A 144,179-nucleotide genomic window follows, 5' to 3' on the forward strand; every position below is an offset into this window, starting at 1 on the left:
ATCACACGTCTGCAGTTGAAATGCACCATGGCCCTTTAATGAGTTGGTCACAGGCCTTCAGTCTCTATTACATTACACATTTGCTTCTATATAAAGGTACCGAATGGGGGCCGGCCCGGTGACTCAGGCGGTTAGAGCTGCATGCTCCTAACTCCGAAGGCTGCCGGTTGCCAGTTCAACTCCCACAAGGCATGGTGGGCTGCGCCCCCTGCAACTAGCATTGGCAACTGGACCTGGAGCTGAGCTGCGCCCTCCACAACTAAGATAGAAAGGACAACAACTTGACTTGGAAAAAAGTCCTGGAAGTACACACTGTTCCCCAATAAAGTCCTGTTCTCCTTCCCCAATAAAAAACCTTAAAAAAAAAAAAAAAAAAAAAAAAAAAAGCACAGAATGTTATTGTTGAAGGGGCCCTTACACGCTATCAGGTTGAAAGTGTCTATTTTCCGGTGTAACCTGAGGCCATGTGGGATGCACTTGGCTCTGGGCTACACTGACAGGCAGGGCTGGGAGTCAAGGGCTCTGGCTGTTACCCCTGGCTGGTTTGAGCAGACCACTTAACCTCCCAAGTTAGTTTCACTGGGGTTGGTCTAGTGGGTTATTGTTTAGGACAGGAGATGAGGCAGAGCCGCCCAGCAGTGGGGGTAGTTCTGCACCTTCCAGGGCAAACCTCCCCCAACTTGTCATGAAGACAAAAGGTCTAACGACCAAAGACTGCCAAGAAATCAAACAATCAGAAGTTAAATGTATTGTAAAGCCCTAAGCTCATCTGGAATGTCTCATGATAGAGGTGACCTCTTTCACAAATTCTCCCCAATGACAAAATCCATGTCTGTTCTAGTCGTCCACTCCTGACATTTAACATGCTGTGTCTTACAAGCTGAACTTGAGAGAAATACTTGGATTAAAGGGTGTGTTCTCCGGGAACCAACATATGTGAGAAAGATCAGTATTTAAAATCATTAAAAAAAATTGAATCGTCCTAAGTAGAATAGTGTTGGTGGGACTCTGGAGTCTGAGCCCAGATCTGAGCCTGGATTTTCAAGTCCCCTGTCTTTAGCCGTGAGCCCAGGAGCAGGTCACCGAACGTCTGCAGATCTCACTTCTTCCTTGGGGAAGTAGAGACCTTATGAGCCCCTAAGTTGCCATTCCCCTAAAGGTCATAGCCTTAGACCTTCGCTCAGCACTCTACGGTCCTCCATGTTATGATGCTTTTTCAATAGCATTGTGGACAGTCAGCCATTGAGGCTGGATGGGACACACTTTGTGGGCCCCATCTCCCATCATCCTGGGATGCGCGCTTGTCATGCTCTTTGGGGCCTCACCAACGGGTCTTTGACACACCACAGGCCATCGGCACACCACGCCCTGTTCTGCTAGTGTTGAGTTTCCAGCTCCCTGTTTGTCTTCTCTGCTCCCACAGTAAACCTGCCACCCATGATTGTGATGAATTGCTGTGCAGAATTGAGCCGTTTTTTTTTTAACTATCAGTTAAGCCACCTTACATAAATATTTCTTTAAACCTCTGAGTCTGGTATTTCCACCTTGACCCCTTTCTATAAGGTATCAGAAGCCACTGGCGGCTCCTCTGAGCTATCTGCCTTCAGGGGATCAGCCCCTAGTTTGGCTGTAGGTTTTCAACTCCTCATGCTGTGGCCCCAGGAGATGAGTGTATATATCTAAATCCTCTAAACGCAGTTCTCACTTAGGTTGTGTTTTGACTCAAGAGGAAAAAATGCATCGGTGCCCCTCACTTTTGATGAGTTTGAGGTGATTCAGTCTCTGAATGCATTCGTTGTATTTATAGAAAATGTTTTTATGTCTTTCTTTCAGGGCTGAGTTGTTCTCTGTCTAGTTTAACTTGAGAAGCTTGATATGTATGCAGGGACATGTTGGACTTCCAAATCTAATCCCAGTGAAAGGGCAGCCCTCCTTTATTTATTGTGGAGGTCTTGTATTTGCATCCAGCTCTAGGACTTGTTACCCTGTCCCTTTGGCTAAGCCACTTAACTTCTCAGAACCTCAATTTCCACCTGTAAAACTGCTTCTTACCCTGTGGCCAAGGGGGAGTGTGGGAATGCTGTATGTCTGTGGGCACAGAACCCACGAAGGGTGTGGTTGGCGTTGCCAAGTTCTGAAGGATGCTGACTGACAACTGTGTGAAGAACAGGGAGGCCAGCTAGTTTGGCTGTTGTCTTCACCCTGCAGAAGGGCAGCCCTGGGCTAGCAATGGGAAGAAAGACTTGCCCACAGGAGTTAGAAGATGACGCAAGGGGTCTGTCCTCTAACAGAACATGTGGCTCAAAGAGACACGAGATTTCATGTCTAGACAGTCGCCGACATCTAGGTAATGTCAATAACATTCCTTTACTTCTCCGTTCTCAAATCTCTGAACTATACAGTCGAGGAGATGGAGCTCCTCCCTGCCCCCAGCGGCCTTTGTCTGGGTGGATTGAGTGCTGTTTAATGACTGTAAGATGCTTCCACGTGTGACGCACTCTCCACGAGTAAGCTGTTTGCCCAGGCTTCACGCTGGACATTTCCTGATACTTGTGACTGTCATTTCAGTATAAAACGGTTAATCTTATTTAAGTAAACAATTTAACTTATTATATTTTCAGTGGGTGGGCGTTTTCAGTATGCATAGTCATTCAGTGTGAAATCATTAATATTTTGACTATATCATTGTTGTATTTAATTAGATGTAAAGGTGGTAGGCAGAATTCTGAGTCCAAGGTTTCTGGCCTTGTGTACAAACACCTTCTTGCTGTTATTCCACCAAACCCTAATCTACGCTCTGCAGTGAAAGGATCACACCGGTGTAATTAGGTTTCAAATCAATTGAGCTTAAATTAGGGAGATTGGTCTCGGTGGGCCTGACTTAATCAGGTGAGTCCCCGCAGCAGATAGGGCTTTTGGCAAGAGGGATTTGAAGCCTGAGGGGGTATTCAGTGCACTGGAGGCTCTCTCTTACTAAGTTTACAGATTGGGGGGTCATGTGTTCAGGAGTGCAGAAGACCTCAGTTGTTGAGAGGGGCCTGTGACTGATAGCCAGCAAAGAAACAGAAACCTTGGCCCCCCATGTCCCATGAGGATATGAATTTGACTAACAAACTGACTGAGCTTGGAGGGGATCCTTCCTTAGTGATGTCTCCAGATAAAAATGCAGCCCGACCAACTCCATGATTTCGGCCCTGGGTGCAGAACGCAGCCATGTGCAAACTGTAATACATACAAACAACATAATAAATGGATGTTGTTCTAATCTCTGAAAGTGGGATAATTTATCACTCAACAATAGAACATAATACAGGAAGAATCAGTTTTCCAGATATCTGTGAGACCTAGCTGTTCCTCCGGAACGTATGACAGGCTTTACCAGCTTTCATGGGGTGCGATTTTCCTCTCATCTCAAAGAGCAGAGAAGCAAGGACACTAGGGAGTGTGACCTCCTCTGCACGGAGAAATTTTAAAGGAGTTCACAGTGTAGCACCTCTGAACATACTCGGAAAAGTATGGCTGGCCCCTTTGCGTCCATGAAGCCGTTCAGACTCTTATTCAAAGTCCATGCCTATTTATGACGTGGCATCTTAGTGACTGAAAAGTGAAAGGCAGCTCCAAACTGTCGTTTATTCCAATTCTGCTGGTAGCAATAGTCTTGCTACACATATTATTAGTATTCTTAACTTAGAAATTTTGTTTTCTGGAGCAGACCTCGGTTCACAGCAAAACTGAGAGATTTCCCTACAGTCCCTGCCCCCCAATCACAGCCCCACCATCGTCAACAGGCTCATCAGATGGGACGTTTGTTACAACTGATGAACCTACGCTGACATGTCACCACCCAAAGTCCACAGCGTCCATCAGAGTTCACCTTGCTGGGCATTCTCTGGGTTTGGGCAAATCCTTCGTCAGAGTCTCATACAGAGGATTTCACTGCCCTCAAAACCCTCTGTGCCCTGCCTGTTTGTCCTCTCTCTCCCCTAACCATCCCTGACCGTTTCACTGTCACCATAATTTTGCCTTTTCCAGACTGCGACACACAATTGACCCTTGAACAATGTGAGGGTTATGGGCGCCCACCCCAGCACAGTCGAAATTCTGTGTGTAACTGTTACTCCCACAAAACTAACTACTGATGGTCTACTGTGGACCAGAAGCCTTACCAATCACATAAGCAGTCGATGAACACATACTTTGCATGTTATCTGTATTATATCCTGTATTCTTACACGCTAAAGAAAAGAAAATGTTGTTAAGAAAATAATGAGGAAGAGAAAATGCATTGCAGTAGTTACTGAAAAGCATCCACGTAGGAGTGGACCTGAGCAGTTCACACACGTGTTGTTCGGGGCTGGCTGGAGGTGGCGTCACACAGCACGTGGCCTTTCACATAGGCTTCTTTCTCTTAGTCACACGCGGTCGAGTTTCCCCCGTGTCTTTTTATGCTTGAGAGCGCATTGCTTGTTAGCGCTGAGGAACATTCCTCTGCCTGGATGTGCTTAGCTACTACAGTCAGCATCTTCTTGCGGTTCTACTGTGTGTCTGAGCAGAAAGTACCTCACTTAACACCCACCCCTATGCACTTCCTTTTGCTCAGAAAACCTTTAATGACTACCGTAGTAGATGCAATCTGTTGCCCACCCGATAGCATTCGCCTCTCCTTCCTGTTAAGGGAACGTGGTTTTGTGCAGGGACAATGTGTTCAGGGCTCTGTGCCTCCCCTGTCACTGAGGAAGACATCAATGACCATGGAAGCCGAGTGTACTGAAGCCATCCCTGTAGCGACCGGTTAATGGGCGGGGGACTTGAGTCACTTCCAGTCATGGGGACATGGACAAAGTGTGTCAGGGTGGACTCTGGAAAGGACTTCTTTCCCTAAAACTCAGATCAAGTCAGATAGACAGTTTTCTCTTTCTTCCTGCTGTAAATACACTTGTGTAGGAAGTCACTGCCGGGACCAGCATAAGCGTCTTGCCTATGGGCGGCGTCAAGGATTAAAAAAGCCAGCACACGGCAGGTGTCAGCGTGGGAAGGAGAGAGGCTCTGGGTCCTGCTGCTGCTGCCCCATCCTAGAGGTGACCACCTCAGAGCTCTTCATGTGTGCTGAGAATAAGCTCCTGTTTTGGGTGGTGTGTGTGGTGTGTGTGATGTGCCTGTGTGTGTGTGTATGTGGTGTGTGTGTGTGTGTGTGTGTGTGTGTGTGTGTGTGTGAGTCGCAGCTGAACCGCCCTAACTGGAGTTTCCTGTCACTCAGAAGGAGTGTTCCGGTCTCTTCCTCTGTCCACCAGCTGCGTCCAGTTCCTTGTGCTGGCTGCGGCCTGGGTCACCGCCTTGTGCCCCTGAATCTCCCCCACTGAGGACCTTTGTTATGTATAAATCACACGGAGCTCTCCAATGTCTCCATCCTGGCAGCTACCTTCTCTCCTGTCTGGAACTCGTGAATTCCCTTATGTTCCTTTAATGTGGCACAGTTCCCTTCATTGTCCTGACAACCACTAACCTGCTTTCCAAAAATATACAGAGAGACACACAGAATCATGGGGTACGGAGCATTAGGGACCTGACCGCCTAAAAGTCACAAGTATTTTTACAGTCAGGAATCATATAAACTCCGATAGTTCCATGTCTTGTTGAAATGTAGATCGAATAACCCCCAGTCCTAGTTCTGTGACAAGTATTTGTAGCATTGCCCGAGTCGAACACATTTGACATGTAGTATTGCTTTGTTTCCTCTGCCTGCTGTCCTCCCTTTGTAGTTTACTTTTCTGTACCATTTCGGTATGAGCCCCCAGGGGCATCGCCCCCTCACCCCCATGCTTGTCCAAGCTGTGACCATCTCTCTCTTGTGCTTGCGATGGCCTCCTCATCTGCCTGTTTCTCTTCTGGTCACTTCTCACTCACAGCATCCAGACAGCTTTTATTGGGACATGGCTGCCATGACGCTCTTCCTCTTTCCAAACCCCTTGGGGCTTCCCGTCAGACTTGGACTTCAATGCAGCCTCTTTGCAGTGATGGACGAGCCTGGCAGCATCTGCCCTGCCAACCTCTCCAAAGCCACCTTCAACCTGCCCTCTGCCCCACTCCTTCTGCAGCCCAGCTGGACTTCTCAGAGATCTGGGAACACACCCAGCTCAGCTCTGCCTCAGGGACTTGGCACGAGCCGCTTATGTCAGGGTGGGCTGACATTTTAGGTAGACGTGTCTGTCAGGCACTTTGTTCAGGTCCTCTGAGCTGTCGCCGCCTCAGTGTGACCCTGACAGGCACATCTACCTAAAATGTCAGCCCACCCTGACACACCGCCCTCTCACCCATCACACTGTGTCCCTCTGGGACCTGTGGTCAGCTTTCCTTCTCCTCCAAGCCCTTCCCACTGACCGCGTGCCACGACGTGTTCATTTGCTTATTGTCAGCTGCCTCCCTGGAATGCGAGTCCCTAGGGAGAGTGGGGACTCCTCTGTCTTGTTCAAAGTGACAGCCCTCAGGTCTGGCAGAGAGTATATGCTCAGTAAACATTTTCCGCTGAGTAAATAAGTTAAACCTTGCAGAAAATTAGAGTAGTACATTTTTGAATGCAATTCAATATACACATTTTAAGCATGTGAGAGCTATCGATCAATCAACCTTTATGTAATATTCTTCAATGGGAAGAGCTCCTCCTGAATCTGCTCCTTGGAATTTAATGACCAGAACGACATCTCTGGAGGAGGGCAGCGATGGGAAGATCTTAGTAGGCCGATCAATTTTGCACCAGCATTCATTCTATAAATGTTTGCAGAGAATCTGCAATATGACGGACATTTCTTCAAGTCTCTGCAGATATAAATGTGAATTAGGTGCTTTCTCTAATGGGATTTAGAAACAAACAAACGGCGATAAATATGACTGGTTGTGTTAGAAAACACACTGTTGGTTCAAAGCGTATTTAAGGGCTACTTTTTAGGAAGAACATTTGATGACATGCTCAGCTCTTAATAAATGACAAATGGAAACTGAAAATAATCTAAAGGCTGTTCACTTTAAAACACTGTTGTTTAATCTTTAGGTAGATGTTTGATGAACAGTTTATCGTAAGTTAAAAGAAATAAAACCATGCAAAACACTACCCTTCCCTCCGTTTCACTCTTCTAATGAAAGTAGCATTTCTAAGGGACCAAGAGAAATAATGAGACATGCAATAGACCCCTGACCTTACTATGAACAATAAACATCTTCCAGTGGTGTTAAGTGGATGCTAAATATGTAAAGCTAATTATTTTGTGGACTGGTGTCCTTCAGAGATTAAAGTGTAGTTTATCTCCTGCCCACTCTGTTACGGCAAAAATTCTCCAAGCAACCGGGTCTAAAAGCAGCAAGGTCTACAGAGAGTATTCCTGCGATGTTAGTTGGGGGGCTTAGATTGTGTTGCTAATTATTTCAAGTGCCCACTTTCCCTGGCTTGCGTCGGCCTGATTGTGTGGTTTTCCCCTCTCACATCTCCGCAGAGGTCTTTCAGAGCACGGAACACTCCCGTGGAATCGTCGGTGCCAGACTCAGGGCTGACATGTTTATGCCATCCCAGGGACAGTGATGAACGCTTCCCAGGCCCAGAGCGCTGCCTGATCTGGGTTTCCGTGTACCCAGCCTCATTTCCTGGCGCTGCTGTCTGGTGTGGGACCCGACCAGAGTAATTAAAGCCCGTTCTGGATCTCGGGCTGGGAACCACTAGATTGCCTCTCAGAGTCTGATGACTATCAAGAGGGAGAGGAAAACACAAAGAGAGGAAATTAATTCACACGTTAATGAATTTTTTAATTAGTATTTAAAAATCCAAACTTCAGCAGTATATTTCCCTGTAGGGAATGGTATAGAATCATCCAGGTAATTAGGGGAGTGAAGACATTAAAACAAACTTATGGATGTAACCAGTAGAAGATGTTTGAAGGTCAGTGGAGCCACTCAAAATCAAGATGTGAAGCTGTTAAGAGAAAATATAGGTTTGCTATTGCTGTTTTTCTCTGAAATCACTAGATTTAAAACAAAGGATTATATGAAGGAACACATATCCCTGAAAGGGCATTGAGTGCTCTTTGAGTATAAATTGGCCATTATTAATATTTTTAATTTGCTGTGTGTTATATATCTTACTTTTATTGTGTAATTCCCCAGTAAAACTGAAAAGTTAAGCTAATGTTTTAAGGGTCATTATTACAGTCTTTTCTAGGTGTGATGATGGTGACATACATAACAGAGCTTTAGAGAAATAACAAAGCCATGGCGTTGTCACTCGTCCATCTTTTATAGCTATGCCTATAAATGCCCAGCTTACCAAAAAGAGGAACGCAATTCTAAGTATAGGCATCGTAATAACAATTTTGAATATTTTCTTTGGGAAGACTTATTTTTAAAATCTAGAAATGGAAATGTATTCCAGACCCAGCTATCAAGAGTTAAAGCTAAAGCATTCAGAAACTGTATTTTACACACAGAGGAGACAACACAACCACTTCGGGATCCTGCCTCAGCTCCAATTACAAAGGGTTACTGAGGCCGAGGGGGTGACTATGGTTTTAACTGGGGTGAGCGTTTGTCACAGTTGACCACTGAAGTGACAGGCAAGTCCTCCAGCAGGTACTTCAACTGTTTTTGTTGTGCTAACCTCACCACTATCGATTCCCTTCAAACCTCAGTGAAGAGACTCTGTGCTCTCCTAGCTTTAGCTTTTCCACTCTGGAGTCTGCCCTACATCCTGGGACCAACTTGAGCTTTACAACACCCTTTAAATGATGTGACTTTGCTGCTGAAAAGAAAACCCCATTCGCCTATGGGGCATGTCTTAACATTTCCTTGCCCCTTGTATTAGTTTCCTTGGGCACTGTAAACAAGTACCACGGACTGGGGGCTCAAACAAGTTTATTTTCTCAGGTATGGAGGCCGGAAGTCCAAGGTCAGTGTGCTGGCAGGTTTAATTTCTTCGGAAGCCTCTGTCTTTGGCTTGCAGACGGCCGTCTTCCTCCTGTGTCCTCACATGGTCCGCCCTATGTGCGTGTCTGTGTCCTAACCACCTCTTTTTCTAAGGATGCCTGTTCTATTGGATTAGGGCCCGCCCATATGACCTCACTGAACCTTAATTATCTTTTAAAGGCCCTTTCTCCAAATAGCGTCACCTTCTAAGGTACTGGAGGTTAGGGTATCTACATAGAAATTTGGGGGACACAGTTCAGGCTGTACCACTCCCCATCCAAGCCTTCAACAACCAGACAGCAACCAGAATTTCTAATGTAAATTACTCCCTCATTGTGACAGTTGAAAGCAAACTGGATCCGAGTGTCTGAGCCCTGGCCACTGCTTAGTTGCGTGCACGTGGGCCTGTACGTGGGCAGCCAGCTGTGTCGTCCGTCCCTGCACCCCTCAGGTGCAGGTCACGGTGCCAGCTGCCCAGTGTTCCCCCTCCACTCTCCTTACAGGCTGCGCGCCTTTATACTTCCTGACCCTCTTCTGCGATTCTCGTGAAATGGTCAACACTGCTGCATATTTTCCACGTTTGTATTTTTATATCACTAAACGTCCTAGGCCCTTTGATGAGAAGGGTTTTCTCTTGCATTTGTTTGCTGCTAAATCACATGGAGCATAAAGACTTAGGCTGAAGTTATTGATCAACTGAAATGAAATCAGATCAATTATTCAGTGCCGAGTTTTTTGTGGGACCTGGGGATTTGTGTGGAAGAGCTTTGTAACCTTTCCCCACATCCTCTAACAGCAAAGTCTCCATTGTAAGAAAGGGCATCATTTGTTTGCAATGGAATCATAGCACCTGTTCAATTTCTCCAGGAAAAAATTACGTATTGAGAGCTGAGAACGGTGTTTCCTAAGGAACTTGCAGGGAGCATTTCTCGGCTCCTGTGCTCTGTGGGCCTTTCTAACCAGGGGTCTCTGCTTTCGCCACTGCCTCTTTCTCCTGTTGGTGGAAGAATTAAACAGGCACCATGTTTTAGGCTCAATCTCAGAACACAGGGCTCCATTGGTTCCTGAGTGTAATCACGGGAACGTCCTCAGAGGGGGAACATGCCCTGTGGGAACAGCCGCCATGGAATAGGCAGACAGTCCACGTCACCAATGCAACAGACTGCACCTTTCAGTTCAGTGTCTTACCTCTCACCCACACAGTGCAGCACACGCACATACACACATGCACATACACACACAACACACATGCACACACACGTGCACAATGTACACACATGCACACGGTTTCCAACACACATACATGCACACATGCACAATGCGCACATACACACATGTGCATAATGCACACACATGCACAAATGCACGCACACACGTGTGCACACATGCATACGCGCGCACAACACACATGCACACATGCAAAACACACACACGCACAATGCACACACATGCACACGGTGCCCAACACACATACATGCACACATGCACAATGCACACATACACACATGTGCACAAGGCACACACATGCACAATGCATGCACACACGTGCACAACACATGCACACATGCAAAACACACACGCACACAATGCACACACATGCACACGGTGCCCAACACACATACATGCACACATGCACAATGCACACATACACACATGTGCACAATGCACACACATGCACATATGCACAATGCACACACATGCGTAATGCACACACAGGTGTGCACACATGCATATACACACAACACACAGGCACACGTGTGCACAACATACATGCACAATGCACAGTGCACACACACATGCATGCACATGCATATACACACAACATACATGCACACACGTGCACAACACACATATATGCACAATGTACACACACATGCACAATGCATGCATACACATGCGCACACACATGCAGTTCACTTTCTCTGCAAATGAGTTCACTCCTCTTCCTGCAATGTCTCATTCACTCACTTGCTCACCACCACTCACAACTGCTTTGAAAGTAGCACTGCTCTTGGTCACCATTACGGGAACCCATGGGAAGAGGGAGGACCCACCGAAGAGGCACACCTGTCCTCTGGAGAACACTGAGGGGTGAGGCACGTGCCCTGCAAGGGCTCACACCCCGGGGGGCCCAGGCTGTAAGCTCAGGGGCTCTTTGTCTTCCTATTTGTCCTCAGGCAAACAGTTGATTTGCGTGGGCAGTGAGCGGTTTGTACCAGTTTGTTTTCCACCCTCAAGTACTTGTATGTACTTTTTCCTCATACAGAACCCCCTTTATTCGTGCTAAGGGGCCCCACTCAAGGTCCCATCCAGCTGCTGGACCTGAAGGAGGGTGCAGACTACGTGAGCAGGCCCGTCTTCCTCCTTAGGCCCCAATGGGACTCCCTGAAGTCCAGCAACCTGTAAACCTGAGAGACCAGTTATCTACCCTCCTTGGGGTCCTGGGTACAGCTTGTGTTCTTCCCTCTTGGAGTGTGGGGGACACATGGGGCAGAAACTGTTCTCTCTGCAGCAGTGTGGCAGGTGTCCCCGCCAGGCCCTCGGTGGGGATCTCAGGAGCCATGACACTTTCAGTGTCCAGCAGTTCTGGCCTCTGGCCACATGGTGCAATTCAGACCTTCAGAACCTCAGCTGAGTCCATAAACCCGAAGTCGAGGGTCATGACTCCCTGGCCTTGGCATTTCTTCAGACTTTTCAGTTGCTTCGTAAGCCTCAAATCACTCTTGTTATTTGTTTTCTCCTCGCGATGCCTGGAATGGTCCTCCCTCCTGACTGCGTCCTGGCTGGCACTGCTGGGCAATACTTTCACATGAGCCCTGTGAGTTGTGTACCCCCCGCCCCTTCTAGTGGTGGCCATGCCTGTCCTTGTCACACTAGACCATACTCCTGAGTGCACTGTAAGTTCTACAGGGCACAGCCTCTTCCTTTTATCAGTGTGGTTCCTGTACCTGACATAGGCCCCCAAAATAACTCAGTCGTGGTCACATGGCTTATACACGGCCAACAGAATGCGAATCCCGATCTCCCGGGCCCTAAAATTATTCGTATTCCCAACGACACTATGTTCCATTAAAAATTAATTGTAAGGTTTTATTTGAGGATGAGTCAGAAAAAGAGATAATTATTCTCTGAATCATGACACAACTTGTAGGATAATGCAAATTACAAAGAAGTTTGATAATATTCTGGACAGAAGACTACGCAGGACAAATGCGATGCTGATGAGAATAATCTGGATTCTCACGTTGTTTCCTTAAATGCCTGTCTCCTAGGATGACATCACTTCAGTTTAACAACCTCTCCTTAGGACAGTATTTTATCTCTTGAATATGCAGTGTCAGACCCCTTCCTGGGCTTTCAGGGCAAGACTGTGTTCTCTAAGATGAGAAGGGGAAGCATGCCTTCTCCTCCTTCATATTTGTGGGACAGAGGGGGAGAAAGGGGCCACTTACCCTGAGGGTCTTCTCTGGAGCAAATCTGAAAGGAAAGCCTTTCTCGGCGTGACCTCCAAAGGGCCTGCGTATTGCACACACACGGGCTCTCATGGGTCCCACATCACCGGAGCTCAGTTTAGAAGGGAAAGCTGCCACATCATTTACGTTTTCACTTCCTTAACCTGCTGAAATGTTCTAGACCTCATACCTCTTGATCTTTGTATGTTTTTCATTTCTTTCATGATGAGTATAGGAAATCTCTCTTCAGTAAATTTGAGTTGGATAATTTAACTCAATGACACTTAATCCATGTTTTTAACGGAATTAGAGCAAGGAAAAGGGAGTGGAGAAGCACACCTCCCAGTGCACATCAAACGTGGATCTTCACTTTGTAGCTGAAGAAGGGAAATCACCACTAAAATAGACCAGGCTTGAGGCCAGGACAAATCTTGCCTGCTGACACCACTTCCCACCCATTAAAATATTATCTTCAATGATTTATCCGGTTGTCCTTTTGGAAATTAATTTACAAGACAGCTTTTAAAACCCAAACAGCCCACAAAGAAATTCATAAGGATATTATAAATAGTTCTGAACATTAGTGAATATTTACTATATCTTTATATCACTGTAGACACCACTAATTCTGCTGTTAAAAATACTTTTATTTGAATTACCCTATTACGACATGGGAAATTTAATGAACGAAAGTTGTTTGGAGTAAAGAATTTGAGTAATTAGCAAAAATCTTCAAATCAAAAATGAACACAACCTTTTAGACAGTGAAAATATTTCCTTTCTGTCCCTCCATGAAATAATTCTGTTCGTTACACACGTTACTGCCAGAGCAATACCTCTGTACTGTGCCCGCCACCTGTTCTAAAACCTCAGGTGAGTCCATTTTTCTTGCTATGTCATTGTGAGTTCCTGTTCTCACCACTCAGATTATTCATAAATTGACAGTGTCCCACGAGGACAGGCGTCTGTCCTGCGGTGTCCAACTCATGACTGCCCTCTTGCTAATGTGCTGTCCTCACCCTCCCTTTCTGTCCTGCTCCGACCACTTCCCTCGTGACATCTGTCTTCTGTTCTATTTAGGAAGGCTGTGCTCTCCAAACCGCCTCCCTAAAGCTGCAGTCCGGCCCTCAGAATGATTAATTTTGACTTAGATATGCGTTTTGTTTTGTTTCATTGAATTTGAGGTTCTCTGCTCTGGAAAGCTCTCTCTGGGACCACACAAGCTCCCTCCTCACTACTCGCGATTCCACAAACACTGTTCGTATGATTGGTCCTTTGAAAGTGTTTGCTTTTGAGTCTTGATCTGTAGCCCAGGGAACTTCTTAGGCTCAGACACAGACAACCTCCCAGGAGGCTTTTGGATCCTTCCAACCCTCCGCTCTTTCTCATCCCCCTTTCTTCATACCTCCATGCGTGTTGTGTTTTGTTATGTGCTCTGTAATTTTATTCTTGCTGAGTTGTGTCTGCAGTGAGAATTTTCTTTTCATTTAGGCCAACATTCTACACCCTAGTAGCCATGACAAATGCTGTGGCTTTATCTGAGAGGGATGTTGACCTCCTAACAGTGGGCTTTCAACAGGAAGAGGAAATCAGGACCAGGCAGAAGTGCCGCAGGCCGGGCATCCAGTCACAAGTCACGCCACCGCCCCAAGGTGTGGCCTGGCCTCAGCACAGTATCCAAGGGCTTGTGGGTTCAAGGACAAAGTGACCTTGTGTGAGAGACTGATGAGCAGGCGCATTACCTGGGTCCTCTGGGGTTGATCCATAGTCAGGTGGAGGCAGAGCTGTGGTTACAGTGTCATTCTGTGTAAAACAAAAATCACCAGGAGAACGTGGGGAAATGAATACAATTTGCCCCAGACGCCGAGCAGAGCGGTCTGGCATGAGCTACCTACGCTGAGACCTCACTTAGCCTTTAGCCCAGTGAATTGAGTCTGACAATTCTCAGACACATGGACGTGGGTCTGGACATACACCTGTGGGCACCTGGCCCCAGGGCTCGGTCAGGAGATACCTGCCACAATTGTCTGGGTATCAGAGTCAATGAGAACCACCAGCACGTGGGGAGTGCCCGGGGCCTCCGTCAGCCTGGCTGGTCTAGGTGAGGGGGCAGCTTGGTAGACACTACAGATTGTAGAGAGATTGCAGGTTCAGTAGGTTGGCTGTTGTGGCTTCTAAGAGACTGCAAACGAGAGGAACTGACAAGTTCACAGTTTACCAACCTGTACGAGCACGTGGTTAGAGCTAAAGCAGCATTTATTAACTGAATGCTGTAATTTTCTCCATTGAAATAATTAATTGAATGCTTTAAGTTCAGAGACAAAGAGTCTGAAAAACAAAACAAAGAAATTTTGAAAATCAAAAATTAGGATGGGAGACGGAGACAGAGAAAAATAGTAAAGTCACAGACGGTGCATTGAGTCACTGCTGAGAAGGAGGGTTTCACTCGGTGCATGTATGCGTGTGCATGTGTGTATGTGTGCACGCACAAGTGTGTGTGCGTCGGGCGGTGGGTAACTATCAGTGCATATGTGTGTCGTGGGACAGATGCCCTGCAGATGACGGAGGGTGGCAATGTCTGCACTGGACTCGGAAGTATAAATAATCGTAGGACAGACAGACAGCCAAGGGCAGCAGAAGTGATGTACTGATGCAGGAGGTCAGTGTAGCTGAGGAACAGAAGCCTGCGAGGGAAGCCGAGTCCTGCTGTGAGGGCATAGCAGGTGGTCCCAGGAGGTACCTGGGGGCCCTGCAAGGCAGGGCCTTGATCGGACCTGGGTTCTAGGAAGAGCGTGCTGGTGGCAGGGAAGGCCCCAGCCTCAGCTGTTGGAAACACGTGACACTGAGAGCTTAGTGCTCATGGTGTTCAACCCTAGAGTCTGGGGAGGGGGCGGCCATGGGTGGCACCTCCAACCAGGGACGTGGATGCCTCCTTGCAAATGTGAAGGAGGGGAGGCCTTAGGCCAGGGCTTGTCTTGGTCCTGCACCTGGAGGAAGATATTTAGAGCAGAGCCCAGCACGGCCCTGCCGTCCCTTCACCAGTAAACACTCACAGGGGAATCTAGGTGGGGAGAGAAAGGCAGGGGGACACTCAGCAGCTCGACTGTCCCCAAGCCTCACTTCCACATGTAGAAAAGCAGCGTGATGGGATTTCCTTTGAGCATCTTACAACCTGGTACTTATGCTCAATCAGGTCGCACTCTTGACCTTCCAACAGCCCTGTGAAGCAGCCTGGGACTGTTCTTAATCCCTGTTTCAAAAAGGAGTAGCTAAAATCCAGAGACCTCACAAGGGAACTGGCTAAAGAAAGCCCCTCCGCAATGGAGGCGGAGGCGGACTTATTCCAAGTCTCTGAAACTCGTTGCGGTTTTGTTCAATCCATGTCTACATGAGTGGGCTTCCCATGGAATGACGTGACCAGAGGGGACTCCCGTCTTTCTTTCCAGCTGCCCCTTCTCATAGCTTCACCCTCTTCGCCAATCATTACTAACGGACAGCTGCAAAGGGTGTGGGGAGGGAGGAGGAAGCCCTGGGGAGAAAGCCACATCCTGGTGGAATGGCCCAACCTCCCACCCTGCCTTCCATGAAAGGCTGGGGAGTGTGGGGAGGATAGGGCCACCCGTCCTGTTCAGAGTGTACAGAACATACAGTCCTTGCTCTCCGAGCTGGCACTGGTGCCCTGTTGCTGGGTAGGCGGCCATTATGAGTAGGACATACAATTTTTCCAATTTCAAAAGATGGAACACCATTCCTTTCAAGCCAAAATGGTTTCTGCTTCTCATGTAATGGAATAAAATTGGCAAAACATTATTTAATGCGTCAAAGCCCATTACCGCTCTTTGAGGAAATACTGTCAGGAGAGAAGTGACCTGAATCGTGCCTGAAGTGAGTGACAGCACTTCTGGGGAACGGGCATTCTAGATCTCTAGGTGAGCCCTTCCCCTGCTCATTTTGAGCAATTACTGCAATATTTTGGACCCAATTAAAAAAAAAAAATTTCTTCAGCATGTGCTATTATTTCATAAGATAACAAGGTGGCCAGTAAAATAATGGAGGTTCACTATCTCATTGTGTTTCTGAAGGTGCAAAAAGTGCTTTTGAGAATATGAAGACTAACAATTGTCACCCCAATAAACTTTAATTAGAAAAATAAAGAAAAAAAATGAGTGCATATCGTGATACGTCTGTCAGTCAGTTCTGCAGACTGCTCAGGCCTTTTCTTGAAGAATGTACATAATTCTCAAATTTTGAAGTACTCATAAGATGAAATGAGGGAAGACTGAACCCACTACTTCTGTGCCTTGATATTTTTTCAAAGCTCTTGTCCCTAGTTTTCTTAGAGTTTAAACTTTATTCCTAGAAGCTCCCCAGTTCTTATTTCTGTGTCCATGCGATGAACATACACAGGCATACGATTTCCTCTCCTAGCCCTCTCGCGGAACGGCTTATTGCACGTTACCAGTTTTATGTCCTTAAAAAGCCATGTATTTTTGCTGAGATACATGATTCTGAGTCTGGTTTCTCATTTGTTATGTTCTTTAACTGTTAAGTGCTAAGCAATAAACGGAAGAAAGGAAGGAAAGTAGGAAAGAAGGAAAAGAGGAAGACAAGTTGCTGCTGGTCAGCAAATATAATAATTTGAAAATGGAATTTGAAATTGAAGCCATAAATGAAAAGCACTTACTAAACCCTTGTAAAGTTTTGCCTCAGCCTTTCCTTTCAGGTCCATGGTGCCCCCTTTCGGGTGAGGGAGGAAGGGTCTGGCTTCTTTCACCCAGAGTAATTCTGTGGCTCTGCGTTCCTGTCGCTGCCAATATCATTCCTCCCGACTCATTCATTACCAGGTAGGACTCTGTGTGGATGTCCCGCCCTTGGTCTCCTCTGGGTCTTGGATGGACATCTCGGTGGTTTACAGCTTTGGACTGTCACAAATAAAGCTGCGACGCCTGTGATGTACGTGTTTTGGGCGGGTACATGCCTTCCTTTATCTCAGGTAAAAGCAAACAAACAAAAAGAGTAGAACGATTGTTTTACCTGGTAGGTGCGTGTTTACCTAAGAAAGTGCTGTTGTTTTTCATGCTCCCGCCAGCACCGCAGCACTTCCTTGCCATGGTTCTTCTCTCTCAGAGTATTCGGTGTTGTCCAGTTCTTTTTCTTTTCCTTCTAATTTTAGCCTTTCTGATAGGTGGATACTTCCATCATGCTCGTCTTTAATTTGCGATTTCTTAGTGACTAATGATGTTAAGCATCTTTTCATGTGCTTATTTGTAATCAGTATATCTTCTTTTGTGAAGTGTGTGTGCAAGTGTGTTGCTCATTTTTTCATTGACATTTTGTTCCTGAGTTTTGGGACTTTTCTGCATATGATGGATACCTGTCCTTTGTCAGAGACATGTGACTTACAGACATTTCCTAAGAGTCTGAGACTTGATTTTCATTCACTTAACAGTATCTTTCAAAGAACAGATGTTTTTAATTTGTATGAGGTCCGCAGCATGGTAGGAGCTGACTGAACATAAATCCAAGATGGAAACCACAGAGTTCAGACATAAAAAATGGACCTATTCTACTTCACAGCTGGGGTCAACTGTACTTAAAAGCTGTCAGACTCAGGCTGACCGCCAAAAAGTTGTTCATTTCTTCCATAATACTTATCTCAAATGGGCCATGTGACTCACAGCTCCAAAGGAATTCTGTGGTTCATGATTTTGGAACTAAATTTAGGACACTCGGCTGTACAATCATCTTGGAATTATATAGAAAACACGAGACAATGTGATTATTCTAATATCAAGTCATAGGCAAATGTACTGAGATTGGGTGAAAATGCCGGGAAACAAGTCATGTAGATATACAATGTTGTGGAAGTAAACTATATTAAGAAAATTAAAAAAATATATAAAATAATCCTCAGGAGATGACAAATTAGAAATTAGTTATATGCTCAGCATTCAAATCTTTTTACTAAATTAGAATTCTGTTCATGTGACAAGAGGATTTTGATGCCACATCAAGTTAGAAAGACTTGTTTTAGCCCTGTCAGCGTAGACACCATCCCATGGGAACAGAGAAACTTGGGGTCTTGTGATAAAGAAGTCATAAAAAATTATTTCAAAAATATTTCAAGAGATTTCTACAAGCTATTTGTTTCTGGAAACTTGGGAAATTACACACAAGTAGTTTTTCAGGGTCTTGAAAAAAGGACTGGCCTTTTGAGGAATCACATTAAAGGGGCCAGAATTATAAATGAGAGAGAAAGAGGGAAGAAGGGAGGGAGAAGGACAGGGGACATAATGAGCAAGTGTTTAAATTCAGAAATGAAAATTCTTCCCAACTCACCCGTTTGGATTTCTAGGGCCCAAGTTAAAAAATTTCCCCGACAGTTTATTTTAAATATGGCAGACTAGACAATAAACGAGACTACCATGGAGAGATCACACAAAGAGTAGGGCTTCCGGATGGGGCCTACAGATGGCCCCGAGGCTGCTGGTTTTGAAATAAAAGGTTACACAGTGGCTGCTGGCTCTCATGTCCTCTTCCCCTTAACACTGTTTCTCTGACCTAAGACGCTGCTCAGAGATGGAGGTGAAATTAACAGCTGATGGCGAACATTTTGCTTAGTACTAGTTAAGTCTCCAGTTCCAAAGCTCGAAGGTGTGTGACAGGACCGTGATGTCATCAGCCAGGACAGCCTGCTGGCATCTCCAGAAGTGCTTAAGTGGAACCATCATGATCGCATTTCCTGTGGGAGGAAAGAGTACATAGTGTGAGTAGAGGGTATCTCCAGTTTGCATGTCACAAAGGCATTGTTGGTAATGTAGGGCGGGCGCAAATTCATGAAATTTCACCTTCTTCCTCCTCTCTTCCGGAAACGAAGTTGTGGTTTTGCCCATTCAGTATGTTTTCTTTATTCAAAAGTGGGTTTTTTCTTCTCAAACTAGTGTCTGGGTTTTTGTGACACAGACTCTGAGAATAAAGAAAAAGAGAAGAAGAAAAAAAAAAGAAAGAGAAAAGAAACAGGAGTAGAGATGCAGAGGGACAGGGTTGAAGGACCAGAGGGACATGGGCTCAAGCGACAGGAGAATTGGACAGGAGGCCAGAGAAGCTGCAGGACATGCAATACACTGAAGGAGCAAACACAGGTTTTAGCAGCGGGATTTTCACCTCTTGGTGGCATTTCCCTGATGTGGACCCTGTCTAACATGGCAGCTTTACTGATACTCCTTAAATAACAGTCCTTCTGTTCTCTGACCTGCCATGACTTGCCATGTTCAAGAACATTTCTCTGAGGGCTTTAGAGCATCTCACCAAATGTGCATGTTCATAGATTCTGGAAGATATTCTGTCAAAAACATAGAAACGGGTGTTAGGAAAATGTCCAAATCAGAGGAAAATTAAATCCTTAAGGTTTGAAGAGTTGGTATTAGAGTTCGAAGAGCAGTCTGGAATAAAGCTGTGGAAATCTTCCAGAACACAGGGAGACAAGAGAAACAAAGATAAGCATTCAGGTGATATCAGAGGGAAGGTGAAGCTTAGAGCTTCAGCCTGTTTCACCTTTCAGGAAGACAGAACAAAGAAGAGGTGAAAAGTTCAAACAGAAGAGTTTTGTCTCAGAGGAAAGGATGCTGAGCCTTCCCCTCTTTCTCACAGCGCTGTGCCACTTCTGGGCATCTCTGCCTCAGGTCTCCTGGGGGGACCATGCCCTCTGCGCCCCTCCGGGGACAGGCCACAGCACGGGGTGTAGTGAGGGGTCTGTGGGGAGGGGCTGTTGTCATGTTCAAGCCCAGGACGTAAGTGCCAGGGTGCTTCTCCAGGTTCCGCCTCCACCTGCCTCGGAGACATGCTGCGATGGTGGTCTCTGGACCTTTGAGGGACATTAACTAAATTAAAAAATAAAATGGTCCTATGTTATGCTGCTGAGACATGGGTGCTGTTTGTTACTGGGGCATGAGATGTTCTTCTCTTGAAAATGTAGTTATCTTGATTTTGATGTTTTATGTGTAATTTCTGTGATGTTTTATTACATAATTTCTCTGTCATTTAGCAGAAAGAAAAACTATATGGTAAAAATAGCATCTTGCTTACATGACAAAAAATGCCCTTCAATTCCCCGTACACATATATGGCAATCGTTCCCTGCCCAGGTGGATTCTTTAACACTGGGGTTTTGAAGTGTCTCCAGTGGGAAGGTTCTGCTGCACCCCAGCTGGGGTGTGCCAACTCCCATGGGCTCCTGGTGGCGCCTGTGTGTGTCCCCAGCCCCACATTCAGCCATGCCACCTTGGTGTGTGGCATTGTGTGTGCGGTGGTTGTCTTGAGAAACATTACAAGCACGTGTTGTTTTTCCAGAGAGCCCGTGCATTGCCGGACACCTGATGGCCGCCACGGCCCCTCCAGTCTTGCATGCCGGCCCTCACTCTGGAGCCGCATGGTACAAACACCCAGGGCACCCTTCACAGTGCTGCCTGCAGTGCCTCTTGAGTTGACTGTGAAAACGCATGTCCTGGGCCCTCACCCCAGAGTTCTGAGAACCAGAACCTCTGGCCCCTGGGGACGGGGGGCAGTGTGTGTAACAAGCTCCCCAGGTGACTTGTGCATACTGGAAAGTTTCAGGAACACTCCTTCAGACTTTGTTGTTCAATGTGTCCTTTTGAGGGCTAGTCCCGTGAATGCATAATGTTCTGGGGAGGCGATGCTAGCTGTTTCATAATTTGTCATATTCTTATTTGCATTACAATATAGTTAATTTTTAGGTTAACGTGTGAAGCCAAATCTTTTCCTGGCAACAGGATCGATGTAGTAATCTGTCAGGACAGAGAGGAACTCGTCCTGAAGGGGGTGCTTGGCCTGAACCCTTCTTTCTTCTGTTATGATAATCAGCCTGCTATTTGCAAATGTGATTCTAAGTTTAAGTCTAGAAATTCTGGAGGTTAAGTCATTGCATTAAAGTGCCACGATTACGTTTTATTTGGTAAGCTAACGCGTTTGTTTACTATAATTCTAGAAAATATTAATAACATAGCACATTTATGAAGAACATGGTGATTGTTTATAATAAGGCACTAAGGAGTGTGTGTGTGTGTGTGTGCGTGTGTGGTGTGTGTGTGCGTGTCTGTGTGTGTGTGTGTGTGAGCGAGATTAACCCAGAGGTAGATTAACGCACATACAGTGAACTTAAAAGAGAGCTCCTCAGGCTCTCGCTTTGTGTCTTTCACTTTATTCTGCAGCTTGTTTGAGCTGGTTGCCAGCTAAGCAGACTGGCAACAACAACAAAAATAATTGTAGGAACAGGAGATTTGCAACTAGTGGCAGTTGCCACTCATTAAAGGTGTACAGCTGGGAATGGAATGAGGAAGGAGATAGAGGCAAACCAGAAAACAAGAATAAGTTAGGAAAATGAATTATACACCAGAAAAGAAAACGTTTTCCTTCCAATCCCACCTACCTCCACAGACAAATGGAACAATCCTCTGTAGTTCTGAACGATCCGAGGGGGTGTCCATGTAACTGGTAATAAAGACAAAGAGGATTGAGTTTCTTTTTTTCATAGAGGAACATCATTTGAAATTCCAGAGCTCTGGGGAGCACATAGGAAGTAAGAGAAAAGGGGTAACAAGGCCGGTGGTTTTGCGGGAAGGGCTGATGCAACACAATCCTTGTTCTTTGTTCAGGAATTTGAATCGTTGTCTATTTCTTTATGAAATTTGGGGGAAATCTATATTGCTTGTTGGGAGGTGATTTGTAGGGACATTGAAGTGGCAATGACTGAAATAGCATTCAAGGACTCAGGATGTGGAAAGGAGACCATCAGAAAGAAGTTTTTGGGAAATTTTCAGCTATGTTGGGGACAGCTTATTTAAAACTATGAAATTGGAGGTTCATAGTGTTACACTTTCTCCATGTTGGGGTGGTGTTTACTTTGGAGGTAGCAATTATATTCATTGTGAGAAAATCAGAACCGTGCATTATTTAGTAGAAAGTTTATGTCCCAAATTTAAATGGTTCAATCCCTCATTTCCAATTATTTTCTGAATGACTACCAAGCACCAGTACTGAGCACCAGCACCTTGCAGAGCATAGTTGAGAGCAGGGAAGCAGGCTCAGTTCACACCTAGGTCCTGAAGGATGCGTTAGTGTCGCCAAGTGGACAAGCAGGGTGAGGCAGGGCCTGGAGACAGGGGGACCCGAGCCCGTGTGTTCCAGCGTGGGAGAGCGCTGTGCATTTCAGGAACAGCACTTACTTCAGTAAAGCTGGAGAGAGCGGCAGCAGCTGAGACTGCACAGGCAGGATCACAGCCGTCTAATGTGCTGTTTAGGTGTTTAGACACTAAACTGTAGGTGATAAGGAATTTTACATGGTCCGATTTGCATTAGGAAAACCACTCCGGTAGAGCGTGGGAAAGCTGTTGATTACGCAGCGATCGGCAACAATCTGTTCCCCACACCTGAGTGTTCAAGAAACCCATCCCCCGCTGCTGGTACGCCGTGAGTCTCTACTGCACTAGGAGTTCCTCTGGTCCTCTCGCCGGGGTGGTGTTTTCAGTCTGCTGCTCTCAGGGACTGGACACCACTGAGGAGGATAACTGGACTGCCAGCTATGATCAGAAAGCTCGTTCCTTTGAGTTGGATCTTATTTCTCAGGATGCTCAGGGATCGAGCAGGTGGCGTGGCAGACCCGTAGGAAATACACCGCGTGTTTCAGTGAAGACAAAGGGGCTTGTGTTGGAACGCCCCTCTCTCCAGCCTTGTCACTCTTTCCCTGTTGATATGTACACATACATGTATGCATATACTTACAAACGCATTTCACAACTGAGTGTCTTTAAATTATGAGACACGTCAGGACAGTGTTTCAGTCTGCACGGCACACAGCCATCACTGGGAGAGCTGTTTCTTCCTGAGGTAGGTTGCTGGACTGTCAGAACAAGTATCCCAGTTATTACTAAAGAGCAAGGTGAACGCCGGGAGGCTATGGAGCAGAGTGGAATGAATAAAGGTTTGGGGTGTGAAAGGAACCGTAAAGGATTAGTCAGAACTCGATAGACACACGGTGTTTCTCGAGGACGATGACCTTATTTCTCTGGGACTGTAACGCAGAGCCTATGTGTTATGATAAAGATGAACTAGGACTTAAGAGACTGATCAGGCGGAGGGTCTGTGGGAGGAGCTGGGCTTGTAGAAGTTCATGAGCACACCTACTCGAACTCTGGTTCTCACTTCCTGTTTTCCTGCCTTAAATACCCTCCATCTTGGCACACAAGCCAGAATGTCCACGTGGCTTGCCGTGTCTGCACATGCTGGTTTGCAGCCTTTTTCCTTTTCCCAAATAAATCCTTTTTGGTGACAGAATACCTAGTCAATATTATTTTTCAGTTGACAGTTAAATGGGAAAGATAGTGGCTATTTCAAAGGGCAGTTATGTGTTGATGTGTAGCTGTGCAGGTGTACTGTCTGGCATATAGATCAATGAATAATAACCAGAAAGGGGTGATGATGGAGCCTTCATGGCTAAGCATTTTCTATAAGGACTTCAGATACATTAATCAATTAGTAATAATAAGTAATACATTTTAAAGAGAGAGAGAGAGAGAGAAGACAATTTATAGGCGTTAGGTAACTTTGTACGATTTTCTCAGCACCCAAGGTGGTACTCAGCCATTATGTCTGTTTTGTCCCCCGTATCATTGGTACCCATTACCACTGCTCTGTAGATACACAGCCTAACATTTCCATGAGGAGTGGGGAACTCAAGAGGATTAAATTCCTTAATACACTTTGAAATGCCTCTACTATAAGGAAGTAGCTGGTTGCTGTTAAGGGGTCTGGAGGATATGGAGAATACTTCCAACAATTGATGCAAAGTCGCGGGAATTTATATTTCATCAGCCTCTAACTACCAAACAGTATTTCTTTTTGAAACAGACAGAAGTTCTGTTAACAGATTATGTGACAAAATATCAATGATTCATGTACATATTTTTATGCTTTTGCAAATGATTACATTTTTTTCTACAGAGATTAATTTGAAAACTCTTTGTTATGGAACACCACGTACAGTTTCACATTCTAACATTTGTTAAGATGTTCTTTCTTTATACAGATGATACCATTTGAGTTGCTTTTCCTAGTTTCAGGGAGAAACAGTCTTTTAGAATCTACTTATGTCATGCGAGACTCACAAATCTCAGTAGAGAACCAAAAGTTTGCTCACTCAGGTACAATTTGCAATATTTTAAAAATTTCCAAGTTTATAGAAAATTATACCATATATAAAATAAGTTTACATGCACATTAATTTATACATATATGGTCAGTCTCTGTGGAAGCATATTCACTTAAGGTCATTTTGTTGTAAAACATTTAATCAGTTAAAGCAAGTTCTCCCCTCCCCCATATGCCTTAGGCTACAGCAAAATTTCAAAGGAGCTACCAAAAGGTGAATGGCCTTGCAGATCTCCTGTGGGGTTCATTAGCACCACTGGATCTTTATCTGAAAGTTGCTCCATGCTACTTGAATAAAATGTACCTAGATTCTAACAAGGATTGACGTGGGAATTTGTAAACTTGGTTTTGGGTTTTAGGGGGTGATGACCCTAACTGTCAAACAGAGGTCCTTGGTGCTAATGAGTGATGGATTCAGTTTACCCAAATACCCCTGCAAGTCTCTGAGCTGGTGAACTCTGCAAAAAAGCAGAAATGATGCAGGCAGTGGGTGGGTGGCCCACGTGTGCCTTACCCAGGGTCTCTGAACATCCCCACAAAAGTAGAGAGGTCACTTTAAATGCAACAGGCGTTAGCTCAGAGATTGTCTCTTTGGGTCATCTGCTGCTATTTTTACAGGCCGGCAGAACATTTTAAAAAGACCACTACATAGAACGCAGATGCTGAAAGAACTGCCCTTTAATGAATGGTAGCGTGATTCATATAATGTTCTGAAGCTGACAATTCTCAACCTAGAAACACGTATCACAATTTAGCTAGAATGATGGAAACGTGATTTGACGTGGAATTTACATCACTCACACCTCATCTCCCTTGTCCACACAAAACTTGAAAATTTGGAAAAAAACAACAACAAAGACCTTTCTTTCAAGAGTTAAGTGATAAGTCTAGAAATTCCAGGGGTGTATCCATTAGTGAAATACGTAAGACTGCAGCGTTACCTGTCAAGCTAAATTATGCACGCAAAGTCAAGGGTGATTCATGTGAAGTTTGTGGCAGAGCGAAAGACTCCAGGTCTGGGGGTCGTTCTAGGAGCTGATCTCCTACAGAAAGAACTCTCAGAATTTCCATCGTCACAGATGATGCCCATGGCGGCCCCCCTTTACATTTAGTGTCAAATTCCTTTGAAAGTCACATGATTATCTTACATCGAGCCCTAATAAATTTGACATGACAGACTTCATTATATGAATAAGCATTTCTTTTAATACATTTACAAACCCTTGCACCAGATTTCTAAAAACATACTTTCGCCACTTAATAGCTTTCAGAAAAGACATCTGATTCCACTTTCACCCATCACTGGGCTTCTAATTACTTTGATATAATAGCTGTGGGATTTTATTTTTTTACTGATCAGACAGATTCCTCACTAATATGTAGCAGAAAAGAAACATTAAAATTCTGTTCTATTTGACAAGGCTATAGTTAAAGTCAGTTGGATCCAATTTATTTTCTCTGGTTCTATCATATCGAAAATATCTTTGATGTTCCTTTAGCCGTATTTACCCAATGAACTTAAATATTTGGTGCACGATGAAACCAAGAAAAAAAAATGAATTTAACCTTAATTCATGTGTTTCTATACAAAGTTGTATACTCTTGGACTGAAACAAGCTTAGTCTCATACCAACTTAATTGATTTATTTATGATATCAGTTCAATTTTTTTCTATGACACCAGAGAGTACATTTGGTTTAATATGTATATTACAATGAAAACAGTTTATATGTAAATTGGTGCTATAGCAATACTATATTAGTAAAAATATATAGAAATTGCATTATGTTAATTTTTGTTGTATTATAATATTACTAGACTTTTAATATATTTTATAACATTACATATTGTATTATATATGTTATATTATGTCATGATAACATCATATTACATAAATTATAATATTTTAAATTATCAATATTAATATATTATATTACTGTTATATATATTAATATAATACACATTAAATTATAAATATTAAAACAGGCTAAAAAATTAGGGATCTGAATTTTGACTCTTTACTGTTATAAGCAATAATCTTCAGCCTCGTCATACATTATTTGACTTTAATATTGTTGATTGGAGCAAATACTAATTGGCTTACAGGGCTGCTTTGAAGCTGAAAAGACAGCTCACTTTCCGAAAGAATTTCTAAGTAAACAAGGGCTATACAAATACCATTTGGGTTTACTATGTGCTGCCTCAAAACTAGTTACATAGCAATCTGTCATTTTGATACATTTCATTCAAGAAACAGAAGCAGTTTGTATATGAAGGTATAATATGAACCTAAATTAAATATATTGTAATTGAATAAATAATGATCTATTTCTAAAATCCACAGAAAGGACAGAACCAAATTTCTAGTTCAATTATTTCAGATGGTTTTCTGGGATTGATCACTGCTTATTAAATTATGTCTTGACTGTAGCCAGCAGTAAAGATACAGATTATATAAAACCCAGTTGCGATGCAAGATACATATTTCATAGGAGTGGAATAAAATTTTTATTCGTAGGAGTGGAATAAAATTTTTATCTTAAAAATTATTGTATTTGCCAATCATTGTTCTCTGATGTTAACATGAGCAAATGCTTAGATGATCTACTTAATATATACACCATTAAGACCATACATATATATATACACACACACACATATATGTACCATAAAGACATACATATATATGTATGTACACACATATATACACCATAAAGGCCATACATATACAAATACACACACATATATGCCATAAAGACCATATCTATATATACATACATATACCATATATACACACACATATAAAGACCATATATATATACCATCAAGACCATATATATATATACACACAGCATAAAGAATATATATATACACACACATATATATGTATATATACATATATATACACATATATATGTATACTTGTAGCCTGACAAAAAATATCGCCCTATTTACTAACAAAATGCTTTCAGAAAGTGTAAATGTCATCACATTCACATTCCCATCTATTGAAGTGCCTGATTTGTACTTGGCAATTGATAAAAAGGTACATTTTTAAATTACTTCACTTTCTCCCCTTTTGCAGAAAACAATTCTCATTAATACAAATATACTTCATGCGTAGCTTTGCAAGTGAACTGCTTTCAAACACTAACTACCCAGTATCCTGTGTTTCTGAAGCATTTACTGGTATCGTGCATGCAAACTTGGAGGAAAATAGCAGGGGATAGAGGACAGGGCAGATTGTTCTGGAAAGATAGCAGATATTCTACAAAAGTGATGCAAGAAAGAGAGATGTGTATTGGAGTCATAACAGAGGGTACCCATCATGACAAAAAACAAACAGACAAAATCCTTGCCTAAAGGGCAGTGGTGGAGGTTGTTCAATGACCAGCCCTGTTTTATTTACTTTCCTGGTATATAATTTTCCCTTTTTTTTTTTTTTAAACCATTTCCATTTTACTCATTGTTCCAGAAATTTTGATTACCTATTCAAATGCTTTGCTGCCATTCCCTTATATTTTGCTAGAGGAGCCTCAAAAAAAAAGAAAAAAAAAAGAGAAAACCACCACCAGCCTTAGAGTGCCAGTTACGGTGGTTCCTTCTTGCCAATCCTTGGCTGAGGCAAAAGCTTGTGATAATTCTGATGCACGAGGAGACAGTTCCTAGAGTCACTTCTGAGGGAAGCTTTCTTCACCCTTATGGAGTCACTTGAAGGGAATTTTCCTTTGGTGAACACATACATATGGCTGTACGATGAGAGCCATAGTGGCTGCCAGCAAACAAAGCCATGGTCCAAGACCAGCATGTGGAAGACGGGGCTGTGGGAAGAAGGGAAAGTCCCTGACCCCTGATGACACTGATGCCACTGGCTTAACCAGCTCTGGAACCCTGGTGCCTCGGGGCTTCTTGTTAGGAGGGAATAAAAGGCAATATGTTTAACCAACTGACCTGGATTTCTGTGGCCTGCAGCTGAATTTGCACTAAATTATACTGTTTCTATAGGAGCATGCCAGAAAATTTTGTAAGCACAGTGGGGAATTTAATTTGAATCCCTTATAAATAGTTGCCAATGCTGACAAGTTTTTAAAAGAATACAGAGTCAAATATTTGAAAGGGAATTCTGTAAACTTAAAGTTTATACAATGTAACTTAATATTTCCTGTATTCACTAATTCATTTACTAATGTGGTGAACTTTTAGTATCTATTGTATATCTGAATTAGATCTGTTTAAAGAGCAAAAAAGTTTCCATTGTGCACAAAGCAAGCATAGACATTTGTTCATTTCTACCCATTGTTCCACCAAGTGAAACCCTTTTAAACAGAAAAGTTGTAAATACAAATAACTTAAAAAAAGTATTTGAGGAGAAATTGTTGACACAATGCTTCATTACTCCGCAATACGTTAGTATAGTTTCCATACAAAGTAGCATATTTTCCTACATGACCAGGACACAATCACCAGCATCAGAGAACTTGTAAAGCCAACGAAGCTTCTTTAGTTGTTGCAAATGTCCTTGAGATCAGGACCTATTTCAGACTTGCATGTTGCTATTCGTGGCAACCTTCTTCATTTCCTACAACCTGGAATGCTCCTGTCTTTCTGTGACCCTAATACAGGGCACTTCTAAAGATGATAGGTTTGTCATTCTGTAGAATGTCCTCAATTTGGAATTGTCTGATGTTTGCTCATGATGCCATCCAGACCACCTCTGGCTGGGTGACCACAGAAGTGGCGCTGTGGCCTTACTGCTTCCTAAACGGCAGCATGTGGCTTTGGCTTGTCTCATTGCTCAGGACGATAACTGAGCCCTCTCGATGAAGGTGGTATCTCTTGGGCTCCTCCAGTTTCAGCTAACTCTTTCACATTTTGTAATTGACAAGTACTTTGTAAGTTCCCCATTTATTTACATCCACACGGACTTGGGTTTTCCTGTTTTATCCAGTGTGTTATGATCCATTAGCCACAGATTTTATTTTGGTGCCCAAATTGTCCCAGATGTTGCCAGTAGAGTATATCAGCATCCTGATGGAGAAGAGGTCTCTGCAGAGACTGGCTAGAGCTTGGTCAAAGAGAGAGTCTGTCCTTCTTGCCCCACAGTTTCAGCTCTTAATGTTAATGTCTGCTCGCAGAAATCATTTGACGCCTTACAGTAAAGAACATCTGAGAATTCAGGATCATTCAGGAGACCACATTTCTTGGAATGCTCAGACTGTTCCCCTCACGGCACCCATGTAAAATGACATATCTGGGGATGCTTCAAGGACTCCATTCCTGTCGGCTGTGTCTTTGGGTACAGACTGAGCTTAGAAATGACACTGGGGTCTACATGTAAAACTGTGAGTTAGTTTCAGAGCCCACACACACGTCCTCCCAATGGTTTGAAGGATATTTATGGATGGAACCTGCCATCTGGGGCTGTGAAGGCACCATCGCATTTCCCCATTGTATGAGGATGCCTCCAGGTTCTCTGCTAGGTCTTCTCTCTGCACTGGTTGGTGAGATGCGACTGTTCCATGCTTAAAAGTGTGGCCTTTCCCTATGAGATCTGACAATTAACTTCGTGAACTTGTTGCAACGATGTTGCTAACCTTTTTTGATAGCAGAGGGATTATTCATCATGAATTTGTAACAACTGGACAAACAGGTAACCAAATTTACTATTTGGAAGTGCTGAAAAGGCTGCATGAAAAAGACGACCTGAACTTTTCTCCAACAATTCATGGTTTTTGCATCACGACAATGCACCAGCTCACACGGCACTGTCTGTGAGGGAGTTTTTAGCCAGTAAACAAATAACTGTATTGGAACACCCTCCCTACTCACCTGATCTGGCCCCCCGATGACTTCTTTCTTTACCCAAAGACAAAGGAAATATTGAAAGGAAGACATTTTGATGACATTCAGGACATCAAGGGTAATATGATGACAGTTCTGATGGCCATTCCAGAAAAAGAGTTCCAAAATTTCTTTGAAGGGTGGACTAGGTGCTGGCATCGCTGCAGAGCTTCCCAAGGGGAGTGCTTGGAAGGTGACCGTAGTGATATTCAGCAGTGAGGTATGGAGCACTTTTTCTAGGATGAGTTTGTGAACTGAATTGTCTGACCTCGAATGTTAGGAACTGAGTCCTCTCATTGATCAGATAAACGAGGGGCACCTACCAGTGAGGCACTTCCGCGAGCTGTCCGACTTCATGTGTGGGCCTTTCTGGTGAAGCCCCCGGGTGTCTCATTCTGTTTCTCATTCTGTTCTCCTATATCACCGAGAATAGTGAACTCACTGCCTAGATGACCCTCTGCTGTATTAGTTCCACACTCTATGAGCTGCTGGTATCCTCTAAGGCTTTGTGGTCTCCTGCTCAGTGGATGGTCATCAGTCCTCACCCAGGAGCTCCCCAGCGGTTCTCTCTGAACCTTTGAAATGCTCTTTGAGGACATTCCTTGTCTGTGATGCACTCTCTGTCTTTTTTTGTTGTTGTTGCTACTCACGTCAGCTTTTTTTTAAATTTTTTATTTTTATTACATTGCAAGCTATAGGGAAAAGTTAAATGATTACTAATATTTATGCTTTTAGAAATGCTGCCCAAATGAGCAAACCATTCCCCCACTCCTGGTAATGCATTTAGCCTGTTGCCCTTCTTGTTTTGCTTTTAAAATGATCATTGCCTACTGTGTTTTTTATTATCAATGGCCCATTTGTCTTCATTCATACCATATCACTAATGATGTGATGCTATTAAGAATGTGATAGATTATTTTGTAAGGTAGAATTTTACGGTAGAGTCTCTTGTGATGTTCTGTAAGGTCTTACGTGATGTGCTATCTTTAATCCCTCCCACCCCCACCGCCCTGCAGCCCCTGCAGCTCCCGTTCAGCTCGGCAGTCGCTCTGCGCCCCTCCAGTTGTCACGGGCCTCCAGTGGCAGTTTCGTTGCCCACTGTCCTGGTCACCATGAGACCCAGTTATATTTCTAAATACATTTGTTGGTTCAATGAACTGCCAGGTCTGACTGTAGGTATTGCCAATATGCCCCTCTGTTAAATATATTTATAATAACATGAAGACTATTATTTCGAAGAGAACCCTCAAGTAGCACAGCCTAATTAAAGTGATACTGAATATCAGTTTTCAGTCAGTTTCTGTCCGGTGTTTATGGAATGATAATTACCTGAATACCCTCTTCACATAATCAAAGTAGAAACCCTTCAGACACGTGCCTACTGGCTCTTGCGAAAGATGCTTACAGAATTGCTGAGAGAGGGCTCACAGCACAAAGGGAGAAAGTCAAATACCCATTGAGAAATGCTGCTAACGAATGACGTAAAACTGGATTGAAATTAATCAACAAATTAATCTGGTATCTATTATGTGAACTCTCCTGTGCTGAGTTCTGTACAAAAAAGATAGAGATGTGGGAGACAGCTAGAAGGATACTCTCACACGGAAAAGAACTGAGGATATTAATTGAAAACATAAATTTTGCAAAATGCACTTTAAGACAGAAGTCAAAATCAAGAGTAACAAGCAGGAAGCCTTGCCTGTGAAGCCAGCGAGATTTGGTTAAATAGTATTAAATACTTTCGGGACCAAAGGTCCTGAATGAAAACCTAGTTTGACTCTTTCCACGATTTACTAGCGTAAAATTTTAGTGATTATTCTTTATAAAGTGGGGGATAGTATAGCAGCCTTGCTGTTTGATGTGAAAATTTAATAAACTGTGTTATACACACGCGCACACACAGAGTTTTACTATTTCAGGTACTCAACAAATTCCAATTCTCATGTTGGGAAATGGTGAACACTATTTTAACTCGATTATTTACGCACTTATCCACAAGCATTTATTCAACACCTAGAGCCCCAGAAAGGCTATGGGGCTCGGGGTTTACGAAGTATCATGCGCTGGGTCACTTGAAAGGTGAGGGGCCCTGCGTGGACGTGGCATTAAAACGTATCTCTGTGGCTACGGGAGCTCCAGAGTTTGCAGAGTTTTCAGTAGCTCAAAAGCAAAAGGAAAACCACCAACAACTGGAGACCTGTCGCCAGAGCAAACAGATATGTAATAGGTAGGGAGGGACCCAGCCCTTCAGAAACACGAGGACGCTTTAGTGTGCCTGGCTTGCTCCTGCAGCTCAGAGTAAATACAAGCTCTTCCTGCAGCGAGAAGGCTGCTGGGGACATCCCTCCACTCTCCGTCTCTGGACGAGTTCCCCACGGTGACCCTCCTTGCCTGGCTGTCCCTCACACGGAGCAGGAAGGAATGCCGTTCTGCAGCCTGCAGATTTCTGCCCCAGACCCTCAGGTTTCATACTCACGCCCTTGAAGTCTATGCCGAAGTTGGCGTCTCAAAGCAGCGCACCTTAAATGCCCACGTAGGCGGGCAGACACCCTGCCCTGCCAGCCCCTCCTCTGTTCTGCCTGCTCATAGCCCCTACCTTTCCATGTAACTCCGTGTGCTCAGTTTCTGCTTGTCTTTTCTGCCCGTTATCCTCCCAATAAATGCCCGCTCCAGATGGGCAGCAGTCCAGGCCTAGAATCATGTGGCCCATGTGACAGACACGCACGACACATGTAGCTAATGAATGGATGAAGAAATAGCCCCATACGGCTGACTTGGAAATGAAGGAACTCATCAGATAATGTCCCTAGATCCCACAACTGTGAGGAGTAAAAGCTGACATTCCAGGCCACATATGTTTTCCCACACATGTATTACATCATTAAACCTTTTGTACAGTTCCAGGCAAACTATAGAAATGATGTATCGTTAATTAATGATGGGAATCTGAGTCAGTGGAGAACTGGGAGACTGATGAAATGTACCCCGTTCACTTGATAGTGACGATAGGTGCCATCGTCTGTGTGGGCACCTCGCTGGCTCCCAGGATGCACCCTAACTCACCACCAGACCCAGCGAGGAGATGGTCTCTGGCACAAAACTGGTAAAGGCCGCACGGTGTTCAAAGACTCAAACACCGGAGGAAACGTGAGATCTATGATAACTGATGGAGCATACCATCTTGTGTTAATCCATTTTTGTTTCTTAGACTCTCCCCGTTTTTCCTTTTTACCACAAATTTATTAAACGCCGTCAATGAACCTGGCACAGTGTGAGGTATTGAGGACAGAGTCGGGAAGGCCCACAATGCAAAGGGAGAAGCAAACAAACAGGAACTTTCTATATATCTGTCTACATATATTGGGGTGTCAAAAAATGTACACAAGTGGACACTGGTCAACGTTGCTCAAGCAGTAGTTCACCATAATCAGACGTGTCTGAACACTGATGGGAACCACTTTGAGCATCTCTTGTAATTGCAGAAGTCAGATGTGACTTGTATTCATTTTTTGTTATCGGTTTACATTATTACAATTTTAATACAGTTTTCCATTCTTAAAATGTATATACATTTCTTTGGCACCCTCTGTATGTCACTTGGCTATGTTAAATAAAAAATGCTAGCTCAGGTAAAACAACTACTTAGGGAACTTAGTAGAAGATTTACTTATGCTTCACTTTTTCAGTATTTCACTGACCACGTCTATAAAACGCACACAACATAAACCGGAAGAAAGTTTGCCTGTTAGTCATGCAAAGAGCCCTGTGTCAAGCACGACACTGCTCCCAGACCGGACGGGCTCTGAGAGCAGGGAACAAAGTGCCTCCAGGTGGAGCCACCCGTTGTTTGTCTAGAAAGGTAAACAGCTCCTCACAGGGGCAGTTCAAATATGATTCTCCCCAAAAGCCCTTTGTCGTACTTGTAGGTCCATGGGCCTCAGGCCACAGAGTGGGCGAGTTTATGACTTGTTTGAGAGTATAGTGGCTGTTCTTGTTTAGGAGATGACAGAAAAACAACCTCTGCAAAGGAACACACATGTTCCTGGGAGGGTGGAGGCCCGCAGGGAGCTATGTGGCCCAGAGGAGCCTGAGAGATGGGGTGACGCCTTCAGGACTCATGTCCCATAACGCTGGGTGGAACCATCCCTGTGGGTTCCTGTATCTTCTTCCTCATGTAAATTTCTTCTTCAGTCTGGAGCAGAAAACTCACTGGTGCCGAGGCTGTGAAGGGTGGACTCCCCTCACTGACAGCGAGCGTGCCGATGGGCTGTGGGCCTGCGTGACCTGGCACCGGCTCCAGTCTGCTCTGCAGACACCAGGAAGCTTTGGCAGTCTGGGTCCTAGCCTGATTTTTAGCAAGAAGCACTTGACTGCCATCATTGGTAGGACTTTCTCTCCCGTCTGCTCTACCCCTTCCTCTTGTAGAAAGAACAGTCCAGAGCCCTGTACTTGCCCTCGTCTAGGAAGCAAATGAAGTTTGCTCTTATTTCCTCCCCAAGTTTCCTCTCCAAGTTTTCCCTCTGAAAATATTACCCAGCTGGACAGTCAGCTCTAATGCGTCTTTTGGAGCAAAAATTAATATAAGACCTGGTCTTGTTTTACTATAATATAAGACTGGGTCTTATCTAACATAATATAAGACCGGGTCTTATATTAATTTTTGCTCCAAAAGATGCACTAGAGCTGATGATCCGGGTAGGTCTTATTTTTGGGGAAATAAGGTATAGACGGTTTTGCTAGACTCTGCCATGCTACTCATCAGCCCAGTTCTGGTAACCATATCTATTTCATGAGGAGCAAAGCTTTTGCCTTTACAACAACAAACTCAGAGAATGTCCTCAAAGACCCACAGGTCTTACTCTCTGCTTTCATCTCCCGGGACCCACAGAAGCAACCAGGGTCTCTGTGACAATGCTCTGTTTGTCTTTCTAAGCATATTTTTGCCGTTCATTTGGTGCTTTCTAGGATTTGGGCAAAGAACAGTTATTCTATTGTCACTAAGAACAGATATCTATCGCAATGCAGAAATCCAAGGATGCCTAGGAACTCACCTCTGAGGAAGAAAGTTTGCCTAGGAATTCTCTGCATGGCCTCTCAGATGTGACTGCTGGGGAGCTGACATGAAAATAGGGGCCCAAGGAAGGCGGGAAATCCTGACAGTGCCCTGTGCCTTGCAGTAGACTTGGGACCCAAGCAACTGTCCATCTTAAGGGGGAGGGGCCAGAGATTTACCGAATTTGTCACCTCTTCCCTGTCAATTACTATATTTCTTTATGACCTATTTAATTTTCACAACAACACTGTCCTGTAGATTTTATTATTTCCATTATGCAGGTGAGGAATTGACGTTTATGAAAGTTAAAATGATTCTGAAAAGATCAATTGTAACATTTACAATATGTCATAATGCCTTCGTAGAAAGCTCCCAGCACAATCCTACCCGAGCTAACATACATGTCCCACTTGTTAATTTATAGCAATGATGAAGTCTCTTAGCACAATTGGATGGGTTTGCCATTTTATAGACAACACAATTCTAGGCCGGAAGGAACAATGTTTCTTGTCTATGGACAATGGTAGAGCAATTTCCATCCATATCGAATTCTAGAGTTTCCCTTTTTACCACCCAGCAGTGCTTTTAGGACAGCCGCTCTGTGTCCTGACTTCAACCACCCTCTGGCACTTCGGCTTGGATGCAAGTTGCTCTTCACACGTCTGTGGGAGAAAATCAGAAATAAGCCCCTGCCTAGAATCTGAGTTTGGGGTCAAGACAGCTTTGCTAGTCCCGTATTCTTTGCTCTTAGTCCCATATTCTGTAAATGACCAGTCTACCTAGTCATAAAGTGTATGCTTCTAACTATATTGTTATAGAAAATGTTATGTGCTTCAGTTTTTACTAAATAATTTGAAAGCCAGTGACTTATTCTGCTACTAGTTTTCCAAAATGCAATCTGCATTTCTAAAACTCTACGTAGGAAATAAGTAACCAATATGAATTATAACAGTGAAGCAGCTAAAGAAACTAACAGTTGTTGAAATTTAAAATAATAATGACAACAATAATAAGAGACTACAGCTCTGATAAAAGCATCATGTTGCTTTTCATGGACAAATAATTGTCAAGAAACAACTTAAAACATCCACATTGGATTTACATTCTGGAGGGAGAGGTTCATTTTCATTGTGTTGTTTTTTGCATGTGTTTTTGACATCATTTCTATTTTAGTAGTGAAATTCAATAGAACATGGGATTTGTATAAAGGATTAGTTCCCAAACGAATCCCTGATGTACCTGATTATGTTCATTATCATAGGACCCATTATTAAAATAGCATTACAAGTTGAAACTGCGGAAGACAACTTTGAATGGCGACAACTCAGTTGGAAGAGTAGGAAAGGAAAACAGATTTATATTTGATGTTTCCATTTTTCCATGTGTGAATTCTGCTCATTAATACATTGTCCACCTATTTGTCCAGTGTCATTTGGCAAGGGGATCAATTACAGGCAGGAAGTGTTTACGTAATGAAAATTTTAGTGTTTGAAAACTTTGTACAATCCTTTTGAAGATAATCCCAAAGTTTGTCACACAATAGCTACCCTTTGTGACGAGTCCGAGTCACCATTTTTAAGTGGAGCTCTGTCGGTGACCACCTGCGCTGCTTGGCTGTGAGGGGCAGATGGAGATGGCACGACCGCTTTGGGGCAGGGGACATGGGACAGTCAGGCTGTGGGTTCTCCAGGGTGCTCTGTCCTTCCAAACCCTGGGGGGCTGAGAGACACCGTTATGATTGTTGACGCCTGGGAGGTACATGGTGGAAGGAAATGGGAATTTTTGAAAATGGTGAGATAATAGTTTGAGCTTAAAGGATGAACATTACTGTCGATGAAATCATCCCACAACTGTGTGATGAGACAAGCTTTCCTGGCAGGCCACACTTCTGAGTTAGGAGGTGGTGGGGGAAAGTGGCCGAAATCACTGTGTGTCTCTCGTGTAGCATCCCAAGGCCAGACCGGCTCTGCCGCTTGTGTGCTGCTGGGTGACCTGCCCCGCCTGGGAGCTGGGCAAGACCACCACTTCCTCGTCTGTGAAATGGAAGTAATAATACTTCAGGGTCACACTGTGTGGTCAATGCCCCCAAAGCATGAAAACTCTGCCTGTCATGTAGTGATGGCTTAATATAGTCTTGGAATTTGTACTATTTTTATGAGTATTAGCCTTAGAAATGCAAGATATAGCAATGTCTGTACCAATTCCAAATAGTAGTTCCAAATAGTAGTAATCACTGAAAAAATGTGGGTTTTCCCTTTAGATATGATACAACAAAGTGGCCAATTTTGTTAAATTTCAGGGGAGTTTTTTTTCCATTGTTTTATCAGTTTATTTGTGCTGTATATTCTTCAATATGCCTTGTGGTTAGAGTTGAGAGAGGTGTGCCAAAACATTCTGACATGTTAAAATCTGCCTAAGAGAGGAAGCCACTCACCCCTGAACTGACTAATCAGGACTTAGTTCCTCTCTGATTTACGCGGCCTCTGTGGCCGCTGTTCTGCCGGCATCTGACTCCACTTGTCGGTGCAGGTTATTTACAATGCACAGCACAGGTAATAGAATTTCCAGCCTGTTATGGGAGTTTTAGGGAGTTAAATAGACTAGAGTTCCAAATGAAAGAATTCTACACTAAATTTACAGGGAAAATATTACAACATCTGGGGGTTGTCCATGGAAAAGCAGCCAATTTCTATAGGTTGCTACCAAAAAGCGCACGGCTTCTAAAAATCTAATTTCTTGATATAACTCATTTCCTACATGAAATAGGCAGAAATAAAGCTCATTGTAACCTGCAGAACACACAGAATTCTCTGTCAAACTCTCTAGCTGAAGCCCTCCATCTGAAGTATGGATTTTCCAATCCCCCAGCCAACTGATAGCTCCCAGTGAGGATAACATCTGATTCCACTTTCACCCATCACTGGACTTCTAATTACTTTGATTTAATGACTGTGGGATTTTATTTTTACTGTTTGGATGGATTCCTCACTAATACTTAACAGGCAAGAAACATTAAAATCCTGTTTGGTTTGACAGGAGCAGAGTTTAATGTCAGCTGGACTGACTTTATTTTCCCAAGTTCTTTTTTCTCAAAAATATCTTTGATGTTTTCTTCAACCAGATTTGTTTAGGAAACACACTATATGACATGCAGGGGACCCAAATGCATTTGCGATTCAATCACAGCACCAGTATTTTGTGTGCCACTCAGTTTATGGTCAGCATTTCTCATTAGACTTCCACCCAAACAGACAGTGGAATTCAAAAACAAGCTACACAACATCAGTCAGCGTCCGTTGCTATTTGGATGAAGTTACAGCAAGAAAAAGCACATGCTCAGTCGTCAGGATGTATATTTTTACCCAATGCATCTCGTCCAGGAACGTTTTTCTGTTTTTTTTGTTGGATCCTATCTGTTCTCTCATATCTCCCTATACTTCCAATGCTGGACCGACCTCAGAAAGTGGGATCATTTTGGCAAGTTATAGCCCGAGGGCTCTGAGAAGCCAGTGTGTTTGTCCCATACAGAGAACCTGGTCCGTTGGCAGGCAACTGGGACTATGTTTTGACTGGAACTGAATTTTATTTACTTGTGTACTTGTTATATGCATATACCAGGGTAGAAAAAATAACCTTTGCATTATAAAATATTGTTAAGTAAATGTCGTCTCATTATCAAAAAAGTGTATAGTAACTTGGACCTAGGAATAATTGGCAATAAGAGACAAACATTTCCCCTTAAGGACGGAGTGGTTTGTAGCTGTTACTTTCATTATTGTGATTTTCAAGGACAGAAATGAATGAAAAAGTAGGATCCCGTTTGTATCAGCTCACACAATTTCAGACCCCAAGTCCAGCTTTTGTGAAAGAGCATGTATTTCTTCCTGTGGCTGGGAAGAACGCTACACGTGACAGAGAATATTGTTGCCAAGCAGTTATTGCTCTCCTTCTTTCTTGATCATTAAAACATTTCCACACATAGTTGAGCAGCCTTTGATGTCATGCTATGTGTCCACAGTCTCTGTTTGCAGGGCGTGTAAACTCAGCGCTGACTCGTGACCTAGGAGAGGAAGTCTACTGGCTTAATTCTGGGAAAGAATTTCCTTTTGACAACACAGGGCAGGTGAGGAGAAAGTCTGAGTCCTGTTTAAGACCTTTGATCACAGTTCTTAACAGTAGTGAACCTTCCAGTCCACGTCCACAGAGTATCTACTTATTCAGATCTCCTCGCTTCCTTCATTAGTTATTATAGTTTTATCCACATGGATCCTACACATAGTCTGAGATTTATAGCTAAGTCTTTCATGCTTTGGTGCTATTGTAAATCGTATGGGTTTTCAAATTTCAAATTCAAATGGTTCTGATATATAGGAAAGCAATTGCCTTTTTTTTTTTAAATTGAAGTTTATCGGGGTGACAATTGTTAGTCAAGTTGCATAGATTTCAGGTGTATAATTCTGTAATACATCATCTGTATAGCACATTGCGTGTTTTGTATATTGACAAGTCCTAGGGGTGAGACAGGCCATTCTTTCCTTATTCTGGATCTGAAGGGAGAGTACCCAGTCCCTCCCCATTCAGTACGGTAACTCTAGGGTTTCGTAAGTGTTTTGTATCAAGTCGAAGACGTTCTCTTCTATTCTTAATTTGCTGAGAGTTCTTATAATAAATCGGTGTTGGATTTTCTCAAACCCTTTTTCTCCATCAATTGAAATGCTCTTGTAGTTTTTCTTCTTTAGCCTGTTGATGTGGTGGGTTACATCAACTGACATATATATATATATATAGTAATGTTGAGCCAGGCTTGCATACCTGGAATAAATCTCACTTGCTGGGGTGTGTATTTTATATGTTTAATTTAATTATATCTTGTTCAAGAGTTTTGTGTCAATGTCCATAAAAGTTATTGGACTGTAATTTTCTTTTCTTGTAATGTCTTTATCTGGTTTTGGTATTAGGATAAAGTGACATCATAGAATGAGTGAGGAAGTGTTGCCTCTACCTTTACTTCCTGGAGGGGATTATTGAGTATTGGTAAAAGATTAAAGAGAGACTTGTTTCATAATTTAAGAAAATTGGATAGACCAGTGGTTCTCCACCCTAGCTCTATTGTGAATTATTTGGGGAGCTTTCAAAATTATCCCAATCCCCAGGCTGTACCCCAAACAGACAAATCCCAAGTTCTGGGATAGAAACTGGAAATTAATATATTTATATTGTTAAAATAGCATCCCAAGTGTTCCAATATGAAGACAGGGTTGGATACACATTTTTAAATGTTGTACTGACTCTTCTTTAATTCTTCCCCACAAACCGGACACATTGTGGTTTTAAAACTTCCCAGGGAGCAACGTGCAAGGAAATCAGGGCCAAGCAAATGATTAGTGATGTGTCTCCACGGAGGAGACTATCTTTTGTATTTTCCATCTATTACTTCGACCTGAACATATATTTTATGCAACAAGCTTTCTTCTCTAGGTGGGGTTTCACTCTGGAATTTAAAAAGTCCTTTATAGATTGTATTCTTACGTGTCCCAGAGAGGGTTGGGGGTGAAAGAGAGAGAGACAGAAATAAAATGCTCTTTTGCAGGCAACTCTGTGCAGACTCACGTGCTCTTTCCTGCTGAGCCAAAGGGAGGTGGGGGTTTGGGGGTGGGCAGGACCCAGGCGAAGTCATCGGCTCCCCCGCAGCGTCACCCACCCGGTGCTGTGTGGAGGGTGGCCCTCCGTGGGCGCGCGGGCCGAGGGAGGCGTCCGTGGGCCCAGGCACCTCTTGGCGGTCACTGCCGGGACTCACTAACTCTGTTCTCACGGCATCAGATCTCCAACGTCTATTTCTAGCTGTCCCTTGTCCCTGACACTTCTCCCACATATTCACAAGGCATGTTCTCTGGAGGGTGCCAGGCGGTGCCCCACATTTCCAGCCTCCAGACGAGCTGCAGTGGGGAGGGCCTTTGCCTGCCTGCCGTTGCTCATCCAGATAAGGGAGCAAATGTTCAGCTCTGTGGGGATTGCGCTAGAAGTTGCATTTGGAAAGATTAATGGTAGGTTAAAACATTTTAAAGGACAGTCCTGTTTGTCTTTTATTATTGCATTCTTCTCATAATTATTCTTTCATTATTATTTCTTTGGTTGGAGTTTTTTTCCGGTTGTGGCATAAACATCGAAGTCTTGTATGCGTTAAGTGCACAGGAACCCTGTTTTAAACATATACAAATGTATTCCATCAGAAAGAAGGCTGCAGTTTCCTGTTAAAAGGCGTCACTAATAGTCCAGTGGAAATACAACCACCCCGGGGCAGCTGATCAACCTGGGGGAAACTGGATATAGAGTTATCTTAGCATAGAAACTGAGATATCGAGTCTCTTGGCAAACATTGAGTAGCAAGGATAACTGCCTTCCCCAAATCCCCTTCTTTCTTCCTCTTCCCTGCCCGGTTCCCTATCTCCTCCACCACTCACCTCCACATTTCTTTTTCTTTCCTTCTTACTTTACTCAGCTGTGAATGAGACTGTGGGCTGCTGGGGCTTTGTCCCCTGATCCTGTGCAATGTCAGTTATTATGCATCGTGCTTACCCCTGTGAAGACACTCATTGTCAACGCCGGTGTTCAGCTCTGGGCAGCCAATGCCATCTGCGCTTGTTTTGTGAAGAAAAGCACAGCACCCATGCGTGTGACTTTATTTACATACAGGTTCCTTGCAGAGGCAATTAGTAAAGATGAAGTCATTAGGGTGGGTGACCTGGGGAAAAGGAGACATTGTGAACACAGAGACACATGCAAGAGAATGCCCTGTGAACATGGGTGAGTTCATAAACCAAGAACCATGATTGTCAATAAACCACCAGGCGGCACGAGAGCTTCAGAGGGAGCACGGCCCTGCTGACGCCATGACCTTGGCCTCTGGCCTCCAGACTGGAAGACAACACAGTTCCGTTGTGTAAGCCCCTCAGTGTGTGGTACCTGGTCACAGCAGCCCTAGTGAATTCATACAGCAGCCCAGTCTGAGGTCCTGTGACTCCATGATAAGGCATCTGTGTCAGGGTAGAAAATACTTTCAAAACATGTTCAGAAAAGAAATGTGGACCGTTCATTGATGTAACTCAGTCTAGATTTTAAAACTGTTTTATTTAGGGTATGAAATTCATTTTATTTATCTTTGAATATCAAACATCTACTATTTGTCTATATGAATAATAAAGGGCTTATATCCAAAATATGCAAATAGCTTGTAGAAATCAATAATAAAATAGTACACTCCAATAAACGAATGAACATATATTTCCTACGTGTTCACAGAGAAGACCTGCAAACAACCAATAAGCTTATGAAAAGACGTTCAACATCATTATTCATTAGGGAGAAATAAATTGAAAGTACAGGATAGCACTGTGTAGCCACTAGGGTTCTTTAAATTAATGGCTGCAAGGCTATGGATCAACCAAACTCCCGCATATTGTTGGTGAGAGTATCAAGTATACAAGCATTTTAGAAAAATACCTAGAGGTTTCTTGGAAAAATAAACGTGCACTTGTACCATGGTCTAGCCATTCTATACTCAGAGAGTTCCTCAAAAGCAATGAAGCATATATTCACAAACTGACTTGTACATAAATGTTCAAAGCAGCTTTATTCGGAATAGCTAAATCCTGGAAATAACCCAAGTGTCAATCAACAGGAGAATGGATGTACAAACTATAAAGTACTCATATAATGGAATACTATTCAGCAATGAAGAATGAGTGAGTGCTGGTATACAAAACAAAAGGGGATACATCTGGGAAGCCATATTCTGAACAAAAGAAACCAGACACAAAGGGGCATATGCTGTATAATTCCAATCAGAGAAAGTGCTAGGAGAGGCAAAAGTAGTCTGTGATCGAAAGGCCTGTGACCTAAGGTCAAAACTGGGCAACTGAAGCCAGGATTGACTCAGAGTCATGTGGAGACTTTCTCAGGTGACAGCTACGTTCTGCACCTGGAGGTTTAAGTTACACAGGATGTGTATCTGTTAACATTTATTGAAGGTATATTTAAGTTTTGTGCATTTATTTCACTTGATGTAAATTTTGCCTAATAAAATAAATAAGCATAATATATTTCATTGTAGTTAATCACACAGAGTCTGAAGGGTTTAGGGGTGACATGTACAGATCTATGCAACATATTTGGAAATGATGCATCAAAAATAAAATAGATGAATGGATTATAGAGGGGTGCTTATTGAGCAGGGAACAGACAAAGCAAATGCAGCTGATGGTAAGTGTAGGATTCAGGCAGCATGGATATGGGGGTTCAGTGTATTGTTCTTCCAACTTTTCTGTATGATGGAAAATTTTAATAATAAAATATTGGTAAAACACCCTAATTTTGAGACATTAATGTGCTTCCATAATTCTTCCCTGATGCTGAACCTCATTGTAAGTGGAAACAGTCATGACATCCATTCTGGCCAAATAGATGTAAGCAGATGTCGTGAGGTGTGGCTTCCAAGATAAGTTTTTCAAAAAAAAAAAAAACAGTCTCAATTGACTTGTTCTTGAGTTCGTTGTTTCTTTCTTCATCTTTTTCCTCAGAACAGAGATCTGATGCCATGAAATGCTGTAGTCTCGCATTTGTGTGGAGAAAAGCCACAGTGGAAGTGGAGCAGATGGGAAGATGGAAGGGGCGTAGTCTTAGCTGCACCAGGAGATACGTTTTTAGACCCACTGTCCATCTCCATTCTTCTTGGTGAATGAGACAAATACCAGTCTTACCTTTATAAGCCCACTTCATCTGATCAAAGTGAGGACTGAAAATAGTAAGCCTCAATTTTAGAATCGGCAGAGGAGAGGAAACTAGGATGAGCATTGGGGCTGCAACCACTGCAGCCTAGAAACTTCTGGGAGACTCGTCTGTGGCGCTCTGGGCGCACACAACCAAGTGCCACCACCTGTAGAATGAGAAGCAGCAGCAGGGAGAACTCAGAATGCGTGCTCTGCTGATCGCTTCGTGTTAGCATAGCCAGTGCAGAATCAACTTGACCTCGCGCTCTCTGTCTTCAAGGAGAGAGAGGGAGGAAAACCTTTCTAGGAGAGGAATTCTACCCGCAGTCTACCTGCTGTGTTAACTGAGACTGATTTTCTGTGTATATATTTTTTTAACTCAGTAAATTACAAGCATCAAATTAGGAAGAGAGAATTCATTTGCTATAGGTGTGCATCCTTGCCACAAAACTAAGATTTGCCCCAAATGACAACTGTCAGAATCCAATTATGGAAAAAATATACAAGTTTTTAGTGTAATATTTCTCTACTCATTCCCAAATACACACATTTCTTATATTTCTTATTTCTCAAGCCTTAACCAGATGGCAAATTTCTTCTGAATACTTCTGATTTCTTCTGAGTCTCAAGGAATACTCCAAGTTTCCAGGTCTTTCTGTTTCCACTCAGCTGCTTTTGACTGGTTTAGCAATTGGGAGGCTCAAAGATTAGAGGGGGAAAGAAGGAAGAGGTCAGAGTATTTCCTTCTCTCTTCTTGCCTTGGGGCGTCTCCGGAAGGGGCAGTGTCTTTTCCTAGGCCCTGGTCAGGCCAGACAGAAGCACCATGGCTGCTGTCCCATCAGGTTCCATCACCTTCCCTTTGTTCTTCCAGCCTGGAGGGTAGCAGATTCTTTTCTTGTTTTCTTTTCGTTGCTTGATCAGGCCTGTTTGACTTCTTTGTCTTTCCACACCAGTGCAATGATTTCTTGGTATTAAATTTTCTCTGTTAAAATGGAGTGTCTTCTACTTTTGTGATTGGACGTGAATCGTGGATGTTCTAATCCCAAGCAAGGTGGCTCCACAGGGGTCAGGCCTCGCCTAGTTGGTGTGGGGAAGGGAGGATGGAGAAGACAGACCCGACAGGGTAGTTTAGTGGGTAAATGGACCCCATGGAGGGGCCCAAACTGCCTCTGATATGCAGCCTAACTGCCTTTTCCCAGTCTCACCAATAAGGTAAGCCATTTCCTTTCCAAGGAGAGGGGTAAGAGTATTGAGAAGTCACGTCTTTTCTCCCTAGTAGCTCTGAGGGAACCAGCGTTTCTATTTTGGGCTGAGGCAGGAATGTGAGCTGATAGCATTTTCTGCTGGAGTGGAGCTCAGGATTTGGGTGTGTGGACACAGTGAGAGTGCTTAAACTGTGCTGTGGTCAAAGAAGTGGGAGGCCTTCAGACTGGGGCAGAAGAGGTGGTACTGTCCTAACCAAGTGCGTTTAAAAAACCCAGGGCGTTCAGATATTTTTACTACAGAAGAATTAAAAGTTAGCATCGTATCTTCATAACAAAGAACTTAGTGACATTGAAATATTGTATTTGTTCCATGAGAGGCAATGGTATGTGCCTTTTCAAGTAAATTTTTTATCCTCTCTGCTGTCAAAAGTAGAACTTCAGAATAGGTGGGCCCTAACTAACCATCGCAGCCACTATGCCTCCCACCCCCCACACTGCAGAAATTGGCAATAAAGCAAAACAAACATCCAAACAAATAAAAACATCCTCCAAATCTCCATAGAACTTTGTCTGATTTTGCCTTGTCTGGGTGGGTTCTCATTTTCCAGAGTCTTTGGAAAGAATAAATATTCAGCAAATATGAGCTAGGTTTTTGCTTTTCTAAATTCACTTCTCATTTTTTGCTCCCAGTCTAACAGGTAGTTAGTTTCACTGCGGCTCACAGGGGTCATTCTTTTAGTTCAGTTAAGTTTGGGGTTGAGCCTAATGCTCGGTCAGCTAGCTGCGTATTCGGTGGCTCACAGGAGAAGAAAGGGTCACTGGGGAGACATGCAGCCATGACAAGAAATAAAACCATCACTTCCTCAGAAGACTTCTCTTATGAAAGAGGAAATAAGCACTTAATTGGCATCCAAACTAACACCAGAAGAAAACCCTACAGCCTGAGTGCAATTACACCTCAGACCCAGGTAACTGTCCCTGGGCTGCACATGTGGAGGCCACAGGTGTCCCAGAATTCCTCCTGGGTGTCTACTGCCTTGTTAACGTCCCCAGCTTGCTGCAGAGGTGAGAGGGGATTCGATTTCCCCGCCAACTCTCTCCTGCTGTGTAGATGTTTCAGAATCCAATTACGCTGGATTCCCGGAACACAGCCTAAGCTATAAACTTGAGTGTCCTCAGGCCCATTGGGTGTCTGATTCCTGCGAAGCAGCCCTCCATGGATGTGAGTTCACTAGGATGCTAATCATGGTATAGAATTAGCATTCTGGTCTCTTCCCTGAATAGACTTTAGCAGGCGTTAGAATTCACAGAAGCTGCGTATGATGACCAGTCAGAAGAAAAACATGATGCTGGGAAGTTCATATAGAAGATAACGTAGGCTGTGGTAACAACACAGAGACTGTAGTTTGGGCTACAATAAGAAATGGGACGTGCCCATTGGGATCGTTGTGGGGATAAAGGCTTCTGGACGGGCCCATATGGCTTCCTGAAGTGGGTTCAATCCACTGATATTACGGCCAACATCCGGCAGACAGAACCCAGAGGGTTGTTGTAAGACTTAAGGGAATTAATGTATGAAAATTACCCGGCACAAAATCTGGCAGGAAGTGCTCTGTAAGTGTCACCTCTTCTGCCCTAAGTTACGCAGACAGCACCTAAGTGACGGTTTGTTTCCTGAGGATGTGGTGGGGCAGCCTGTTCCCTGTGAAGCCAGAGCTGTAGACCTTTGGATGACAAGGACAGAAGCAAGGAAAGAGTGACTGCTCTGTGACAATCCGTAGTGACCTTTCAGGTGCTGACAGCACGGACTCGCCCTTCTTCACCTGCTGCGTGGGAGTTAGAGGCCCACTCTGTGACGGACAGGTTTGGGCTTGGTTGCTGTGCCTCTGGCTGGAAGGAGTATGTCAGAGGAGTTGGCCACCTCACTGTGATTCACATAGGCTTTCCTCCCCGTTTCTTTCCATCCCGCTTGGACTGTGCAACAGAATCCCACCCCCGGCTGGCTGGCGAGAACAGCTTCCTTGAGGTACTTCCTGCTTCCATGTTGAGCCTGTCTCTCTGTGACACTCACTGAGGGCCCAGAGGTGCTTGGTGGCTTGGGCGTCTGTTATCGGGTGTTCTGACTGATACTCACTGTGCGGTGGGTCTTCCTGGATGGCAACCACTGGCTCTGCCTGGATGTAGCACAGTCTCGGTGGCAGGCCCTGCCCACCTCTGATGCTGGTTGAGTGGGATTTAGTCAGTGCAGCTTCAGGAGGCAAAGGGAGGCCTCCTTCCTGACTGTGAAGCCCAGCACTCCGCCCCAGAGCCTTGCAGCTACGGTATGTGACTAACTACTTGAATGGGCTTCCTTTTAAAAGGGGCGCAAAGGAGAACAAAGGTCTTGTAATGAGCGTCGGCCCACACCAAGTCCAGCATCTTGTCACTCAGGCCAAAACCCTAGTTTCCCCCTTGACTCTCCTTTTTCCTTCTCTCTATGTATCCAGTCCGTTAGCTGCGCCTGTTGGGCCTACTTCAGAATGTGTTGAGACGGTGGCCCTTTCTCTTGACTTCCCGTATTTCTTATTGCTTGCCCAAAGCCACCATCTCCTCTTACTTGGATCATTGCAATGGTGCAGTACACGGTCTCCTGCCACCGCTGAAATCCCCTCTGAACCTTTAGAGAAGCTTTGTTACTCCTATACTCCAACGATGCAATGAGTTCCATTTTACTTGGAGAAAAAGTCAAAGTCATTAGCAAGGCCTAGGAGGCACCTGACAAGTTTTCTCTGCCCCACTTCCCCCCGCATTACTCTCCACCTCCACTGGCTCGTAGCTGTGCTTGGAGAGCAGGAATGTCCTCTTTCAGCCTTGGCCTTGGCTTTTTTCTCCTTCTGGAAGGCTCGTCTCCAGGGTGATCTGCTGGTTAATTCTCTTGCTTCCTTCTGATCTCCCTTTCGTAACGAGGCCTCTCCCAAGTGCGGTATTTGATGCTGCCTCCATCTCATGGTCACAGTGACAGGTGGCAAGAGTGTGTGGGCAGTGAGGCCTTATTCAGTTAGGAGCCCATTGTGTCTGTCGCGTGTAGGTGTCCAGTGATGGACATGGAAGAGCACTCAGTCTGCTAGGTCCTCAGGCTGAACTGCCAATGGCTTCTAGTTTGAACCCTGTGAAATTGGTACTTTATTTGGCAGATGAGGAAATGAAGCACCGAGAGGTCGAGTAACTTACGTAAGGTCACACAGCAAGTAGGAGAGCTGACGCGGGGCACAAAGGGTCTGACCTGAGGTTGTGCGCGTGGTCAGCACCGTCGTCCTCGCCTGCAGTCACTGCACTTGGTACCCAGTGTGGTCACATTGTGAACACTGGGCAGTGATGACATCACCAGTGTATCTTCTCAGTAATCCTGTGAGGCAAACATGACAAGAAGTATAGCTTTAGGGAGGAAAAACATGAGACAAGTTATGAGACAAAAATTGAAATACAAGGAATTGAGGTTAAAAGCCAAAGGTCCCAGCATCCACTGAGGTTATAGACCCAGTTTCCTGACTCCCAGCCCCAATATTTTACACGCTGTGTGACACTCCTCCATGTGTGGCTCGGGGGACTGGCTGTGGGGAGCCGGTGATGGTCTCTGTGGTCTCCATCAGCCCAGCGACCTGCTCCAAGAGGGACCACAAGGCTTGTGTGGTGAGGTGGACGATGCCACAGGTTTCCAACTTGGGGTCATTCCTGAAGGTGGCTGACAGGGACCCCCAGGATAAGGACAAGATGCTGACTTCCATGGAAGGGAAGGAGGGTGGTGCTTCTATTTTCAAAAAGCAGGCAACCTCCTGTAGTGTCACATAATTTTGCCACCCAGAGATCTGGCAAAAGGCCCCTCCTGGTGTGACTTTGTCACAAGTACAATGAGCACTCGTCACTCAGCAAGCTTTGTTAGTGACCGTCCTAACCTCACCCAGCTGAAACATGTGTGCTCCCGAAGGAGTGGGTCCTGCATGGTGCAGGAAGAAAAGAGCAACGCTGATGCTTCCACCCACACCGACCTGCCCTGAGCTTCCCAACCTTCGTTCTCAGCAAGAATTGTTCTTTTTGCCCATCCTTATTGATTGTGAGGCCTGACGGGCGTCCAGGCTCATTTAAGCTCCCGTGTGAGGTCTGCTTAACAAGAGCTCTCACGGTTCTGCCTTCCCCTGCTGAGATGCCTGGCTGCTCAGTTAGACCTGGCAGAGTGTAGAAGCCGCTTGTTCCAGGGCAAGGTCATGTGGTGAAAATTCTCCCTGGTAAACATGCCATCCAACATCTCCGGGTGGGATGACCAGAGTGGCGATCTGAAATGCCTTTCTGGGAGGCAAGAATACAAATCTCATTATTTATAGAAGTTTTGTTATTACTTCTTCATACTGAAAATTTGGCCTCCAGTGTTATTTTTTAATGTTAGAAAAATTTCAACAAAAACTTATCAACCTCTCATAAAAACAAAACCAAACGAAACAAAAAAACACACTGAAAAATGTCTGTTCTCATTGAGGCATAATTTGTTGTATAAAGTCAGTATGAATTTAGGGAAAAAAGTGAAATTGCTTCAACCCATAAATGTGTGCATGTGCGTGCACGCGCGTGCGCGCGCGCACACACACACACACACACACACACCACCAACAACAACAACACATGTAAAGCCTCTTAACATGTCTTTTAGTCTTTGACGTCTGTATGCCAAATGAATACGTGTATTTCAGATGCCTCCATATGTCCCAAAATATGTGCCTTCTTTATTTCATTATGGCAGGTTAATAGATGTGGCGGGTTAGATTAATTATGGCTTAAAACTTGGCATTCCATGGAGAGAAAATACAACTTCAAATATAATACTTCTAACAATATGACTGATTTTCTTGAAACAGAAAAAACATAACCTGTCAAAACATGACATGTCAGATTCAGTTTCCTTCCACCAACATTTCACAATCTGTTTTGATGGAGAAAGGATATATTTTAATTATTTGTTTTTAATCTGACTCCAGACTTGACATATGGCACTTCATTAAGTTCCCTCTACATATTCTGGTAAAAACAAAAACAAGCTGTACAAAGTTATTCAACTTCTGGCATGAAAGTTATTTTTAAGAACTTCTATTGCTTCTGATGAGGTTAAATGATTCCAAGAAAATAAAAACCCTTCCGAAGATTAGAGTGTCATCCGTTTTGAAAGATTTGCCAGGAATCAATCACAGTAGACATTAGCCGTTGGCGAAATGTATTTCCTGGATGAGGAGGGGTGTGTACAAAGATAAATGGTAATTGGTCTTTCTGTAACTTTTTCCTCCCAGAAATTCCCATATTTCGAGCAAATTGAGAGAACACGCACATCCTCGCAGTGTTATCAAATTGTGGACGAAGCCCTTTCTGCCTCAACCCAGCCTTGGAAGAGGAAGACATCAGACCACTGTTTTTTTTAGATTTATACAACGTGGTTTATTTGTGTGCTTTCTGATATGCTACAAGGAAGCAGTTCTCACTAATTTATTTTTTCTGTTATCTGGAGACTAATTTAACAAGAACTCTCGATTAACCAGAATTAATTTTTTTTAAATCTTATAGCCCACATTTAAAAAAATTAAAAACTTCTTTTGGGATTTTGTTTAAATGTTTAAAAAAATTCCTTAAAACACACAAACAAAAAAACCAAATAGCACTCAGAGGACGCGCTGATGCCAATACAGAGTCAAGCTAGTAATTTAGATGAGAATTATCTATGTATTGGAAATGATCAATAATGTTCAGTGTAGTTATGCATTTATTTACCTACTGGTCCTTACAACGAACAGACTTAGTGTATAGACTAAATACTAAGCACTTTGTACTGAGCTGAAGGACTGTAGGAACTAGGGGTAAGACACAGCCTTCTCTGACGCCATTCACAGTGTTAAAGAGAAGGGTCTTGAGGACCACAAGGGAAGAGAATGAAAACACCGAGATGCGGCCAGAATCCTCTGGAACAAAGATGGGACAGACAGCATTCAGGGCTCCAGGCTTTAGAATCAACCCTACGGGGACAGGCTCCTGGGCTCACAAGGTTTTCATATCTAGTTGATGTGTATGAAATGTCTATGGAAATATTTCTAATGCTGTACTCCACTTCTCGTAACTATATATATATATAAACTTGTAGTTGACATTCATTATTGTTCAGCTTCTCCGTCAGGTGTATAGTGCAGTGATCAGACACCTACATCATCCCTGACAAAAAAAAAGAAACTATTTCAGCTAGTCTAGTAATGTTATCTGTTAGAATTAATTTCTAACATCAGTTTGCTAATTAACAAGCCACTATTTTCACTGATGAAAAAGTCTTGCATTTATATACGAAGTCGTAAAGCCTTTGGTGTTGATGAGAGATGCACAATTTTGAAAGAATTTTAACAGCTTTCTCTGATATTTGGAATTTTAGAGTCACTGCCAGCTTACCACCAGTTGGTACACTGGGTTATAAATCACTGGCATACAGACTTAGCTGACCTACTGTGAAGGTGCACACGCAGACACACTGAAATATGATACAACATTACAGCTCTCATAACATGTCCCTCCAGTAGGTGAGACTTAGGTGAGTGAAGCCTTGTCTGTTGGGTTCAGTGGGGTCCCTGCACTGCATGCAGCCATATCCAGTGCATAGTGGACGCTCAACAAGTAACCCTGCTGGGACGCAATAGAGGCCAAGGATGTTGTTGGGCTGGCTTTTCCACTCACACACACATTCGCAGTGACAAGAATGGCTCCACTGGGGCTCTTTCCTGAACCCATCAACGTGGAGGAGTCAGGAGAGAATGGAGACCCCCCCCCAGGACAACACCAATTTTGGGAGCTGGAGCCTCCCTGGTTGGCAGAATTTCCCTTGAGAGTTTCCGCCCAATGAGCAGTCATGATGGGAGCAGGTGCCGTCTACACACGGGTGTGGCATCCTCTCCACCTTGGACCACAACGCTCCCAGAGGAAGAGGTGTGAGCTGTGCAGTGCTATCTATTGCGCAGGCCTCTTCGTTGGTTCTTGACGCAAGAAGGCAGATACAGCCCCCAAAAGTAGCCAGACTCTTCCTTCGTGTCCAAGAGGCTCTGTTCCGATGGCGACAAAAAAGGAAAAGGACGACGCCAAACAGGGCAGCCCCTTTCAGGCACGTTAGTTAGGATTCTCTGTGTTTCCTCCTGCACCGGTAAGCTCGGACTAAAGAAGGATTTGTTTTCAATATGGTGCTTTTCCTAGAATGAAGTAAGAGCAAGAGAAGAAAAAACAAACCCAAGTATCAGCATGACGGTGAAATACTCTGATGCTTGCTGATGGAACCACCAATGGGACTGTCTGAAAGGACACTTTTTACACAAAGGTCAAGTTTTCTGCGTCCACAGCTCCCAACAGTGTGAAGAAGAGCAGGCTGCAAGTTCCTGGCACCTTTCACACAAGAACGTGAAATTCTAGGGCTTAGACAAACAAGATTACAGTTGGATATAACAATATGTTTAATACCCTTTTAATCAGATTCTGAAAGCAAGAAATCCATGAGAGACTTGAAATAAAACCTCCTAGACTTTAATTCTCCATTTGGCAAGAAAACATTCTGGAAATTCAAAGCGAAATAATGGACATGTTTTGCTAATTGTTAGATGCCAAAATTGGAAACCATGGAGGTCGTGGTCAGGGACATATTGGAACAGACTATAAATCTTGAAACGTGGTGCGTTGCCTCACGCAATGGCCGACAGGAGGATTCCACGGCCACACCAAAGCATTATCGCCTGAAGTGGAACTTCCTTTGTGATATTTGTGTAGTGGTGATGGTGATGGCGGAGGGCAGGGTTTCAAATCTCAAAACATCTTATTTTTCCTTATTGTTAGTTTCTAATTTATCTACACCCACAGCAATTGTAGCACATGTCTGAGCTGTGCCTGTGATGTTGAGGGTTCTGTCTCAATATACATGGGCCTTACAGATTTTGAATAGACACGAATCCATTTTGAAAAGGACCTGACTTGCCAAGGCCAAAGCTTACAGCCTAGTACCCGAACAAAGAGTGTGAACAAGCAACTGAAACGCAGCGAGCACTCGAGGTTAGAGACCCCGCCTTTTTGAGACAGCAGAGGCTTGGGTGCAGATTGCAAGGAAAAACGTGCATGTCGAAAAGGCTCTCTTCCACATACCATGTCACAGCCTTGGAATGCCTTACCCCCAACAGAGTAAGGGGTGGGAGAATGTGTTTTTTTAAAGATAGCAGTTTTTATGAATAGAAGTGATGATGGCACAGCAAAGATAGTGAGCACTGAGCAGAGGTGTTTTGCAGCTGGAAGACGCATAGATGTGGGGAACGGAGCACTGATATGCTGTAAACCAGGGAGAGACGGGTACCGCCGTGGGTTAGCGGCAAAGGTCCACATCCCAGCTCACCATTTACGAGCTGTGTGACCTCCACCATGTTCTTCGCTCTCTGTACCTCAGTTTCCTGAGATGTAATGGGGACCATCATGGGGTCTGTCCCATAAGGACAGTGTGAGGGTGCCAAGAGTTTAAACAACTGCATGGGAAGGGCTTAGAACAGGGTATGGAACATAGCAAAAACTAAGATTAATGAGAAGCAATCCTTAAAAGGACTGCAGTGGTGGGAAGGCACCCAAGAAAGTGGAGGGAAAACGTATGTGAGGATGGGAGCCACACATCAATATGTAAAAAAAAAAAAAAAATCCCAGATAATTTCCATGAAAAGGGCACATGTGGTAGGATGTATTTGCTGATCTATCAAACTCTTACACACATGGGATGAGATCCCCGTCAGAGCACTGTCAGCGTAAGAGAAATGATACCCGTGATGCCAAGAGTAAGAGTACACATCGCATCACATGGAATGTGTCAGACACGTATCAGCTCTTCTCCATAAACTATCACTAACCCCCACAAAAGACATTAAAAAGAAAAAAAAATCACCCAGAAAACCAAAACCAACTCACGAAACAGCCTGAGGAAGCTGACATATTTACTCCAAGGATGCTGACGCCTCCGGCCACGTCCATGAGACAGAGCCTCTTTAGCAGTAACTGCGGGAAGAATCGTTTAGGTCTTCATGACAGAAATAGTCTTGCTCCATCTTCCCGAGCAGCTGATTTATCTTTTGTCTCACATTCCAAGAAGCTCAGAACCACATTTACCAAGTGCCCAGGATTTCAGAACATTTATTTTGTACAAAAATTCTTTATCTGCTTTATCTTATTTTTGTTTTCTAATTTTTGCCTTTCACAAGTTCCTTACTTATACTTGTCTTGTTGTGTTAAATCAGTTTGGAGAATAAGGCAGGAGGATAAATCAATAGATCAATAGATCGACAGATGATAAGATAGATAGATGAGAGAGAGAAAGAGAGAGAGAGAAAGACACACACACACAGAGAATCCCCAATTGACCAAGATGGAAACTGTGTCTCATAATGGTTATGAAATCTATCAGAACAGACAGATTTACTAATTGACAAATTATGTTTTTCTTGTCGTACTATCTGAAGCCCAGCCTGTGTCCTAATGACACTGCCTCCTCTTTTAAAGACACTCGATTGTTTCAGATGTTGATCCATGAGGGCGGGTCCTGAGACGTTAATGCCCACGCCAGGCTGCTGAAGCCCCCATCTAACCACCTGCTCTGAGACTGGATGGGCTCACTGGATGGGCAGCGACCTCCAACCCCCTCAGTACTTGGTTTTGCAGTCCTTGCAGTGAGACAGTGTCACTGCAATTATTGAAATGGGGTTACACATAACTTAGTTTTTCACAAGCTTCACTAATTTTATTGTTACTGAAGAAACTCTCTTTGTTTAGGATGATTCCTTTGTAGGGCTTTCTGATATACAAACTAGGGCTCCGGAGAAGTTTCTGGAAGCAGCCTAAGAAAGCAGAGAGAGGAACAGTGTGCTATATTAAGACAAAATAAATTGGTGACAGTTGTTGTCTTGACAATGACTGCAAAAGGACTTAGCTCAGAGCAATCCTTGGATATAATTTATTTCACAACAGGGAGAGGAGCCAGAGGAGAGGTAGAGAAAGAGAGAACCTGGAAGGCGTCTCAGAGCTTCAGAACGTGGGTGTGTGTGTGGGATTTACCTGCGGTTAGTATTTGGGCTGTGGAGGCAGACTGAGCCCTGGGATGCTCCTGGACCTGGCGACCATGTGAGTTTCCTGAGGGAGTCAGAGCTCCTCACCACGCCCTGCGATGTGACTGTCCTCGGGCTGGGGGGCTCCATACCTCACACTGCAGGGAGTTTCCCACGTGGCCAGGTCACTTCCTCTGGTGGGAAATTGGCTTCCGTGTGTGATTTGAGTCTTTATGGTTAAATGTGTTATACTAGATTTTAGAAACTAAGAGAAAAAGTATGACATCTGACGTTTACTGAGAGCTCCTTGGCAGGTAAATATCTGAAATGTGGGTCCTGTCATTTGCATATGACCCGAAGGTCTGAATGCTCTATGGCTGTACAGTTTACAGTTACATGTGGCAAATTATCTTCATTTTAACAGGTGAGAACGCTGGAGCCTGGTCCAAGCCCCATTCCTGATGTGAAAGCCAGAGCACTCTCCAGAATCTCAAATACCTGAGGGCACCAAGTGTGTCTCCTGGCCCACGCTTCTTCCCTGAGCCCCTCTCCCCGCGGTGAGTCCAAGTCTTGGCAGGTATGACTGTTTTCTTCTCTTTGACCCTGGACAATGCAAATGTGGGATGGAACTCTGTTTTGTTTTGTTTTTCCTTACGTTTTCTTTGCATTGCTATTAACACAAGGAAGTGTGTCACGTTTCTGCTGTGACACCGAGGGTGAGGGAATGACTGACATCACACACCACAAGGTAACCAACTTGAACTAAACAGTAAATGTGCTGATTTTTACGATCCTGTCGCCTTTCTTGCAAACAGAATGCAGAGGCTCCCGTCTGTCCAGTCCCCCGTCCATCCCACCCTCTTCCACCTCCTCATTTCTTCCTCGTCTTCTAAAGCCGTCCTTATGCAACATAGTGATTAATATATTAATAACAAGCTCTGAACTGGCTCCTAGAAGAAAAACAGCACAAAGCGAAACTGAAGTCTAGTGCAAAAGCCATAAACCTACTCGACACATTTCAGTGCACGTGACCCAAGGTCAGGCTACGTGATGCACGTGCGCTTGAGGAACTTTCCAAGCATCACGCTACTGTCTCAGTGATCGGTTTCTGCGTAACAAGTGAAACTCCAGGGCAGCAGCTTAAACCACAAACATCTGTGGTCTCGGCAGCTTCTGTAGATCAGGAATTTGACAGGTTCTCAGCTGGATGGGTTGGCTGAGCACCTCCCACGACGTTGTGGCCAGGCGTGACAGTTATCTGAAGGACACTCTTCACTGGCCTCTCACTCACATGGCTGTTGGCAGGAGGCCTCAGTTTGTCACATGAGCCTCCCTAAGGGATAGCTGGAGTGTCCTTGGGGAATGATAGCTGGCTTCTCCCAGAAGACATACACCAGGAGAGAGAGTTAGGAGGACGGCTCAACGCCTTTCCTGACCCAGGCTCCGAAGGTGCATGCCATCACCTCAGCCATGCTAATCTGGCGATGAAAGCCCAGCCCATTCATTTCAGGGGTGGGAGTCCATGCCAGGAGACAGGGATCGTTGGTGTGATGTTGGAAGCTTGCTAACATGGCTACACTTATAAAGAAAATGTTATGGCCTGTGGGTTTCAAGGAGGGCTTCACAAAAGATAGAATATTTAAAGTGGCCTAGAAGGAATAATAGAATTTTAACATGCAGAGACCTGAGAATGAGTGACACAGTGAAAATACGTGGGAGGATGAAATACAACTGAATATAAATGTGAATTGTGATGTCATTCTGAACAACAGGAAACAGTATAATATGATTGGAGTTATTGATGAAGAGAGAGGAGGAGCGAGCCAGGGGAAAATGATGCCAGAAAAATAAGGTCAAGATGCGTCCTAAATATTACATGAGGGAAGAAATTGAACCGTGTAAGAAGTGGAAACTATGACATATGTTTAAATAAGAAAGTAAAAACCCCAAATCCATTTTAGTAAGGTTGACAGAGTACAGTGAGCAAAGGGGACCTCTGCTGGCTTTCTGGCACTGGTGTCTCCTTCCCATAGGTCCCCACCCCCCTTGTGCACAGTGGTCTCTTTGCTCTGGGGAGGTTAGACATGACCAGCGGGCTCTAACTGCTCTGAGGCCACAAGTGGGCTCAGGGGTGGATGTCTGGCCTGAGGCATCTCAACATGAAGGCTTGTGAAGGTGACTGAATGTAATGGTGGATCATCCTAGGATGAGTGGTGTGGGCAGAGGCCGGGCACCGATGCAGCCAGCAGTGTCCTAACAGTGAGATGAGAGCAGGCTGATGCTGACCCAGCAGGGCCATCAGGGGCCAGAGAGTCACAGAGAACGGTCTGAGCCTTACGTTACTGGGAATTTGTGCGAAAAAGACCACACCTAAACCCTGCATTTTAGCTGGTCTCCCCCAGTTTGGTTTTGGTTTTAGCTAGCTTAGTCATATTTTGGTTCCTTTTACTTGAAAACGTGCTAACTGATGTAATGTCATGGTAAATATGATTTTCAAATGTCATTGTGGAAGATTCTGCCCGTCAGTGTCCTCCCAAGTTGCCATCTCTATTAGGTTTGGTGACTGAGTGAAGGTACGTGACCTCCCAGAGGGTACATGTGACTGACTGTACATGATATATTTTTCTTTCCATAGTTACATGTGTTACTGGGATTTCCATTTATTAGTATAATATTATTTCTGTGTTATATATGACTACATTTCCATTAGAAGAGCAGGCTGGCTCCTGGTCTCTTATTGTTTTCCTGCTGCTTGTGCAAAAGTATATATATGAGAGAGAGAGAGAGAGAGAGAGAGAGAGAGAGAGAGAGAACTGGTTGCATATGGCAGATGCTTATCTACCTGTATCTGAATATATTTATTTTGAAAAGTGCCTCTGGAGAGGGGTCATGTGCTTTGAAATCAGATGACTCTGGTATTAATCTGATACTTTTAAAATATTTCATTCAATCATTTATTTATTCCCACATTTAGTCAGTCATGATTTAACATATCTTTATTGAACAGTGATAATATGCAATATATAATTACTGTGAGACCTAAGCGGGCATGATAGGTAAGTTAGACAGATAAGAGATAGACAGATGATAGATGTGTCTCTATATAATCTGATTTTATATATATATATATATATATATATATATATATATATATATATATATATATTACACACACACACATAGACATACTAGGCTGGTAACAATGCATTTTGATTAAAAGTTGAACAGCATTACAGTAAGTCTTTCCATTGGTTTTTATCATCATGAATCCATATGTCTGTATTTATTTGTCTTCTTGGTTCATATAAGAACTTTCATAAAGTGTTTGATTTTCCTTTTCACAGGTCTTTCACACACAAGTTGGGGGGGGGATGTTGAACTAAATGAGTCAGATGAGTAAGTGGTGTGGAAGGGTTTCTATAAGCAGCCGGATTTAATCTACACCTACCCTGCTCCTGTCGACCTGCCTACGATTTGGGATAAAGATACTTCATGCATTTCACCATCCTATGATAGTTCTTCATAAATGAGTTTTATTTAAGAATCTGTCCTGATTTGTGTGTATTTTTGGTTTAACACTCATGATTGACAGGTCCTCAGCAACACACTTGGCATTCAGTGATACATCCTATTAAAAATATTTTATGAGGTACTTGTGAGTTAACGGAATATTACCCATAATGTGATTTATAGTTGTAGTCCGTGTTATTTTTCTTTTCAAATAATTATGATGGTTAATAATCGAACTTAAGAGAGTGTTGTCACCTCCACCCCTGGAGGTATGGTTATTTTTAACAATCAGTTGATGTTTTCTTCTTATTTCTTACTGTACCTCTGCAAATTACTTTTATATTGGCATTTACATGTTTCCTATTAGAACCAATGTCCGTCACCAGGAGACCGAGCACTTTTAAATGTGTACCAACCATTACATAATCAACAAATCCATTTTTTGTATCAACCATTATATGAATTTAGATCCCACCGACCACTAAATGTCTTTGTTTTGCACTTTTACTTTATGCTGTAACAGGTAGAATTTCATTGCTACTAGGGTGCCTATATGTTGTATAAAATTTGGGTTTTCAACCCTTAACTGTTTTAATAAAAATGTAATCGCCAGTGAAATTGCAGTGTGGTGTTCTTTCTTATTGTGTTTTTCCAGGCGATTCTGCCTACACAGAGCTCAAATAGCCATTCGAGTATGTCAATTCACAGGAAGGCTGTTTTGAGCCCCTCTGGGCACCAGGACTGGGGTGGGGGGCTCTGTAACCTGCTGTCGGCAGCTGTGATGCTCTAAGGACATTTTTGGTGACACTGCCTCAAGATAACAATCTTTTTTTAATGTATCTCTGCCTTTGTACTGAATTTGTTGAGTGTCTGAATATCCTCTCCGTTAACTCGGTCCTCAGTCACTGTGACGTCTGTAAACTGGATGTCACCGGCGTTTGAATGGACATGGAGTTGAACTGGGGAATTGGGTTCAAGCATCAGCTGCAAAGCCTTCATTGGTTCCTGAGATCTGCAACCCTGAACTTGACTGAGGTGCGTGTCATTTAACTCTCACTCCCCCAAACTTGGCAGCACGGTCTCCACCAGGCTGATGCTCGCCCAGCCCAGGGTCCTGGACTGGTGTCCCCAGAGGATAACCATGAACTTCAGCACAACACACAGTCATGATGACGTGTTGTGCTCATGGTTAAATGGGGTGGGGAGTGGGGGTTACTGAAATATGTAACCCAAGTCACTGTGGCAAGGAACAGGCACCCCCAGGGCACAGAAGAGGCCCCAAAGGGAGCACTTACTCTGTCGGACTGTGTTAGGAAAGTTTCCTGGAGGATGAAGAGGTCACTTGAAATTAGCAACATTCTGGAAAATAGGAGGAAGTTACCACGTGTGTGTCTGAGCTGCTGCAAAGAGTTTAAAGTGAATTCTAGGTGAAGGGAACATCCCCGAAGTAATGCATATGATACTGAGAATAAAGTCATTAAATGTAATATTACAGGCTCTTATCATTAGAGCATTTAAAGGTGTCACACAGGAAACGTGGTGGTGCTGTGCAACAGGGAGTCAGTTTTATATTGAGATACTCAGCTGAAATGCCTCTTGCCTCTGAAGTGACTTTAACACCCATCCCCTCATCAAAGCGTTCAGGAAATGAAGCCATCCACAGCCCCACAGAGAACAGCGTAACACACAGACAGGCTCAGATTGGAGCCAGAAAGTTGCAGCTTTACCAGATATTACTGCAAGTAAACATGAAAGACGAAGCAGTCACGCAATGTAAGACAATGTAGGTTTAAACTAAGAAAGGAGTGCTGTTTGGTCAATAATACACACTCAGAAGAACAACACAGACCTTCTGGGGACACCAGCCATGGGGTGTGAGGACCTCTGAGACACTGCGAACAGAATCTAGATTGAACCAGCATGGACAGGCCTCCTTCCATCACCTTAGTTATGGGTCCTGATGCTTCTTAGTGGGCGGATCAGAAACTGGATGTCACTCACGACCACTGTGTGCAGCTGGAGGAAACCATCTGTTCTCCAGTCCTTACTGCTTGTGACCTGAAAATGGGGCGGCTCATAAGAATTAAATCCAGAATACACTGAGGAACCAATCGCAATTCTACAGCAGTGACTGGCAACCTCGTGTATTTCTGACATGAGGTCTGGAGTAGGAAGAGGCATGCAACCCCAGTGTCGTGAGGACGTGGCCATTAAGAGACGGCTCAGTCTGTGGTGGAGATCTGAACTCCACAATGAAGTCAAAGACTCCTGGTCAGTGGGCGCTGGCATCGAGGGAGCGAGAAGAAAAGGACGCTCAACACGTCAGAAGCCAGTCTTAGGACAGACTACGGTTGCTGAGAAATTCTTGAAGATGAGGAGTAGGTTCCTTTTAATTATAATGATACTTTGAAGATGAGAAGAAAGATGAGAGTCAGTATATGCTAACAATAATAAAAAGAACACAATATTTGAATGATTCCTGTATTCCAGGTGGTTAACTTAATCCAACGACAGCATTAAACTAGATAAAGATCTTGATTACAAGTGACAGCGACCGTTTCAATTGGTTTAAACAACTACCACTAATAAGAGCATAATGATCACTAAGCTTTACAAGCACATACCGTATGCCAGACACCATTCTAAGTTTCCACATCTATTGGCTCGTTTATTTTTACAGCTGTCCTGTGAGGTGGGTGCAGGTGAAGAAACTAGGCACAGAGGGGTTAGTGGTTTGCTCACGATCACACACCTGAGGTAGGTCTGAGTTTTGAATCCAGGCAGTTTGGCACCAATGTTTGGGCTTTTAGCCCCCAGGCTAAAGGGGAACAGAAACTCTGTGACACCTGTCACACACCTGTCACAATGTTTGATGGTTTGAGCCCACATGGTAGGTATCACCAGGACTGAACCCATGACAACCCCTGGAACATAAGGGATGGAGTTGGCCCCAACAGAACCACATGGGCTGCAGACAGGAGCCAGTGGTTCACCAAAGGAGAAACTGGGGTGCTGCTACTAGGAAAATTAATAGTGGGTGCAGGGCAAGGAAAAACAGTAGATAATCACCAACCCAAAATTTATACGAGAAGGGAAGGTCAGTCCGGGCAATAAGACTTCAAGGTTGACCCTCTAAAGCAAGTTCAAATAATTTATTTGCACTTACACTGTAATCCATTCCCATTGGGAGACAACCTTTATCGTCCAATGTCTGCTGCAACCGTACTCTTTCATTAGTCTTACCGTGTTTCTCCGAAAATAAGACCCAGCCGGACAATCGGCTCTAATGCGTCTTTTGGAGCAAAAATTAATATAAGACCCGGTATATATATTATATTATATTATATTATATTATATTATATTATATTATATTATATTATATTATTATTACATTACATTATATATTATATTATATTATGCTATATTATAAAGACACGGTCTTATATTATAGTAAAATAAGACCTTATTATATTATTATTATAAGAGGTGCTGGGGGTCAGGACGCCCACATACAAATTTCAGGGGAACATAATTCAACCCATCACAGACTCTGTTCTGTAAGATTGATGTTACTGACCAGGTATGGAAATCAAATGAATAAATATTTAGTAAACAAAAGAGAGAGGTGGTCAGTATATTGGTGAAGGGCACACAGATGGAAACCTCACATCTGTCACTTATTGGCTGTGTGACTCATATTAATTTTTGCTCCAAAAGGCGCATTAGAGCTGATTGTCCGGCTAGGTCTTATTTTCGGGGAAACATGGTATTTGGAGAATTCACAGACTCAGATGGTGTGGAGAGAAGATAAAGCCTGCAGTTGTGAGGAGCTACCCCTCTAAGAAGAAGCAACTCAGGCAAGCATAAGCTAGTCCTCTATCCCACTTATACTGAGAAATTGCCAGAATTGTTGATGGAGTGGGGCGCTGGGGCAGCAGGCAGGAAGGAGACCCAAGGTATAGCATTTGGAGAAGACGGAAAGGGTAGCCCCAGGACACCACAGACCCTGGGGTCACTGGATTACACTTGCACGGGAGCCCATATCATTCTCCACGCAGAGGGCAAGGTTTTTTCACGATAAGCAAATCTCTATACCATCTTTCAAAGGTACTCTATATTACCATGTACAAAGAAACTGATTGGACAATTTTGGTGTTCTCAAGTTATTGGAAACAGTTTCTTAAAAACTTGTATAAAAAATTACTATAGAAAATTTTGATTATATTTCCAGAAAAAAATTAAACCAAACTTTAAATTTTATATTAATTTTATTCGGACATTTCTATACTTATAGAAACTGAAGTTTTAAAATTTTAATAAAAAGAGTGGCTAAATGTCTTTCATGATAGTTAAAATAACTCAGATTTCTAAGACAAGTAATTTGGCAACCACAGAATGTCAACTAAACAAAACCAATTAATAAATTAATCAAAACTTTTAAATATTTCGTCTCTGCTTAACCCTTAGAAATATAGCCAGTGAAACAAAGAACATATTTAATTAAAAAAGAAGACAAAAAGTAAAATGCACGATTGTGTTGGTATGCATGAACATATATTGATAAAATTCGATGGCATTTATTGAGTGCTGGCTATGTGCTAGGTACCCTGGAAACCACTTCACGTATTTTATTGCATGAAATCTCTCCATTTGCAGAAGAAGTATCAAGGCTCCGGGAGTCACACAGCCAATAAGTGACAGATGTGAGGTTTCCATCTGGTGCTCTTCACCAATATCCTGACCACCTCTCTCTTTTGTTTATTAAATATTTATTCATTTGATTTCTATACCTGGTCAGTAACATCAATCTTACAGAACAGAGTCTGTGACGGGTTGAACTGTGTCCCCCTGAAATTTGTATGTGGGCGTCCTGACCCCCAGCACCTCAGAATTGTAACCTTACTTAGAAATGGGGTGAGTGCAGATGACATTAGTTCAGATGAGGTCATACAGGAGTAGGGAGGGCCCTTAATTCATTGTGACAGATGTCCATCTAAATGGGGGAACCTGAACATGGACACACAGGGAACGCAGCATGTGAAGATGAGGACAGAGCAGCACGTGAAGATGGGGCTGCTTCTACACGCCGAGGAACACCAAAGATGGCAGCAAGCCACCGGGAGCGGTGGAGGAGGCCGGGGAGTCTCCCTGACCACCCCAGGAAGGACCAACCTGCCCACACCGTGGTTCTGGACTTTTGTCCTCTAAAGCTCTGAGACAGTAAATTTCCTGGGTTGAAGCCCCCCACTGTGTGCTGCTCTGTGACAGCAGCCCCAGGAAACCAGTGCAGAAGTTACCATGCTGTCTCTACCCAAACAGACAGAGGTTTCGTATCAGTCAACAACATAAAAAGCTTTCGCTATTAAAGGGCAGGTCCCTTATTAAATCCAGGCTTTTCTGGATCCAAAGCCCACACTCTTTGAAGAACCCAGGGCCATGCCAAGGAGAAAGCGATGCCAATCCTGTCCCGGACATGGAGCGTTCTGCGCACGTCGGAATTAGTGCTCGCAGTAAACAATATGCTGCCTGATACATATTCTTGGTGATAAAATTCGCTTTTGATCCCTACAGTATAAGAAAAGTGTGCTCTTGTCAAAAGAAGTGTTAATTATTTACAAGCTCAAAATCCTTCTGGTTTCGCCTTTCTTTGTAATTATTCTGTACCATGGGCATGTACCACAGGGTAAGTCTGTACCTTGCCTATTGAAATGTACTTTAATTGAGAGTTATGTCCCATTTCATACAAGAACTGGGGAGAATGTGTGTCATCAGCTAGTGTAAGAGCTACTGAGTTATCAGTTTATGATTGTTAAATGTTAAAAACAATGGTGATGAGCAGCATCATTTATTCATCCCGGTTAGAAGTCTGTCCAGATTGCCTCATTATGAAGTTGACAGAATAAACAATTCCTGAGGACACAGAACTCCTGTAACACGTGACTCTTAGGGAAATGCCTGCTTACTCCAGGCATTCACATGTCTGTCTCCTTTATTTCTCTAGAAGATTTTTTTTTTTTAAATTTTCCTTCCTTCAACTCCAGTAATGAAAAGCAAGAAAACTGATGATAAAAGTCATTAATGTTGCATTTTGGTTAAATGAAAAATCCTAATAAAAATTATTTGAAAAACCCTAGGCTACAATCTCAGCTGGTTCCGTGTGCAGGCAATTTCTATGACTATAAAATGCATTTGTTCTAAAGTGTTTGGTGACATTCATATTTCAGAACAAAGTTAATGGCGGTGCACTGAGTAGGAATGGAGAATTTTTTTCCAAAAATCGTTATTAGCTGCAAAACAGAATGAAGATTAAACTGATGTAAATATCAGTGACATTTGGGTAATGTTATTAATGGGTGATGTTTAGAGAGATGGTTATGTCAACATAGAATGCTGTTGGGCTATTTTCACAAATGTACCACTGTAATAAGTGTTATTTCAATATTTGAAGTATGTCTAGAGGGTAGTTTATGTATCCTGGGGACTAGAATTATGAGCACTTTTAAGAACCCATTAAGACCATCTCTACCCAAATATAGCCAAAGCCAATTTCTTTAAAATACCAAGAATGGGGGCCGGGCAGAGAGAATAGAGAGGGAGGGAGATGGAAACGCGTAAGTAGCTTGGAGAATGGGAAATCTTGCTAACCTGTGAGAAAACATTTTAAACTCAGGGTTAATATATACATTTATTATTATTATTATTATTATTATTGTTATTTTTGATGTCACCATTATGCTTTAAATACATTATCCGAGAAGCAATGAAAATGCAACTTTTATTCCAGTGGTAGGTTTTCTAAATGAATGACAATTTGTTTTTTAGTTTTAGGTTAGATGTCAAAATGTCTTCTGCAATAAAAACATTCTAAAAAGTATGTTAACCTTTAAATAAAAAATATGCAATTTGTTATCGTGTAGTATCAGATTTTTCCAAGAAAATTTTATAGATGTTCCTTGGAAAACTGTTATATGTATGAGTCTGCTTTGGAAAAGTAAATACTTTTTAATTTCATAAGATGTTGACATAGACAAGATCATTTAATTTTCTTAAAGTCAAATATTTTATGAAGTTACTTTCTGTCCTATGATACTAATCCACAGAAAACGAAGATATTTTTAGTTGTTTATTTGCCTTTCTCAGTTTTCCAGCGAAGAGGTCACACAAATTGAGACCATTATGATGGATTGGAGGCGTAATTACATAACTGAACATAAGCAGGCTTTTATTATGAAGTCCCCCTAGAAAATTAACTGCTGCAATTTCGAAATGGTCTGTTCCATAGAATGGGAAAGACTTGTAGTGAACTTTTTCAAAGCTCAAGATGGCTTTGAAAAATCACATGTGATGTTCAAGATTGGGTTATCTTGTCCCATTACCTAAATGGCTATTTGTGCCAATTAGTTCATTTCTCGTTATTAAATTAATCTTAGTGGATTTGGTGGATAATTTCCATTTTCATTAAGGCCTGGGGGCGAAAAATGATTCACAGTCCTCAGGCCTTGAAAGATAAACATTTGCAGACAAATATCTTTTCTTATTCAGCCAAAACATCTGTTTTATTTTCATACCAATTTGACCACCTTTTCTGCAGACAAAGCAATAAAATTGGAAAGAGTGTTTTTCAAAAGGAAACACTGGATTAAGTAGATTCAGAGGAAATACCGTTCTTAAGAGAATTAAGCATGAAGGTTAGAGAGCTAGTCTTATCGTGTTCTTGGAATTTACTCTTTCAAATCATTTGTATTTGAAAAATCAGTAATCTCTCTTGCCAATTAAAACAAGGAGAAGTAGATATTCCCGATGAGAAGCTCATTAAACAAAACTGTTCCCCAAAGTCAGTTGAATTATCCTTTAATTGAACACTTCACCTGAACGGTCATGTAGCTTGAGGTGAATATACACACAAACAACGGTCAGGCCATCTTAGACAAGAGAACTCAGATCCCAGACTCTGCAGGAATCCCTCCAGGGGGCCAAACCACGACTCTTCAGCCATCATCAGCCCACAGGTCTGGACTTTGTCCATGACGGCCAACATTTATTTTTTTTAACTCTGCTTCCAACTCAGCACCAATGACAGGAAGTCAGTAATGTTCCCCAAATCAATCACATAAGATGCCCCTCTCCTCTAGTTAGTCCACCTCCGACTTCCTCGTGCCCCAGAGCTCTCATGGACGCACACCTGAAGCCTTCCATCTTCTTTTACCGTCACCATGAAGCTTTCTGCCTCCTCTGGCTGACCACTCTCTGCCAAAAGAAAGTGCTGGTGGCTGACTTCCTACTACAGCAAGCTCTGAATAAATAGCCTCTGTTTTTGTTCTCTTTTGGGGAATCTTTATTTCCACAGACTTCATAAAAGCATCTGTGGGGGCAGAGCCCCAGAAAGTAGTTTCCAGGCTCTCGGCCTCACATAGAAAGGTGTTGGCTCAGGTAGTAAATGGCCAACTGTGATTGCATGGCCATCAGCTGTGGCTAGTTGGCCGTCAGCTGTAACCAGTGAGCCATTGGCCACTAATATAACTGCTGTGGCTATGCTAGCAGAGAGGGAGAGAAGAGAGAAAGAATGGGGCTAGCAAGAAGATGGCGGCTGGGCTGGCAAGTGTGGATGGCGGTTTGCGGACAGTGTGGATCCAGCCTCCAGTGAGAGTATAGTGCCGCCAGAGAGAATATAGTGGTATGACCCCCCTACCTATGGCTCCGTGGGCGTTCCTTTTTGGCCTCACCATATCCTGCGTTCTTGTGTGGGGAGCGGGAGCAGAGACCCCGCAGGCCGCCCTGCATGACAAATGGCGCAGCGAGCAGGGTCTCCCGCATGACAGCATCTCCCCTACTTAATTTGGAAAGTCCTTTTTGCTAAAACACTCATTTGTCACAGAGCAGATATAAAGGGTCTTATTTACGCAGAAGTGGGCTTTGGACCGATGAGTTTGGGGTATAAATAGCAGTTAGAGCTCATCTCATGCATCTTTCCTCCTTACCTCTTCTTAACCCTCCATAGCTAAGCATTGACTGTGTTGCCTGTAGAATGCCTCTCTCACGTGTCTCTCTTCCATTCTTTCCCAATTGGTATCCAGGTTACGATCTTGACTATCTGTTACTAATCAGTTTTAAAACCTCCTCCCTGCATTTGGACCTTACAAAATAGTCTTTCTAAGTCTTGCCTCCCTCCCTACAATTCAGCCATGCCAGTCAAACCATGTCAATCTGAAATATTGACAAGAGCATACTTTTCTCAAAAAAATTGGTTTATCCTTGAAACACAGAGCAGACTTTCCTCTTTTTCACATTTCAAATTTCTTCTTGGAATCCTAAAATGTTCTCTTTCCTTTTGCCTCAACCAAAAAACTTACTACTTAAAAGCTATGTATTGTATCTCTTATTTTAATCCTGAAAAAGCAAACCTAAAATGACCCTGTCATGCAGGGTGACAGGCGGGGTCTCTTCTGGGGCCTCTAGTCCCGCTCCCCACATAAGAATGCAGGATATGGTGAGGACAAAAAGGAACACCCACGGAGCCATAGACAGGGGAGTCATACCGCTATATTCTCGCTGGCGGCTGGGTTGGAGACACAGGAAGCAGGAGCCACACGATCCGCAACCCGCCATCCACTGCTCTATGCCAAACAACCTCACTTGCTAGCTGCAATCCGCCATGCTAACTGCAATCTGCTCTTGCCAGCTCAGCCACCATCTTCTTGCCAACCCTCATTTGCTGCTAGCATAGCCATGGCAGTTATATTAGTGGCCAATGGCTCACTGGTTACAGCTGATAGCCAACTAGCCATAGCTGATGGCCATCCAATCACAGTTGATGGCAATTTACTACCTGAGCCAGCACCTTTCCACGTGAGGCTGAGAGCCTGGAAACTGCACCCCTGGCTCTGTCCCCACAGACCCTCATAACAACTACACCTTCATTAAGATAACTAATAGGTTTTAGCCTCTCTGCCAACTCATGTAATTGGGTGACGGTCAACTGGACTGCTGAGTCGATACTCTTCTAAAACACTATGTTTCCATATTCTGTGAAGAAAGAGAGATTTAGTCATTCTTTACTCCACTGACTGAGATGTACAAAAAAGCAGGAAAAAAATTATCCTGCACTTCCTTGGATCCTTTTTAAAGATCATGTTTAATTAAGAGATAATTTTCTTCTCTCAAATTAATACAAATAGAAAGTGAAAGATGAGAAAGAGGATCAGCATACTCTTTTTAGACCCAATATATTTTCTACAAATGTTTAAATATTTACCAGGGACTGGGCATTAAAATAATGCTTATACCGTATAAGCAATTATGTTCTTTCTCTAGCAACTTAAAATGTAGGTGGGAAATAGTACATCCTAATAGTACTAATACTAGTGACATTATTAACAAAAGCAGGTCTGGCTGCCGTTACTAGTAGTACAAGTACTATTTGTACAGTGTACGGTCATCGATGTTGATGTGTAAACTCTAATGCTCACGAAAACCTCTGTGTTCGGTACTGCTGTTGCTATTCTACTGTTCAAATGCCTGAGAATAGCAGCATTTGGAGACTCATCTTACTGTGGGTTTTCTACAGAGGTCTGCCCAAGGATTACTGTCTGAAGAATGGACAATACATTTAGAGGATTGCCAAGACGTCCTGTGACAGAAGTGGAGACCATCATATCTACCGTGGAGAGTTGTTGAAAGGATGACCTGAGACATCACACCCAGGTACTTGTCACGTGACAGTCACTCTGCGAGGTCAGTGCCCCTCATGCTCCCTCCTCTCCTGCATGCAGGTAATTTGTGTCTGTGATCAGGTTCTCCACCAACACCCTTGTTTCCATAGGCCTTGGACATTGTGCATTGTCTCAACCCTACAGCCACTATTGTCACATTTAGGAAAGCAAGGTGATGAAAATATTTTTCAATGTTTAAAACACATACTCCATAATACAAATTAAGGAGATGGAATCAAATCGCCCTACATGTTGCTTTAGACACAATAGAGACATTTCAGACCAGGGGGAGCAGGTGGGACCCTCAAAATCACATCATATAATTCTCTGGCTTATTAGCTCAGTCATGCCTCATAGACTGTCCCCAGAGATTTCTGAATTTCTGAATATTTTAGAAATAGTTTCTACTCATAAGGTTACTATAAAGATCACAAAGAAAAAGGGCCCAAACTATCTTTAAACTGTTTCTTCTTCAATCTTTTTACCCTATAAAAATGGGTATTTCCAAGGAATTTATTATGTGTTTTGTACATTTTGTGAAGTGTCATCCTTACTGGGCCTGGAACAATGCTACTATTTATAAAATGAGTGAAATACTGTGGGTATTAGCTAAAACACGGCGTAATGCCATTCCTTTGAATGGTTTGTCTTGAGTGGATATGAGCAGAGTTAGAACTCCAGAGATGCTTCAAGTGAATTTTATTACTGGGTTGAAAGGAGCCGTTGACAACCCTGTTTTGTTGAATCTACTCTGAGTGACATTTAATGCTCTCCCTGCCAGCACATGTCCTGCCTCCCCATCCAGCAGGAAACAAGTGTCCAAACTTGAACTCCCAAATGCTGACATTTGGATAATTTGATACATGTTTTTGATGTTTGGGTGTTTCGTGTTTACCAATCTGAAGAAGGTCATCAGGCATTTCACTGGTTCCTCCCTCAGTGACATCTCGAGGTCAGTCGCCAGGAGAGTGCTTTTCTGCGGGATTGCTGGGGATGACAGCAGTTGGGCTAAACCCTAGTTCATTACAATGTGCTCCATCATATGGTCCGAAACGCTTTATCCGTGACAATCCAGGCGTAGATTCTCCGTGTCCCAGGGTGGCTAAGTGTGACTCTTGTCTGACTGAGAAGAGCAGTGAAGGATGAGATACCCATCACTATGACAACTAGACTGTTACAGAGTTAATGCCACTGCTGTGCTTCAGTGGACACTGGATCTGGGAGGGAAGAAAGACTCGTAGTGACAGGAAATGAGCGGAACCTTTACGGAGTAGGTACAAGGTGTTCGATAGGGTTATACCAGGGGTGCCAAAAAAAAAAAAGTATACAAGTGGACACTTTGGTCAACGTGGCTCAAGCAGTAGTTCACCATAATCAGAAGTGTCTGGACGCTGATGGGAACCACTTTGAGCACCTCTTGCAATTGCAGAAGTCAAACGTGATTTGTTATTGGTATATATTATTACAATTTTAATACAATTTTCTTTTCTTAAAATGTGCATACTTTTTTGGCACCCTCTGTATACCTACCATGTCACCTAATTCTCATATCTATGAGATGAGGGCCAGAGCATTTGCATAACCTGCTCAGACCGCAGAATTGGGAAATGATTTGTTCCCTTTTGGAACCCGACTTCACAGGGCCTCTGGGAAACACAATTCACCTGTTTATCAACAGTTTGGTGAGTACTGCATGCTAGGTACTGCTTTCGGCATACAACACATGTAAGCAAGTTAGGATTTCCCTCATGGAATTTAAAATAGACGTAATAAAACAAGGTAAATATTATGTGGGCAGGAAGGTGCTAAGTGCTATGGAAAAGTAAAATGGTAAAGCAGAGTAAGGGAGAAAGAGATCACCAAGGGTAGGTGATGGTGGGCCATCACAGTTTTACAGTTGTCAGGGTCAGACTCGGAGAGTGTAGCACAGAGCTATAAACACTCAGGGGATAGTGGGAACTGCTTTCACGGAAAAGTGACAACTCAGCTAGGTTTTAAATCATAAGTAGAAATTTACTAGGTGGAAAAAGGGACTAGTAATCCTAGGGAGAGTCAAAGTACTGAGGTTACAATGTCAAAAAACACTTGTTCTCATGTTGTGTATGTGGGTGCTTGGATGTGGCAGACAGAGACACAGAGGGTGTTGAGAGAGAGCAAACCAAAATAATTTTAGGTCATTGTCTGTTTAAAATAGTCGGCTCCTTATTTCTGCCCCACGAGTAGATAATTTGGAGGACTTTAACCGATGTGACAGCATCAGAACTCCTGGTCAGTTTTTAACAACCACTGTCCGTAAAGAAATACTTTCTGTTGTCTCAGTCTCCAGTTTCCGTGGTGTAAAGGCTCTGACCACAGCCAGCTTGAAGCTACCAACAAGACATTGCTGAATAAAAATTGGGAAGAGATGTGCAGGATTACACAGTATTTCTGCCCCCACAGACACCAAATACACAAATAACCTACAAAGTAGAGAAAATATTAAGATGCAGTAAAACAATTAACAGGAGGTGCATTTTCAGAAAATATTGCCTATGTTTTTTTTTCTTTTAATTTTAATCAAGATGGATTTTTTTTTTTTTTTTTTTTTTTAAGATTTTATTGGGGAAGGGGAACAAGACTTTATTGGGAAACAGTGTGTATTTCCAGGGCTTTGAGGAACAGTAGTGTGTTTTTCCTAGGACTCATCAGCTCCATCCAAGTCAAGTTGTTGTCCTTTCAATCTTAGTTGTGGAGGGTGCAGCTCAGCACTAGGTCCAGTCGCCGTTGTTAGTCGTTGTTAGTTACAGGGGACGTAGCCCACCATCCCTTGCAGGAGTTGAACCAGCAACCTTATGGTTGAGAGGACGGGCTCCAACCAACTGAGCCATTTGGGAGGCAGCTCAGCAGCAGCTCAGTTCAAGTGTTGTGTTGAATCCTAGTTGCAGGGGGTGCAGCCCATCATCCCTTGTGGTAATCGAACTGGCAACCTTGTGGTTGAGAGCCCGTGCTCCAACCAAATGAGCCATCTGGCCACCCAGGAGCTCAGCAGCAGCTCATTGACTTCATTTTAGTTGTGGAGGGCGCAGCTCACTGGCCCATGTGGGAATCGAACTGGCAGCCCCATTGCCCAAAGCTTGTGCTCTAACCAACTGAGCCACCCGTCCGCCCTGCCTATGTTTTTAACATGGTTTATGTAAGGAAGTTCATACAACTTAATTTTCAATAATTAGTGTGTTTAGCAACTGATTTATAAAATTCTTGAAAATGGAAAAAACTAGCTCTTATGAGCTGGTATGAGCTGGTTTCAGCACCCCACTGGATGGCATAGAAATACAGGGAATTCTGTGTTTGCCCTAAGTCAGATACTTAACATTTTTGGCCTTTATAAATTCCTTATTTCAGGGAAGCATGACACTCAGAGTGGCTTTCCCTTTGTGGCGAGATGCTTTTCCCTGAAGTGTCAGAGCCTGGTGGTTGGGTCACACAGTTGCCAGCTTTGATGGAGCCCCACGTGTTGATTTTTGCTTCTGTTGCTTATACTTTTGGTGTCATAGCAAAAAAAAAAAAAGTCACTGCCAACACCAGGAGGTTCTTTCCGATGTTTTCTTCTAGGAGTTTCATGGTGTCGTACTTACCTTTAAGTCCTTCATCCATTTCGCGTTAATATTTGTGAGTGGTGTGAGATAGGGGTCCAGTTTCATGTTCCACGTGTGGTTATCCAAATTTCCACCATTTGTTGAAGAGACTGCTTTCCCCATTGAGTGTCCTTGGCTCCCATGTCAAATATCCTTTGACCGTATATTCAGGGAGTTATTTCTGGGCTCTGTGTTCTGTTCCCTTGAAGAGCACGGCCAGCGGAGTGGCTGCACCTGCTTGAGTGGTGACCACGACCCCCATCAAGGGCAAGCATGACGCCAGCAGGTCTAGGGAGGTATCTTTTGATACGTCCTTTTGAACTACTTCTATGTGTTGACTTTGAGGGTAGAAAAAAGGCAGCTGCAGAGGCTGTGACTTTTAATCTTCTGGAAGAGAAACACGCCACTAATGAGTAGAAAATGTTGATTTCCCCAGTGATCTTTCCTACATTTGAACACATCCCCCTCTATGAGCCACTGCCCAGAGTGTCTCTTATCCTAACGATCTTAAGCTCCTTAATAAAGGTGCAAGAAGGGTGGATTCATTCTTCTACCTGGTCACAAAAACACATTATCATCAACTGCAATGTTGAGACCAGGTGAAAGAAAACAAATGATGCTCTGCTGCCCATTTCACCACGAAAAGGGCGGACTCTTCTGCCTGCTGACTCACGCAAAATGTCTAACGAGAAACAATTAATGGGAGCAGCAGCGACTAACAAGAGCCATGTTTCTCAGATGAGATGATTATTTCAAAGATTCTTGTTTGGACTTTGTTTCGCTTGTGTTGTTCTTCCCGTTAGTGTTGCATCACAAGACCATTTTCTGTCACTGAAAGTGTGGAAGAACCACGCTGCACTGATTTTCCCAAAGGCTCTTCCTAGGAAAAGCACTACTTATGCATGATAACCCAGTAAGCTCTCTCTGATAAATAATGTGGTGTAGGTGACAGAAACCATATTTATGGCTTACTGAGCCCCGGGAACTGCTTTAAAGGTTTACTTTTTAATAATCAAGATGAATTGTGGGACAGAAGGTACAGTCCACGAAAGGAGGGACTTAACCGATTTTTCTGCAGTTGCAGAAGCTCAGTACATACTGGTTGCAGGAGTGACCAAATCCCGGATTTACAGCTGAGGAAAGACTCAGGGAACTCCATTACCTTGCTCAGCACTGGCCAGTTCGTAAGAGATAGCACCTGACGTCAGTCTAGCATTTTCTGGTTTCGAAGTTCTTTCTTTCCCCAAAGTACTGTGGTGTCCCCCTGGTACCCACCTGGGAGAGAAGGTGGTGTCTGGAGCGGTGAGCTTAGAGTCTGATGTCCGGAGTCCTGGGCTCAATTGCTGGTCCACAGATGAGAAGCTCTGTGACCTTCTCAGCTGCTCTGGGCTCATTTTCTGACTGTCCTGTCCATCCTGCCGAAGTCCTAAGGCATTAGGCACTCCATGATACTTAAACACAATGCCGAGCTGAGATACTGTTTATAATCAAATCCTGCAGAAATGCCCTTGTTCTGTCCTTCCCAGTGTGGAAACAGGAACGCAGACATGTCGACGTGCCGTGAGCACGATTCTGGTCTTCACGTTGCCATTCACCGTGCAGTGGTGCACATACACACTTATTTAGGCCACATGTTACACAAATGCAGAGGGTCTCACGACCTCGTTTTGCTTCCAGGGCGTGTCCTGGAATGGTGTTTGCTAGGGGAGGTCTGTAGGAACCCGCAGCAGAAGCACCCCAGGAGCACAGTGAGGACCCTGAAGGTGCATCCCCACCTGACCCGCCAGCCCCATGATGCTCCCCAGTGAACTCGGGGATGGTGAAGTCCCACACTCACTGAATGGGGCACCGAGGAATTTCTATGGAATTCAAAGTTAACAGGTGGCCCCTATTTAGTCAGTGCGCTTCCCTATTTAATCTGTAAAGAGAACCAATAAGGAACAAGAACACATAGATGATGCCAACCACCTCAGCCACCCCTGCCCATGGGTGTGACCCTGCGACCAGGAGGGACCTGCTTGTTGGTTTTATAAGGTTTCCATGGTATGAAAAGGTTTGGTACTGGCACAAACCTGCCCACAGCAAATAGTCGGTCCCGGTCCCTGACTTCAGATCAGTGGCAGAAAGGTGCCCCCAGGACCCCTCCCAGGCCCTTGGTCCTCCTCCCAGGCCATCGGACCTACTCCAAGGCCCTCACCACTCCTCCCAGGCCCTTGGCCCCATTCTGAGGCCCTCGGCCCCATTCCCAGACCTAGGCCATCCTCCTAGGCACTCAGGCCCCCTCTCAGGCCTTCGGACCTCCTCCCAGGTACTCGGCCATGCTGCCAGGCACTTGTCCCTCCTGTCAGGCCCATGGCTCTATTCCCAGGCCCTGGGTCATCCTCCCAGGTCCTCTTCCTTCCTCCCACACACTCAGTCCTTCTTCCTGGCCCTCAGCCCTACACCTAGGACCTCGGCCCTTCTCGCAGGCCCTCACCCCTTCTCCCAGACCCTCACCCCTTCTCCCAGACCCCCATGGATCTGCTCCCAGGCCCCCGGCCCTGTTCCCAGACCCAGGATGTCCCAGGGACATCCTCCCAGGCCCTGTGCCTCCTCCTTGGCGCTCGGCCCTCCCCCCAGGCTCTCAGCCTCCTCCTCATCCTGAGTTGCTGCTCCAGGTCTCAGCAGGAAGCAGAGGCCCTTATCCCAAGTGAACATTTCCTGAGTCAAATGCTAGGTCAAATTTCCAAATCGATGTCTGGGAGAAAGTGGCAGAGAAGAGAGAGGTGGGGCAGGGCTGAGGCTGACTTGAGAATTGAACTGAACTGCGGCTGCAGGACCAGGGGAGCTTCTATCAGGGATCCAGAGCAAGACTTCATGGATCCAGGAAGAGAATTTTCAATTTGCAGACCATTCAGTTAGAAGGTATTATAATATAGAAGATAATATAACATAGAATGGTATCTTCACATAACATGGAATATAGAATAATTTAAAAATAACATCAGTTCCATGGATACGCAATTTTATTGTTTCCATTAAACTTACTTTTTTGTGAATTTTGCATATAGTTTTTGAAAAAGAAACAAAGAAAGAAAAATCAGACACACACACACAGAAAGAAACAAGAAGTTACCTGGAGTCTAGGTACCTAGATGTAGCTCGGTATCACTTTTGCTGCATAGCTTTCTGATGCTTCTAAATAGCCACGTATTTCTTAATATCCAGATAAAGTAATAAAATGGGAGATTAACCCCAACATACAGTTTCATAGCCTACTTTTCTCTTTAAGTTATATTTTGAATGTTTTTATATGCCAGTACATTTTCTTCAATAACTTACATTTAAGTGACTTCAGATTTTATGATTTTTGTGGTTAAGTCCCTATTTTGAGAATATTCTGCTTATTTTCATTTCATTGTTCCTATTGTAGTAAGGAAGTGAAAGATACTCTTATCTAAACCTGTATCTACTCATGAATATTTGTCTAGTACCAATTTATTAAAAATGTAATCACAGAGTCAAAACATGTTTAAAGAATTTTTATACTTCCAAATGTCCTCCCCCACATTTTTACTGGTTTTACAATCGTAACCAATATAAGTGACTGTCCCCAGTGGGCAGGGGCCATCACCGCCTGGCGTTCGTGGGGGACAGAGTCATGTGCTGCCCAGACCTACTGATTGTGTCTACATTTTAGTGAGATCTTCGGAAGACGTATGTGCATGGCTATAAAATTTGGAAACCACCGAATTTCACTGCAGCCTCAGCAGCATTAAGATATTTTCTAACAACGATTTTCCCTTGTTGCTGGAGGGGAAGATAAATAGGATATGGAGATGCCGAAAGTTCCCTTTTTTGCGCCAGCTCTCTCTGGCCCTCGAGCTCTCCCCGTTTCTCTCTCTCTGTCTCTGTCTCTCTCCCTCTCCCTAACCTCAGCTAGTCCCGTTCTCTTCCCTGAGAACGTATCACTCACCAGTAAACCTTGCTTGCATATTAATCATCTTCACTGCGTTGGCAAGAAGAACCGAGACTCCTGCAACATTTGGATTCATGTGGCAGAAGACTGCACATGGGAGAAAGCACCCCGTGGGAGCTCCAGACCGCCTCTCATCTCCTCTCGTGGGAGCCCACACTCTACCTTTAAGACATGTAGATGATGTATTACAGAATTGTACACCTGAAACCTATATACTTTACTGACAATTATCATCCCAATAAACTTTCATTAAAAAATATATTTGTTAAACATCTAGCTGACTTTTTGACTGGCTTATAAGTTGTCTGGAGTGTCTCCCCTAGGTTTGCAGGCACTGGGGACTTGTTTCTCACTGCAGTCAACGACTCTCCCTTCATGAGCTGCTTTTCCTGTGATATCAGTTCCCTGATGAATTCAAGAGAAGTCATTAATTTGCATTTTCCCACCTTTTTTCTGTTGTAGGGGGAAGGTGACACACATTGCAGTCTGTGCATCTCTTAGTGAACACAGTAAGTCTGTCAGTAATTTTAATTTATTTGAATTGAATTGTTTAATTTTATAAAATAATTTACCTAGAATCTACTTACGAAACTATTTCCAGGATTCCCTACATCAAATTAAGTATGAGATAACCGTGTGTCAATAATAAAAGAAGCAGCACCTCAAGCATTTATCATGTCATCAAAGCCTAGAATAATAGATTCTTAGACGTTAAGTCTGCAAGACCCTTATGGAATCTGTTCCAATGTTGTTCTCCACCTTTCTTGGCTTGTGGCTCCCACAGAGAATGCAACCCACCCACTATGCTCTTCTTATAACACATTTCCTAGGTGATGTCAGTGTAGGTTGTTACACTATGGTAACCAACCAGGACAGCCTTTGTAGACAACAAACAAAGTATGAGAAATGCCATTGAAATAGATGTTCAAGCTGCAACAATAACAAAACACCTCCCAGAAAATACGTCTGTGGCTCTCACATGCGTGCTGTCTTCTGTTGTATAAGTTTCCAGGTGGCCTTTGTCTGTCAGTCCTTTGAAGGATGTGGCTCCTCCAGATGTTCCCTTCCTCTCCTCCTAAAGGACCCAAAGAGAGGAGAAGGTGGTGAACTCGTCCGTGGGTGATAGACAGCTTGAGGTGGTGAAGAAACGGTGCACCTCACCCCGGCAGACACGTGGGCCACAAAGGGGATGGACAATAAGACTTACGGTTTAATGGAGATTCTAAGCCATGGCTTTCAAATCCAGTCCAGTGAATTTTATACTAAATCAGACTATCTAAAAGATGTTTCCACTTGAATTGTTTTTCTGCCTTTGGAAGGTGAAGAAACCAGTGCTAAGGTTTAATGAAGCGTCCAGCTCCATTTTCAACACAATGTGCATCCCACCTCCATTTCCTTCAGTTCTCAGAGTCCACTTGTGCTCTGAGCCACAGACCCATGGACGGACAGAGCTGTTCTCCACAGCTCATTTCGCTTGCGGTTCTGCAACCTACTTGCCATTCCGCCTCCCTGGAAGCCCTAAGATTATACTTTTCAAATACCCTCCCATACTTGTCCATTCTCACGAACACTAAGTCTGTACCTGAGTGACTAGCAACACGCTTTCCAGTCGTAACTAGAGATCTGAGTTGCCCTGAAATAAAGAGAGGTAGATAACATTAGGAAGAGCTCCAAATGTTCTGTTTCTGCTGCTATCCTAAGTAGGTCAGTGGCTTTCAGTACATATGGTGACTAAGAATCCCCTGGGAGCTGGCTAAGTAGACCCCCAGGCCCAATCTTAAGCTGGCTAAGTCAGAGTGCCCCAAGGTTAGCCCAGGAATTGACAGAGATGCTTAGTAACATTGGAAACACTCATATTTTTCTTTTTCTAGGCAAAATGCACTATTTTCTGCTGAATATTTTTACTTATTTTTTTTTTACTTTTAAAATGGTAATTTTATTTTTCTCTTTGTTTATTTCCCTTTTAGAAGATCATATATTTTTCTTTTTTTACTTTTTTATTTGTTGGTTTTCCACCTATATTAGTGACTCTCTCAAGAGTGGTAAAGCATTATTTTCACTTTCTCCAAATGCACCCTACTTTGGGTCAGTATGAGAGGTTTTCTAATTCACACTCACTAATCTAAGACCTCCAGTAGTGAAAATGTGGGATAGGTTACTGCAATGATAATCATTCCTTAGTAACTGAAGTTGAAGTGCTGATAAGCTTGCTTTCATACTGAAACTTAGAAAACTCAAAATACGTCAACCAAAAAATAGTTATGGAAATGTTGAGTTTTTTTTTTAAAGCAAATTATTTAATCCTAGTGAACTCTTGGTAGTGTGTAAAAATTTTTGTCCTTGAAAGAGAAAAGAAGGCGACGTGGAGAGGTTGTTAGGATGAGGGCCACGTGTCAACAAAACAGGTGACACGACACATACGGACGGCTAAGTAATTGAACAATATAGCATCAGGCTAAAGATGGGAATATCTGTTTTCCCAGCACTATTAATCGGAAAGACTGTCTCCATAGGATGGATGGTCTTGTCGAAAATCGGTTGGCCACAGGTGTTTGTTTCTGGACTCAGTTCTGTCCCATTGATCTCTATGTCCATCTTTATGGCAGTACCGTACTGTTTTGATTATTGCAGCTTTGTAAAACAGTTGCAATAGGAAAGTGTGAGTTCTGCTACTTTAAGTTGAATCATATCCATTTATTCAAAAAAAGCCACTGGGATTTTGATTAGAAGTTTATGGAATCTCTAGATCACTTTGGGGGTGTTGCCATCTTAACACGCCCAGTCCATGAACATGGGATGTCTTTCCATTTCCTTCAGCCTTTAATTTCTCTCAGTAGCATTTCATAACTTTTAATGTAAAAGTCTTTTACCTCTTTGCCTGAATTCATTCAATCCTTGTTTAAATCTCTCCAGTTTGGGGAGGCTTGCCAACTTCTAATCTAATTCTGTTACAGTGCTTAAACGTATTGTATCAAACTCTACCTCCTAATAATTATTGTGTTTTTGTTGATAGACTTCCTGGGAGAACACATATGGACACTAGGTTTGAATTTCAAGGGCCCAGAAAAATTTCAACTCAATACCAAAAGTATTATTCAAGAGAAAACACTGTGATAAAAGGGAAATGTGAGAAAGAAAGTACAGTGCATTCTGTGTAGTAATGATGCCCACATATCATAATTGGACACATGTCAATCAAGACATTCATTTATATGGTGAGAATATTTTCTGTTTTAGAAAGAGTGAGGGAGGGTATTGGGAGCTCCTTGCTCTCTCTCCTTAAATTGAGATTAACCTACTTGTGTAAAATAAGCCTTATTAGTAACAGTACTTTAAAATGTATTTCATCTCTAGGGAGAAGTGTCAAGGCTGGGAGTCAGAAAAAAATAGAAAGCACCAGTATATTACGTAATATTACTTGTACATAAGCAAGTGAGATGAAGCAGCTTTAGGCCGTTTGTAGAGGAGTCCAAAACACTCTCCCTTGAGTTCTTCCTTCCAGAGCTGCAAAGGGAATAACAAAGATTTTAGTTTTTTATTTAATTTTACTGCTTCTGGTAACGTAAACAAAGGATCATGTAAATATAGGCAAATGTAAAATTATTAGAAATAGTCGACACAATCAAGCTGAGAGGGGATGTTTTGAGCACTTACATTGATATTTTTCTAAAAGCATTTGCTGTATAAGATCTCTAACTAGCCATAGTTACCGATTCTTTACATTGTAACTCCAGACTTATGGGAAGTTTAAGAAAACAACCCAAGAGATGTCACAGCAGACGTGTCGGTCACATCAGTAACATATTTAGAAAAAAATAGTTCTTGCTTCCGAGGGAGAACTGAGTTCAACTCTTCCTGATCCCCAAGACTAACCATTATCATTGTTTCACAAAACTCTACCAGGGCTATGTTTCCTCTTACAATTCTGTAGAAGTTTGAGACAAGGAAGAACAAGGTGATGATTCTGAGATCTTTAAAGGTTTTGTAATTTCCTAAAACTCTGATTATTAATGAACATGGAAATGAACCTGCCATCTCTTCTGAGCAGAGCAAGGTACCGTTAATTATATAATATTCACCAAGAGAGAAAGTCATCCTTGTTCAGCTTAGGGCCTTAGGTGTTTTATAAACCATTAGAGGCTGGTCAAATAAATAATGATTGTGTACTTGAAACTGGTTCATTACCTGGAGAAATATATTGGGAAAATGCTATTACGTTTGATTCTGAACTGATAGAAGAATCTGGTCCTGGCCAGTTCACTGAGGTGTCACGTACCAGCAGGTTCCCTCCTGAGTCCCCATCTCACGGGACAGGCAGCCCTAGCTCCATCCAAGCCATCACTACAAACGTCTACTGATACAAACGTTCTGAAAGCCCCAGCTTTAACTTCTTCAGGTCTAATGTGTTCTGTAAACCACAACTTAGGGAGACCTCTGCGCTTTCCTTTGGACCAACACCATCTTGATGTTTCCTCTGACTGATCCAGGGGGCTAAGAGCACAGAGCACGTTTTTCCTCTCTTTGGCTTTATGTCCTCCAGGAGTGAATTTCATCATGTTCTCACCCTGTCATCAGCGGGGCCCTTGTGCCACATCCCAGCGCAGGGCAAGCACTTCTGGACAGTCCTGCCGGCAGCCACAGCCCCTCTGCTCCCTGGGTTCCCTGAGCCGTGCTTGCTCTTCTCAGACGAGAAGGAAAAGCCAGCGGCTCCCACCACCAACCCATTCCATTAGCATCTTTCCTCCATTTGAACATTTGTGTATGAGTGTGTACTCGTGCAGGTGTGAGCATTTGCATGATGTGGGGGGGGGGTGCTGGTGATAGGAATATGAGCTGGGAGGGCATTGTCGTCCTTTTAGGGTCAGCATTAGGAAGTAGGCAGATGTTGGGTGCGTACACACACACACACACGTGGGTGGATACATATTAGAAAAATGACTAACTTTGGAGGTTGATGTTATACAATTCAACCTACCTCTGGCTTAATTAGCCACTTAATTCTTGGTATGATTTTACAAGAGTAACTTCAATTCTGCGAGGATCATCAGCCTGACCATCTGGAAAAGATGACAACACATTGTGCTTTTCAGGGTTGTTATGCTCTGAAGAATAAATCAGTGTAAATGAACATGCTCAGCAAACCGGGGGCCCAGTGCAGGGGGCTTCTCCCTCTAAGTCCCAGAAATTTTAAGAAGAATTTGTAAGTCAGGAATTTCCAACCCTGTTCGTGATTGGTACTTACTCGTTTGTCTGGGGACAGTAAGTGCTACTGTCTGACTGTAACAAGGAGGGAAACCTAGTCTGGTTAATTTGCACGTACGCGGTGCTTAACCAGCTCTGAAATAAGTCTCCAGTAAAGACAGCCAGTGAGCGTGCGTGTGCATATTGTGCTGACAGATTACAGCCAGTCCCCTCTTCAGGGAAGACTGCTTATCGTCCTCCATCGCTTCCTTGTTTGCTTGTCGGTATCCCCGAAAAAAGACTCTTTGGTTTTGTTTTACTCTTTCTTATAAAAAATTCCCTTCATAGAAGGTGAGGGTATAGTATAATGACTCCCATTACCCATCACCCAGTTTAAACAGTTATGAACAAATAGCCAAATGTTTGTTGCCTTTACCTGCCTACCCTCTAACATTTGCTGGCTATTTTATTATTTTTACAGCTTTGTTGAAGGACAATTTACAAAGTATAAACTTGACTCTTAGTACCCTGGTTCATTGCAAGCATATAATTTAAAATGATTAAACAGACATCCCAAAACTATGACTGAAGTGACTAAGATTGCACGCGACATAGCCGTCTCTTACAAAACCTACTCACGTGCCCTCACAGCACACAGATAAGAGGAACACGACCCGAAGTGGGTTCCTTTACTTAGTTCTTAAGCCAATTCACCTGAAAACATAGTGATAGCTAAACTGTGTTGGGGTGAAGATCTTGGGACGGGGATGGGCAGAAGAAATGTTTAGAGAAACTTGAAACTCCACTTCGGAGACAAGACAATCAAAACAATAGTGGGAACAAAAATCAGGTCGTGTAACTGGCAGTGAGCTCACACACTTGTTTCACGTTGCAGACCTCTGGGGAAAGGCTGAGTGAGGGTGAAGGTGGTCAGGGGAGTGTGATGGACAGTGTGGGCCTTTAGTCCTCCGGGAATGAGTAGGATTTGGAGGCAGCAGAAGGGAAGGAAGAAGAAACAGGCATTACTGGCTTATCTACGCTGAATTTCTCTTTTTGTTTTTATTCCTGGTTGGAGGGTAGCTAATCGAATGGATTGAATCCTTAAACCACGGCACTGGATCATTATTGAAAGTCACATCTGAATTGTATGAAACCTATCAATTATATTAGGATTACCATAATCATTTTTGCTAAAGCTAAGAGTGGAACCATAAATCTTCCTGAATTCAAATAATTTCCTTCTGATTAATGTGCTAGGAATTCTGTGTAGCTGTTGTGCTAACCTATAGAGATAATTGAAGCGAGAAAAAGTAGGAAGAATAACTTCTTGCATTTTTTATTATGAATGTCATTTCAGTAAGTCACTGATGCAAAAGAGGGGAAAACCGTGACAAAATTACCAACTATCAATTACATTAGAACCCATGGGTTGTCAGCAAATGGAATAAAACACCTTGCTGTTTCCTGTAAGAAATTAATTCTTAGGGAAATCCCCTGGGCTTAAATTCCTGCTGAACATGGTATCAGGTAGGTGGGGAAGAGGTCTGAGCAAGACTCAGTAAAAGGGTCAGTTCTTGGTCACACAGTGGTCCTGACCCGTCTCGCACGGCCGCTCCCTCCACCCTACCCACAATCCAGGAAGCTCTCCTTTTCAAAAACTCTCAAAATGAGGAGTTGATTTTTTTAAGAAACTACAGCATTTCTCAAAAGCCAAGCGGGAAGCTTGTGTCAGACAATCACAGCATGTTCACTAAATACTTCTCTAGTGTCGTCAGAGCAAAGAGGAGACTATGTAGGTCAGGAATCGGTTTTCTGGAAATGACAGAAAATGAACTAAACTGTGCACAGGTAACCTGTAGAATTGGTTTCTAAAAGATCAGGCTTATTTAATGCAAAAAAAATCAATCATCGACTCTAGATGTCAGGGGTTCAAGATTATTAAGAAGGTGTAATTAGGGAAATCAAGGTAGATTTGGTTGTTTTTGTAAACTTCCATTTTATATGAGTCCAATTCAGAGTTCGTGACCAGAAAACAACATTTTAAGAGTCTCAATAGACTTTTGTTGTATCGGAACAGTCACACCTCACAGAAGGTTGTCTTTTTCAGTTGCACCCTACAATGCCTTCTTCTCAGGCTTTTATTTTCTCTGTGCTATGAGGCCATTCTTCACTCTTTGCCCATCCCCCAAACTCCACTAACACACGAAAAACAGAAACACATACATACCCACTGCTTCCCTCCTGTGATATCCAGCTTCATCAATGGTATCTCCACTGCCCTAAATTCCCAGTATTTAAAATAAATAAACTACGCTAATTAAAAATACATTTAATTCAATACCATTTCCTCCCTGGATAATTTAAAAAATACTTTAGGAAACACTCTTTTCAGGCACTTGTTATGTTTTATATATTATTTAGGTAGTTGGTATACAGAGATAAATAAGCAACATTTGTTATGAAGAACCCCAAATGTAGTTAAGAAATAAAAATACCTTCCATGTAAAGGATCACTCATAATTTTGGAGAGTTGTTTGCATTTGTGGAGCTCTGAGTTCCTTTGAAATGGCATCAGCATGACAGTTGGATGAGGGGACTGACCAGGATGGTCCTAAATCTGTCATCTGATGCCCGAGGACCAGCAGAGTTGGGTAAACAGACGAGGAAGACGGCGATGGACAGTGACCACAGGTATCACGGATACTCGTGGAGACAGGACCTGTGGGTGAAACAGATGGGAAGGTGCGGGAAGACCAGGCACTGTGAGAACTTTGAGGCTGAAGTAGACAGGTCAACACCCAGGGAAGACGTCTGCAAAAAGAAAAAGAAAACAAAGAAGAAGAAGAGCTTCCTAATTCTAAGGCAGGAATAACAGCGTGAGATTATAGTCTGACATCAGTAAAACATGGATAGCAGAGAGATGGTCAGCCTAAAAAACAGAAAATAGACCCATTGATATTAGGAGTGTTTATCCCAAACTGGTAAAACTCCGTAAATAAAAGCATCAGTCAGGGTATTTAACGTGGTGACACAACTCAGTGACAGTTATTTTCCTCAGCTCAGTCTCATTCTCATAAACTATTTCACTAGTATTTAGTGCTTTGCTATTCTCTAGAGAGAACTGGTTGAGACACAGACACAGTTAACTCTGCTGGGTAATTTTGTGCCACTAAAATACATTATAAAGAGTCTGGTTTCCATATGAGGCTCTTGTAAGCTTTGCTAGCATGAATCTGCCCCCCGTGACTTCAGGGCTGGGAGCGAGTCTGAAAGCTCTGAGGGACAGAGACAAGAATGACAAAACCATAGCAAACTCGTGTCACCTGGCAAGAATCTGCCAGGGCAGCTGGCCTCCCTCCTGACAACACGTCATTCCTGCTCAGGGGAACAAATCATATATCTCTCTTATAAATAAATTAGCTATTTGTCAGGGGAGGTAAAATAGCAAAATTTAACAAAATTTATATCCTTACACAAAAAGCCACAGACATGGAGTACAAACATTTGGAGAACTCTTGGGTAGAGATTGAAAGAGAGAGTAATAAAAGAAAAGGAGAAAATGGATGATGTCTTCCTATTAAAACCACTAAACTGGCATAGTAGCTACATGTGGTGACAAGATAGGAAGAATTTAAATCATCTGTGAGTGGCCTTATTCAGCTAAAACAAACAAAATCTTTGATGTTTCTTGAGTTGTGTTTTTGGTAATGACTCGTCACTGAATCTGGAGAGAATGAAGGGGACACCAATTTTAAACTAATTCTAAAACATAAGGAAGAAAACAAGTAGAATTTACAGAGACAGAACATGTTTTTAAGACTTTTTAATATTGCAGTTAGGGACCACCAGGTTTTTCCATCATAAACATGATGGAAACTGGATCTATTTCTCATTTCTATCTGGTGTCTGAGACCGGCATCTAGACAACTGGGAGGCTCCCAGCCACGAATCCAGGCACTGAAATCCCAAATGGCTTTGAAGGGGAGCAAGAAAATACTGTTAAAGAGACCACTATTGCTACATAAAGAGTCATGCCCTTGGAATTTAAAATAAAGTTTAAAAAATGAATGTACATAGTCAAAGATGCAAATAAAAATACAGAAGTTGCCTAAAATACCTATTTCTAGAAATCCTGTGAACTGCAGTGTTGTTCCCATCAGTATGTGTCCTAGGCCGGTAGGGGTTAAGTTTCTCTCACTTTCAACCCAAACAATCAAGACCAATCAAAACCAAACAAGAAAAGAACAATAAAAACAATTTAAAAAATCTTGACTAAAATGACTCATATCCTTGATTAACGCAGAGAGAACTTGTGCAAGAGGTTGTTGAAAGACTTGGGCTTGTCTTTGAAAATTTATGGAGAGTTGAACAGTTAATGGGGGAGCTCAGAGGGGCTAAGGTGTTGTGACTTAACCCCCATCACAAGGGAAACAAGATGTCCCTGTGCGTCGCTCGTGTCACTGGAAGAACTGTCCCACATGAGGCCACCCTTTTCCTAGCACCTAGCCAGAGAAAATGTAAAAGACAAGTTGCTTTAGATTTATTCTCACTAAGGTAGCCTTACCTGTCACGGGAGCCTACAAGCAGCCCAGTCAAGCCCAGACTCACTACTAACACAGGGGTAAACATGGCTTAGGTACAGGGGAGGCATTTCTCTCTTCTCTCTACGCTTTCCTTGCGTCCAGCTTCCTGTGGGAGCTCCTCTCTCTCTGTGACTTTCAAGTCCTGGTTATCAGATACTTTGATCTAGTTTACTATTAGTTCACTTTCCTCCTTATTACACTTTCAGACTGTTCGACAGTGCTGCCTAGAATCTGTATCTCCCAGGACTCCAAGGATTAAGTTTCCACTTGAGACATTTTAAGAATCCATTTATCTAAGGAAAACAAAGCACTTAGATAGTCTCTATTATTTGTGTTTCTATCAGTGATTGCCAGTGCATCCTGAAAACTCCTGAGTGTTCCATCTGGCACCCTGCAATTTTAGTCTGCCTTTTCATATTTGCTAGATTCATATCTATGGTTTATGTTTAAATATTATTAAATAGGAGAAATATTAACTAATGGTTTACAAACTGTATTATGTATTCACTTACCTACATATGAAAATAGAAGATGGAATTTATTCCAACTGCAATCTAGGGAAGATGTTACCTACGTATTCGTTTCCTGTTGCTGCAAATTACCAAAAACTCAACAGTTTAAACAACAGATAGCTATTAAGTTCTGGAGTTCTGGAGGTGAGAGACCCAAAACGGGTGGCCCTGGGCTGAAATCAAGAGGTCGACAGGATCGTGTTTCCTTCTGGTATCACCAGGAGAGAATCTTTATCCTTTTCGTAAATTTTTCTAGTTCCTAAAGGCTGCCCATGTTCCTTGGCTCATGGTGCCTTCCATCCCCAAAGCCAGGAACGAGGGACCGAGTCTCCCTAGGGGTATTGCTCTGCCTTCCTCTTCCAGTCACACCTCCCTCTGACGCTCTCTCTTCTTCCTCTTCCACTTGAAAGACTTTCTATTGCACTGGGCCCACTTGACTAGCCCAGAATAATCTCCTCAGTTTAATCTCCCCAGTTATCTGATTAGCAACTTAATTCCATCTGCAACCTTAAATCTTCTTTGTTGCAAAACATATTTGCAAGTTACAAGTGTTAGGGCATAAACATCTGGGCGGGGGGAGGGGTGGGTTTGGGGAGGAGAGAGGGGACCTCACGTTGCTTATCACACCTTAGAAAAGAAAGTGGTGTTGTCAGAAGCTTGTCCTGATTTTGGAAACATGACTAGACTTGTAGATTCAGGGAAATGTTACAGACAAAAATACATCTGGATTTATTTTAGAAATATACTTGCCAAAGTGTGCCATAACATGTTGGTGAAAACACTGAAAATATGCACTGAATGTTGGCAAAATTTAGTGGCTCCATAACTATCTGAAAAAAGACTGAAAACTTAGCAAAAGGATAGATATCAAACCGGAAGGATATCCCTTTGTCAACAACAAACAGGCAAGTATTTATGAATGTATTTATGCATTTAGCTTTCTATTTATGTATCATATATGTTAACAGCACACATAAAATGATTAAAATAAAGATGTCAATAAAATGTATGTTAATGGAATTATGGGAAATAACAGAAAACAAAAAAATCTAGAAAGACTTTAGTAACCCTAAAGAATTGGCATAAAAATTGACAGAAAGGAACATAAAATCCTGTTACTACTTCTAAAAAAGAAATCAAACAACATATAAAAACAAAAATATTTAGAGTCTGGTCTGGGAACTTCTAGTTTTCCAGAACATTTTACAGAAAACAGAGTTTGGCCTCATTTACACTTTGGGGTGTGTGTGTGAGGGGGAGATGAAAAATGTAGAGAGAAAAGCAAGACACATTACAATAGTTTTACTTTTTGAAGTGCAGATAAATAAAGTCTCAGCTGTAGGTCGACTTCAGTCATTAGTGAGGTTTCATCCTTTATTCTCTATGGAGTCAGTGGGACCTTGTGCTGTGGGGCGGAAACTAGGGAGAGGCCAGGAGCCTAGTCCGTGATGGTGGACGTCTTTGCTGCTGTCCTCTGTCACCGTTTGCTGCTGGACGATGTTCCTCCAGCACTGACTCACGGGTGTCTGTGGATTCCTCTGTCCCACTGTCTGCAGACTCAGCATCAGAAACGCTCTCTGGGGCCCTTCAGTCCCAGATACACAGGCCCCCCGGTCACTACCTTTACCCTGTTGAGAACCCTCTGGGGCCCTAAAGACCGATGAACCCTGCGATGCGTGACTAAGAGAAAGCCGTCCTCCCCAGTGCGACAGCGGGAGCAGGCTGGCCCATGCAAAGCCTGATTCCAATAAGGGCTCATGGAAACACAGATTTACAGTTGGGACCCAAGAGGATAATATCACCTCCAATGCCAACCCCTCCCACACCCGCCCTTCCTGCCAAATTCCCTAGAAGTCCATACCTTAAAATGAGTCCGGGAAAATGCCTGCCTTTGTCTCTCCAGGGATTTCTCAAGGCTTTCATCTCCAAGCTCGTTCATGCATCCTAGATTTCAAAGGTACCTACCACGTTTAAAACTGACAGTGGGATTTTCAGATCCCGAATTACATAACTTTTACATACTGATTAGGGTAAGCTTGGTTCCCGTCACATGTTCATACTATTATTGAGGAGGAAAATGTAGGCTATCATGGATGTCTCCTAAATCTTCTAACTAGGAGGTAAAAGGGATCAAAGGAATGTTACATAAATAGCTCACCACTCTGGCTTAACACAGAAAGATTAAGAAAATACTAATTTAAAACTACAAAAAAAAAAAAACACCAAAAAAACCAAAAAACAAAAACAAACTTCTGCCAGTTCTATTGTTAACAGTTATATTTAGTTGCGATATTAACAACTAGAGACTTCTGTTGCCTATAATCACATGAAAATTAACAGCGTTAGTTTCCTCCAGCAAAAGCTAGTGTAATCAAACTCTTTGATATTACTGGATATATAACACCCCAGTCCAAGGCGTTGGCACCTGGAAAGCAGGGACGTGAAAGAGTTTCTTTCTCCAAATATGATTAAGTTACACGTAACATCATGTGTCACATTATTGTTGTCACAAGTTTAAGTTATTGGAAAGGATACTTAAGAAAACACTGAAGATGTTAACTTAGAAAGTAGAAATTAAATGGGACACAGGAATGAATCTCTATAAATGTGAGGGCACCTATATATATTACTGGAATTTTGTTTCAGTTTACAAAGCTAGAGTATATTTTGTAAGAACTGTGACAAGGAGGATTCGATCGGGCAACGGATTGCAGTCATTGTAGGATGTTAAAATCATATGGGAAACTTTAAAAGTACCAGAAGCCGTGCTCTACCTGAGCTCAGTTGCTTGCAAGGTTCTTGGCAGGGGACTCTGAGGCCTGTAGCTCCCTGGCCAGGCTGTATGGACACGGTATTTACTTGGGAACCATAGCCCCCACTCCTGCCTGGTGAGAGCTCAACCAAATAAAGAGCCAGAGGTCAGCAACAAAGGAGAGGTATTAAGAGATGGATCTATGGATCAATTGCTCTTTCAAAGGCAGAAGAGGTAATGAAATGGGTGGGTAGTTTAGCAGACAAGGAAGACATCAAGAAAATCTCTCAACAGAAAAGCAACTTGTGGTGAAATCGTTTCACTTAACGTAAGCCGACATGACTCATGGGAGCTGAGAACCTGTTTTTAGCAGATGATGTCCATATGTCTCAAGAGTAGAAAGGGTAGCTTAAATCTACAACTGCTCAAAAGTCAGTGTCTTCAGCAGAATGGAGTAAGATTCCTTTAATAGAAAAATGATCAAGGAGTACTCCGTTTCCACCTTGGAGGTTTCATTTAGGGGGGACCAAACAAGGTGGCACCTTTGACCTAATCTGATAGAGATGCTGGGGCAAATAGAGAGCCCGCAGTGAGGCCCACGGCTCCAGCATCCCACGTCTTCGTTGAGAAAGTCTGTTTTTGAACAGCACGTGTAGAAGGTGAATCTGCTACCAGAGCCCTCCAGGGCGCTTATGCTCCTGAAATCCCTAAAGCCCATGGCTGAGTTCTGCATACGCCCGTGAGTGAGGCTCCCTGCTCTTCTTAAGCCTCCTCTTTTACTGAGGTCAATTTTACCCATGTCTCTTAGATGACAGCTCACTTTTGCATATATTTGGGTTTTTCTAGACTACCCATTCTGGGCACATACAGTAAAGCAATTCTCTTTAAATTTATAAATTGGGTGGAATTTGAGGTATCAGAAAGGTAGAAGGTAATTTATGTAAAGCTAAAAACAGAACAAAATGAAACAAAGAAATGTAAGTAAAAACACCAAAAATTACCACTGGATACCACATGTTTTTATCCACTTTTGACAACGTTCTCTTCATAGGTAATTAACGGAGGAGAATATAAAATTGGTCATAGCTTTGTTCAAGTAAACGCCCATGAATGCTCACCTAACAGCAGTAATTCCCACCAGGTGTGAGCCTGACGGCAGAAGTAACTGCCCCGATGCTGAGCCAGACTGGGCAGGTGCACGCCAAGCCTGGAGCGTCACACAGTCACTCGTACAGGCTTCTTGTCACAACCCCGCTACTTCAGAGAATAAAAGAACTGGGCAGCAGAGGACACTGAAACCCGAGGTGTAAGGTCACCAGTGAGCAGGAGACACAGAGAACCCTGAGCCCCGTCAGTAGCTCTGGAGGCTGCCCTTAGTCTCTTTGGTCCTCTGCGAGGTGAGGCTGAGGCTCACAGGAGCCACACACAAGGAGGGGAGCCCTAATGTCCCCAACCGAATCTGGGCAACTGACTTCCAGAGACATTAGCCACTCTCACAGACCCTTAACGGTTTTATGGAAATACAAATTAAAAACAAATTCACAGACTAATTGTTTATGTGGCAGAAGGAGTATTCCTTTTATAAAAGGAAGCTTTCTTTTACTCAATCTTCATATCATGGGTGCATGACGCATTTTCTGTTTTGTGAAAAATCAATGTTTAAAACAATGAGAACAGCACCTCTTTGAGAATGAACTTACTGCATAAAACACTATTTTCTTATATCATCAAAGTACAGATTGTAACAGTACAAGAGAATGTCTGAGGCATACGTTATGTTTGGATTAGGGATTCCTGTTTAGTTAAAAGTAACTACACTTGTGGTGTTTTTTTTTCTTCTGTAATTGCATTTTTATAAGTAAAGCACATTTTTAATTTTGCTTCCTATTTAATATTTCAACTTTATGTATAATGTTTTGTTTAAATAGGACCACCGGGAGAAACGTACAACCTCTGCTCTGGCTGAGATGATATAAGCGGGAATTTAATGTGAGTTTTCCAGTTCATTCCATATTGATGGCCCCAGTCATAAAGAATGAGCTGAAAAAGTGGCAGAATCATCTTCAGAGTAATTTCTTGTGCTATTTCAGCACTGGTCTGATTGGCTCCAGGCTCAAATTGTTTCCAATATTGCCTTCTGAATTGAATTTCAATTTTCTGGTGTGTGTGAACACACCTGTGCTCACAGAATAGCCATGTTTTTTCTTCCCCCTGAAACTGTCATAATTTCATGTCTAAAAGGACTTTTCATGGGTGGCATTCAGAAGCTCTTATCAATACACTGAGGAGCATGTGGCTGCTTGAATGGAACTTTCAAAGTAGTGGACACATAATGGGGATGATTTAAAACACTTTTCTATTACTCTGGAGAGATTTTAGCCTTAAGTTAACTTGGGATTTGAAATAACAGTCCAAACAGCTGCAGTTTCTTAGGAAGTTTCCATGAGTCGGGAGAAGCAGGAGCTGGCCTCAAGGATGCCCAGGATAAGACAGTCTCCCTGAGGTGGGACTCCTTCCTTACAACGCCCCCAAAGCCACAGCAGGGCCTTCATCCGGCCCCGGCCGCTGCTTCTTTCTGAAATCCTTCGAAGGGGACATGAAACCTTGTCTAAGAAAAATACATTGAATTTCATAGTGCAAATCCACAAGATCGGGTGAGAAAAGGCACGGTCAGAGTATGGTGTAAATGCTGATATTGTAATTCTTTGAGAGCAGATATTTGATGGTCATGGAGCAGGAGGCAGTCAGGTCCAGCTGAATTCATGCATCTGCCCAATTTTTTTGGATAGGGGATGAAGACAGTGAGGGAAAGAGATGCAATTTGGTGAGGACTCTAATGCAGAAAGAAAACAAAAAAGTAAGAAAAAAAACCTCATTCTCAGAGACTTCTCTCCCAGGTAGAACACTGAACAATAAATGCTTTCTTTCTTTTCTTTTGCTCGTTTAAGAAGTTGAAATTAAGTGAGCTGCTCACACAATCTGGGTCAAAAGCGGAAATCAGGTTTGTCATTTGGCTGGCACAGGTCTCTAACATTAGCCTGATAACCCAGGGACAATGATTTCGTTTTGAAATAGAAACCTGAAAAACACATAAACAACTTACAAGGACAGGGGCTGCGAGCTCTTTACAAACCGGGGCCCCCAATGCATTCATCCCTCACAACGTGATGTCCTCTTTAGGTGCAGTCCTGTCACTGTGGCTTTTCTCCCACTTAGACCCCCTCTTCTGTCATTTGTGGGACCATTCCTAATTGAATGCACTCGTCAACATAAGAGCATTTTGCAAAGCGTTCACCGGCTTTTCAGCGACTATTGATTCTATGACTAACCGTAATGAAATGAGGAAGAGGAAGATGTGTAAACTCGCGTCCCGCCCTGGCATTACTACTCTCTCTCCCAGGGTTCCCTTTCTTAGGGTTACCCTGTCGTTCCTTCCACTATTACTGTTCTCTGGATCTGGTGTGTACCTGAGACCCAGTGTCACCATGCTGAGAGCGAGCGCCCACAAAACAGAAGATACGTGCCTGGTCACATTAGAAGATGAAGGTGTGAATATCAGCCAACCGTCTTAAACAAAAGTAATTGATAGGCAGCAGATTCTCTTAGCCTAAAAACTGAAGATGAATAGGGTCACCTTGCTCTCCAAGCTTGGCTATGGAATACACTTGGCACATAAAATATAATCAATGTAGAAAATACGATTTTCCTGGGAAATTTAAATTAAGGTACAGACAGTAAATTCATGTTAAAGTAGATTTTAACTCTATGAATGTCAAGATGAGAAAAATGCTACAATATAATTAGTGTGCAAATAAAAAGAAACTTTTTCTCAGAGATTTTACATTAAAATTCATTTTTATTAAGTAAAAATAAAACAAAAGACATGGACAAAGTCAGAGTCGGCTGACTGAGAAGCAGTAAGGTATTGCATGTTCTGGAAATTTCCTTTTCAATCAACACAGTCAAGAATCAGAATAGAGACAGACGTAGAAGGACTTTTAAGTTTCAAAAATTCTACGAAATACTTTTATTTTAGTTAACATAACAGAACCAACTGGTGTGTGTATACACAAATAAAACAAAAATATTTTGGGGCGGGTAAAGACTTGATAAATCTAAATGCTGATTGATACAACAAAATTTTTGTCTAACATCTCATATTTTAAAATTGCTTTCTATAAATATTTTAAATATTTGGTCTTTACTACAATCATCTTAGATACGCACATATTCTCCATTTAAATTTTATATAGTTCTTACTCGTGAGCAACGATTAAAGAACCATAAGTAAACAAACCATAATTCCTTTGTTTTCAGATGAAGTAACTCAAAGCCCACACTTTAGTCCAGAATGTTACAAGTTGGAAACGGCAGAATTAAATCTTGAATCTGAGTCTTTAATTTATAAACCAGTGCTCTTCTCCTGAGGAGGAAAACTTAGAAGAGTTTCTGTTCCTTCATCTTCGTGTTTATAAAGCTCCCGGTCAGTGTCGGCTTTGTTATCAGTCTTGGCTACCAAGCCGTAGCTTGTCCACAGAAAAGAGTGTTTTGTTCGTCTCTGTAATCATAGCGCCTCCAGAATGCATGGCACATATCAGACACATCGGAAATTCAGGGTTACTCTGCTGATGCCGTCCTCGGCGGCCTCAGCTAGCATACGTGCGTCCCACTGTCTTGGGTGCCTGGCTACACGCATGCTAAGTGATGGGGTCAGCTGTTTGGTGGTAGAAAGCAGAGGTTTTCTGCTGAACCCGGAAAAACTTGCCTGGGGGGGAAATAATTATCTAAATGCCTAGATTTTTCATAAGCCTGTCAACACAGCTAGCTTCAGATAATACTCTCAAAAGAGCAAAACTTGTCTTTGGGGTCACTTAAATATGCTTCATTCTTTCTCATCTAACTTTGTAAAAATCTGCTTTCAAAAGTAAAAATAAAGAGAGTAATGAATCTTTGTATATGGTTCACATTGAATTTTACCAGGATGCTTGGCTGCCTGGAAGTCATGTCCATAGCTGATCTCGAAAGTGCTTCATTTACAACTGAGCTTGTCAGCCCCTTTCACTCTGTGGGCAAAAGCCACAAAAGGAAGAACATGGATGGATGTCAGTCCTTTACACACAGCATCTAAAAATACTCCCAGCCAGATTTGAAGTACTCATTAGTGTCCCCATTTTGCAGATAAAGAAAAGAAGTTTCAGTCCCAATCTCCTGAAAAGAGGAAGTGACTGGGTAGTCAGAGTCCTCTCCCAGTTCCTAGCCCAGGGATGTCTTAGTAAAGTTCACTTCCGGTGTCACCAAAACCCTTTCAAAGGAGCAGAGGTCGTTTCCCAGAGAGTAAACCAAGGGCTTTCACCCAAAGAACGAAGGAGAGATACTGGGAAGAACCAAACATGTAGGTTCCCACTGCAGGAGCTTAAAGGATGCAAAACCCTTCCTCAGTGTACGAGTAAATAATTTCAGATTCTTCGTGTCAGGCCTCGTATCACTTCTCATGTCACTAATTGTATTCAGTTGACACTTAGAAAGCCCATTGTTAGGTGGGGTGAATAGTACCAACTAGACTATATCTAGTGTGCCTCCAAAGAAGGAGAGCCAAGCATAGGTACTAATTTCAAAGCATGTGTGTTTTTGATGGTGACGAGGCAGTGTGGGATGGTTTGGCAGCACACAGTGAACTTGTCAGGATCAATTATTGCAAAAGCGTTCTAGCCCCAGGAGATAACATAAACTACATGTATAATTTAGATGTGGTCTTTACAATATGTCTGTGAAATGCAAACATGTAGGCACGTGAGGATTTGAGGGTCTCTGCTGCTTTCCAGAATCACCAGTGAGGAGTCACATCCACCTGGACTGGAACTCTGGCTCAGAGAGTTTCCACTTACATGAACTTGGGCAATGATTGACTTGGCCTGAGCCTGGCAGAGGGAAAGGGTTGGGAAGATGGAGGGAGGAGGTGAGGAGGTGAGGCGATGAGGGACGAGGAGGAAAGTTCTGAGAGTGTGCGAAGTTCCAGCTAGAAGAGTACTAGAGATGATTCAGCCCGAGGTCCTTGTTCTATAGACGAGAAAACTGAGGGCGGAGAAAACATTTTCAGGATGATACAAAACATTTGGAGTGTCCCATACACTGAATGCTTGAGTCCCCTAAGGTTCATATGTTGAAACCTAACTGACCCCAATTGTGATCGTATCAGAGGTGCGGCCCTTGCGGGGTGCTTTGGTCATGAGAGTGGAGCCATTGTAAGTGGCCTCAGTGCCCTTATAAAGGAGACCCCACCGAGCTCCCTCAGCCCTTCCTGCATGAGAAGGCGGCTTTCTAGGAACCAGGAAGTGTACCCTTGCCAGACACAGAATCTGCAGGAGGCTTGAGCTTGGATATCCAGCCTCCGGAACTGAGAAAAATCACTGTGTGTTGTTTACAAGCTGTCCAGTCTGTGGTATTTTGTTAGAGCCGCCTGAGAAGACTCAGGTGGGGTGTTACACCATTAGAGTCCTAGGGGTCACACAGACTATCTGAATTTCCAAAGTAGATGACTTATTGCACAGACAGAGGACCGATGGTGTGGGAGAAGACATTCCAGAAGAATGTGTGCTAATAAGCTTATGCCCAGAAAATTTCAAGACATTCTTATTACTTGGTTGCAAATTCCAGATTCTTTTCCTTCTGCCTTGTTGACTTGCGGTGGTTTTGGATACCACCCAGAAATACTTAGCTGGCTGGAGATCACAGGCTTTGATAAGGAAAGGATTACACTTTGCGAAAACTGAGAAAGGAAGAAAAACAGAATGAAGAAAAAATTTTCTCTTCACAGACTTTAGTTGTATGTGTGCACATGAGTTTATGAACACAAACCCAACCTGCCCTGATTGATTTAGGTAAGGTAGCTCGTCTTGAAGCCGTCATTACAAGTTAGAACCTTTCTTACTTATTAATCTTAATGATCACGTTCCAGTTCTAAAGTATGCTATTTTGGGGGATCATAACATTCTTTTCAAATGCTAATTAAATAAATTTCAAAATCTCCTCAGGTGATGAATGTTTACCATTTCTTCACGGGTGGCAATGGAGAAAAAGTGTAAAGAGGTGAGTGTTTTGCAAGGAATCCTCACTGAGCTGCGGATCTGTGATTACCTATGCAGCCTTCTTCTTCCTTATCAATGCCAGGAACCCCAACCTTGGAAATGAAGGTGCATATTTCCTTTATTCTGTTTAATCCATCCAGCCTCCATTTATTACAAGATTTCTGGCCAAGGGTGGAGTCTTTCTGTGTGTCCTGGACCGCCTCTTTAAAAACAAACCAACACAGATTTAGATGGTTCCCTCCCTTCCCAACACCATCATTTGCCTGACTGTCAACTGGTTTCAGCCTTGTTTAATAATACATTGCATCTGGTTTTCTCGCAGAGTAAATAGAATGAACGAAAGACAATTTCCACCTGACGTGTTAATCGCAGCCACGTTGACATTATGACAGCATATTGAGACAAATGAGGGAGATTCTTTTAGTGGAAACTCTGTAGTTCCCCTCGCTGATATCACAGAGCCCCGTGCACTGGGGCAGGAGTCAGACCCAGGTTCAAGTGCGTGGCCTAGAACTCCCTGCTACGCGCTCTCAAGCAAGTCACATGAACTCTCCAAGCTCTAGGGATTCTGATGACACCTTCCTGGCAGGATTATCATAAACGTCAAATATAGGACTGATTTTTGTGACCTGTAACTCGTCATGATAAACAGCTCAAGAACTACGGTATTTTTCCTGATAACGCAGATCAGACTTCACTGGTTATAGAAATACCTCTGGAAATTTGGCAACTGAGATAACTCAGTACATTGTTTCCCCGAGTGTAATTTATATTTCCTTTTAGGAGCTACTCTAAAAAACAAAACAAAAAAACACTTCGCAAGGTGATATTAAAATTGTATCAGACAAAATGATTAATTCTGAAATAATTACCCAAACATTGAATTGACGGCACTTATCTCTAGAGGAAATGGATAAGTTGAGTGCTAGGAGCTATTTTGTAAGCAAGACAGTTGTGTGTGTGTGTGTGTGTGTGTGAGTGTGTGTGTGAGTGTGTGTGTGCTAGATGTGTGTGTGCGAGTGTGAGTGTGTGTGTGAGTGTGTGAGTGTGTGTGTGCTAGATGTTTGTGTGTGCTAGGCGTGTGTATGTGTGAGTGTGTGTGTGTGTGAGTGTGTGTGTGCTAGATGTGTGTGTGTGTGCGTGCATGTAAGAAATGGAGCTAGGAGAGAGAGATTATGGTGAGGACACGTACAGAAGAAGTGAATGGGTACGTAGATCAAAGAAACAGTAGGTTCAAGGTAGAATCAGTCGGCCCTGGGACTTGGGGTGGATGAAAAGCAGTAGAATTTTAGAGAGTTTACTCTAAGGGAGTAATTCTCAGGAAAATTCAATCTGACATTAATTTTGCATGATTTGGACCCTCATCTATGAGAGTTGTATCTTGGCAGAAACAGATGGCCCAGTGAAATTCTTCTTCCCTCCCACGTCCTCTCCAATGAGCAAACACAACCAGAGCCAGAAAACCAGGGGCTGTGCCACGCACTCTCCTGGGGCAGACAGCAGTCTGGAGACGTGGGGGTAACAGAGCTAGAGTCATGCAGCAGCTACCGCGCAGGAAAGGCTGTCACAGGGCCCGTGGAAAGAGGTCTTCGAAGCTCTGTTGCTTCTTTAAAAGCAGATTATTAACTCAGGGTGTTTACCTCCCATCTCCTTAGTTTTCTCCCATATTAAATTGGAAGAATAACACTGTCTTTGCTGGGCATCTGTGAGGATTAGAGATAACAGAAGTAGAGAGCTCAGGTCGTGGCCCAGGAGCAACACCATTCACGTCATCACTACTAACGACGGCACTTTGAAACTGGGCATTTAGTAAATAGGAGTTGTGTCCCTATTGTAGGCTGGATGCTGAGTTTGTCCCTGGGGAGGTGGATGGATCTAAATTGTGCAAAATTATCCTTTGAGATTAGAAACTCAAAGAGGTGGGGCCGGGGGAGTACAACGTTCAATAAAAATAAATCTCAAGAACTTGTGAAATTCCTGTTTTCAGATACTAACTAGTGTAGCATGGCAATTCAAATGTGCATGTGGCTGTTTAGAGGGAAAATTCCTCCCTTTACACTTACATGACTTTTATGCCACTTATTTGTCTGGGTGTCCCACGTGAATATCAACTCTCACTGGGTAATGACCTTTCCTGTAACTGCTACACCCCCAGTGCCTAGGACAAGGTTTGGAACAGAGAAGAGATTCAATGAGTAAGAGCTTGTTGAATGACTATACGGCGGGGCCACCAGTCTCTGCGCGTCACCCCTCACCCCTCGGACTCCACCCCACCCCCCTCCCCTGCTGCAAAACCATTAGCTCCCTGCCCCTGCTCCATGGCTGTCCCAGTGAGGAAGGTGCATATGTGAGGGCATCAGATACTCACAGTGAGGGTCCTCGTTTCCCTCCATGATCTGGATGTTATTTTTATCCACTTCCATCCCTAACACCCTCGCTCCAGGAATATGGAAATCCACTGAAATGAGCATTGCAAAATTATAGACTTCTGGGGGGAAATGATGTTCTAAGTTCATGGTGGTCAGCCAGCCCCTCCCCAGTGCTTGCTGGATCTTCTCTCGATGGTGGCTAGCTTCCTCACCATCTGGTTAGATATTTCCCCGGGCAACTATCATAGTCGCCATTTGGTCCCATGCCCCGCGTTCAGTTCCACAGACGTCTCACATTTAGTCCCATGCCCCGCATTCAGTTCCACAGACGTCTCACCCCGAGTCAGCGCAGGAAAGGTCAGACTGGCCTGCAGTCACACAGATTTTCAGGAGCAGAACCTGGGCTGGAGGCAGACATTCCTGTTCCCAGTTCTAATCTCTCTGAACACTCCTCACTGCCAGGTACAGTGACAAAACGAGGCTTCACAAGGACATGTCCCAGCCCAGTCTTCCGTCTCCAGTCTCCTGTCCTGTTTTTTCAGTAGCCTGCGTGGGCACGCCATACAAATAAATATGAAAAGGGCAGAATCTCTCAGTGGTGTGCTCACTCTTTTCTGCATAACAATTTGCCCCTCTATGGAATATGTTAGCAGTCACTGGGAGATGCTTTCCAAGACACCTCTGTATTAGAAATACCTCTCGACTCATTTCAGAATCACAGTAATTATGAACTACTTTGAGAATGCTGAATTTCGTTTTCTCTGTAGATTAGCAACCTTTTACGGACTGTGTACTCTATGGAGTGCAAATGGAAAGTGTCTATTTAATAGACGAGAAAACTGGCTCAGCGAATTTAAGCCTGTAGACCACAGTCACGCACAAAGAAAACAGAAGGTGGGTCTTGAGTGGGAGCCCAGTCTGGCTAGAAGAGCAGAGTCATCTCCACGGCACTGTACTTTCCACTGTCACCGATTTTGGTGAGTTAAAGTGACTATTTGCATAAGATATTTTTATGCTCTAGCGGTTCATCCTGACATAAGAGTTTATATTCTGGATCTACTGAAACCGTTGATCAACTTTCTCTACTGGTGGAAATGCATCATCTTTTCACTGCACATTTTAGGTGCTTCATGACCAAGGTGAGCTGGCGACTCATTCTTTCTTCTAGATGTTTGATTTGTTGGTGGGGAAGCTTGGTGGCTTGGTTAAGGAGGTCAAAGTGAAGTGAATTTCAAAAGCCGAAAGAGACCTTCCTTGTGAAATGAGTACCATTTAGTATACAGGGAGACATTTTATCAGGTTAAGTACAGGTAATCATTACCTTGAAAACTGTGACTATTTCACTAGCCTTATCTTTGTTTTCCAACAAAGAAGCTAAGAGTGGGTTATTTCCTCTGCACTCAGTTTATCTAGATTTGAAAGAGCTGATGAGGAAAGAGATTGAAAATGTGCGTGAGGCATCTATGTGCTCTGTATCTTTAAGGGAAATGGAATCCTCAAACCATTAAATCATACATTCCAAGGAAAGGGAAAAAATATTTCCTGGGGTCTACAGATGGGTTGAGGATCATTTAATGAAACGTGCTGCAAATTTTTAAGTGTTAAGTGCGTCCAGCCATTCGTTTATATTGTTAGAACTTCTCTCCAAAACAGCGAACTTCCTAGCCGTCACCTTAGAGATTTCCTGGGAAAATCATTCTCAGTAGACAGTGCAAACTGCTATCTGGTCTTTCGTGGAAAATAGCCGTGGACATTCTTCTCATGAGAAACAAAAGGTTAACTGGTGTGAGTCCAAAGCCCTGCATCTGGTTTTGAGCATCACTGGTCTCTCTACTGCATCTTGTGGTCAGAACTTGAAATGTTCGTTTTGCCCACTCAGACCTTTCTCTAAGTTAGAGGTGAAGGCATCTATGTCCTTTCTATCTGCTTATTCTTTTCTTAAGAATATATTTTTCTGATCACATACTGTCTTTGTGTTTTATTAGGTCTCTATCTTACTATATCAATTCTATTTCTGTTGATTTGGGACATTACTCTTTATATGGATGCTTTTCAACAACGAAATCTGGGTAGAATTGTATGGGACTTTTTGTTATTGTTTTCATCTCCAAAGTATTTTTATGTGATTATATTCAGTTTGTCACTGCTAGCAAACTGAGTGAACATCCATGTTTTTTTTTTTTTTTTTTTTTTTTTAATGTCCAGTGGAAGTCTTAGTATCAGAAGTATGCAGACTAAATGGCTTAACGTTTGTCCCCAGAGGTATCCCGCCCCGTCCTGTTTCTGTGATAAGCAGGAAGGGCTGCGTTGCCTGGGATCTTCTCCTCTACGATGTTGGCCAACGCTTGGTCATGGGCCCATATCATCTCCCTTGTAGGTTATCCCTACGGTGTGTGATTGGGACAGAAGTGTGTGCTTCATGGCACAGAGGAAGACATATGCTGCACTGCCATTGTCAGGTACCTAGGAGTCACCGATACTTCCTATTTGCATGTCATCTAGGACCTGTTTTTATTTGGAGGAGAATTCTTTATAGTGTGTCCATGGGGTGTGGGTCAGACCTTGAACATGGTGGGAGGGACTTCAGGGGCAAGAGAATGGATCCGACATTTACTAGACTTTTCTGAGTATCTCTCTGTCTTCACTCCCCTCTTACTCTTCAGCCCCGCTTTTATTTATCTACCAGACACTGGGTGTCAGGACTTTTATGCACATGCAACTCTATTTGTTTGGGTACTGATAATGATACGAAAATTTGTATCTCATTTCCAAGGTACCATTAGTTTCATGACCTATGCACATGGTTTTCTAACTGGCATTTCAAGTCCAATCCACCCAAACTAAAGTTCAGTGTCAGTTCTTGCACATTTCTTCATCGGTGGAGAGAGGAGGGAGGAGGGGGAGCTGGCAGGCACATACGCTCCCGGCCTCCCTGGCTGCATTGTCTCTGCCTCCGGCTTGAGTCCCCACACTGACCTTGCTGTCTCCTCCTTGTCCCTATTACGTGCTAGCCATTGACACAACGGGCTACACTCCTTTCCTTTCATAATGTCATCCTTTTACGTTAATTACTGAGTTGTTTCATATTTAAATTGTCCTTTCAAAAGGTATAGGGTTTTCTTATTTCAGCCTTTCTCCTCCAAATAATTTTCCTGATTGCTTCAAACATAAACTTTCCAAAACCTGAGCCTGACTGTCACTCCTGTACGCCAATCCTTCTGCCTCCTGAAACCCGGACGATTTAAGAAGTTCTCCAAGTTGGCACTCAAAAGCCGGAAAGTGTGGTTCAGTCTATAGTCCCGCCTTTTCACCAGTTTCCATCTCTATCACCAAACCCTCCTTTTTTCTTTTCTCCTAATTCTGTGAGCACAGGTCATCTCTCCTTTTTGAAAACGCTCTTAACACCTGCTCACATTTGTTTATTCATTTACTCATTTAATAACTTTATTCAGCGATGAAGGACTCTTGAGTCTATGCATTGAGAGGCTGTGGGTCCTGAGAAATGATGGCAACACTTCCCCGAGGGACAGTGTCCAGATTCAAAATCCCTTAAATGGTAATTAATAAAAACAACAGCAAAAATGTGAAACATTTACGGGGCTCTTATCATGTGTGAGGCACTGAGATAAATCCTTTTCGTACTTTAATTCAATCATATACTATTAAATGTATTCTAGATGTTTGGAACCTGGAAAAGAGGGGTTCAGTGATATTATCACTTGTCCGTCTGCTGTGTGGCCAGAACCTGCCGCTGTTCCTTTACAACCACATGCTCACGGTGGTTTCCATGCTCTGTTCCCAGTCTCCCAGGCACATAGGCAACAGCCCACGTGTTAGGCACCAGACCGTGACCCTGCAGCTCATACGTGAGTAGCAAGAGTCTAAATTCGTGTGGCCAGAAAGTGACAGATCTGAGCTTTGCCCAGAAACCTTTGAAACCCGAGACCAGTTCTCCTTTCCTAAGCCGTAACTGGTAGATTTAGCTGAAAGACAAAATACAGATGTGAACCCTCTCACTATTTTACTTAAGTTTTATTCTAACCTTCCAAGAGGAACGCTTCACTTCTACCAGCGTTCTGACGCTTGCTCACTGTCCAAGTTATTCGATGCACACACACACACACACACACACACACACACACACACGACAGACTTGGTCCGCATTTCCCAGCTTTATCAGACTGCAAAACCAGCTTTAAAATAGAAAATGGCCCTTCCTTCTGCTCTATTACACCCTGATTATTATTGTTTTGCACAAGTAGAGCCGCGGTTAGCTGGCCAACACATCAAAGGCAGACCTGCATTAAGCCGCAGTCAGGCTGCAGCGGCTGCGGCTCCCACAGCTCTCAGCGGCTTTGATCAGACACCCATCAGCACAGACAGGCACCTTTTCTTGCCTTTTGTCTGAGTCAGGAAATGAGAGAGATGATAGCCGTCTTTTGGTCCTAATCCTAACCAGTCTACTTGACGGGAGATGAAAGGTCCACCAATTACTACTGGTAATAGCCGGCTACAGTGTGCATTCATTATCCTAGTTATCATTACAAATTACACGTTATTCTCGGGTACCCGAGGGAAGGAAATATTTAAAGCAAGCAAACTCTACCAGCAAGATTTGATGAGCCCCAAGAGGAGAGCCCTCTGTCAGAATGTTTTCAGCACAGCTTCCTTGAGAGGGTGAGATGCAGTGACGGTTCCCAGGTCCCCGGAATTTGTCATTGGTCCTCTGTGATGGTATCCCACTGAGAACGGTGTGTGTGTGTGAAGCTATAAAATGAGAGCACAGTTATTTATGAAGCCACCGTTAAGATTAGGGCTCTTTTGTTCCCAAGTGCTTTCTCAAGGACATTCATGTCACTGCTTCTGGGCACCAGTGGATGAGTCAGCAGGTTAATGATGCATCCGTCTAAGGAACTCCTTTTAGGGTGTGACTGAAGACTAGGAGACAGCAGACATACATTCTGTTTCCAGAGCTGCTGACCCAGATGTGGGGAGTGGGGGTTGCTTTGTGTAGTGTCTGAAGTAACAACCATAAAAATAGTAATGTTTGCAATTGCTTTTCCCACAGTAGCATGTACATGTGTGTTTGCATGTGTGTATATTTGTGTGTGCGCGGTGGGATGACGGATTTACATCTGGCTCAGAGACATGTCTAGTCAACATGTATATGCTCTTATTTAGTCTCCACAGTGACGGTGCGACACAGGTATCGATATAAGATCTCACAATGAGACAAACTACACCTTACAAAGTTATGGTAACTCCTTCAAGGCCAACTGGAAACAAAAGTCACGGCTTTTGATTCCAGGTTGCCCTGAGGTGTCTCCTTATTTCAGTGTGTTTGACTTTCCTTATTACCATGAATTGATTTGGGCATTTATACCAGCTCATGACCTATCTTCAATCTGAATACGCTCCTTAATCTTCCAATCCTACACAGTCTGCACTGCCCAAGTCATTTGTCCCCCACTTTGTGGAAGTTCGTATTATTATTCTGGTGAAAATTACTTTCTCTGCCTTCCAAATAGCCATAGCACAGCTCACGTTGTGATACGTATTAGACTGCGCTCTGGGTGTGCTTGATATGTGCGTTAAGCTCTGAGCTGCTTGAAGATGCAGCTAAATCTTATTCATCTCTGTATCCTCAGCTAGCTCAGTGCCTGACCAAAAGAACAGAGCAAATAGTCAATAAATATTTAAATTCAACTGAATCCAATTACCAGAAAAATAATTGTTATATGACTTCAAAGGCTCTGTGGCAAGTGGTTCTTCTAAAATTCTTCTATCTACTTTAGTCTTGATTTCAGAAAATGTCTTTTCCATAAGAAACACTTATGTAAAACAAAATTTAATCTAATAACTTCTGATAATTAAAAACAAATAGCATTTAGTTTAAAAAAAAGCAGTGGTTCTGCTTCTGGTGAGGGTGAAATAGTTTGTAGGACACAAAGCCTCAAACAGATAATTTTAAACTCTGGGAAAAATATTCACACACACACACACACACACACACACACACACACACACACCCCTATCTGAAGGCACTGGAGACCTGTCAATAGTGGGTAGTGCTGGAGGGGTGGTCATATAGACAGAATTGCACTGGCTGAGCTTCGCTGGGGCCGGGTAAAGGGAATTTTGAAATTCATGAGGAGAACATTAAATGTGGGATTAGGGACGCTCAGCGCTCGCACCTGTCACTTAAGTCAGCCCTCGGCATGTGTGGATTCCTGACCCCAGCTGACCCTTGAACAACACGGGTTTGACCTGAGTGGGTCAACTGAAAACATCCACATATAAGGGGACCCGTGCAGTTCAAGCCCGTGCTGTTCAAGGGTCACCTCTAGTTTACTCTCTACAGATTTGGTCGGGAGGTCACAGAGGCAGGACACCATGTCTTCACCTTTCGGAGTTGACTGACGTCTCAAGGTTACGATGTGAAGGATGTGAAGGGATCTGCTGTATAATGGCCGTGCCTGCCTGCTGCCTAATCTGCGTAATTGCATCTAATCCCCAAGCAAACCTAACACAGGCCTTGCTCACCTGGTCGTGTAACCAGGAGACTTAGGGAAGGGGTCTACTCTTGACACTAGGAATTGTGCGAGGAGCCGTGCCTGAGCCCAGAGCGCACACGCTGGCAGCATCACTGAGGGATGAGGCCTGAATGTCCCAGCGTCCCTTCTGCCTTCTGTTCCCAACCTGTTTGGATAGAGGTTTCCCCTTCTTTGTCACCATATTGACGTTCCTCGGAAAGTCCTCTGCGCATGTCTCAGGCATTACCTGCTGTTCCTGGCCAGTCACTGGGTGATTGGCTTTTACCCTGATCGTTTTGTCACTGGTCACTCTCCTCTGAGTCTCTTCTAGTCAACGTCCCTCAGCATCTCTTCTTCACATGGTCATCCTCTCACTCATTCCATCGGCACTGTCTTCAGTCCAGTTTTCAGTCGCATTCATAGTCTGGTCAGTCCTTTGTGCAGTCTGGTTGCAGGACGTAACCGTGCGGGCTGTGCTCTGTCAGTGCTGTCACCACAATTGGGGTGATACCTTTGTAGGAACAGTGCAGGGTGGCTGTTGCTGTCTGGGCAGGATATGTGGGGAAACGGAAGCTCAGGCTAAGTTAAATCTCGCCGTGTCAAACCACCTGGCTGTGGGTGCGGTAACCTTCAAAGCAGACCCTGAGCCAGGCCAGTCGCTGAGCTCAGTGAGGTAGTGATACCAACAGCTGGTGCCACCTGCACAGCCACCAAGTGCCAGGCCTGCGCCAGGTGTTCTGAGCATATCACATCCACCTCCGTGAAAGTCTGAAAATTGTTGTTAGACCCATAAGCAACTCATGACCTAGTCAGAGGGAATCAGAGTCAAAATTCAACTTCAGGGCCCAAGCCCTGTGCTCTTCGCAGCATTCTGGAATATTACTGAGTGTGGTCTGCTGAGCAGGAGACACAAATGCAGCCCACAGCCCCCCGCTTCCGAATTCCCATGGCCTGTGCTGGGGGGCGGCAGGCTGTCAGTCACTCCCCTGAGTGGGAGCAGGTGTCGGAGCACTTTGTGGACCGTCCTCCCGCCTGAGGCACCCTGTGTGCAGTGAGTGACCGCATCCCTCTCATAGGAGCCTTGGGACCCTTAAGCAACCTGAAGATTCGCTCAGGAAGAGGAGGACCTGGCCCCCCGACTGCAGCTGGCCCTCCACACCCCGCACCCTGTCTGACTCTGGGTTTTTGCTTATTTCCTGACTCCTCGTCTTATCCCTTCACATTTTCGGAAGCCCTAAGTCAAACGTTGTCAGCATCTGGACGTTTACAGTGGCTTGCCATCCAGTGCAACGGCTATACCTCTGAGATCCCCAAATAACTTATTACAAAATGAGAAATATCCTTCTGGGGTCCTAATAGCACCTCCAGCTTGCTAAGTCTGAACTTCGTAATGAAAGGATGTTTGACACCATGTGTTTGACTCCACATTTGTGATATCCAGTTTTTACATTTTACTTGAGCATTAAAAACATTATTTTACTTTGGGAAACATTAAAAAATTCTAGGGTTATTCCTATTTGTTAGTATGCATTTTGATCATTGAGAATTACTAGCTTGACGGGAAAATTTTTAAGAATAACTGGGTTATGCTAATTAATAGAATAGTAATTAGAACTAGGAAGACATTTACGAAAAAAAAAATTCTTTTTCTGCTCTGATGGAGGAAGGATACATTTAGCAAAAATGTCATTGGAAACTCACTTCAGGGCCTTTCTCTTATTTTGGTCTTGGCTTCCACTTTCCTCATGAATACAACTTTGTATTTGGTTATATTATGTGATATTTAAAACTTATGGAATTGTAATAGATGTATATGATGTCAGAGGGGCAATAGACTGGGGGAAGGAGGTTATAACTTTGTGAGGGGTGAAATGTCTAACTATTACATTGTTTTGTACACCTGAAACTAAAAAATAAAAAGAAAACAAAAAGAAACAAGCAAAAAGGAAAAAAAAAAGCAGAAAAAAAACCTTATAAATGTCATTCCATAGTTATGTATTCTGCTTCATAACATACATATATAGAATGCATTATTTGACAGATGTCAAATTTGAATTTTTAAAAAAAGAATGTGGCATTATTATGTTTTGACATCTTGAATTTACCACCGGAGAACACACCTGTCCCAACCCTGCCAGGCAGAGGTGAATCTGGTGCTGACGCCAGTTAAGGCTGGTCAATTAGCCACTCTTGTGAGTCAGTTTTCATTTTATACTTTAGCACTTCCAAATGTTATGAAATAGCATATATGTCAGAGAGCAGAGTATGGAATAAATTAAAAATCCTTCTTTAAAGAAAAAAATACGTATTTTCTTTAATGCTGGAATTGCCAGAAGGCATTGTGAGCACCATTTGGTTAACTGATCCCTCCGCGGTAGCATGCTATTACACATTCTTAGACTTGATTGATTAATTCTAGCAAATCATTGTCAAGATTGATCACCTAACACTCTCACGACTAGTCCCTTATGCATAAAAGATGGCCAAGCGGGTAAAAGAATAGAAAAGCTCAAAGTAATTAAGGCAATCCCCCTTGGACCATGATGTATTTCGTACTTTATCATTGCATCATCAGAATACGTCTTGCATGTGATCTTAGTAAAAGTGAAACCAAACTGTGGTAGCAGAAACTTACGGGTGTTTGTGAACAAGAAGTCTCAGTCTTCGTTGCTAGGAGAGCAGAGCGAAGAAGTTTGAAAAGAAGAATTAAGCAACCATCTTCTGCTCCTGACACCCAGCCCCTTCACCTGGGGCCAGGTGTCCCACTGCGCAGCCAAACTGAATGTTTCCGTCTGCTCAGGCTGTGGCCACCTGAGTGCATCCTTAAGCAATTTGTACTTTGGGCAATTTGTACTTTGCTTTCTATTCCTCTCACAGCATCCAAATACACTGACACTTCTGCAGAAATATTTACTAAGTGCCAAGCAATAGAAAAATTCTTGGGGGGAAACTAACAAGATGACGTGGACACCACTTCAAATGTCCACAAGAATTAACCCAAACTGCTTTGGGTTAATTTCTTTTTTGGGGAAATAGTCATTCCAGTGATAAGCCATTTTTTTTTAAACTGGGCCTTCCTAGAAGACTGATCCAAAGACGTGTGTGAATACAGCTCTATGCAAGTCCATTTATAGGAATCGTTAGGGCGTTCTTATGGCACCTTAATCCTTCCAGAATTTTACACTCTTGGTTGAGTCCCCAAGGTCCACAGTAAATCTGACACGTGTTTGTTACTCAGTCATTAGCATCCCTTCTGAGCACCTTCCTGCTCAGCTAGTGTTTGCCTTGAAGGATCTTCCAGTTTTTGTTAAGATTCACGAGACACAGCCTGACCCACAGACTCTGCTTCCTTCGCTCCGACCTGGGTCTCCTCGTCCTTCCTATTTCCCGATACTCTTCCATACACAACTGTGGTCCAGACAGGGCTCAGTATTTAGCGGGCTGTGAGCAGTCTCTTGGGCAGCCGTGCACGGCATCCCCATCCTTTGCTTATGCTGGGCCTGTCCCTTCTTCGCTCTCAGAAAAGTGATGCAACACCCAGTCTATTCTCACATCTCAGACCAAACGCTCTCTCCTGTAGGAACCTTCCCTCTCATCTCCACCATTTCACCTCTGCACCTCCCAGCTCCACAAAGACACATCCTCCACGTCGGCTGAGGAATCTGCCTAGCACATCACAACACGTACCAACCTGGATTGCCGCTGACGATCTGCTTACCTAGATCACAAACGTCATGAGATCAGACCCTGGGAATGGTGTCTTTATACTCTTAGAACCCGTGTGAGGGGCAGTATACAGTAGGTGCTCAGAACACCTGCCCCCAGAGCTTTAACGTTTATTTAGAGGCCTAACTGGGCTCAGTCGTACGTCCAGTCCAGACAGTCTCAGCCACATGTTATTCTCTCAAGGCTGCGTCCTTGAAGCGGCTGCCAGTGTGGGAACAGGCGGTGGACCATCCATCCCTAGGGTGGGGGTGAGGAGCCCCTGATTGCCAGAGACCAGCTCGTGGGTCACCCAGTGGTCACATCCTCTCGGTGACCTCCTCCAACAGGCGTGTTGGCTAATGATCCATTTGGGACAGAAAACACAACCTACGGAGGCTGAAATGAAAACAAGTTTGTTTTTCACAAAGCAAGGATTCTGGAGGTTTGCAGGTGGCAACCAGTTTGGGATTAGAGAAAAGGCATCTTTTCAATTCACTTGTTCTTTCCATTTCTCCATGTTTCTAATTTTCCCCCCCATGAAATAAGTGTCACAAGATGGATTAATGAATAGGAGAGTTGGAGGGTCATGTATCGCCACCAGTCTCTGGACTGTTGTTGTGAGAAAGGAGAAGTCAGCTTTATTTAAAAGTTCGTCAGTGTCTAAACAGTCCCAGATCTTTCTTGCAGGCATGTGAATTCCAAGTGGATGAGTTTCTGCTTTCCCCTGGCACACGCTGCAGGGGCGGGAAGCACCCAGCACAGAAGCCACGGCGCCCACCCTGCCTGGGGATCCCCTGCCTGGGGATGGCACAGCAGTAAATAACCCAGTCTCAGGTGGCCTGTTTGCCTCAGGTAGTCTGCATGTGCTGTGGCCAAGACCATTTACCATGTTCTCACTCCCATCCCTGATTGTCTCCAGCTGCCCTCCAGAGAGCCTGGGGTCCTCATTAGCCCTGGAACGACTGATGCTGCAGTTATTCTGGAAGAAGAATGCTCCTGCGTGACGGTCGCTGTGGCTGGCTGGCCATCTTGTGTCGGCAATCCTCTCCTCCGGGGTCTCCTTTACAACATTTCCCTTAAATTATTATAAAATGCCCTGTGCCCTCCAACACACACTCCTTCTGGACACGGCTTTATAAACTAATGTGCACACTAAAAATTACAGGGAAACTGTTATTTTATATATTTTCGTTATCATAGTTATGAGATCATGGACATTGATGGACTCTGCGTTTGGCCAGCCATCAGATAGTGGTTATCTTACTTGTTCTTTACACATGAATGAGGTCAGGCTTACGTTCCCCATTTCATAGATGGAAAAATGGAGGCTTAGAAAATTCAGTGGAGTTGCTAGCTAGAAAATGGAAGGACTGGACTGTATTCCCTGGCTGTGCCCTAGGTGTCCCCCACCTGAAGTCCAAGTTGAAACATGGGAACTGATAATAGAAATTTTCTATTCTTAGGAGGAAATATGTAATCCAAATATAGAACACGGGGGGGGGGGTATTGGAGCCTGACACCTCACCATCTGCCCACAGCTACCTAGGCAAGGAAACTGGCTGTAAGTTTTAGGCTGTTCACCTCCCATTTTTATGCCTGAAGGGACTAGAAGCTTTATGGGTTAATTCCTTAAATGTTCCACAGGTACCTTCAGCTCTCTGAAAGAGAGGCGGTATCCTTGCACTCTGACTGCCTGGCCAGAGTTTAGTGGTCACAGTTTCTGTCCTCTCCGCAAAGCACCCTAATGTAGCTACAGCCACACAGCCAGGGGGCTGCCTCAGGGCGTCCAGGAGACTGGCTCTGAGTCTCCTCACTCATCCCGTCCCTGACCTTGAAACACATTTGGAGAGCTCTCACCTTGACTCAACTAGGACAGGACATACCAGCCACTAGATTTAGGAAAGAATATTATGATGGTGTAACATGACCTTTATATGGAAACACGCTTTTCCTGTGTGATGTGGATATTCAGCTTTTCCATAGGGGACCTCTGAATTTGTGGTCCCAGTTTACGAAGAAGAGGAAAGGAAAGAAAAAGAAAGGGAAGGGAAGGCAAGAAAAGGAAAGGAAAGAAAGGAAAAGAAAAACAGGCAGGCAGGAAGGGATATGTATGTTTTCTTTTCCTATTCCTATTCCTTATTTCTGGGATGGATGCTTTGGATTGGCTCTGTGTGAACGTGGGAACAATTCCACAGCAGTAACATCCCCTGGGCTTCATATCTCTACCTGCAGTGTGTTTGACCAACTTATCTCTCAGAATTCTCCACTGCAACAACAAGACCTCGTTCTAGTTCAAAGACAGCTATGAAGAGACATCAGGTGAACAGAATTGTTGATTCCAGGCTGAGCTTGGAGGCTAAGGCTCCCCAACCGCCACCTCAACACACAGCAAATGGCCTCACTGCTGTAGCTGAGACCTGGATGCCAGAGCTGCAGTGACATGGGCACAGCACCCTCAGTCTCTGCCACTTGTGCCTCAGAACGTGAAAAGCGCAACCTACTGGAATGACCCACCCTGCACTGGCCCAGCCGCGAAACCTGGTGTGTCTGCATTTGCTGATCATAAAATGTGGAAGCTTCCCAAAATACTTCCCCAAGGGCACTGAGTAGCTACGCAGAGCTGCAGCTGATGGTGCTGGGATTTTTTTTTTTAAAATCTTCCCAGGAGCTTCTGATGATTTTTCAGATTTGGATCCATTGTACAAAGGTGAACTTTGAGTAATGGAAATAGTTCTGGGTTGGTAAAAAAAAAAGCTAAGAGTGAACACTAATCTCCAGTCCACGATTCCTGGAAGTGTGAACTGTTAGTACATTTTTCAAGGCAAAAGCGCCCCATGACTGAGGGATGAAGACATGTTGTGATACGAAGTGAAGTGGGAAAAGTAAAAGGAACCGATTCGCCACTGAAAATATTTTATCTAACGCAATTCTCTTTTGTTCAGGAAACTCCCCATGACCCCATCAGGGGGAGACATTTGTGCATCAAGTCTTGACTCTCTCGTCTACTAAACCAGGCATCTTCACAGACTCGCGAAAACAATAGTTTTACCCTAGTTTGATATAAGGAAGTGTTGACAGAAAAACAATTATATTCAGACTGGCATTATTTTTTTACTTTACTTTCCCCCCACAATTGTCAAAATAGTGAAAACCAAAGGCAAGGAGTTTTGGAAACTAAAAAAGAGCATTAGAGCTAATAATACAAGAAATGAAGAAATGAAAAATGCCCTGCAAAGTGTCTTCCCCTGGAATGAGGATAATCAGCGTTTTGGCCTTTTATTTTATTTTATTATTACGTGTGATTCCATATGGGGGTGGTAAATTGCTGTATAATCAGCATTGCATCATAATTATTTTTCCACATCGTTAGATACTTTATCATCAACCAAATTCTGAGCGATTGTTTTCTTTCTTTGTACGGATATGCCACAGTTACTTAAGCTGCTGAGATTGCACCTTTTGGAGGTTTCAGGTTTGGGCTATTATGCATATAATTTCTAAATGTTAGCACACAAATCTTTAGCCATAGATTCACTGGAGCAAAATTTGGATATTTTAAAAATTGCTGGTAATTACTGACAAACAAGATTCAGAAAAAGATGTTGTTTTATACCTCCAACAGAAGCAACTACAATGCAAATAAATGTGAGCCAGCCTGGAATCAGGATGATTCCATTTATTTGAAGCTTAACTAAATCAAGGAACATATTACTTTGTATAAATTAGTATAGATTTATCCATCAATTCTACACACAGGAATGGAATGGTCATATTTGCATTTTAAAAGACCATTTTATCTACAGTGTCATGAGTGAATTAGAAAGACACAGGGCTGGAGACAAAGACGTGATTTTCATAGCTGTTACCATAATTCAGACATGACATTTAATGAATTTCATATTTTAATTGAATCAAGTGATACAAAATTCTTGGAATGAGAGTCCCATCTTTGCTAGTACTTTGAAAATCCCCACCGTCGGTGCTGACCAGTGTTCTGAGGCATGTCCCTCCCATGCTGTCACGGGGACACTTCTGCAGTGGCACGGGCAAGGTTTCCCAGCCAACGTGAGATAGACTGAGCTGAGTTGCAATTGTAAGGGCAAGTTGATCAAAGATCATTATCCTGACAGTATGTGGAAGCCTCATCAATCCTGTGTAAACAAATGATCACAGTGTCTGAGAATGTGGCCACTTCTGACAGTGTTTCCATATGTGACAAAAATGTGCCTCTATCTTTAGTTACAGTATTTGCGTGAGAGCAACTTTGGGCAATCTCCACTTCAGAAGAAAAAGAAAACAACCTGAAACAGTAAGTATTTAGGAGACGCTTTGAAATTCTTAGTTCCCTTGAATTTTAACAATGACAAAAATGTGGCCCCAGGTCCGGCAGCATTCCAGGAGTCACAAAGGAGCAAGGAGCAGTGGCAGAGCTCAGCCGTAGGTGTCAGAGGGGGAGCACTTCAAGGCCATGCTCCCTGCTCCCTAAACATGCTGTGTGGCGCCAGTTCCTTTCCTCTGGGAACCGCGTTTCTACACGTGTGTAAGGGGCAGAACTGTGCCTCGCTTGGAAAGGCATTTTAAGATTCCACCAAACGTTATGGCAAGCACTTAGAAAGAGCACAGTCCGGCATATTGGTGGCACTAAACACACTACGGCAGCCTTAAAACAGCCAGGACGCTCTAAATTGGAATGCAAACCCGGGTTTGACACCCAGCAAGTCTGTGCTCACTCCAGTGTACCCATAAAGAGGTGATCATGTAGGATCAGTAAAAGTAGGCCATCTCCTCTTCCCCTTGGGATAAATTTATTCTTTACACAAACCGCACACCACTTAGTCCTGAAATCTTGTGTTGGGAAGTACTTTTAAAAAACATATTTGAAGAAGTTTGTTCCTATGGACTCTAAAAGGATCATATTATGTCTTCTCCCACTCAGCCTCAATCCCATCTGCATTCCACACAGGCCACAGAAAGCCCTCACTCTGGTCCATCCATCCATCCTTCCATCCATCCATCCATCCATCCATCCATCCATCCATCCATCCATCATCCATCCATCCATCATCCATCCATCCATCCATCCATCCATCCATCCATCCATCATCCATCCATCCATCCACCATCCATCCATCCATCCATCCATCCATCCATCATCCATCCATCCATCCATCATCCATCCATCCATCATCCATCCATCCATCATCCATCCATCCATCCATCATCCATCCATCCATCCATCATCCATCCATCATCCATCCATCCATCCATCCATCCATCCATCCATCCATCCATCCATCATCCATCCATCCATCATCCATCCAGTCCTTTGTCCATCCAATTATTATCTGAGGGCATAATACACATGTGGGCCAGGCCCCATGACGGGCAGTGGGACACAAACAAGATGCACAAAATAATCCCTCTTTCAAGGGGACAGAAAGGGAGAGCTGTACCCCAGAAGTTTAATAAAGTGACAGAAGCCTACACACATATCCTGTCTCTGGAGAGCAGACTTCACAAGTGAAACAGCGTCTGAGCTGAGCATGACGGATGCGTGGGTGGTGACCAGGCAGCCCGGAGCAAGAGCGTGCTGAGAAGAGAGCCGGGGGGGCCTGGGGCTGGGGCACCGCCTGCTGGCTACCTGACACATCGGAGGAAAGTCAGAAGCCTCTGCACGGCTGGACCTCACGGCCTCCACGTGTCAGGAGACCTGCAGCCTCCATCATGGTGTGGATTCACCCTGGGAGCCTGTGGGGCTATTTCACTGAAGACCACTTTTCAGATTCGTATCTGCTACAAACACAAGCAACCATGGGCCTGGTTTTCATTAGGGGCTTTCGTACAACTATGTATGATCAACCCTGTATTCCTATGAGCTGTGCTAAATTCCATAAACGCCAATATGCCCGCTGGGTTAAAAGTGTACTTGTCAAAAGTTCTCCTCCCATTCAATTATCGAATCGGAGCTCTGCCTTCTCATGGGGGTGCCGTGGAATTCTCATCTGTCTTCACACATGAGAAGCACTTTTCTTTGGTGAGTAGAAAGTAAGGACTAAGCTCATTCCACAACTCTTAAGCGTATGTTTTAAAATGTGTACATGACGAGGAAAGCCTCCGCCCCATCATTTTAAATGGAAACAATTACTGCGAGTCAAATGTCACCCCACACTGCCAATAACCTTTGAGGTAAATATGGTCCCTCCCTTGTGCTTAAGGAAGGAAGTGGGGTTTAAGTAATTTGCCCTCCCGAGACGGCTGCCAGTGCCCGAGTGTGTACCTGTGCTGGTTCTGCCTGGTGGTGAGGCGTGCAGTCCGGGGCGGGTGCTGAGCTTTCTGCCCCTCTTTATTCTGATCAGTGAGCAAAGTACATGGCATTTTTATATTACAGCCCACATAACGGCGTGGAGCTTGTCCTTGTGGCTCCCCTACCTGCATCGACGTTTACAGAAGGGGGTGGTCACAAGGGCACCTCGTTTTCCCCCTGATCCCATCATCCAATACCCATGAGAAGACAACCCACAGTTACATGTGATACTTCTGTCATCATTTACCTTCACCGGGGCTGGTGAAAACAGATTCTGCAATGTTGTCTGCTTTGCAAACACTAACGTCCTAACAAAAAGTGCCAGGGCAACAGGGCTGGGAAGCATTTAAAAATTATCCCGTTAGACCTGCTTCTTTGGCAGATGAAGACACGTAAACTCAGAGTGACGATCAACCCTGAGCACAGAGCGGAGTGAAATGAAACCCACGATTCCTGGCTCTGCTGTGCTGCCCCATCGGCCAGTTTCTTTGCCCTGTTTTAAAGTGACAAAAACTCCGTTGTTATTCACACAGCGTGGATAAGTAGACATGGCTTTCCTCTCTGACTCCCTCCTTCTTTGCGCCCTCAGTAACATATTGTGTTTTCAGAGCTCCAGGCCTGCCTGCGAACAGCAAAGCTTTTCTGCTGAGAAAACCGCCCAGCTCCGTTTCGGGCTGCGGGGTGCTGTCCAGGGAAGGAAAATGCGGCTTCACCTGTGTCCTGGCGTCTCCTCGCCGACTTGGTCACAGTCCCGCCAGGGGAGCAGGGGCTGCTACAGACACGGCTTTTATGAGAAATGGGTTGTGAACACATTAAACGCATCTGGAACCAGGTCATTCGCTCAGGCACCGCGCAGATGGTGTTTCACCCCCGGCTAAGCTCCAGCGCTGTTTGCCAGCTGTTCACTCCACAGCAGGACGTTGCGGGCAGAGTGTCTGTCCTCACCACGCTTGCCTCCTACCCCGTGTGACAACGGCGCTGGAACGTCAACATTGCCACCCTTAGCCATTTTGTTAAGTCAGTCATAAACGTAGGTCTGGGACGCTTGTGCTAAAAGCTGAGAAAGCCCAGAATCCTGCTCGGAACGGTGGCCAAGAACTGTGGTCACGGACAGAGCGGTGGCGCTGTGCTGGGCGGGGTGTGAGGCCAGGTGCGCTACCCCTGACCCCTAATTCATCTGCAGAGTGTCGGTGACGACACTTGGAGAATACGAGGCAGACATCTATTCCACCTTTTGTAAAAAGGAAGAAAATGGCCAAGCTTGAAGCTTTTTCCAGGGACTTGTGATAAAAACAAACAAGGAAACCTGCGAGACAACTATTCCGTTCAGCATCCAGGCCACCAGCTGCCCCGGACGTGCGACCTCACAGCCCACACCTGTCTCAGCCGGGGGAGTGACGCGTTCAGAGCTCCTGCCCCCCAGACCGCTTTGCACATGCATTTCACAGTATCACCTGATGTGAGTGGGCCGCCTTTTCTGTCGGGTGAGAGGACAAAATGACAAACCAGTCGAGGGACCTGATGTGTCTGACGCTCTCGCAGCCCCTCATTCCCTGTCTGTCCTTATCTTTGCCCCTGAAGACGTCAGAGATTCTGCTCCGAGGGTCACAGCTTTCTCCCCTCACTGTAGTTCCTCAGTGGAACCATGTGTTCGAAGGTCTCCACGCTGGTGAAACAGGACCCCTGAGCATGGCGCTGATCTGGCGCCTTCCCTGAGTCGGGTGGACGCACCAAGGACACCTCTTCCACTCGGGGCAAAGCTAAGGAGATGCAGAAACGATGACTGTAGAAGTTACTCAGTCTGTCAAACCAGGGCCCCGCTTCCCAGAAGCCTTGAAAGGCTTTACGTAACAAGCTTGTGAGAGGATTTCCATGGCAAACACGCATCACTGGTTGTGCCTCCTCGTCCCGCAGGACCCACACCAGCTGGCACCTGTCGTGAGGCAGGTCCAGCACACCCAGCATCCCAGGATGATGCTTCCAAGACTCTCGGCTTCAGCATCCTTTTCTGCGGCAACTCTGTCCAATGGATTCCGTTGTGGAAGTTTCACTATTGAAAAACAAGACCAATACTTTCCTCTGCTTCTGCACTCGACAGAGGGTGAGAGTCCGGGTCTTCATCAAACACAATCGTTTTAATAAAGTGAAGACTTTGCAAATGACAGTTTCTCAACTTTCTAGACCTCCTTATGTTTTAATAGGTGGGCATTGTCCTTAAGGACATAGAAAACATCTCTGTGGCAGTAATGATGACACTCCCATGGCCAAGAAAACAATGCCTTCATCCACTAGGGATGACTCTGCCTAATTGTTAATTGGACAGAAGCTTCAGGGGACCCAGCACCTGGCACGATTTTCCAAGGAACAACAGGCACAGAAAGAGGCTCTGCCCTCAGGGGACTTGCATTTTAGTGAGAGGCAAAAGTCAAAACACTGACTAAATGGGCAAATAAAGGCTGAGAGCAGTGCTTATTAAAGTAAAAGTGAAAGCAGACACTTCAGAAATTAATGATCTGAAAATTGCATGTGGAATTTTATAATATACAAATTAAGTATACATATTACATATAAATAAAACCTCCCATGCTAATGAAGAGTTGAACATGATTGATAGCTTTGACACAAGCAGAGAAAATAAGCTTTTTCCTTAGAAGACATCACTTTGTAAACCTTATAAAATATTATTAAAATACTAATATGGCCAAGGTCGGTTCTATGTGATTTACAAATATTAACCTACTTAGTTTTCACTACAACCTTCCAAGTAGGCACCCATGATTCCCACTTTGCAGCTGAGGAAACTGAGGCATACAAAGCTGGGAACTTGTCCAAAGTCACACAATTTGATGGCAGAACTGCGTTCACATCGGGCAGTCTGGCGTCAGAGCCTGTGGGTTCCCTCCGGAGGAGCCCGCTATGACCTTTGTTGCTAAGTAGACAGGATCAGACACCCAAAGAGCCGTTTGCATCGGCGAGGCTGCCAGCTTGCAGTATGTAGACTCCCAGCGTCATCAGAAGCATGTGTCTCTTTTTTCATAATCAAAAAGAAAACCCAACAGTACGATGTATTTCATGGAAAAATAAAACTAAATAAAGACGTCTGCACTGTCCTGCTACTGCCACCGTGCTGAGTGGATGTGTCAGTTCTAGGGACATAGGATCCTACCCAGGGCTCATCTCTTCTCTCCCCCATGAACTGGTGTCTAGGTGTTGACGGGTTGCTAGGTCACTGACCTACCCTCTGTCCCCACGTCACCTCTCGACTGTTCAAACGCTCTGGGCCCTTCTGGGCACTCCAGCCAGCCAGGCTGGGGGCTGCCCCCAGACATTTTCAGCGAAAACTTCAGGCCTTGTTCACTGTGCCAAACCACACTTGGTCCCGACACCCACACATGGTCTTCCTGCTTTCATGCCCTTGAATGTGTGACTTCCTCTGCTTTGAAGAAGATTCCTTCTGCTTTGTCATGCCTGCGAGTGTGCGATTTCTTCTTCCCACTTTGCTGCCTTGTACGTACCTGAAACACATCAACGTGGCATCGTTTCCTCCAGGGAGACGTCCAGACCCTTACTGTTCATCAGTTGTCCCTTTCTGATCATCAGTTTTCTACACATTCTCCTTCCTAACACTAATCCTATTTAGTGTATGTGTCACCTTCCCAGCTTAATGGCCAATCCAGCTTGGTGGTTTCAGGACAGCGAAATCCTGATATGTCAGTGACTGGCCTTGGGGGTGAGCTCGCTTTTCCGTAAAGCTTCATAGTAGAGCACAGACTACTTCAGCAAAAAGAAAAAAAACAAACAAGTATCAGAATGTATCTTTATGCTTGAGATGCATCCTCTCTGGAAAGGCGTATCTGCCGCTCATTTTCACAGACATTTCAAAGGTGGATCTTTGAACCTCCTCAGAGTCCGTGGTCCCTTCTTCACCCAGTGTCTGCGCTGAGCCACGAAGGAGCCTGACCCATGCACTGCGCATTATCTTGACTCCAGGTGCCTTTCTGGACCCTCCTTAACCCAAGGTGCAGGGATGTCCCCCACAGCCCTCCGCCCTCTGGGCCCTCACTTTGCACAGACACAGCCCACATGCTCCGAGGAGGCCAGTGCAGCCCGCTCCATATCTCCCAGGAAACGCAGCCACGCTACTCCCTCTTCCACTTCTCGCCGCGGCTGCACTTTTCACCCTGCTCTCTGCATTTCCTCTGCAGATGCTGACTCTCTTCTATGCCGCCGCTCCTCACATGAACATAACCCTTCCTCCTTTATTCTCCAGAGCATGGTTAATATAAAGAAGGTAGCTGTTAGGGCAATAGCAGAGATTTTAAAAAATATGCCAACACTTCAAACTGAAACTTACAATGCATGGCAGTAAAAACGGATTGGATGTGGCATTTCCTGCCACTGATTGTCTCATAAACCCCAGGTAATACCATCTTCTGTCCAGCACTATTTTTCTAATTAGAACTTCCGTCTCCCGAAGGCCTTCCCTCTGACCCCAGGGTGCTGTCCCCAGCCCACACCAACAACTCGCTCTTCCTCCGACGCTAGCTCTCAGTGAGGGAGAGCATGAATGCTGGGCCCAGCGGGCTGAGATGAAAAGGCCAGCTTTGCCCCGACTCCTGGTCCCCTCCCCTGTGACGTGGACAACAACTCAACCTCACCCGCATCCTAAGTCAAACAAAGATGAGAATGTCACTAACTCACAGGTTGTTATATGGACAATGACCTTCAGGGGAATGAGAGGTATAAATTTCCAGGTATAAAACCCATAAATCACGGGATGTAAATACAGCATAGGGAATACAGTTGATAACGTAATAACCTCATGTGGTGGCACGTGGCTGCCAGACTTGCTGTGGTGATCACTTTGTTAGTTACATGAATGTTGAATAAACTAATACAATATTGTCTATTAATAATATTTTAATAAAAGGGACAAAATGGTCTTGATAAGCTCTTAATATATGTCAGCAACTCGCCCTCCAGAAGGTTATGCGAATAATTTTGCTAGTCTCATCAGCAAGGCTGATGGCGTCTCTTTCTGCACCTTCAGAGCTACTGGCTAATAGAATTTTGTTTTACATAAGTTCGATCGCTGATGAGTTAAGTGGGTTTTTATACAGTTATTGACCATTTGTGCTTTTCTTTGGTAAATTGAAAATGTGTTGCAAATATTCCATTTTTTTCTTATTTGTTTATGTTGTTTCTATTAAACTGTTTTTATTTTTTGAAATATACACATATAAAACATGTATTAGTTTGGTGCAAAAGTAATTGTGGTTTAAAAGGTTAAAAATAATTGCAAAAACTGCAATTACTTTTGCACCAAACTAATATAAATATATATGTATATATAATATATTTCCTTTTCCTTTGTGACTTCACCCAGTATTTTATGCTTAGCAATTCTGTCCTATTTCTGATATGAGTTTCTTAGTAATATCTCAACAGATGCTTGGATTTTTATTAAAAGAAGCTGGAAAACCTTTTTAAAAGAATGACCTTATTGAGGAATTTTTGTACATCCCTCTTGATGATTTAATTATTCATCATTTTTAAGACCTGACTTTGTTTATCAAATTCAGCTGCCATATCCTAAGTGGAGATGAGTATGCTGGGACCAAGGTGCTCTGAGAGAGTTACGATGCTTCACCTTTAAACGCGGCATTTTCAGGGTGAAGCACAAACGAAGGCTTTAGCCGCAGAAATACTGCCCACTTAGAATTTCTATACCTGGCCCACTTAGACTGAAGCTACGGCCACAGGAATATAGTCTAGCCTTCACAGAGTTTATCAATATTATGCAGCTGTTGTGTCTCTGAAGGAAAATGCCAAGAAGAAATAATGAGGTTGTACGGAACGCTGAGAAATAAAAACTTTCGAGACAAAGTCACAAAGCTAAGGAAATGAAGAAGAAAAAAAAAAAAAAAAACAGCCAAAGCTACAGCAAGTCTTACTGCTTATTTACATAACATTACCCTAAATGCTTTGCATTAACATTTTTTTTGAACAATTGCCCTCTTTGGAATATGCCAAGAACCAAGTCTATTTTCTCCAGGAGCCGGCACCACACTGATAATTTCTAAGTACAAATTATCCAACTGCAATTCCTGCTTCACTCTGAGCCTGAACTAAAGACGTCTTTGATTGGCATGAGTACAGTGCCCAGTAAGGAGACCCCTAATACGGAGAGGAAAAAAATAGACAAGCCTTCTTCATTCTTGAATAAACATACCATTCCATTCATGCAAAAAGGCAAGTTAATTTCAGAAAGGTTTACTTCTGTTTTCTTGAGATAACAAGATGTGAAGCATTTGCTCAAACTCGGACTGTTGATAAAATTCTTCAGACATTATCGTCATCGGCTATGTATTTTATACACATAACATATTTAAACAGAACCCGATTTTAGTAATTTGTTAAGCTCATCCTTGCTCCCCTCTCTGAATGTGAATGGCATCATTCCCGCCTTTTCTGTGCTCTGAGAGACATTCCTTAAAAATTAAGAAAATTTAACATTCCTTAACTCTGGCTACTTTTTCTTGTTTAAGATAAAGGGAAATCCTGAGAACATACTCTTAGTTGCTCAGAAAATAGCGATTCCTCTAACCTCTTAGAAATCAGAACGTGCATAAAAATGTGTTTCACACATTAATATATAAGTTAAAACTTCCTCTGTAACTACCATATGAACAGCCAAACATGGTCAGGTCTGAGTAGAGAATATTTGGAAAGGCAGTTTTAAATCTATGTACATCAAGTATTTGCATCAAGTACTATCTTTAGTATCATTGTACAAATTAAAAGTATAGCACGTTTGATTGTAAGATATTTTGACCTATCTTATAATATTTTTAGCTAAGAGCAAAAATCATTAAAGTCGGTTGATAATACTGTTATAAAGGAATTTTGATGCACTGAAACAATTGCCGTGAAATTCCTCCAAAGTCCTTCCAAAAGTACTTCCAGCTCTCTATCCACCCGCATTTTTTGACAATGGCTGTTCAACTTAGAGCGTGTTATAAAGTGGGTTGCACATCAGAGGTTTAAACAAATATCCACTGATTGACTGATACAATTATAGAAAATGCCAATACTTCTAATGATTTCAATGCTTATTTACAAACTGTACTTTTACAGCTAATGCCCAGCATACTATTGAGAATCATGAGAAATATAAAGAAAAAAAATAATGTAGTTCATAGTCAAGAGAACAATGTGTGAATCAGTGAGTCAGACCCCAAATGACTCAGATGTTAAAATAGGTGAAGTGACCGATGCGATGGGTTGCTTCAGGAAAGACTGGGAAGCTGCGTAAAAGATTCAGATTACAATGTCGGAAACTGAAAAGCACAATACCTGAAAACAAGAAAAAAACATGGTTGTTATTAATAACATATTAGATCCACAGGAGGAAGAATCAGTTACTTTGAGGAAAGGTCACTAGAAATCGTCCACACTTGAAAGTGCCCGAAGGAGGACAGCTTCAGGGTCGTCATGTTGGCCTCCAGCCATGTTCAGGTTCAATTTGCTCTGGGACCCACTGGCTCATCTCTCCGGCGGTCCAGGGTCTGTCTCCGTAGAGCTCCCGTCCAGCACCATGTTTCAGATGAATCTGTGCTTTTCCTATCAGCCTTCTTCACTGTCCATCCTTCGCATCTGTACATACGAATTGAGAATACGAGGGTGTGGGTGATCTTAGCCTTGGTCTCTAATGACACGCTTTTGTTCTTGGGGACCTTTTCTGATTCTTCCCTTGCAGCCTTCCCTGGATTTCTTGGCTGCAGTCTCCACTGGAATTAATGATTGAACCAAGGTCAGCTAAATCTTTAACAATTTCTTCACTGTCTGTGTTAAAGTCATGATTTTTGCCTTCTCGATGTTCAAATGCAGTCCTGCTTTGGCAATTTAGAAGTCTCTAATTTAATACCCGGGCTAGTTATCAGTTAAACAGACTGCTTCTAGTTGTAAGTGTTAATAGTTCTGCTCTATAATGAAATTGAAAACAACAAAAAAGGTTTCCCTTCTAAGAGCCAATTGGCAGCTTGCCTGGAAAAGCCATACTTACTACTTTCTTGGCTGTATCTTTGCAACACCGCCAATCCAGATGGCATATTTCATGGGCCACTCACCTTTATTTCTTCCTGAAAATCCTGTCTTGTCAGAAGATCATGTTCATGAGTCCTGGCCTTCCAAATAAAACCCGAAGTCAGCTGTCAAGGTCTGCTTTGGTGGATTTGTTTGTTTACAATTTTTATGGAGGCCAAAGGACCTCCATCCATTGATCTCACCTTATACTTTTTTGACCACAAAACCCATGTGCTGTGCCCATAAGGCCAATAAGGAAAGATGGTGACAGTTTATTAGAGTGACAAGCACTCAGGGCTTCTCTGTGCTCACTGTACCCGTCGGCCACGTGTACCCAGAGGCGGCAGAGTCCGTCCCTCCACCTCAGTCTCCCAGCACCAGTGTCCCAAGAGTCACTTCTCACTGTAAGAGTTCACAGTATGGGACTGAAGTTCCTCTCTGAGTACATAAGGTTTGGCACAGACACCCCTGTTCTTCAACAGTCACTTTCTCTAGTTCCCATGAAAACCCGAGAATTATTGATCAGATAAAGACAGTAGGTTAAAAGTTATCATTCTCAATATATAAGATACAATGGTAGAAGAACACATACTGTAGTGTGTGTGTGTGTTTGTGTAAAAATTAGGATCGCATAAGTCACTAGACCCTCCTTTTGGAAAACATTGCATCCATGTGATTCGCAGAAATATAAAGAGCTGCTCTTATGTTGTGTCAGAAAGTCTGCATGACACTACAGCTTATATAGACAGAAGCTTGTTTTCCAGCCTAGAGAGGAACTAACCATCAACGAACAGCGCATGCTTACTCAAGGTCAGTTATCCAGAAGTTATTAGCAATAAATCCATGTTACTTTCATCCCTCAACAGTATGCTGAACATCAAAGGAAATGCAATAGCATTTTAAACTGGTTTGAAAAAAATGTGCTGATGAAGGGATTATGGAATTTGCCATCTGACAAACAAGGATTTGAATGGCAATTTTTAACTTTTGTTGGACGTAGATAAATGATAATCACGAGACCATAAGACTATTAGGGTTAAGAGAAATAATATATGCAAACCTCCTAGCACTGCCTCTGGCGCAGGTCAGTGTCCCATAAACATAAGTTGCCTACCCCTCTCCTTGAATCGCAAGCTCCTTGTCGTTAATACGTGGCTCATACTATCAACCACTCAGTATTTGTAAGGATTACACATATGCCACATGAAGGTTCTCGGGCAGTACCAGGAAAACGGGGCGTGGGTCCTATGGGTCAGCTGCTCAGTTTCACCCTGCCCCCTACCCCGCTGGGCACTGCAGAATGAGCCCAAACTGAGCTCTGGACCTTCTTGTGAGGTGGAATGTGGAACTAAAATAGAAGAAGTCTGTTTTCCTGCCACCTTGAACTGCTGCAATTTTCACAGCATGTCAAGTTAAGAAAGTCTTTCTGCTGTGACCAGAGGCAGCTGCTCCAGGGACCCCGTGCTGGATGCTCTGGTTTCTGGCTGCCCAGTTTCTTCGATCACAGCTATGACATGTGTCCTTGAACTTGAGACTTTTGGTTGTGGTGTCATAGGAATGAGACCATTGGGGCGTTCATTGTTGTTCACTCTGAAATTCATGCCTGGAGGCTCACCAAACTTTTTTCCAAAACATTTCTGGAAGCACCAAATTCCTTTTAAGACATTATTTTCCATGTAAGTCCCTGCAGTATTTGCTATTTCCTGCACAGACTCTGAGTGACCTCCAGCTGGTCTGTAAATGACACTGTCCTGTTAGTTTTCCTTGACTTCAGGGGAATGATAGTCTAGCTGGGGATGGAAACGTGAAACTTACAGAGACAAATCTGAGTCTGTCTGTGAGGAATTACTGAGTCACTAGATGGCCCGTGAGTGCTGTGCAAGCCCATCTCCTGTAATGACCCCAGGACATTCCCTCAGCATAACGTCAGTGAAAAGAAGTAGATAGAACACCTGAGAAGTAGATAGAGCACGTGAGAAGACAGAGAGCTTGGCTCTATTTCCACAAAACTTTTGTTAAATTTCCTGCAATGTCAGGAGTTAGACAGAATTCCAGGGTTCCTGGAGCTTAGAAAGACGTCAGACACCTTCTGGGATGGCATATTTTGGGGAACAGGGGGCAGGAATGGGACTGGGGGAGCAGTAAGATGGCGGGGAAAAGCTGAGTAAGTCAGAATGGACATACAGAAGTTTGATGTATTTTCTTCTTTCAGCTTGTTTGGGCAAAATAAAGAAACATCTCTCCTGATGGTTTCTCAAGTTATGCAATCAATTCCTTCCTAGACAGAGTAATAGTCATTGCGTGGCATGGTCATGTTCAGATATTCCTTTATGTAGACATACAGACATGGTCTGCATTTAAAGGTGGGAAGCACACTGTCAAAGAAAATGAGCAGGAGAAGTCACTGAAGAGACTCCAGGATGAAGAAACACAGGCATAGAAAAGCTATAAAAATATATAGCGATTATACAAGGATCCCAGTCAACTTTTCAAATGAGATTAGAAAAAAGATTCTCTTAATTTTATGGCAGTCATTTAATTATGTTGCTCCCCAAATAACTTTACAAGAGAAAAGGGCTTTGCAAATGAGTCTGTTTTATTACAAAATTCCAACAGGATATATGTTCTCTGTAGCCTCTTATTTTTCTGTAAATAGTCCTTGATGAATAAGCAATGGGTGGGCTGGGGGAGATTCCCTGAGACCCAAACCAGAATTTAAGCCACCCAAGGCGACTGTAGGTAAGACGAGCGCGCCACACGTGGCTGGGACTTCATTTCCAAACAGAAAAGCAGATATTTTGCAAGTCGGGGCAAAAACAGTACACGCTAAAAGGACCATTATGAAAAGTGTTGAGTCTAAAGCAGCAGTAAGTAGCTCAGAGTTCACTGCATGGCCTCCTTTCTGATCTTCAGTGTCTATTCTTCTGACGAGGGAAATCTCGTTTGCTAAAGACCTCCAACACCATTTTCTGCATCATTTATAAGCAAAAGTTTTAGTCTAAATTGCTTTCTATTACAGTTAATGCCCCTAATAGCTAACACTTGACTTTTTCTCTCTGGACTGCAGTGTGCAGAGTGGCTTTGCTGAGCAGAGGGGTTACATTTTCTACAAGCATTTGCCCCCGTTTGGGGGCCCCCAGCTGAGGTCCTGTCCAGGGAGAGTGTCCTCGTACTCCCCCAGTAGCCAGGTGACAAGCACCTACCTGAGAAGGAGCCACCTAAGAGACGCGGTGTGTGTTGGCCATCCAGGCATCTGTGGGATGCCCTGGGAATGCATCGTTTCAAGCAAAGTGGGACCTTTTTGTCATTTGAATTATTTTTTTGTCATCTGAGTTATTCTAATCCTCTAGAACCCCCTGATCAAAAAAGCAAGGAAACTGAATTGTCTCCCCGAAACACCGGGTGAAGCTGGGGTTCCCTCAGTGTCCTTTACACAAACTTTGCAAGGAGTTATTTGCCTGTTTATTTCTCAGGGCAGGAAACTCAGATTCTGCATGACGGATATTTTCGTGGGCACACACAACAGCTAAGTCTGTGGCTGAGATATTCTCCTGCCTTGTTTTCCTGACTCTAAACTCCTTTTGTTTCTGTTAGTGACAGCTCTGTAGCTGGCAGGCTAAAACCTGTTGTTTGGGGAAACATTGGAGGAGGACAAGTGCTAACTTCACCAGGGCCAAAAGCGGTAGCTATAAATTACTTAACATTTGTGTGTGCTAAGCCTCCTGTATCGTTTGCGATTTATCATGCCCTTAAGAGCAGTTCTGCGCTGGTAAATGTTTAACAACAGCTGTCTAGGAAAAAAATAGTACTTGCCAATCTCTGTGCTGCAGGTAGCGACCACAGCAGGTTTCCACGACCGGGTGATGTGGACGCAGAGCTTGGAAGAGGTGCGTGCAGGGCTCTGCTGAGCCTCTGAGTGCTGCACTCCAGCAAAACGCTGCCTCGGAGTCAGGACAGGTGTCCAGCCCATTTTACAGGTGGAGACTCTGAGGCTCAAAACGTGAAGCAACTCACCCAAGGTCACATGTTAGCAAGGAGCTTTGCAGGGGATCAAAACAAGGACCATGAGATTCCACGGCATTTCAACTTTGGGAATTGGTAAACCGTTTATTACTGGAGTGAGAGACTTCTTATTTTACTCAGGTATATTCTTATCAGTCGGCAATTACAAAAACATTCTGAAACAAGAGGACTTGCCTTTGGCACTTTCTCTCCCACCCAGTGGGTAAAATGTGTTTTCTTTTCCTTTCTTTGTTCTATTTTCCTTAAAGCTTGTGGTACTGTCTCCCAGGAAACAAAATCATCATGGAATCTTAGGGACGAGGTACCTACTCACAGCCCTTCTTAAAACTGTGGTTACAATGCCAGCTGCACAGTGTGAATTGGCCCCTCGTCTGGGAAGGTGAGCAGCTGCACCAGGGTCAGGGCGCTTTTCACTGGCCCTTGTGAGGGGGCCCAGCTGTACACCCCCCCAGTCCTGCTGAACTGGGGACACAAAGCTTGAGGGGTGGGGCAGACAACCCGGTGGCTTTGCTGGGTTACTTACAGGATAATAAAGCACCTCCCACAGAGGTCACCTTGCCAAACCGGGTGGGTATAAACAGGGTTCTTATTGGCCCTGTTTCTGTCCCTTGAAGTCCCCGTGTTGGAAAGGAACCTAATTCTTTCCTTAAGTCTATTTTTCAGGAAACAAGGTAACAGAAAACACCCAAGCTTTACTTAAATAAAAAGCACGGGCTGATCCCAGGCAGTGGATGTAGTTCTGAAAGGGCCGTCTCTTCCCCGTACGGCCAGACAGTTTGGCAGCGCTTGGTGCAATTGTGTCATGTTGTTTTCTCATAGTATCCGGTGTTTGTACCTTCAACTATATATTGAAACAATTACCTAAATTAACAAAAACCTGTTTTAGTTCTCTCTGCAGTTTTCTTTAGAACTATTTGTTGTACAATCAGACAGAATGCATGCTATACGAAAATAAACTGAGTCTCTCTCTCTGTCTCTCTCTGTCTCTCTCTCTGTCTCTCTCTCTGTCTCTCTCTCTCTCTCTCTCTCTCACACACACACACACACACACACACACACACCTACATGCAGGGGACACATACCTCTTTCTGACTTGGAGATAAAGCTAAGATACCTGCTGTCTGGAATCCCTAGCAGAGCTGACTAAGAGGGCTTTTCCTGCTGAGATCAGAGCCAGCTTTCCTTCTCTGTGGATGGGTCTTGGCCTGTGGTTGTCACGAGAAGGACATGGCACCTCTGGTGGCTCCACAGAGGGTGCCATGTGTCCCACTGCCTCATTTAAGCTGGGTTTTCTTTAAAGACAGTCTTTCCCAGAGTCATTTGTAATACTTTGGCTGAGAAGAATACAGTATTCGTAGAAATGGATAGTAAAAGGAAGCAATTACATCGCATCATAAAATGGGCTGTTAGCAAGGAGCTGGCATGTTACCAAGAAAAAAAATGAAATAAAATAAAACTGAATGAGAAATGAGGAGTTCTGGCGACCACTTCTTGTTTTGCTGTTCTGCATATTGTGGCCAGAAATACATTACCACACATTCCTGGGTCTTAATTTCCATATTCGTTTTCTGATTCTGTCATTTGTAAATACCCACAAGAACAGGAAATGATGCAGAACTCTTTTCTTAAGTAGATTGTATCATGTAAACTATAAATAAATGGAAAGCACTCCTCAAAATACAAGTGTCTATCCCCCAGACTTTCTGATTTTCTGGGGTGAGGGCTTGATGCTCCCACATACCATTCCACTCACGCTGACATGCTGAAAATGGCTGGATTTTATCTCCACGTCCCTGTCTAGCCCTGGAATTATATGGTTCCAAAATTAACTCAGTCCTCTGAAACCTTCATGAAGATCATTTGCTCACTTAGTCATAATAGCTACTCCATAACCATAAATGAAGAGCCATCTCTACTGGCTTTTCTCTTGTTATGTAACAGCTTCCATACACTGAGGACTTATGAGATGCAAATACTTGACTAAGGTCTCCACTCATATCATCTCTTTTAAAGTCATTGAATTATCACAATAATCTTATGATGATTTATTAGCTCCTTTTTATGGGAAAGGGAACTAAGAGTGAGCACATATCATTCATTTTAAATGGTAGAAACATATCTGTAGAGCCTCACAATGTTTCCTATTATTCACTATGTAAAACTTATATATAAACTCATTCAATCTCTTTGAATTTAATATACATACATGCATTAATATATAACATTAAATTGCAATCATTTTTCAAGTAAAAAGAGTGTTCTAAGGCTTTCCTTTGGTTTGGTCCTACCAAAAAAGTAACGAATTTGCTCTGCTCAACAGATATTTTCTAAAAATAAGTCCATAGTTTGGTTAGTCCGTAGTAAAATCATTCATGTTTCTTACGGAAGAGTTATAAAGTAAAAGAAAGGTAAAAGAAACTAAACCCCATAACCCACCAACTATATTTTCAGATATCTTTATTTAATAATATATCATTTGAATCCCCAAATAATTCACAGTTATGTATAATGTTTATTACGTTTTTTTCTGGTATGAACAAAATTCTGCCTTCCCTAAATCACAATTTCAGATGATAGTAAAAGGAAATGGTCCAGATGTAAATCAAGGGGAACTTTGGAAAATATGGGTTGAAAGATAATGAAGAAACGTAAAATACATCATGCCCTGTTAGTGTTCAAGGCTTAGAGACAAATTCACCTGGGATCAAATCCCGGCTGGGTGTGTATATCATATTGAAGGTCAGTTTCCTCCTGTCTAGAATAAGGATTAAATAAATACCCAGGCTTGAGAATAGTTGTGAGAGTGAAATAAGTGTGAGCGCTAGTGTAGTTTCTGGTTTTTATCACATACGAATAACTCCGCCTCTTCCTCATGCTTGTGCAAGGGTGAGGTGAGCATAAATTCTATATGGAAACATTTTGCATCAAATAGTCTCACTTTCATCAAACAGAGCATATTTTTACCATGACACTGCAGGCAGACTGCATTGGAAGAAGAAAAGAAAAAGGAAAAAGAAGTGAATGAAAGAAGCAAAGACGTAGCTGTTGTGAAAGAATAAACAACTAATTGTTATAAAACCTAAGAAGTCAGCTTTGACGCATCTGATTAAGGTCATTGTCAAGTTGACCTCTATACCTCCAGTTGGATGGGACCATTATGAACAGTTCTCCATTTAGATGGTATCTTCTGTGTGAGAAAGAACAAACGTCTCAATCTATAAAACCTTGAGATCATTTGAGATGAGGGTGAGAATGGTGTGTGGGTGGAGGAAGGAAAAAGATTTTCCAAAGATATATGACCAAGCTCCTTGAGGACCTGGGACAAGCAGTGAGTTGAAGCTTTGCTAGAGGAGAAAATGGCACTGAAACCTCTCGTGAGTCCTGCGAGGCGAGACTTCACCGGAGAATTGATGAGGTTGTTGGAACAAGATACTGCAGTTATCAGTCCACTTTCTGGCAAGGACTAAATATTTTTGGCTCTAAATTAAAAAAAAAAAAAGTTGGTCTACTTTTCTACTTTAGAAAACAAGTATGAGATATCTTATTGCTTTCTCATTCTATGGATTTTCAAGAAAAGTGAAGAGAAACAAAAGAGGAGAAGAGCTTGTAAAATGGACTTTTTTGGTCCATTGAAAGACTTCTCTATATGTCAAACAAAAGAGATAGAAAAATGAAATGCAATATTATTTTGACAGTTCTTTAGAACCTCCTTCTCTAGGCACCATGTAAAATTTAACTGTACATAAATGACCCATTTAAATTTTAAGATTCACCTGAATGTCATGTGTGTCTGGAAAAGATTACGTACAGATGTTTAATTATTATTTACTGAAATTTATATTCCTTTCCAAAATTGTTTTTCTTCTATTCTTCAAAACTATAGACCACTAGTCTCTATACCAAACAATACTAAAACTATAGACCAGTGTCTGCCAATTCTATGCGTAAAGATGTCTAATCCATTGTCATGCACCTTTATCTTTCTGCAATAAAAGGGACTAACGGGACCTCCTGGACCCCATTTTGCATCTCCCCATCTTGCCTGAAATGGACTTGCCATCTGAGCTAGCACATTGATAGAGTCATTTTATGGGGGAAGCTTCTAATGAGAGAATGCAGAGGCTGGGCACTGGAGCAGCTCCTGCCTTCAGCCTGCTGCACTTAAGGTTACCACCAAATACCTGGAACCCCTTGGGGCAGAGGCAGGGGCAAATGAAGGGGTCCTGATTACTCACTGCGGTTTTGCATCTTCTTTACCACACTTAAATAGCTCTGCTTCTGCTTGAAACCTCTCTTCTTTGACTTTTTTCTTTAATTTTTAAAATTAAATGTACTGGGGTACCATTGGTTAATAGCAGTATATACATTTCAGGTGTATGTCTTTATAACACGACATCTGTATATCCATTGTGTTCTCAAAACCTGAAGTCTAGTCTCCTTCCATCACTATCATTTGACACTGTCCCCTCTTCGTTCCACCCGCCACTGGTAAGCACCACTGTGTTGTCTGAGTTTGTTTGTTTTGTTTGTCCATTTATTGCTTTTTGTTCTCTGTCCTACATGTGAGTAAAATCAGATGGTTCTTGTCCTTTTTGTAAACTCAGTGCCCAGTCACTAGCACACTCTTCTTCTTGCTTACTAAGTATCTCGTTTGCTGTTTCATCTGGTCAACCAGCACCACTTTTAAAATTAATTAAAGTAGTAATGTGTTTTTAAGCTGAGTATAGCTAAATCTATATTGTTTACTGGTTTGACTTTCACCTAGAGACATAATAAGGTCTGTTTCCCTCCATCAAATGTGTTTATTAATATATTATGGAATTGGGATCCAGATTTTTCCAGCTCTGTTAATTGATGAGAAGTCAGAGCTTGAGGCTGTATAATTAAGTTAGCAGGAAAATAAATGCAGGAATTGGCTTTGTGATTTCATTGGTTTAAAAAATCTATGAATACACTTAATCCTTTTGAATTAAACTTGGTGCCAAAAAATTAATGTTAGCTACTTCTCTGCAATGCTATATCTTTAGGGCAGTGTTCTTTTCAGTCTGAAAGAAATGATATGTGTATAAAACACAATAACCACCAGCTCTCCAGAAAAAAAAAAGATGATTTTCTTGTTCTTTGGTGAAATATGCTGGACATTTCCCTATCCTTTTAGTTTCTCAGCTGCTTTCCTAATTAACTTCTGCACCATAAATAACTATAGTTCTGTGGCTAGAATACCCTAGGGTCTACTGTTGGTACAAACTGGTCCAGTAGGTCAGCCATGTCTGGCAATTTTTATGCAGAGAAAGAATGAGAAACAAACAAAAAAATCATTTAACAACCATATGTTAAACTTTACTATGTGATGGTCATATCTCCATGGGAAAAACACCGAGCTCATCAAGGAGACCTGTTTGAAGGACCCGGATGCAGCCCAGATCTCTGAATGCTGCACATTCATTACAAAACCAACACTTTATGAAGTGGTAGCTGGACAATCAAGTTACTATAAGGAGTTCCTCAGTTATTCTTTTCCTGTCCCTCTGTTTCTCTTTCCATCTCGCGCTCGCGCTCTGGCCCTCACCCCTTTAATGTTTAAAATATACAGACTTTCTGTTTTGATTACACAGATGCCACTAATCATGCTTTCTGTGTCTATACTTCTTTTCTTGAGTGCTACTGTATGAGTGGGTGAAATCTTGAAATTTCGATTACATGATTTTCTTCAGAAATAAATGTGTTGCGTAAATGCTCCTTGCAATTTAATCATGACTGACTCTTTCAGTCAGATGGAATTTTTAAAAAATCAGCCCGTCAAATAAAAGAGTAAACTTTAGGCAGTGCCCCCTGAGTTATCCTGCCCCTTTCTGGGTATTTTTAAAAAAGAGCTTTATTAAGACCACTTACTCCATTGCACCCAAGCACATTTCTCTGAGCGCCGATGTTTCTTCTGATTGATAATTTGTTAACTACTTCTCATCTGGATATTATTGATTTTATGTCCACTACATAAGACTCATTTTTTAAATGACAAAACAGAAAGGAATAATACAAATTTGAAAGCACGTTTTTATAATCACAGAAAAATTATGTGTGGCAATAATTCTTAAATAATTATGAAAATGCATTTGGTATTGTTGTGGAACAAGTGTTGGAAAACAAGAAAGAGTTGAATGCAATTGGGATACATTTAATGACTGTACAGCACACGCAGCCATGTTCCTGTGGTAGCAACTTTAAGGCTGACAGAAGAGCAGGGTTATTTCAATCTCAAGGTAAGTTGGTATCGGGGGGAAAAGCCCACATTACTTGCTTTGAATGGCATTTGGGGACGTCAGTGCAGACGAGCAAAAGGGTATCTCTGCTGTGGTGAGTCGCCTGGGTTTTTGAGATGCTGAAGACCTGTTGACTGTATTGATTCTTGACACTATCGTCTCTTTTCAATATGCATGTGAGAGATATTGAAACTACGGGAGAAAATTATTATTTAACTATAATGAATTTTTCAGACTTATGATTTGAATTGGTTGAAGGTGTCATGAGTGGTGATATCAGCCCTGTGATTCTATCTTCTCTTAATTTACCCTCTAACCTTGCCATAACAGTGAGCTTTGAAGGCTATTTTTTTTGTGTTTTTATAAAAATGATGGGAAGGAAAGTTTGAAACACACTACATGACAGTACGCACTAGTTAAATAACTGTGGTCTATTTTTACAATGAAATACTATCCATTTGTTAAGAATGAGAACCCTTCATATATGTTGATATACGTACTAAGCTCTAAGACAGTTTGGAAAGACGTCATGTTTTAGATTCACCATGTTTTTTGGGGAAAAGACTATATGGGTGTGTCTGTTTGTAAATACACATGCATGGATGTGTCTGGAAGAACATAAAATTAACTGGTTAACAGTGGGTGACTTGAGAGGGAAGGAGGGAACAGAGAGATGGAGGGAGAGATGATTTTCCACTCTACCTCATTGGACCTCTTGAGTTTTGTGTCATTCAGGTGGATTGACCACTCAGAACAAAACCAATAAATAAATAACTAAATAAAAATAGAAAGGGCAGTGCTGTGTGACAGATCAGTAGTTTTCTGCGGGTGCGTGGAAAGTTTACTTCTGCACCTGACCACTCCACTAGGAGTTTGACCGTAGATGAGTTTTATCACTCTCTTGATGTCCCTTATCTCAAGGTTTCTGTAAAAGTTAGATGATGTGACAGAGTTGGAAATTCCTACTTCTGTGAAGACTGTATAAATGCTGCTCTTGTCTCTCCAGCCACCGTCAACATGAGCGTGCGACGTGGAAGGCCCTGGAGGTGTCAGCGTTCCAGGAGGGACAGAGTTTGCATTATACACAGTGCCGTTTTTCTGTCACACAGCTATGACTCTTACTGTCCAGCACATTCAGAAACAAGGCTGCTTTCAGACGTCAGAAAAGCAGTTGACAGTTTCTTTTGTGTCAGAGCAAGATGAGGCCTGGAAGCAATGGGTGTAATGAGGAGCCCCGCCTGGCAAAGTGCATGAAAGTAACTTAACCCCCCGCAACCAGTCTAGGTCCAGAGAACCGTATACACAGTGAGGCTTCCTCTGTTTTCCTCGGCAGAAAACCCACAGTTTTTCGCTGTTCCTGACACTGGTGCTAACACATCTGCTAAATAAATACCTGTTGGTGATCACGATTCAGGCAAAAGTTTGAGCTTCCTGGAAAAAACCAGTTCGCATCGCGATTCTATAAACACCAAGGAATTTCCTCTCACAGTAGCCCTAGTCTGTGCCTTATTCATGTAAAAGGAAAGGAACCTATGCACAAGTAGCGACTAAGAAACTGTAAGTTAAGAGGTTTATTTTTAAAAGGGAGGAAGGGTGAATACATGTGCTGGCTTTGGGCAAGACATGGCGTTTTATGGAGCGATAAGCTAGTACTGGTGTTCCCAGGTCCTTCGATAGATTACTGGTACTGGGGTCACAGATTGAAAGGGTTATGAAAATGCAACAGTAAACATATTGTGGAGATGTACCAAACGTACACCTTTTAGGGAGGGAACTTCCATGACAGTCAAGACAATTTCTAAGTTACAAACTTCCTTAAACAACATTTTAATAAAAGTGTTGCAGGTATTAGGTTGGTGCAAAAGTAATTGCGGTTTAAAAGGGTAAAAATAATTGCAAAAACCACAATTACTTTTGCACCAACCTAATACCTGCAAACTACTTTCTTTCTACCTTTAAGAGAATCAGGGATTTTCAAAGTACTGATTTGTGTGCCACACAAGGCCTCACAGTACTATCTGGTCATAACTCTAAGTGTAAGCTGCTAGGTGGGCTGGCTGAAAAAACTGAACAAGACAAACAAGTGGATCCCACTCTTGGGTGCTTATAACCTCGAGGCTGGAAAACTATTACCATGGATAACATAACAGAAGTCTCACGCAGTGCTCTTGGGTTTCAGTGCTAGAAGCGACGCAACCTCATTGGATGACCAGGAAGGAATTTCTGAAGATGGATTTTGATCTTGACTTTGAAGGGATGTCTGCCCTTCTTTGACAAACATTTCACGAGTGCCTACCGTGGGGAATGTCAGAGACTCTGCCCCAATGTATTAATGACATCATATGGAGGACGGCGTTAATACAATTTCACAAAGCGATCCATGACTCTGAATTTCATTAGTGCAGTAAAGGAGAAAGGCACGGTGACATGAGAAGGTGAAACGGGTGAGGTCAGGAAAGCTGCCAGGATGAGCGGCTTTGGGCAGCGAGGAGAGAATCCTGCAAGATCAGCTAGGAGACCAGGGAGGGGCTGCCATTCCAGGCAGGAACAAGGTTCAAGGCCGAAGTTTGCAAAGGACGCTGCTGCCTGCAAGGGCTGCAAGGAGGCTGACGGGAGAGGGAGACTCAGGCGGCTGGAGAGCCTGCAGAGGCACAGCCACAGCCAGTGTGGCTCCATTTCTGTCCTTTTCTCTCTAGCCCCCCACCTTGCTCCTGACACTCACTCACACTTGAAATGCTTTACGCTCATCTGTTTGTTTTCTATTGGTCTCTTCCTAATTTCCACCCAGTCGTTGTTGGGTTAACTGCTGTAGCATCTGTGACAGAACTACCAGCCGTATGTTACTACTAGGTCTCCCGACTCCCCGGGCTGGTTCTAAACACTCTCAAAGAATTAGCCCATCGAATTCTCACAGCAGCCCTTGTGCCAAGTACCATTATTATCACCATTTCATAAACGCTGTCACCGAGGCACATAAGGCCACGCACCTTGTCCGAGGTCACAGCATAGGGACAGACGGGCCAGAGTCCAAGCTTACCCTCCACCCCCCAGCCCCTGCTCTAAGACCACCACACGCCAGCGCCTGGAGCCTGCCCGGCATCGGGAAGCAGGATAGATAAATTGATGAGGAACTGTTGGACTTGTTTGTCTTGTGTTTATTTCTGTACTTTTGCCAGGGTGGAGGGATGGTACGTGGTTATAGTTCCTTCGTGAAAGGAGCGATGCTTTTAACAGTAAGATGGTGGATTGATGGAATGGTCAGACCTTTCCAAGTCACTCCTGGGAAACATGCAGTGAACAGAAATTCAGTCCATTATCTCTGGTATTCCTACCGGGCTTCCGTGGCCCGAGCACATACCCTGAGGCAGCAGAGTACACATGTTCCAATGTATAAAGTACCCAGAATTCCAGATTATGAACATGTTCTAAGTTAGACACTATTACACCTGACCCTAACCAGCCGCTACACTGACTTACAAAGATTATATTGCATCTGTTATTCAGAAAACAATAGTGACAATTAAGTTACAGAATATGTTTTACAAACTTTTATCCCAGATACTCAGGACTAGCTGAATGCACGAATAAGCGGAAATAAAAAGATTAATGCTTCTTTCTTTGATAGGTGTCCTTTTTGTTTTGATTATTGATGTAGTATTCTCAACAAGCAATGATTTCCTTTTCTTCTGTCAAATCCCCAAATAGTGAGGTTTGGCAGAGATGGATACTTCTAGTTTTCATATTTCAAACCTCTTAAAATTGCTTTGAACCTCATCTTTAATATTACATTGACTAGTAAAGGATGATTATTATTTGTGATGGTTCATTTTGTGTCAACCTGGCTGGGCTAAAGGATGCCCAGGTAGCTGGTAACACACTATCTCTGGGTGTGACCGTGAGGGTGTTTGCAGAGGAGACGAATATTTGGGTCCACAGCCTGAGAGAACAAGGTGTCTCCAGCCAGTGGTGTGGGTACTATCCAGTCCTTTGGGGCCCACACAGATAAAAAGAAAAGGTGAGTTTGCTGTCTGCTTGAGCTGGGTCACTCATCTCCTGTGCTTGGACTTTGGAGCTCCTGGTTTTGGGGCCCTTGGACTCAGACTGGGACTCACACTGTCAGCCCCTCAATTCTTGGACCTTTGGACTCAAACTAAATCACACCCCCAGCTCTCCTGGGTCTCCAGCTTGCAGACAGCTGATGGTGGGACTTCTCAGCCTCCATAATTGTGGAGCCAATTCCTGTCATAAATCTCCCCAGCTGTATACACACATGAGGACATATGTCCTATTGGTCTGTTTCTCTGGAGAAACCCCACTACTATTCTATTTATCCAACTGTTCTGTCTCAGAATGAATTAAGTTTCTCTCATAATACGTTATGAATCACCCTAAAGGCCCATTGGAGCACGTCCGTCCTGGACTGCCGAGCATAAGACCGCCCATCCCACCCGTCCAAGGAAAATTGTCCAGGTCGCGTACATGGCAATTCCCCAAATCTCTAATCTCTGTAGTGTCCCTGGCTAAGAAGGGGACTAGCAGGTCTGTGTTTTACTGTCAGTGAAACTTAGCCCAGGAGAAATAATAGAATAACACTGAATTATTGAAAACGCTGCAATTAGATATTGTCTTTTTGGTCTGAGCTTGAATGCATTAGCAACTAATCTATATGCCTTTTGGACCAAAGGGGGTGGCACACTCTATAAATAGGTTATGCTCTCTCACGGGGCATTTCGCTGCCATAGGAATTAATCTTCAATTTGCTCATCTCAAAAATGAACGGTGCTGGACTGTGCAGCTATGGTGAATGGCTGGTGTTAATAATATGCATCCTTTCAATTAGTCCTGACTTCATCACATTAGCTCCAATCTAATATTGATTAAAAATTAAGGGCCCAGAAGGTATTCAGACAATTTTATTAGTTCCCTAGAGGTATCATGATATTTTTTTAAAGAAAAGATTATGCATTGTGTGTCAATATTTGAAACATTTTTTATGGCATTGCAGTACCTTTTCTAACTTTATAATATAATGTTTCAAGTTACTAATTTGTAAGAATAGGAAGATCACGCGTACCCTCCCGTGGGCATTAAAGTCGATATGATATCTTCGTCTTTTCACTAAAATATCATAGAGCCAAAAAAAAGGCAACGATTTTTCACACTGAAAACATAAAATGACAAAACCCTCCCAAGCTCTAAAGCTATAATCAGACCCAAATGATATTAATGAGCAGGCAAATGAGTGTGTGGGAAGCCCACTCACTGGCTGTGCTTCTGCTCAGGGTGACACTGGCTGTGCTCCTTGGCACTGCCCTCTAGGGAGAAACTCAGAAAGCTACTGTGTGTTTTTGCCTCCTTCAGAGACGGAGGGTCAACCCCAAGAGCGGATCACTCCTTCCCACCACATTCAGAGAGAGGAATGGCCCACGGCCGAAGGCCCCCTTCCACCACCGATACATAAATGGACACTGAATAGGCCAGAAAAGAACCGAGAATAAAACCCAGCTGGAAAGGCCTTCGCACTGCACCTTGTTGCAGCTGAAAGCCTCGGCTCTTCCCTCACCTCCACGTAGGGATAGAGGCAAAGTAACCCTGTCTGCTGGCAGCACTGTATCCTGGGAACTTCCAGAGAGCCTCAATTATACATTGGTTCTGAGGCCCAAGGAGCAAGGAACAACGGCAGGAAGAAAACGTCTCATTTTGTTAGAAATGGGAACTTGCAGCCATTGTGGTCCATATCAACACTGTCTGCATCGGTGGACCTCTAACAAGGTGTGATGACAGACAAATAGACAAAAAACAACCAACTAAACGAAAACACCAGAAGCTACTGGATAGAGGGGGAGCAGGACAGGAAGAAGGGCATGCGTCCAGCTTGCCAGAATTTTGGCAGCTGTCTGACCTCTCCCCATGCAAACGCTAATTACAGGTGCTCAATCCCAGCCGGGACACATGTGATGCCTTTGACAGGACGTAAGCCCACCTTCCTGTGGCTTGCTGCAAGTGGCCACTCCTCCCTCTGCCCGTCCCGAGTCGGTTTCCATCTGGCTCTACATCACGGCTAACAACACGGATGGCCGGGTGCTTTTTCTCCAAGAACCTGTTCAGACGCCCTTGCTCATTCTATCTTATGGCCCTCTTTAGGACACCGTTCTACTATTACTCCCTCCAGCTCTATCGACAGTGCCATAAATACAGTTCATCTCTGCTCTTAGCCGGCCTCTGCATGACCCAGGTGAGCTGAATTCATCACGTGGGGGATGGGAGGTCAACGCGAGAGCTCCAGATGTCAGTGTTAAGGAATGGTGAAACGACATTTTGCTTCCTTTTTGAACCATCAATGAAAGTTGTTATCAAATTCTGATCTCAGTGAGATCACAGCAGATTGGAAAGTTTTATTTTGATTCTTTCAGTTTTATTCTTTTGGAATTTTGTTTTGATTTCACATTGAAATACTACAATACCTTTGAAGTTAAGTGTATTTAAATTTTCAAAGGAAGAACTCTACATAAGCCTGAAAAATATTTAAAAAATATTAATGGTCTTTACTTATGATTAATCTTTTGCATTAAAAAAACACTTTTACACAGGAAGTGTATCTAATTATTTGTTCTGCAAAACACCTACCCTCTTATGTTCTTTTTAATTCTGAATTTGAGACATCTATATTTGAAAGTAGAAGCCCAGTAAATTGAAACTGCACAGAGTTCTTGACTAAGAAAACAAATGCTGCAAATGTTGTTTTTAATTTTAAACTACTAATTCATCATCTCAGATGCATATCTTAGTCATTTAATCAAGTGATGTGCAGGGCGCACATTCTGTCTGTACAGTGGATTGTATGATTACTAATCAACTCTGTGCACCACTTACAGTGAGCAGAGTACCTGTGAGGAGCCTCCACAGTGAGTGGGAGCAGACATTACCTTTGTGGTCCTGAGGGTGAAAACAGAGAAGCATGAGGTGACACAGCCTGTGAAAGAGGACTCGGGAGATGCGGAGGAGAGGGCATCATTGGCAATCACCTTGACCACTGGCTTTTGTGTGATGTGGAGGGTTGTCACGTGCTTGCTACGTGACCGGGCCAAAGAACCAGGTGGTGAGCGCCTGTTCTCATCGCGTGCACAGCTCAGCAACCATGGTGTCATGTTAACGGGAAGAGTAGGGTGAACTGGGTCAGGCTAAGACAGAGGACGCCAATATGTGGGGTCCTAGAGTCACAACAGGCCTCCAACGGACTCTTCTGCTTCCCTGAGGAGTTCTATGAGTGGGGAGTGAAAACCAAAGAACATGAACAAAAATAAAGGATGAATCCTTGAAAGTTCTTGGTCAGTATCATGGACTTTCAAATCCTGTTAATAATTCAGATGGTTTCTTCTTTAGGAATGTAGACAACGTGTCCAGGTCCCCAACGGTGGCTGGACTTAGGGTATCTTGGCCACTATATTTACCCACTTTGGGAAACACATGTCACTTACTGATGATTTCACGGCTGTGCTTCTGGTGTATCCACTCCAGTCGTACCCAAATCACACTGAGAAGAGCTGAGTCGTTGTCAATGCAGCCATCCTTCCCATCCCACATTTTTTCTTATATGAATGAATAAATGTCCGTGAATAAATGTGAGTTTGTTTCCACGTAAATAACTTCTTATCAAACATGTTACTTCCATTACACATAAACGTGTAGTCATTTTTGGTGTTACTAATCAGAAAAAAGAACAAAATGGGAGTTAGGAAACACCAAGGATTCAGAGAAAGCCTTGAGATTTAAAATCTATCCATCCATCTATTCATCTGTCTGTCTCTCTGTCTATCTCCAAGTCTTGGTAAAAATAAAGAAAAAAATCCTAGTCCTGAATTCTGGCTTCTATAGGAAGCAGAAAACGATACACAGCAACTCAGACAAAATCCCCAGCAGGACTTGGGGAAGCAGGCGAAAGGGTCGGTGAGATGACAGGTAAGCCCAGGAGGAGTGTGGGGGGAGCAAACATGCAACACAGAAGTAACAGCATCAAAAAGAATCAAAATATAATACATGGAATATTTAATGGCCAGAGCGGGAATGAAAATTTCTCTGATTTTCTGTTTCAAATTCAACAATGCAAAATGAATTTGCAATCATCCCATTGAAATTTCAAGGTATGGGTTGGCTAAAAAAATTAAGGAGAAGACGCTTAATGTGTATTAATAGAATAGCACACATTAGTATGTATTCGTAATATATAAAATTTATCTTTTATAAATTATTATTTAATATGCTATCTTCACTATATTATTAGCAAGCAAATACACACACACAGTCTTTCAAATGTTCACCATAGTTCCATCTTATTTTTTTAAATTTTGAACGCTCAAATTCTGTAGTTGCAACAGAAATACTGTATATAATCTCTATCATCTATCATCTATCTATCTATCTATCTATCTATCTATCTATCTATCTATCTATCTATCTATCTATCTATCATCTATCATCTATAATCCATCTATCATCTATCATGAAAGCCAATCAAGAAAACTGTCCATCAGGGCTGGAAGAACATCATCCAAAGTATATTATCCAAATCTATTTGTTTTGCATCTGGATCTGGAAGCAAATACATGCAGTGTGTGGATATGAGCATGAGAGAATATATGGGTTTTCAACATTGTCCCAATCGTGGCAAACTGGAATTGGTCAAGGGGACCAGAGACTAGTGACATAGGTTAACAGTCTCATACAATCACTGCACTGAGACTAAACTCTTCCCAGTAAAACAAAATTCACTTCCAAGTACAACCAAAAGAAAAGTAAATATAGAAATGAAATAGATGGGAATCAAAATGTTACCTTTATTTTTAAAGCTGCATTGAAGGATAGAAGCCAGGATATATATGGATAATGTAGCAAAAGAAAGCAAATAAATAAAAGACATACTCATTTTTTTGTAAACATTAATTGATTGGCTCAGGGCATTTACAATTGCAAACTAGTGTATAGTGAGGCACTGGTTTATGCACATTATGGTTTTAAATTTCCTAATTTAAATCTCATCCCTGGAAAAGCCTTGGGCAAGTCACTTAACTACTCCATAACTTTCTCCATCTGTCTATCAGGGGTAATTCTCTTGGCTTACCAGGGTATAATTAATCTTTGGATGTGTACCCATAGAGACAGAATTAGGTACAGTGTAATATCAATTACTTTGACAGTTTGAGTTTATAGCATCTGAACTGAGGATACATGATCTGTTTGGGGCATATCTATACTACCCCAAGTTACTAAAACACCTTTAACCCTTTTCTTTACATAATGCTGCAAAGTCATAAACATGTGGTGAACAGTAACTGGTTGAGTAATGATGGAATGATTGGCCTGAAAATTCCAGCCAGACTGATGCCCTAAGTTGATGACTGTTTTTCTGTTT

Source organism: Rhinolophus sinicus, linkage group LG05, assembly GCF_036562045.2.
Source record: "Rhinolophus sinicus isolate RSC01 linkage group LG05, ASM3656204v1, whole genome shotgun sequence".
Taxonomy (NCBI): Eukaryota; Metazoa; Chordata; class Mammalia; order Chiroptera; family Rhinolophidae; genus Rhinolophus; species Rhinolophus sinicus.